Below are 144,179 nucleotides of genomic sequence, written 5' to 3'. Positions count from 1 at the left end.
CGAATTTCTTCGTTAAGGCCCCGAAAATAGTGTTTTTGATATTTATAGTAATATTTATTTTTCCTTAATAACTTTTAATTTATAAGTCTGAATATGGTCTCATCTGTCTTTGAACGACTCTTAAGGTCAGTAGTTTATGATTCTGCATTTAACTCAATTTTACCATTTTTGGTAAATTTCTGTATTTTGTCACCTAATTGTGTAATTAGTGTGAATTAGGGTTTTAGATGTTTTTCTCAGTATTTATATGTTTTGTAGCCGTCAGAGGCAAATTAGATTATTATCTTTTTGAGAGTGTCATAAATTAATTTGTGAAAAAAATTCATAGATGTCATAGATTAATGTATGCCCTTAAATCATCTATTTTTAGAAACATTTTCTCGAAAATTAAAAAAACTATCAATACTTTTTCAATTTTCTAAGAAATTTTTTTAAAAAGTAATTAATTATTATATGTCCTTATAGCACACGTTAGCAAAATCTTTAGAACAATTAGGGCCCAGTCTAGTAAAATAGGAGTAAAAATCTTTTATCCCAACTTATTTGCTCCAACCCATGCCCCACCAAACATATCACGGCACATGAACATTATTTATTAAACACAAACGGGAAGACTTAAACGGAGTCTATTTCCTCAGCCTCCAAAATAACGTCCTAAACCTAAAAATAATTTCGAAGGACTACCATCAAAATACCCAGCCACAACCAGATTCCACCACCACCTAGAGAAGATGATAGTGGTGAATCTTGTCAGCCACCAACGCCTATTCCAATACACCCAACAATAAAATATCACAGGACAACCACCCATGGTGGTGCATAAAAAATTCCACAGCCCCTATAATGTTTCAACACCAACGCCAATGTTGGAGAAGATGACAACCCTATCCATTCAGTGAAACAACTCTTCTAACCATGGTTGTCTTCTTGGCCAAAAACCCATCAACCAAATAATGGAGACAAAGAAAAAGATCCCACAAACCCTCAAATCCAAATCTGTACAAATGAATGGATTTGGGAACAAATCTCATATGGGTTTGTGAGAAAGAATAAAAATAACAGAGTATTGGCTTGATCATTAAGGCTTGCAAGCTTTATTGTAGAGATTCACCATCTTCATCTTCTCTAGGTAGCTATGGTGGTGGAATTCGGTTGTCAGCCTTTTGGCTGGATATTTTGATGGTTATCCTTCGATTTTTTTAATTTTTTGGGGAACGTGTGTTGAGAGGCTGAGAAGTGAGAAGATAGACTCCGTTTAAGTCTTCCATTTGTGTTTAATAAATAATATCCACGTGGCATGATATGTTTGATGGAGTATAGAGTAAAGCATATAAGTTGAGATGGAAGTTTTAGACTCATAAAATAATTTCAACCCTATTTAAGCAGAAAGAGATTATTTAATATATATATATATATATATATTAAAAAAATGGATTTTCTAAATCAACGAGAAAGGAAAGAGGAAATGACATTAAGAAAAAAAATGATCAATAATTTAAACCAAAAAAAAATATCAATAATTGTGATAGTATAAAGATGTTTGGTATACCACTCAAACACATATTTTCAGTTTTTAAACAATATTATATGTATTTTTATATATTTTTTTATTTATACATATTTTTATATATATTTTTAAATAACAAAATACATATTTTTAAATACATATATTAAACACTCTTATAATATTTAAAAAAAATATTTAAAGACTTAGGAGACCGTTCTATTCAAGCGAATAGACACCTTTCTGGTTTCACAATCATTTTCTCGCTCAAATTCATTTTTTTATTGGATTATCTACGTCAACTTTTGGGGGGGGGGGGGGGCAGGTAGCAGGTTAGTGAGGCACTATTATTATTTGGAACTGTAGAGGGGCTTTAAAGCCCTCCTTTCATAGTCATGTCCGAGAGCTGGTTCGAGTTCATGATCCGGCGATTCTAGTTTTGATGGAAACCAAAATTGGAGGAAATAAGGCTAGGGAGATTTCGAGTAGGCTCCCGTTTGATGAAGTTATTCATACTGAAACCATTGGCTATGCTGGTGGGCTCTGGATGCTTTGGCACTCTGATCGGGTGGAGGTCTCTATGCTAGCTAGTACTGAACAGGAAATCCACACTGTTGTTAAGGTATTAAATTCTAACTTAAGCTGGTTATTTACTGCTGTGTATGCTAGTCCTAGGACTGCTGAAAGACACATTCTTTGGGAAAATTTGAATAAAGTAGCTGAATTGCATAATATGCCTTGGGTAGTAGCGGGTGATTTTAATGAGCCTCTGCATAATGTGGATAAATTTGGAGGGAGAGCAGTGAGTGTGAATAGGTCCTTGTTATTTAAGGAGTGCCTGGATAATTGTGGGATGATAGACATGGGTTTCTCTGGTCCTCGTTTCACTTGGACTAACAAGAGAGAAGTTCAAGCCCTCATCCAAGAAAGGATAGATAGATTTTTCGTTAATGCTAGCTGGTGTACTCTGTATCCTGAGGCTAGGGTTGTGCACCTTACTAGATGTCACTCAGATCACTGTCCTGTTATGCTGGATTTGTTGCCTAGGAATCACACGGGTAGGAAAAGGCCTTTTAAGTTTCAAACTTGCTGGCTGATGGATCCTACCTTCCCTAGGATTGTTTCCCATGCATGGAGAGATCCTAATATACTCATGGAGGCCATTGACAATTTCACTAAGGATGTTTTGATTTGGAATAAAGTTCACTTTGGGAATATTTTTACTAAGAAAAAGAATATTCAAGCCAGGTTGAATGGCATTCAAAAGGCAACCGGGGTTAGACCTTCTACTTTTCTTCTTGAGCTTGAGAAAGAGCTTCTAAGGGAATTGGATACCATTTTAAGGCAGGAAGAAGAGTTGTGGGCCTTAAAATCCCGCGTTAATTGGCTGGTTCAAGGTGACCGTAATACTGCATTTTTTCATGTGTCCACCTTGGTTAGAAGGAAAAGAAATCAAGTGTTAGCAATTAAAGATAATATGGGGGATTGGCTGCATGAGGAGGCGGAGGTTAAGGAGTTTATTAGGGAAGGGTTCAGGAAGATTTATACAACTTCTTTGTCCAGTGCCTCTCGGTTAGCCCCTTCATCCTTGCCTTGGCAAGCCAAGCTCTCGGATGAGGAAAGGGAGAGCATTAGTGGTGAAGTGACGGAGGAGGAGATTAAAGCGGCTTTGTGGTCTCTTAAGGCTTTCAAAGCGCCAGGGCCGGATGGGTTGCATGCGGGTTTTTTCCAAAGGTTCTGGTTAGTGGTGGGTGGTTCGGTTATTGAAGAAGTGAAGAGGATTTTTATGGAGAGGTTAGTGCCGAGCTATTTGAATAAAACTCACATTACGCTCATTCCAAAAATTCAAGGCCCGGAGACTTTGGGTAATTATAGACCCATAAGTTTATGCAACACCGTCTATAAGATTGTTACCAAGGTTATAGTTGCTAGACTTAGACCGCATTTGGACAAGCTTGTTTCTCCAATGCAGGCAGCCTTTGTCCCTGGTCGGAAAGGCCTAGACAATGCAATTATTGCTCAAGAAGTTATTCACACTATCACGAAGAAGAGGGGGAAAGGTGGGTATATGGCCTTGAAGATTGATTTGGAAAAAGCGTATGATAAGCTTGAATGGAGTTTCATTAAGGAGGTGCTTACTAGAGCTAACATTCCGATTGATCTTATTGATACCATTATGAGTTGTGTTTCGACGGTATCTACGTCCATTTTGGTGAATGGAGAAGCTTTAGATCCGATTTATCCTTCGAGAGGGATTAGACAAGGGGACCCATTATCCCCATATCTTTTCATTTTGTGTATGGACTATCTTGGCCAACTCATTGAAGAAAAATGTCATATGAAGCTTTGGAATCCGGTGAAAGCTTCTCAAAGTGGCCCGGCGTTTTCCCACCTCTTTTTTGCGGATGACCTTGTGCTCTTTGCTAAAGCGGATCACATTAATTGCTCAGCAATTAGGGATGTTCTTGATTGTTTTTGTAGCATTTCCGGTCAAACTATAAGTGAAGCCAAGTCAAGAGTCTATTTTTCTCCTAATGTGGATAGAGATACTAGAGAGTCCCTTTGTGATATTCTTGGTTTTGCTTCAACCCCGGAGCTTGGTAAGTATTTAGGGATCCCCATCAAGCATGGGAGCACTTCCTCTCAAGACTATAATTTCATTTTAGATAGAGTGAAACAGAAGCTAGCTGGTTGGAAGGCAAATTTGCTTTCAATGGCGGGCCGAGCTGTTCTCATCCAAGCTTCCACCGCGGCGATTCCGTCTTATGTAATGCAATGCTCTCATCTTCCGGTAAAAATTCTTGAGGGGATAGACCGGGTTAACCGCAATTTCCTTTGGGGTTCTTCGGAAACAGCTAGGAAGATTCACTGGGTTGGTTGGCATAAGGTGACTAGAACTAAAGAGGAAGGCGGTCTCGGCTTGCAAACTACAAAGGGAAGGAATATAGCTCTCCTTGCCAAGTTGAATTGGAGATTTAATAATGAAAAAGAAGCCCGTTGGGCTAAAGTCCTTAGAGCTAAATACTGTAACAGCAGAAGATTAACTTCTGTCAATGGTGACAGGCTGCCTTGTTCCCGAATTTGGAGAGCAATGAAGAAAGGTAGGGAAGTGTTCAATGCTGGCAGTATGTGGATGGTTGGTAGGGAGAGTAAGATGAGTTTTTGGTATGGGAATTGGACCCAAAAAGGTCCCATTCGGCACCTCATTCAAGGGCCTCTAAATTTTGAAGAATCCAAGTGGGAAGTTAAAGACCTCATGACGGATACAGGGTGGAATCTTGGCCGGATCTCCTTTGTGCTCCCTTCAGAGGTGAGTCTTATGATTCACGCTACTCCTTTTCCTTTAATTGGTAGAGGTAGTGATAGTCTAGCTTGGCGGAGTAATCCTAGAGGTGTTTTTGATTTAAAGAGTGCTTATAGTCTTGCAAATGGTACTGCCCAAGATTCTTCCTTTTCAGCAAAATGGATTTGGAAAGCTAACATTCTGCCTCGAATTAAAACCTTTATGTGGCAATGTTCGCATAACAGCATAGGAGTGAAGGGGTGTCTTAGTAGAAGAGGAATGGGTGTTGATGATAAATGTCCTATTTGTCAAGTGGGAATTGAAACTGTACAGCATGCTCTTAGGGATTGCGCTTGGGCTAATTCAATTTGGAGGCACTTGGGAGTGCTGCCTTCAGATCAAAATTTTTGGAGAGCAGATTTGCAAGAGTGGCTGGTTTACAATGGGAAAGCGAAAGTAAATGGCACGTCTGAGAGTATGCCTTGGAAGATGCTCTTTCCTTTTGCTTTGTGGAACTTATGGAAGAGTAGAAACGGATATGTCTTCAGGGGTAAGAATCTGAATCATGACTTGGCCAAGGAGGTAGTTAGTCAAGTGAGGGAGTTTTTGTACTGTGTTTCTTCTCCTAGAGATTTGGCTATTCGCACCATTAAAGGAGTTAGATGGGAGAAGCCGCAGGAGGGTTGGGTGAAATTAAATACGGATGGGGCTTCTAAAGGTAATCCGGGATTGGCAGGTTGTGGAGGAGTGGTGAGGAATGAGGATGGAAGGTGGATTACGGGATTTGCTAGGCGTATAGGGGTGACCACCAGCTTTGTAGCTGAGCTTTGGGGGCTTCGGGAAGGTCTTCTGCTGTGCAGCAACTTAAATGTCCAATTTCTTGTCATTGAGCTTGATGCTAAAGCTGTGGTGGATGTGTTGCTCAATCCAAACTACCAAAATAATGCTGTCTCGCCTATCTTGGAGGATTGTAGACAATTGTTGCTCCGGTTTCAGCAGATCCAGATCAAACACTGCTTCCGTCAGGCTAATCGCTGTGCGGATTTGTTAGCTAGGATGAGTTTAGATCAAGTTTCTGATTTTGTTTCCTTTAACTGTCCGCCTGTGGACATTAGAGGTATTGTAGAGGAGGATATTGTAGGGCGTTTTGTCAGCAGACTCTGCCCGGTTTCTGTTCTTGCTGTTTAGTTCTTAATAAAATCGCCTTTTGACCAAAAAAAAAAAAAAAGCTATAGACCTTTTTTGAGAGTTATAAAAGACAGGGAACGTGTTTTTTTTTTTTTAATGGGAAATTTGAAAAGAATTTCATTCAAATGAAATTGACTTGCAACAGAGTCAATATCTTAAAGCACATACAGCTGGTTACAATCATTTTGAATGAGATGATGGACGAAAGGACGAGAATCTCCCTTCCAAACTTGGGAGTCCTCCCACCTTCTAGCTATAGACTTTTTTTGAAGTCGCTAGTCTAGGCCATCACTAGCTATAGACTTTAGTAGAAGAGGACAGAAGGAGAATAATCAACTTTTGGAAAAAGAGAGTCTCAAAACAAAACTTTTGGAAAAAGAGAAAGGAAAATAAGAAGAAATGGTGAAGGAGATGACATAAAATAATAGAACAATAATACCGGTGATGTTTTTTCTCGAAAAGATAAATTAGGGACACGTTCCTATACTTTCTCAAAAAAAGAAAAAGAAAAAAAAAGGTACACGTTCCTATAAAAAAAGAAAAAAGAAAAAAAAGAAGGTACACGTCCTGTGTGAAAGCACTTCTTTACAATTTGTAGCGACATATCAGCTGCAATTAAATTAGCTATTAGCCACACTTCCTAATTGACTACCTTATTAAATTAGCTACATTATTCAATTCGTTTGATTACATATGTCCTGGGTTTTGAGAATACTAACGGTACTACATACTCAAATTATTTTATAATATTTTTATAAATTATTAATATGATGAAATTTTATTAATTTTTTAGGGTTATTATTAATATTATACTTTTATTTATCAATAACTAAACACAATATCAAAAATTTATAAAATATTTTAAGACTAACAATTTTCTTTTGGAGAATGGCGTTGTCTATTTTGTTAAGGTTGTTAGCATGTTACATGGTCCTCCACCGGATTCCAATCTCGAGTCCCGACAGCAGCACGTAGGTAAGGTGGCTGTTTTTTTTTTTTAAATAAATTTTTTTTTGGTAATCTCTAGTAACAAATTTGGTGAGAAATTTTATATCATTATCAAGATTAAATAGGAGTTCAATTCATCGCTTACACCAAAAATCGACTAGTATCTTAATATGATAATAACGAGTTATCATTAAGAATAGAGTTAAAGACGTCATAAATCAAAACTCTCTCAAAAAGATTAAAAGGGGTGCAATCTAGTTTGTGTTAAGGTGGATATTTAGAATAATTAGGGGGCTGTTAGTCTAGTAAAATAGTTCCAACCCTATTTTAGCGGAAAAAGATTATTTAATATATATATATATATTAGACAAGTTTAAGTTATACCCGGATTAACTCCTTAAAAATTACACATTTTTTGTACTGTAGATTTTAATAAATTCAACTGTTAAAAAAATAGCATTAAATGATTATTGTAAGGGCTCGATTCGTGACGACCCCAAGATAATATTGGGCTCGTACGTAAAGAGGGCCCAGACAATATCATTTGTAGAGCATGATTTTGAAAGGTTAGGCTCTGGTCACCGGATGGTAGTTCGGTTTGGCCCGGTTAATGAATCTCCTCCGTGTAGATTAGGGAGGTTTCAGCTCTTATTCTCCTTATCTTAAGGACGCCATGGTTGGGAGGACTGATCGTCCCCCCTCTTTCTGGATTGCTTATTTTTCCTTTTATACTAGCCTATAGCCCTCCTCCAGCGTCCACGTGTAGGTTCAACTTTTCAAGACTGATATTTGTCCTATCAGCCCATACCCAAAGTGGTTGGGGGAGATTGTAAAAACTGAAGAGCATGGTTCTGTCAGATGCAGAGTGTTGAATGGCAGTAATGGCAGCTTTCCCTTGATCCTTGGTCGTTATACTATCCAGCGTCTCCTTCTTTATTGACATAGATATTTTAGATTTTTTCCCGAACTGTTCCTATATCTTTTTTGCCCTTCCTTCCAGGGGGACCTCGAATATGCCGAGGACAGAATCGTCCTCGGCTGTGTCTCAAGACCATTTGGACTTTTATTACCTATCCTCAGCCATACTCTTCCTCGGCTCGAGCCTTGGACCCCAACGCGTAAATGGGCCAGGGCCACAAATTAGTGGGCCCCACAATAGCCCCTCAAAATCCTGCTGTCCGACCTCTTGGTCGGAGATGAGGGTTTTGGTGATACCAAGCCTTTACTACGATTCGTTCAGCTTTGTCCTTCATTAATGTTGGCGTTTCTTCATTCGCTTAGAAAATGTGCCAGGCTACTCGACATTCTTCTAGATTTACACCCGGTGCGCTCCTGTCGTTTCAGTGAACGAAGCGCGTCTTTAATGAATTGCCTTTACGAGGCCAATTAATTCTGACGGTTACAGATGACATTGGGGAGTTGAACAGACGCTATCTTACTCGCAGACCTTCTTGGATATATGTACAGATTAAATGCCACTGGATTCACCTTCCATATAAGGAGCCAAACGAGAGGGTATTCCCTTCACGCAAAGACTCTTTAACCTTCCTAAAGCCTCAACCCTTAAGCTGTGCTTTAAGTCTTCCTAACAGCATAGCCACAGTTTATAGTGTGATATATTTGAAGTAGAAGTGGGGATGAAAAGATCATATCCTTTTCAGAAGCGTTATGTTCCTCCAAAGCTTAAGATGGCTCGGTCAGGAGAAGGATGGCCGAGACTCAAGATACCTCTCATCCTCCCTTCAGCCAAAATTCGAAGCAGGGGCTCGTCATGTCGAACTTTTGGTGCGACTTAGTTGGAGTCACCCATTATCAGTACCCGCCGCTCTCTCATGAGCATAGCTAACATGGCTCCAGCGTGTTCGGAGTCAAGACTGACGTAGGGACAAAGTATCCCTGCTTCCTCATCTCTTCCTTCACTGGAGCCTTCTTTTGCCTCCCCTTCTTCTTCTTTCCGCTCACCAGATCCATCCTGGTGCTTTTCCTTCTTCCTCTTCTTCTCCTCCTTCTTTCTTTTCTTCTCCCCCTTCTTTCTCTTCTTCTTCCTCTTCTTCCCTTATTCTCTTCTTCCACCAAGGGAGGTCCTCCTCTCAATATGGGTACTACTAGGGCAGAGTTTGGAAAGACTTTGGAGTAGAGCTTAAAAAGACCTCTGACTGTTTATTTGTCTTGTTGTTTTTCGTTGTTGTTGTTGTTTTTTGTTTTTTTTTTTTTTATTGTTTTTGTAATTCGCCCTCTGTATAGGCTTGTTTAAGCCCTTCATTGTACATTGTAATACCTGTTTATATTAATAAAAGTCGTTATTGCTTTATTTCATATGTTCTATCTCTTGTTCTTGAAGTGGTAATGCCGTGAATAGCCGTACTACCCTATGACTTCTTTTTTATTTTTATACTATGAACAATACTTAGGGCCGAAATCCCAGTTAATAAAAAGACCTTGCTCTGTGCTCATTGACACTATCTGGCATAATAATGCCGATTCGAACAAATGATACTTAGGGCAGAAATCTTCAATAAGTAGAAAAGAAACAGATATTATGATGATCCTATTATAGCTTTCTGGTATAATAATGCTGACCTGAAAATGGGTTGTATAGCCGAAACTTGAACGAGATGATGGCTGAATGCTCGATTGCCGTGTAGGAAGTAATCATCCGAGGATATATAACCCAAAAATGAACAGCCCCTGTAGGTTGCTGAGTAATAATGCGTTTCGCCATCTTCCTAATAACTTTCAAAGCCCTAACCTTTTCTGGTATTTGGTCCGAGGACTGAGCGACTTAGAATTCTTCTCAAGTAGCTGACTTTTCCACAGGTTCAAATCCGAGGACCAGGCAATACCTTGGTTCTGTCCAAAACTTGATTTTGATAAGTAGTTGGTTTCCCCATAGGTTTGAGTCCGAGGACCATGCAATATCTTGGTTCTGTCCAAAACTTGATTTTGACAAGTAGTTGGTTTCCCCATAGGTTTGAGTCCGAGGACCATGCAATACCTTGGTTCTGTCCAAAACTTGATTTTGACAAGTAGTTGGTTTCCCCATAGGTTTGAGTCCGAGGACCATGCAATACCTTGGTTCTGTCCAAAACTTGATTTTGACAAGTAGTTGGTTTCTCCATAGATTTTAGTTCGAGGACCATGCAATACCTTGGTTCTGTCCAAAACTTGATTTTGATAAGTAGTTGGGGGAACTAACCCCTCGGTTATGGCGTGGGACCTTGGTTTAGGGGGATTAGCTCCTCGGTCGAGCCCCTAGAACCATCCACGTTGCTGACGCTTTGAAGCGCAGCCCCTAGTGAAGAAACGTAGCCGTTAGTGGAACTTTACGCTAGAACACTACATCCAGCTGCTGGAAATAAAGTGAGGGACTGCCTCAACCCACCACCAGTGCCAAGATACAAGCCTTTCCCACAGACGGCGCCAATTGTAAGGGCTCGATCCGTGATGACCCCAAGATAATATTGGGCTCGTACGTAAAGAGGGCCCAGACAATATCATTTGTAGAGCATGGGTTTGAAAGGCTAGGCTCTGGTCACCGGATGGTAGTTCGGTTTGGCCCGGTTAATGAATCTCCTCCGTGTAGATTAGGGAGGTTTCAGCTTTTATTCTCCTTATCTTAAGGACGCCATGGCTGGGAGGACTGATCGTCCCCCCTCTTTCTGGATTGCTTATTTTTCCTTTTATACTAGCCTGTAGCCCTCCTCCAGCGTCCACGTGTAGGTTCAACTTTTCAAGACTGATATTTGTCCCATCAGCCCATACCCAAAGTGGTTGGGGGTGGTTGTAAAAGCTGAAGAGTATGGTTCTGTTAGGTGCAGAGTGTTAAATGGCAGTAATGGCGGCTTTCCCTTGGTCTTTGGTCGTTATACTATCCAGCGTCTCCTTCTTTATTGAAATAGATATTTTAGATTTTTTCCCGAACTGTTCCTATATCTTTTTTGCCCTTCCTTCCAGGGGGACCTCGAATATGCCGAGGACAGAATCGTCCTCGGTTGTGTCTCAAGACCATTTGGACTTTTATTACCTATCCTCGGCCATACTCTTCCTCGGCTCGAGCCTTGAACCCCAATGCGTAAATAGGCCAGGGTCACAAATTAGTGGGCCCCACAATTATTATTTTCCACATTATTTACCTAATTAATAACAAATTTTATCTATCCTCATTTACTACTTTCTATAAATATTGTTTAACTGTCCCTTCTTTTTTTTTTTTAAATCTTTTACCCAATAAGGGCATTATCATCAAACAACCCGATTAAGTTACAAGATCCATATATTTACCGGAAAATGATTGTGTACTCTCGGAGTACCATAAATACGTACTCCCTCCTCCCACATGAATGATAGATCCTATTAATTAAATTTATGGTGGGACTCACCAGTCATGTGAGAAGAGGAAGTACGCATTTATAGTACTCTAGGAATACCTAATAATTTTTCATATTTACCAAACTGTCGTCTAAAGTATTACAAACTTACTATACATGGAGAAGTCCTATATCGAATTTAGAAATATGGAGACCTCACCAACGAGGTCCTCTCACGACACCCAGACACAATAGCTACATAATTTTTGGTTTGCTCTCTCTCTTCCAACAGAGAAACAACATTATTAACATCTTAATGGCTTCCTACGTATCATCATCTTCAAGGTTGTTGACCCGCTCACATTCATCAATCCTTTCACTATATATTTGTATGGGTTTAGTTAAAGCTGTTACAGTTGAAGATAGTGCAGATTTGAAATCAAAAAATAAAATAAAGAAGGGAGTAGGACGAAAAGAGTGTTTATGTAATTATGTAAAGAAAGCATCAGATTTTGTGGAGTGTCAACCAACGAAAGAAGGTGGCAAAGTGTCAAAAGAGTGTTCTATAATAAAAATAATTTTCGTTACTAAGCTTGCAAAAAGGTCTTATTGTTTTTTTTTTTTTAAGGAAAAAAGGAACACGGCTAAACAATATCCAATAAAGTCTATGAAAAGTAATAATTGAGAATAAAAAAAATCTGTTATTAATTAAATAAATAAGGTAAAATTTTTTAATTTTTTAATGTTATTTTTTTAACCATTGAATTTATTAAAAATTTACAGTATAAAAAATGTGTAATTCTTATAAAGTTATACTTTTTTTTTTTTTTTTTGAGAAACTATAAAGTTATACTTGATGTAACTAGCGGGTGTAACTCTAACGAATTTATATATATATATATATTAAAAAAAAGGATTTTCTAAATCAACGTGAAAGGAAACAGGAAATGACATCAAGATAAAAATGATCAATAATTGTGGTAATATAATATTTTAAAAAATATTTAAAGACCTAGGGGACCGATCTATTCAGGCGACAAGACACCATTTCTGCTTTCACTATCATTTTCTCGCTCAAATTCATTTTTTTATTGGATTATCTACGTCAACTTTTGGAGAGGGCAGGTTAGTGAGGCACTAGCTATAGACTTTTTTTGAGAGTTATAAAAGACTGGGAACGTGTTTTTTTTTTTTTTTTTTTTTTTTTATTTAATGGGAAATTTAAAAAGAATTTCATTCACATGAAATTGACTTACAGCAAAGTCAAAGTCAGGTTGCATTTTAAATATATATTTTTAATTTTTAAATAATAGTATACATATTTTTATACAATTTTTTTACTTATATATTTAAAAAAGTACAAATAACATTATTTAAACTATTCTAACAAATAGTCCCTGGATATTTACAATCATTTTGAATGATGAGATGATGGACGAAAGGAGGTGAGGAGAACCTCCCTTCCAAAGTTGGGATTTCTCCCACCTTCTAGCTATAGACTTTTTTTGAAGTCTATAGCCATTACTAGCTATAGACTTTAGTAGAAGAAGACAGAAGGAGAATAATCAACTTTTGGAAAAAGAGAGTCTCAAACAAAACTTTTGGAAAAAGAGAAAGGAAAATAAGAAAAAATGGTGAAGGAGATGACATAAAATAATAGAACAATAATAGCGGTGATGTTTTTTCTCGAAAAGATAGATTAGGTACACGTTCCTATACTTTCTCAAAAAAAAAAAAAAAAAAAAAAAAATTAGGTACACGTCCTGTGTGAAAGCACTTCTTTACAATTTGTAGCAACATTTCAGCTGCGATTAAATTAGCTATTAGCCACACTTCCTAATTGAATACCTTAGCTACACTTCCTATTCGACCCATAATATATCAAAATCTCCTAATCCTAACGTGACCTGTATTGATCAGTTCTTTTTACAAATATATTATAAGTCCAGATAAAGTAAAACCCCAATAATTTTTAATAGAGAATTGAAGAAATGTAGTTTGGAGGGTAAAGAATGATCTTATTTGGGCTTATTTATGAACCTAAACTTGGACTCCACAAAGTGAGCTTCAAACAATTATAGAAGCTGAGGGTCTATGAGAAGACCCATGTGCTAGCCACTAACACAAAAAATAAAAATAAAAACACTAATTAAAGTTATTGCATTTGACACAAAATACGAATGGTTTTTCCAAGCTAAAAAAAAAAGGTTGGCTGCATATGATGCATTCTGACTACATCCCACAAATTTAGTAGATTTCAAAGAGGGTTGTTTCCCTTCAACAAAGCTCAGAACATGAGACTGGTTAAAAAATTTCCCAAAACAATCATTAAAGCAGCTAACCCTATTATCCAACTGACAACAAATTTCAATAATACCATGTTTTCTAAAATCCAGCAATCAAATAGAAAGATGGATAATAAGAGCTTTCTTAATCCATAATAAATCTCAAAGAGTAAGGCAAGAATAAATCAACTCCCAACAATTAGTTCTAACTAATTCTCACCATTCGTATTCTTTGTTCTAGTTTGGTGTAAATACAACGACCCAAAAGAATAGCGTTTGTGTGTGTAGTATAAGTAGTCATTTCTTTCTCCTTCATCATCTCCCTCGATATCCACACTTTGTTATATGGAATTGAGGACATTATATCATTTGTTCAATACTTGATTAATATTCCTTTTTGTCTATATTATAGCTTAAGACCTTATATGATCTTTCTTTGTTATGCATAACTACTCTTATGTAATACTAGCGTGATTTCTCAATTTATTGGCTTTCCGAAAATCAATTCAAAGAACTACGACCAGCAATAAACGCTTAAATAATAAAGAAAACAAAGCAAAACAAACTTGATTGCAGGACAGCAGGAGATGTCATCGCCAAATGGTGCAAGCAATCCTATCTTTTTTACAAGTCAAGCACAACGATCAGTATATCCATTATTGCCCGACAATATCATTCTTTTTGACTCATTATAAACTTTAAGACGACATCCTTCTATACACAATTTATTTTTTAAAGGAAACATATATGATAAGATTTAATTTTATAATATCTGTTATATGATGGTTTTTTTATTATTATTATTTATTTATATGGGATTGGGGACGGAAGTCATGCATGGAACCCACTTTTAATCTTAAAAGGAGCGTAGTATGAAATTATGAATAAAATATTTTTTCCATTTAATGGTGAATATTAAATATTCTAGAAACTAGTTCCATCCCTACCTACCTGCCTACCAAGGCGGTATCATGTGATAAGGTAAAATAAAAGTCCTAGAGTCCTAGTCCTACTCATGAGTCATGAGGTGGAAACCATGGAAAGAAACTATTTCACCCTCATTTTCTAGGTCATTTTTGTGAAAATAGAAAAGAAAATAGGACAAACGAAAATGGAGAGTGACATAATTAACTTTAATTGTCATACAATTTTTTACCAATTCCTAACTGCTTATTATTTTTATATATATACTATTTTTTTTTTATCGTTTATAATTTGTCATGTGAATAATTGTATTAAAGATTGTGATTTTTTATGTGATCAAAATTTTTTGCATAATTAAAAGTAAAGTAGCAATATAAGTGGTGGTTTCATGTCTCGAAATGGCCTTTAGCTGCCATTCAGGCGGACTTTAATCATTCATTGTCCTAAGCCCCTAACAATAATACAATATTGCTAAAAAAAATGTGATTTAAATCCACGATTTCAATTACACACGGTGTGAAAGAAACAACTTGCTAAAAGATAAGAAGGAAAAGTTTATGACACTGAGAGTCTCACCGTTTCCTTCACATTATGTATTCATGGTGTTTACCGTGTTTTAGACATACTCACTTAGAATACTATTTCAATTTTCAAATGTTATGTGACTAATATTTGAAAATTTTAGTGATTTTTTATAGCCGTAACAGGTCGGAGAGAAAAACAAGAGCAAAATAAAGATGGATTGGATTGGTCAACACCTAACAGATGAATAATGCCAACAAAATGATGAAATTATTGAAACTTTTGTAGCTAAGCGATATTGATTGGTATTTTTTTTGAAGAATTCAATTCCCTCTCTCACAATTAGGATGTAAAGGAGTAATTAAAAAAAAAAAAAAATGGCGCACCGCTCAATTCCAAAACAATTTCCTTCGGTCATTGACGAGGGTACTTAAGATTCGTATGGCTAGTCAGTCATGCGATTATTTGTAGCTAGCATGAATGGTAATCTCAAAGAATAAAAAATGAAATGTCTCAAACGTAAAGATAGAGAGAAATATATTGATGAGTCGAAAAAGTGTACCTTAGTAAAAAGCCATATTAGTATTGGTATTGGTGGTTTCTCCAACCAAAAAAAAAAAGTACTGGTATTGGTGGTGCTAAAAGAAGCTAAAAAGTCGTATTACCATTTTTAGCACCACCAATAATAAAAACATGCTACAATGGTTTTGAGCTACAGTGCACAGCCATAAGGTAAAAAAAAAAAAAAAAAAAAAAAAGACCACAGTGACCTAAATGAATTAATGGAGTAATCTTGATATTAAATTCGGAAACGCCACTGTAAGGCCTTCATTTACTCTCATTTTCTTACTAAAAAAAAAAACAAAGTGGAACTGCCCAACAGGAGATTTGGATCCAAGTATTATAACCCCATTTAATTTAGGAATTTTTTTTTAAAAAAAAAGATATAAAAAAGAGAGTAAAAAGTTAGCAGAAGATTAACATTTGAAATTAGATTTGATTTTCCATTAAAAAAAATGATTTAAGGGTTCAAATAAAGTTAGTGATAATGTCATGGCTCGTGATGCGTGATGGCATTTAGCTGCATTCAGTGAACCCACATTATTCATTTCTCTAACAATAATGCAATATTGCTAAAAGATCAATGGAAAAGTCTATGACATTGAGAGTTCAAATAAAGTCTTAGTACCATGTCAAATGCTACGGGAGTAAATTGTAAAAAAAATCATTTGCGTTGGATAGAAAAACAAGAGGAACATAAAGGTGGATTGGATTGTTTAACACCTAATGAATATATACTGCTAACAAAAAAATGAAATTATATTATTGTGAAATTTGTGGCTCAATGATATTTAATGGGTCTTTTTTACAAGGAGAATTCAAATCCATTGTTCACACTTGTTGTAACAATTCTTTTATATATATATACATAACATATACACTTAAAAATTTAGGGTGAAAAAAAGCAATTTAATTACCAAAAAAAAAAAGTGCACACACAATTCCTAAACAGTCTCCTTTAGTCATTGAGAAATTGAGAATACTTAATCTTTAAGATTCTTATGGTTAGTCATTCATTCGAGTATTTGCAATAAATACGGTAATATCAAAGAATGAAAAAGAAATGCCTCAAAGCTAAAATTAGAAAGAAATTTCTTGATAGGTAGAAAAAATGTATCTTAAAAATTGATATTTTAATAAAATATAGAATAAAATAGATAATTTGATGTTGAGTGTTTTCAAAATTTAGTGCGTAAAACGTAAAAAAATAAATTCTTATACTAAAATAGACAAGAATTTTGGGTAGAGAGGGTTTGAACCTTGGATGTCCTGGAAACACTAGGAAGTACTAATTAATTGAGTTACAAAACTCTTGGCAATTAATTTTTTAGTTTGTAGTATAGCCAAACTTGTAATTTATGAATAAAAATCATTTGTACAAATTTTTGTGTTCAGAAAATTGTGATTAGTGGAGAATAAAGTGAAATACAAAAGTAGTACATGATTTTTATCTGTAATTTACTAATTCATCCCTTTTCCTAAAGGGTAGATTCTTTCATATACTATTGTGCAATTTTGGCGTGATGGTCATTCCACAAGTATAAAGTTTTTGTAGAGGGGGGTAAGGGTCGGGATTTAAGTCTCTAGAAAGGAGTTTCACACATATATATATATATATATATATACTTAAATTAGGCTAAAGTAAAATTTTTATTTTGTATTAACCAAAAAAAAAAAAAAAAACTCTTTCCTATAGATAGATAGGCTTCAAACCCTTTTGTAGAAGGAAATCTATTTAAACCTCAACTATTTCTTTACTAGATAAGGTTTTATCTAACCAAATCAAGCCAAGGCTCATTGTGGCTTTTGCAGTTTGTGGGATCATGTCTATAATTAAGGAAAAATCACAGGGAAGATAGAAAAGACAAGAAGCAAGTAATGTTATTAAATGAGTGTGGGAAGGAAGGGATGTTATTCATCCTTTCGTCATTGATGTGATTCCTTATCCAACAGCAGCATGTGGAAAGAAACCATTTCATTATAATCAGTCAACCTTTTGGAAAAGGAAACCGAAAAAGGAAGAAAGATATACGTAAAAGAAAAAGGAAAAAGCTCAGCGCATAACAATAGTGATGGTGTCGTTTCATTCATTGCCCTATCAATAATGCAGTTTTGGTGAATACTTTCCAAAAGAGAAAAGCAATAGGTGGGTTTGAATGGTCTGCAACAGGACTAATGGAAAAGCAGATGACATTAGTGGTGGTGTCGTGACTCTTCTTGTGATGGCAAACAGCTGGATTGAGCGGACCTACATTATTATTGCCATAACAATAATGGAAGATTGCCAAAAGATAAAAAGAAAAAAAGTCTACCAACACTGAGAGTTTCACTTTTTTTTCACCTTATACATGTGTTTTTGTGTTACGGTGAGCCTATGTGAATAAGGTGTGAAAAAGTAGTGAATTTTTGTGTTTGTGGTAGGACTGGAGAGATAAACAAGAGGAATAAAAGCGGATTGGATTGGTTAGCACAACTGAATAAAGCCAACACAAAGCGAATTTAGTTTGAAATTTGTAGCTTAATTAGTGGTATTAGTTGGTCTTCTTTATAAGAAGAATTCAAATCCCTCTCACACTTATTATTGTGACAATTTTTATACATATACTAAAAAAAATTAGGATGAAAAAATGTGCAACAAAAAAAATTCACACTCAATTCTATAACAATCTCCTTCAGTTGTCACTAAAAAATTGTGAATACCTAGGCTTTCAAGACTCAAATAGCCAGTCTATCATTTGTGTTTGCAGTACATAACTACATATGTTAACCTCAAAGCATAGCCTAATCTATTCCTCTGTTCAAGCGGCGATCGAATTTTATTTCCTTGCCGGTACCACCAAGCGACCCTTGGATTTGATACCTTAGAGCATCAATTGGCAAACCCCCCCACCCCTTTCTTAAACTCAACACTGATGGCCGTGCCCTAGACAACCCAGGTCTGGCTGGAGCGGGGGGTGTTCTTCGAGATCACCAGGGCCAATGGATTGCAGGATTTTCTATACATGTGGGCATTGCAACAAACAATATAGCTGAGTTGGAGGCAGTGAGACAAGGACTGGCAATGGCATGGAATATGGGAGTAAAGCGCCTTCATCTGGAACTAGACTCCAAAGTGGTCCTAAACTGGCTAACAAGTTCAAATTTAAATTATCCAACTAATATTTTGCCCTTGATCTGTGATTGCAGGAACCTTTTGGAGCAGGAATGGGAAGTGCACATGCATCACGAGTTTCGTGAAGCAAATGGATGTGCAGATGCGCTAGCAAAGCGGGGGACCCATCTCCGTAATAGGATGACTGTCTATAGTGAATGTCCCAATTTTGTATATGTACCATATGTGAGGGACTTGTCTAGCCTGGGGGAAATTCGGCTATGTAACCCCAGCACAATTGTAGGTGTTGTATGAACTCAGTGTTTTAAATAAAACCTCCCGCTTTTCCACACCAAAAAAAAAAAAAAAAAAAAAAAAAAAGAATAAAAAGTGAAATGTAGCTAAGGTAAAGTTAGAGAAAAATATCTTGATGAATTGAAGAAGTGAACCGTAACAATAAGGAAAAGGTGTGTACATGGGAGAGAATATAATTTCATTAGATCCATATTGACTATTATTGCTAAAAGTTTCTTTATAATTTATAGTTAACATATCACACCCAATCAAATTAAAAGTTGTACATTAATAAGTTTTGCAATTAAATTCAAATATATAGTTGTACTAAATTTAATGGTCCTTAAAAAAAATTAACATTATTTGTGTTTTGTTGGTCAATATAATTATGGATTGAATTTAATTGAGGAATCTATAATATACTAGACTTAAAGTATTGTACCTAAGTGTCTGTTTGGTTGGAGAAGTGAAAAAGTGAGAGGATAGAATAGATTTAATTTTCCCTTATGTGTGTTTGATTTGAGGAATAGAAAAGTGGAAGAATGAAAAATTCTTTTATATAAATTTACTCTCATACCCTTATTAGATAAAAAAATTGCATACTATATTTTTATTAAAAATTGTATATAGAACGACACTTCGTTAAAAAAAAAAAAAAAAAAAGATGACCACAAGAACCCAAAAAAAATGAGGAAAACAAAGAGGAAAAAAATGATGAAAAAAAAAGAATGTGAAAGGAAAAAAATTGATGAAAGCAAACAAGAAAAAAAAAAACAACCGGTGAAAAAAAAAAACTGAAGAAGTAAGATGAAAGTATAGACTTAAGAACTGAATTGAAGAAGTAACAGATGAAAAAAAAAAAAAAAAAAAAACCGTATAAGAAATAATGGGAGAAAAAAACAAATAAAATAAAGAAAATGACAAAAGCCAACACACTTTTTTAACACTAGAGGAGGACATTTTTGTCCAAAATAACATATGCTCTTTGTTCTCATTTTCTTTCCTCTTTTCTCTCCATTTTGGAAAGATTAATTTCTAGTGGGCAAGGGAGAAAACACTTGGACCCTACCATCACTTTTTTCTCCTCTTCTCCTAACCAAATACCCTTTAAAAAGTTTTTCCTCCTCATTTTCTCTTTTTTTCTTTTTTCCATTCTCCTTAAAATCTACTTTACTAAACACACCCAGTGTTGCCCTTATCTATATTGAATGAGTCAATTTCTAGCTTGTAGCATAGCCAAATGTGTAATTTACAAATAGAGATCATCTGTCTCATTTTTTATGTTCAATAAATTGTGATTGATAAAACATAAATGGAACACAAAAAGTGGTACATGATTTCTGTGGGGCCCGGCCCAAAATAATGGGCTAGTTAAATACGGGCCCGTCCGAGAAGCATCGTGTCCGAGGAGAAGTCATAGCTAAAACATTATTCAAGCCCAACTGCGGTAAAAGAAACCTGTCCGAAGAGTAACACCTCCTCGGACACTACGAAGTCCAGACCAATAGCTCGCCCCAACCACTGCAGTTCATCCTCCAAGCATATAAAAAATAATAAAACCCAAAATATCTCATGGAAAGCTGCCACCACCACATTAAATGTGTCACAACCACCCTCTTGGCTGCATTAATGAGGAAAAGACCCCTGAACAGTACTACCTTGGCCACTGCAACTCACAAAGGAGTGGTTAGGGTGTCTGATGGGACAGGTGTTCAAGTGGAGGCTTAGATGATCAACAAGTGTAAGGCTCAGATAAGAATGGGAGAGATATATATTGTAGTGGAGACCCTCTAAGAAGGGGGGACGAAAAATGTATTCAGACTGAGGAAATAGAATCTTCTGTTGAGTATCCATTCTGGCGTTTTTATTCCTGCAACAATACTTTCCATACATCAGACCGACTAAGCTCACTGAGGCTAAGTTCTTTGACCCATCCTCTACAAGTATTTATTGTGTGTTACGCCTTGGGCCAAGGCCTGATCAATAGGGTTTGGGCCAGGAAAATCGTGCAACTACATATTCATAATTTACCACTTTTTGTGTTTGATGGTTTATATATATATATATATATATATATGGTTTCAATTTTAGTGATTCTTCATGAAATGTCCTCATTTATTTTTCTAGGCTACTTCAAGCCTACGGGCACTTTTTCTCATATATTACTGTACATCACTCTTAACTCCTCAACTTAACAGCATAATAAATAACTAACTTGACCAATGGAATAATGTTAAACAAAACAACAGTCATTGCTAACTAATAACTCTAATCTACAAGTCTGGCAATTCTTCAATAAGGTTTTCAGATCGGGACTGTTCATTGTACCGTAAAAGAGAGAGGTTCAAGATTTTTGAAGTCGAACTGGGGTCGAACCATGATGATGTCACAATTAATTTAATAATTAATTAAAGCCTAAATATAGATATTAAATTTATAAAACTAGCACAATTGACAATATATCTATATATGTGAGGGAAATTAAATGATTTTCAAACATATATTTAATAATTAAATAAGAAAGTTAATAAAATAAAATAATAACCATGGAAACATTAAAATTTATGGTTAATTTTTGAAGTAAAGTTGAATATCTTTGAAGGATTTTAATTATAATTTTTTTTTATTCCTTGTAAGAGATGGATAATTTAATTAAGTAGAATAAAATTGTGTTAAGTTGTTTTTATTAAAAAAAAATAAAAATGCTAAGGGGTTCACAATTCTTGTCACCAGTTCGTGCGGTCCAACCTCGGTTTTAGGATTCATGGAATTAACAAAAAATCCTATTCTTTATGCTTAAAAACTGGTTTTCATCCTAGTTCCCAGTTTTCACGGTCCGACCTCCTAGTCCGGTCCGGGTCTGAAAACCTTATTCTTCAATAGAAAACAAGAAGTAGTCAACAACGGATGGTCTAACACGGCATGTCGTTTAGAACTTGGCTATTTCATTATTGAACACCGACAACTTGTCAGTTGTCATCGTCATTGCCTTAGGTTGAAACTATGATACTCTCTCTCATTCTCATATGAGGATTAATTTTAGGATATGGGTCTTGTTGGTGAAGTCACTGTAGAAAGATATACGCTCGACTTTAATTGCAGTGTTGGCCAAAAGAGATTTTCTCCTGTCATTGTTGTTTCATGCACTATGATTTGTATTAGATCAAGATCCATACCATCTCTCACAAAAAAAATTTACTTTTTACTTCTCTTCACTTTTTTTCTTAACTTTTTTAATCAATGGTTGAGATTGAAAGTTGTTTTTTACAACTATCAATCTCAACCATTCAAAAGAATTGCATCATGTGCAGTACCCTATGTATTGCACCTAATCTCAATCCATTTGTATCATATGTGGGAATGGTGGAATGCTGCCCATAGTGAATGGATTAACACTCAACAAAGTGATGAGGAGCTTTTCTCCGTTCGATGACTTATAATTTTTATTAATTAACATGGCATTTTTTTATAGAGCAATTGATCATATTGTAACATTGTTACCCTGAATGTAGGCGATTTCATTGCCAAATGGTACAAGTCAAGCTCAAAGCGATATATATGTCTATCTATAGTTGATAGTGTGAATTTAGCCCATTAGCTCGATAAATCCAACTTGATCAAATTTAAGCTAGACTGATCTCCTGGGTGTTTTTTTTTTTTTTTTTTTTTTTTTTTTTTTTCAAAAAAATTCAAGTGGGATCATTACAACCACAATCAATTGGGATTTGATTATTCAAACTATATAAAGGAAAAAACCAAAAAAAAAAAAAAAAAAAACTCAAACAATAAAGAATGAAAAACTTGCATTTAACACTAATTGCTCCTAAAATGTTATGTTTCGCTTGCTCCTAAATTCTAATGCTAACGGTAATAGATTTTTATTTTTTATTATTTTTCTTTTGAAGAGTGGTTTCTTTTCAAAATATTTCTTCTCAATTATTTGTAGAGTTTCCTCTAAGAATTTTTTTTTTTTGCTTGGTAATTGGGGGGTTAAAACCGAGCTCACGGTTTATAACGGAACTGGGTGCCACTAGGCTACAAGGCTCAGTGGCAGTTTCTTCTAAGAATTACTCCTTCCCGATCAAAGGAATTGTATTTTGCCAGAAAAATAGTAAGATTTGCCCTCGTAGTCGTAGATTTGGACTTCTTTCAGATTTAGAGGATTTACAAATTTACAATTGAGTATTTATTACAAAATTTTGAGGAGTTGGGTACTTGGGGATCAATAATTTCCCTAGCAAGCGGTGTGGCATGATAGTGTCCCTCTCATGTTGGTTTGTTTTTTTTGGTTCACTGTGAAAGTGAAGATTCTAATTTCTGACAATCTAAAGAAAATGGGCCTTATTACAGTTTCAAATTGGTGTCTTACAAGTTCAAGGGGAGGCTAGGCCAACGTTTTATGCATCTCTTCTGCAGGTCTACGTCCCATATGTGGATTCCTTTTTGTTACAATAATTTAACAATTTTACTTATAAAAAAAAAAACAATAATTTAATAATTTGACAATTTTTATTTTGTAACAAGCATTGAGTTTGTTAACTGGCATTATATTAGAACATCCAAAGTTGTGAAGACTGATCTTTGTTCCCAGAAAAAAATTATCCATGTGGAATTGACTCATTTAGTGATGAAGAGTTATGAATGTATGGAATAATGGTGCATTATTATTTTTTTTTAATGGAAAATTGCTGTGTTTGATGCATGGCAATGTAAATGGGTTATACAGATTATAGAGACCTGTCTTCTTTTATAATTATTTTATGTATGTGAGGCCTGCTCAAGAATGGGAGGTGGATTTGTGCCAATTTCTTTTAGGTGTTGTATTCAGCTTGTGCAAGAATAGAGAGGAAAGATATGTGGTGAAAGTTGAGCAAAATTGGCTGTCTTAGTGTTTGATCATAGTATGAGGTGCTAAGAGGGTCTGACCCTATTAGATTTTCCATGGAAGGCAATATGGTGCGTGAAGGTTCCTTCGAGGGTAGCTTTGTGGACTGCTTCATTGGGGAAGATTTTAAATATATACAAGCTTGTCAAATGGGTTATGCCTTTAGTGAATCATAATTATTAAAAAAAAAAAAAAAGTGAATCATAGTTGTATGTGTAAGTAATGTGGTGGAATATAGTGCTATGATCTCTAGTTGGACTTGTTCGAATGATAAATATAGTGCTATGATCCGCTACTAAATATGGAATGTTCACAGTGTGGAGATGTTTCATTTGTCTCTAGTTTGGCAAGAATAAAAAGACCACAATGACCTAAATGAATTAATGGAGTAATCTTGATATTAAATTCTGAAATGCCACCATAAGGCCTTCATTTACCCCTCTCATTTTCTTACTTACTCAAAAAAAAACCAAAAAAAAAAAAAAAAACAAAAAAAAAATCAAAATAAAGTGGAACTGCCCAATAGGAGATTTGGATCCAATTTATTATAACCCCATTTAATTTAGGAAAAAAGTTATATATATATATATATATATATATATATAAGAGTAAAAAGTTAGTACAAGATTAACATTTGAAATTAGATTTGATTTTCCATAAAAATATATATATATATATATATATATTTATATATATATTTGACTTAGTGGTTCAAATAAAGTTAGTGAAGATGTCGTGTCGTGACTAGTGATGGCCTTTAGCTGCATTCAGTCAATGTACATTTACATTATTCATTGCCCTAAAAATAATGCAATATTGCTAAAAGATCAAAGGAAAAGTCTATGACATTGAGGGTTTCACTGCATTTTTCACATTATGCATGTGTTTTGTGGTGCTATCATGCCATGTAACTCAGTAGTCAGTACTATCTCAAATGTTGCGTGAGTATAGTGTAAAAAGAATCATTTGGGCTAGAGAGAAAAACAAGAGGGAAATAAAGGTGGATTGTTCAGCACCAATGAATACTGCCAACAAAAAAATGAAATTATATTATTGTGAAATTTGTGGCTCAATGATATTTAATGTGTCTTTTTTACAAGGAGAATTCAAATCCATGGTTCACACTTGTTTGTAACAATTCTTTTATACAATTTAATTACAAAATAAAAGTGCACACACAATTCCTAAACAGTCTCCTTTAGTCATTGAGAAATTGAGAATACTTAATCTTTAAGATTCTTATGGTTAGTCGTTCATTCGAGTATTTGCAGTAAATACGGTAATATCAAAGATTGAAAAGGAAATGCCTCAAAGCTAAAGGTAGAGAGAAATTTCTTAATGAGCAGAAAAAGTGTATCTTAAAAATTGATATTTTAATGAAATATAATGAAAAATAGATAATATGATGTTGAGTGTTTTCAAAATTTAGTATGTAAAATATAAAAAGTATGTTCTTATACTAAAATAGACAGAAATTTTGGGTAGAGGAGGTTTAAACCTTGGATGTCCTAGAAACACTAGCAAGTACTAATTAATTGAACTACAAGACTCTTGGGAATTAATTTTTTAGTTTGTAGTATAGCCAAACATGTAATTTATGAATAAAAATCATTTGTACGAATCTTTGTGTATAGAAAATAGTAATTGGTAGATAATAAGTAAAATACAAAAGTAGAACATGATTTTTATCCGTAATTTACTGATTCATCCTTTTTCCTAAATGGTTTAACTCTTTTATATACTATTATGCATTTTTGGTGTGATGGTCATTTTATAAGTACAAAGTTCTTGTGGTGGGGAATAAGGGTCGGAATTCAAGTCTTTAGAATGGAGATTCACACACATATAGAGTAAATTTTTTATTTTTTATTAACAAAAAAAAAAAAAAAATCTTTCCCATAGGTAGGTAGGCTTCAAACCCTTTTGTAGTAGGAAATCTATTTAAACCTCAACTATTTCTTTACTAGATAAAGTTTTACTTAACCAAATCAAGCCAAGGCCCGTTGTGGCTTTTGCAGTTATGGGCTCATGTCTATTATCTAGAACTTATCCCAACTCAATGAATACACAAATCCATTCTTGTGGCATAAGCTTTAATGGGCCTTTCCTATTTGGGCCAACCCCCCCCCCCCCCCCTTTCTCTCTCTCTCTCTCTCTCTCTGTGTTTCTTTTGTTTCTGAATTTGAAAGGGTTCACGGAAGCGCGTGAGAACCAGAACTCTGATTTCTACATCTAGTGGCCATTGTGAGAACTGGGATGGCAGAATCAAAGGGTGATGTCTCTCGCATTGTTTATCCATCTTATTCAGCTTTCTAGGGATTATGTCGTCTATAGATATCTCGTATATAGTAATTTGATGCTAAAAGGTAATATGCCCTTTCATTAGATCCATACGATAATTCTGTAATGAGAACTAACTTTGCTTTTGGTGTTGTGTTGTCATCTGACAGTAATATTGCATGTAAGAACTTTCTGTTTCATTGGAAAGTTTGGCTGCTCTTTACCATTGACTTCAAGTTTGTGCTTTCCTTGTCTTTGCGCAGCATGAAAGCTTTCAATTGACTGCTGTTGTGGCTTCTGATTCCAGTGATAAATCAAAAGAGAAATCAGGGGATTAAAAGGTAATATGATTTAAACAATGTATATTCAGATAATTTCGTGGATGTCACACCAGCTTGTTCAAAATCGTGAAGCTGCCAGAAAAAGCTGATTAAGGAAAAAAGTAGGCCCTTCTGTGTCTTTAGTTCTTTTCTCCTCATGAACATTGTTGTCATTGTTATTTTGCTTTGCTTTCAATATATAATTGCTGCATATGCTGGAATGCAAGCTGCTCCATCTTATAATAGTTTGTGGATAAGATGCAACAACTTGTTTTTACTTCATTTTTTAGGCATATGTGCAACAACTTGAGAGTAGCCGGCTAAAGCTAAATCAACTAGAACGAGAGCTCCGGTGAGCCCGCCAGCAGGTTTGACAATGTTATCCTCAATTAAGTGCAGTACTCGTTTTATCCTTTTTGCCTTTTCAATGTGAGGGCTTAGGACATTGTTATTATGTTTCTGTTAATCCTTTTTCTTCTAGGGCATATTTATCTCAAGCTCAGGAGATTAATCCCATTTAATGAGTGGAAATGGTATTTAAACTTCTTTTCCTTTTGATTCTTTAATGATTGTATGCCTGGATTTTTAAAATTGATCACGGAATTAATATCTCTAAAATCTTTAGAATCATATTTCTTAGTATCTTGTGTTAAGGTCCTTAATAATGTAACCACATGGTTGTAGCTTAAATATGCAAGTTACTGAGGTTATGATAAAATTATTTTAAATTCATAGTTGCGTGGCATGATAAGCCGCAGGCAAGCTCAACAAACAATTTGATATGGACACCTTAAAGGGTTTTAATCATGCCAAGGTGTTTATGTAGCTCATTCAGGTTTCTTTGCTAAACTACATGAGATGAACTCTAACCTGCATTGCAGCTTTACTTTTTTTTTAAAAAAAATTCACAAAACTGGTTGCTGGCTTGCCTATTTGAAATCAACTTGACATGTAGATTCACTTATATATTGTTTGACCTAACTGGGGTACGCTCCAAATGCCTAAAGTTGGAAAACTAATTGTCACATGGAAATTTTCTTAACATGTATCTCAATGTCATTGTGTGTCTTTTGATGCAAGGAGCTCCAAAATTAATTCAGAATTTATTATTTCTGATTTTATTTTTGAATTTCGAACCACTTTTTTATTTTTTGAATTTGGCCTTTATTCTGATTTTTTTTCTTAGTCTATCATGGGTGAATGCTCCTAGATTACTTGGCAACTAGTTTTGCTAGGCAGGGTCAGTTGGCTGCAGGTTTTACAAAAAATTCCCTACATTATCAATTCTTTTAATTGTGGCATGATTAGAATTTAGCCTTGTTAAAATTGTGGCTTTTGTAATGAAGAAAACAAAAGCTTGAACTCAAGGCCACCTGTTCTGATAGTATGACATACTACCACTTGTCCCAAAAGTTTAAACTATTAAGCAATGATGAATTTAGTTGCTTAACCATTTTTCTAACACATGTAAGGCATTAGTAGGGGAAGATGCACCACACACACATACATATTTGACGAAGGATGTCTGTATAAAATGAACCCCCCCACCCTCCTCTTTTGCCCCACCGTTTTTTGTTTTTCCTTGATTCCTACATTGGAGTTTATGCACATGAATGTAAGGACTATATTATCCTCTTTCTTATGCTTTGAGTAATGGAAGTTTCAGTTTTCTTAACCGTAAAGGAAGTTCTGAGTAGCCCTTCTAATTTCTAAATTGTGCTTTCTTATTCATCACCCATTTTTGGATGCTTTGAGTAATGGAAGTTTCAGTTTTCTTAACCATAAAGGAAGTTCTGATTAGCCCTTCTAATTTCTAAATTGTGCTTTCTTATTCATCACCCATTTTTGGAACGGATGTATTTTACATATTGTGACAAAAAAAATGGGCACTTTATGTGTCAAAAATTAAAATCTTTAATACCTTGTTTCTATGTTGGCAGCACTTCTTTACTCCTTATTTTTAAAAATGATTTTGTGACGTTTTTGACTGAATTGCCAAATGGTGCAGCTTCTTGTGAATCAATTGGAGCCTTAAACTGAGATGCTCTGTTACTAGGCATGGAGGCATTGCTACAATCCCTGGCTGAGACATTGACCAATGGCTCACCTGGCCGGTTAGGATCATCTGGGAATGTAGCAAACTACATAGGAAAGCTTGGAACACTCGAGGGATTCCTTTGCCAGGTAATTTTCTATTCTGGTTTGATCCCACTTATTTGTTCTCCTACTATCGTTCAAGCACTCATTGCTAGGAAGGAATGATGATGAAATGAAACTCAATTTTGAAACAGGCTAGATTTGCAGTGCTAGGATAATCCTTACACATGGTAGAATATTGCTTCTTGGGATTGCTTTAAAATTCTTTAGCTACTTTGATATTGTCAGTAAAATAGTAGGAAATCTATAAGGATAATTTTTTTGAGGAATACCCCTTGTGCAATTATAAAATTTTAATTCATATTCTTTGTCCAGTACTAGCCAATTTGTGTTCCCATAGCATTAAGATTAAATGCACTTTGGTATGTTTTTAGGTATTTGGAACACGAGGAATAAAGCAAATCCTACATGTGATTGTTGTATTCGTATATGTTCTTCAAAGCATTATGCATTTAATCTTGCTTGGGAATTTTTATGGGGGGTGGGGTGGGTCTGCAAAAAACAGAGTCTGGTTACTTTTCATTAACTTCCCATTATGTATTTATTTGTTTTTTTAGAAAAGAGTCTATAAAAACTTGGTCCTCTTTCTAGGTGAAATAAATCATGCATTTAAAAGGCTTGGTGCTAGTTTTGATGCAACTTGTACATAACTTGGTCTTCTTGTAACTGTTGATGAGGCCATTTTATGTCACTTTTTCTTTTCTTTTCTTGCAATTACCAGGTTGACAATGTGCATAAAAAAACACTATAACAATGCACCATATATTGATAACTAGGCAATCAGCTCATGCACTTCTTGCAATAAATGACTATTCCTTTCGTCTTCAAGCCCTTAGTCTCCTCTGGCTTGTGCGGTCACGGAAATGAGAAGCACAAAATTTGTCTTGATGAAGTTCTTTTGAAGACTGGCTCAACCCATCCTATCAAAGGATCATTAAGCATTGAGTTCGCACTGGATCAGTCATGATTCACCATTAAGTGGATTGCTGTCGATCTTTAACCCCAAATTCCTTTAGGGATTGGGTTGTCATGCATTAGTCATATTGATGATGAAATTGAAAGTTGCAAATCTCTTTGTTATTGATTTGGTCTCCATTTGCACTTCTAGTGTCACATGTGTTTACCTAGGTCATATATTCTCATTTCTTATGTTGTTGATTTGGTCTCCATATGCACTTCTAGTGTCACATATGTTTACCTATGTCGTTTATTCTCATTTCTTATGTTTAAACTATAGTTCTAATAATCTGATTATGCTAGATGTTTAATAGAACCATGAAGGACAATAGGATAGTATTTGTAATGTAGGTTACAGTAATCAGTTTGTATACCAAAATTAGATTATATATTGGTGAAAGAATTCATTTTTGGTGTTTGGATTAATTCATATTCAACATGTAATATGTTTTTATGCACAATTTCATTGGCTATGAGAATTCTGTAGGCTGGTTGTATCGTTTGGTTTTAGTGGAAAGTCAATTTTGTATGCGGAAATATATCATGTGCTGGGGAAGTTTGGCTATTGTTGGGTTTCATCAAAATGATTTACTGCTTTCTTGTGCAAAGAAACGTACATTAACTTGGTTCTAGTTTAAAGAAACTTAATAACTACAAGATTATCAAGTAGATAAATTAGTATGAATATGAGTATATTTACTTAGCATTCAAATGTGGAGATAAATGCATGGCATTCACATATAGGGCTCATAAAGACTCAATTTTTTCAATTTTGGAGTCTTATGGATAAAAGATTGAACATAGACGAAAACAAGAATATAATCACACTATGGTCTTCTTGGAATACACACACACAAAAATAGCATAAGATAGATCCAGCTAGCTTCACCACTAAAAGAAACAATATAAGGCCCTGTTTGGAATGAGCATAAACTTTAGATGTGTTTCTCATAAGCTTTATGACAATGCTTCCTTCTACTTGTATATGCCAGCATCATATCCTCTTTAGAAACTTGAGGCTGAAAAGCATGTAATTGATACCACCTGTTACCATATACAAGCAAGTGAGACATTAGATTTACAGTGAGTTAAATGGGATTACTTTCATTGCTTTCATGCATCTATATATGATGAGGAAAAAGGACACTTATTGTTTAATGAATTTGATTAGTATCATATTTTAAAGATTTCAACTTAATTACTAGAATATGATGTTTTTGTTCTTATAATATAAAGACTAAATTGTAGCAAAATGATCGGGATGGATAGAATAATATTATGATGCTTTACCAAATATGATTTTCCAGATTTTATAGAACTAGGAAACTTGTAATTAATGATCATTCAATTTTATTTTATTTATTTATGATGTTTATGCATTTTTGGATACTGACCAAATACTAAACTAATATAAGAAAAGGTAATGTGCTCACCACTTGTATGTCTTACCCAGCATTACACATCCGTCTCACTAATCTCAATTTGCTCTTGTTAATGTGTCTAATGATCCACCAGCTTTTCCTATATAAAAATTATGTGTGATTTAAGTAACCATAATATTTTCAATGGAAAAACGACAGTGCTATGTGATTGCTATTGCTGCTACTGTAATTGATTGTAAGTGAAAAAATTATCGTTTGTCAAAATATTTTCTTGGAGCATGCAATTGTGTCAAAATATTTATTTTTTCATTTTAATAAAACTAGGTTCTAATTTCCACTAATTAATAAAAGCTAAAAATATTTGCAAATTATATACAGTGATGGTTTATACAAAAGTGTTAAAATTCTCCTATTAGTGGGATATTTGTGGTGTGAATGTGACATACCTTTCCTTTGAATATGTGCTCTATGGTGGCATTCAGGTCTCCCTTCCAATGACACGTTCTTTCTTTTTCCCATGAAAATGCATTGTATACTCCCTCTAGCTTAGGTGTGTTTAGATTAGATGGAATAAACGTGCTTAAACTAGGACATTCATTCACTGTTATTTCCTCCAGTGATGGCCACTTTAAAGCATTAGTTTCAGAGCAAAAACACTTCAGATTTGGTAAATTATGAAGCACGATTGAGTTCACTTTGTCGAACAAAACGTCCTTTTCTTTTTCTTCTTCTCCTGCTCTTGCAAGGATTTCTTCAATTTTCTTACAATCACCAACTTCAATTTTCTCTAACATCACGAGCAGTTTTGCTATTGATGGTGAGAACAAATATGTCAGACTGTTACAGTCCCATACTTCTAACAATCTCAGGTTTCCAAAGCCCAAGATCCTTTCCGGACCCTTCTTCCATATGTGCACCAGTTTTGGTAAATCCATTAGAAACAATTCCCTTAATTGATCAAGTACTGGTGCGATGTGACTTTCCTTTTCTTCCTCTTCTTCTCCTGCTCTTGCAAGGATTTCTTCAATTTTCTCACAGCGACTAACTTTAATTTTCTCTAACATCACGAGCAGTTTTGCTATTGATGGTGAGAACAAGTATGTCAGACTGTTACAGTCCCATACTTCTAACAATCTCAGGTTTCCAAAGCCCAAGATCCTTTCCAGACCCTTCTTCCATATGTGCACCAATTTTGGTAAATCCATTAGAACCAATTCCCTTAATTGATCAGGTATTGGTGCGATGTGACTTTCCTTTTCTTCCTCTTCTTCTCCTGCTCTTGCAAAGATTTCTTCAATTTTCTTACAGTTACCAACTTCTATTTTCTCTAACATCACGAGTAGTTTTGCTATTGATGGTGAGAACAAATATGTCAGACTGTTACAGTCCCATACTTTTAACAATCTCAGGTTTCCAAAGCCCAAGATCCTTTCCGGACCCTTCTTCCATATGTGCACCAGTTTTGGTAAATCCATTAGAAACAATGCCCTTAATTGATCAAGTACAGGTGCGATGTGACTTTCCTTTTCTTCCTCTTCTTCTCCTGCTCTTGCAAGGATTTCTTCAATTTTCTCACAGCGACTAACTTTAATTTTCTCTAACATCACAAGCAGTTTTGCTATGGATGGTGAGAACAAATATGTTAGACTGTTACATCCTATTACTTCTAACAATCTCAAGTTCCCAAAGCCCAAGATCCTTTTCGGACCCTTCTTCCATATGTGCACCAGTTTTGGTAAATCCATTAGATCCAATTCCCTTAACTGATCAAGTACTGGTGCCATGCGACTTTCCTCAACATTTAGTTCCTCAAGTTGAAATATAACTTCCAGCAAATCACAGCTAATCAAATTTATCTTTTTTAGATTCTTTAAGAACACAATCAAATGGGATGGAAAAAAAGACCTCTCGGAGTTGTTGTCGATATCATTAGCTCTTGGATCCTTAGTCAAAATACCCTACAAACAAAGATAATCAATTACTTTTAAAGAACTAAATAATCATTTCTTTTATATCCATCAAAATTATTTGGATCCATGGGCCTGACAGCCAAAAAAAAAAAAAAAAAAGCATATATATATATATCCATCTACAAAAGAAGATGGTATAAACAGAGTTGATGAACAAATAGAAAAGCAATAAAATGTTGATGTCTATTTATCTTATCACTCTGTTGATCGACTAAAGGTTATCACCATGCTCCATTGGCACAGGTGCATAAATCTAGAAATTTCATTGTGTTGTTTTCTTATTATTAAAAAAAAAAAAAGGGGGGCGGGGATTGTTATTTGTGAGATACGTACCTCTTTATTCACAAATGAGCTTTCTTGGAATTTCTTGGTGGTGCCTTTGTCTGACGTAACCAATGGACTATCATTCATGCCACGTGGTACGCACTCAAGGCATGACTCTTGGTCTTGGGGCTTTGAATCCAATTCCCAGTTAATTTTCTGCAGCTTCCCACATGTTTTGAATTTCGGACACCCATACATAGAGATCTTCTCAATGGATGACCATTCAAAAGAATAAGGTTCGGTACAGAAACTCATGAGATTTGGCAGGAAACATAAACTGAAGGAAGTAAGTGTAGGGAACAAGATGATATCCTCTGCCTCTTCTTCTCCATCTCTTTGAACAATGTTTTCGATCATGTCACACGACCATATGTCAATGCTTTGAAGTTCCACAAGTAGTTTTGCAACAGTAGGTGGGAATAAATATCTTAGTTTATGACATTTTAATACATCAATTGATGTTAGGTTTTGAAAGCCTGAATTCCTTGTGGAACATTCTTCCATAAATACCTCAAATTACATAAACAATTTACTCTTAAAGTTTTCAATTCAGCAAGTACTGCGATTCTCTGATGGTCATTGTTGTCCTTCTGTCCTTCAAGATCAAATACCACTTCTAGTCTTTCAAAATCTTCATTTGAATCCCCAAATGAAAGTTCTTTTAAATTAGGTTGCCACAAAATGGTCTTGGATGAAAAGAATTTATGAGAAATGGGTGTTGAGTCAGGAAAGGATCCAGCAGCTTGCTGAATGATTGTCATCTTGTCACTTCCAAAAGTGTCTATCCTTCTAACCCGATGAATCCATAAACTTATTATGTAAGAAGCATCAAATCCAGGCAAACCTTTTAAACATTAAAAAATTGATAAATCACTTTGAAAAGCATAAAACAATGAGCTTTTGAAAGGAAGGATTTATAAAATTAATATTTTAAAGAGCGAGGGAAAGAATTATACCTCCTGATTCAACAATGATGGTTGGACAAGCTCAACGGGACCCACGCCTGTACAAAAGCCAATGAGTCTTGGTAGAGAGCGCAGCTTTATAGACGTTAATTGCGGAAACATGATCTTATCAATTAGTGCCTTCTCATCTTCTCCTTCCTTGTGAAATATTTCTTCCATGTCTTCACAACTTCCTATATTTAACTCTTGGAGTTGAACCAAACCTCTCGCTATGGACAATGAAAAGACATTTTTCAAACATTTGCAATAGAAGAGCATAATTGATCTTAGTTTGCCAAAACAAGCAAGCTGTGAGTGTGTACCACTAAAGGATCTCTGTGGGATTTGGCTATGATATATCTTTTTTAAATTAGGCAATCTCGCTAGTTCCAATGACTCCAAGATAGGAAAGGCAACATGAGGAGTCTGATATGATGTGGCATCAATTAAGTATTCTACATCTTCACTGTGTGAAATGCTTAGAACCTCCAAGCATGGAAAGCCCTCTTCGTCTAACTTGTAGAGAATGTTTTCAAAATCTTTTATTTCACTCAAAAATATAAGTTCAGATTTCTGTAACAGTAGACGAGGTATCCGACTCTCCGCAATATCACTTGCAACAAATCCTACAAGTACCAAACTATTTTTAAATATATACTGAGTTGTGTTCCAGAAAGTAGAATATTTGCCAGAAGTCCAATGCAAAAATGGCATGTCCAATGCATATATTTGAAATTTTATCATTTGATTTTTGAAGTGCAATTCTTTTGGCAATAACTTGATGTTTGGAATATGAAGACGTAAAGCCATCAAAGAATCAGAGAAAGACCTTAGTTCAGCAAGGCTTGCGTTGGCTCCCTCTCTATTGCCTTCCGTTGGTTCCCAATTCATGACAAAGACATTTCTCATGTACAACTCTTCTAGTCTAGATAAACTTGATAGTAGACCAGGTGGAATGTGCTGAAGAGCAGAGCATTCTGACAGATCTAACAACTTTAAATGACTCAGATTTCCTATTTCTCTGGGCAACTCCTTGATTTCAGTACCAAGAAAGCTAAGCATTTCTAGTTTCCCAAGTGCTCCAATTGTTGACACATCTTTTATCTCACAATACTCTAGAAGCAATGTCTGAAGGTTCTGAAGGACCTGTATGGATTGTGGTAGTGATGGAAAAGACATACCTTGCATAGCCAAAACCTTTAATCCCATCATCCCTTTAAATAGATTGGTTGGGAGCATTTGTCTAGTAGCGTCCTTTCCACATGATAGTTGTAGAAGCTCAAGTTTTGGACACTCCAAGCCATCAGGATGATTTTTCAATTCTTGAGATACAATCGAAATCGCAACATAATGTTCATATGTATCTTTCTTTGTCCATTCTTCCCAACAAACATGTCCATTAGCAATTGATATGGCAACACCCCGTACAACATCATGCATTTTCACACATTCTTCTTCATCACTATCCAACAAAAGAGATGATCTTCTAAGATTGTCAACCATTGCATGGACTCTATTTCTTGCTTCTGCCACCTTATCAATCTTTGCAAATAACCTTTGTCCCACTCCAAATCTGACTAAATATTCAATGGGAATATCATAATCTTCTGGAAATAAACAGCATAGCAAAAAGCATGACTTGACTTCATCACTTGCTAGAAAATTGTAACTGAGCTCTATGCTGGAATAGACATTTGAATCCAAACTTGAATTATTTTTTGAGATAGACTTTCTAAGCTGTTGAAGTGCAGCAACCCACTCATTATTTCTCTTGTTTTCTAGAGCTCTTCCAACAGTAACTATAGCAATAGGTATGCCTTTACATTCCTTCGCAACCTTTTCTGCTATTGGACGTAGATTGGGAGTATCTATACAATTACCTGCCATCTCTTTGAAAAAGCTCCATGCTTCTTCTTCAGTTAAGGCTTCAATTCTAACAATCTTATGAGATTTCATTTGATTGCAGACTTCTTCGCTTCTTGATGTTAACAAGATTTTGCAACTATTGAGTTCAACTTTATAAGGAATTCCTACATCCTTTAGATTAACTTCTTCCAAAACATTGTCTAATATTACAAGGACATTCTCAAAGTTAATTTCCCTATGTCGCATCATAGCAATTTGATCTTCAATCTTGCTCAAGTCTTTTTTACGGGACACTACTACCATCACAACTTCATCAAATAAGTTATCATCTTTGGCTCTTTTTGCTACCTCTTTGGCCATTGTTGTCTTTCCAATCCCCTCCATCCCGGATATGGCAATCATGTTGATCTTGTCATCCCTTAAAGCAGTCAAAAGTTCTTTCATGATTGGTATTCTTGATTCAAAAACCTTAAAACCTTCCTTGGAAGAAGTTGCTATTCCCTGTGGTGGAGGAGGAGGATAGGACACTTTATCAAATTGTCCATCTCTTAATAGCCCATCAATTTCCAAAGTCTTCTTCTTAGCTATCCTACTCAAGAAATAACGTGACTTCAGATTGGGACACCATCCATTCAAGCACATCGCATTTGCTTTGACATCTTCTTCAAGGAATCTCTGCAGACCTTCACTGATGTTGTCGACCTTTTCTACCCAACTCTCAACCTCAGATGCAATTACCTCTCCGTTTTGTTTTGCTGCATCAATTTCTAATTGCACCCCAGCTCTCTTGTCACCCAGCTTCTGAAATTGATCTTTGAGATTCTTGATGTGGCTATTGTAGCAACTTAGATAGCAAAAATGTTTTCTGATTGGCGCCACCAAGTGTCCTCCAATGTCAATGATAAGTGAAATAATCTTCATTTCTTGGCTTTATTCTTTTGGATTCTCTGTAAGAAAATACGGAGTTTTAAATTTTGACTTTCATTTATATTTGCGTGATCGATTTTCTATTCTTTTAGAATCAAGAGTTCTAAACATTAGAAAAAAAACATATATTCCAATTGCTTCAGAAGTGCTCAAATGAGGCTCGTGAGTTCTTCCATTTATTCCAATTGCTGGTTAAGAAGCTCCCACAGCTGGAGTTAGAACGATGGGCAATGGTGTCTTGGGCAATATGGAACACAAGGAATAAATTCTACTTTGAAAGAATCCAGCAGCATTCAAAAATCATCCTAGATAGGGCTCTTGGTTTTTTAGAAGAGTATCAAAGACTGTGTGCTTCACAGAATAGAAACTAGCTCTCATCGAGTTGGCTGATTTGTTTTGTTTTTCTGTCTTTGGTGATGTTTTAGTTGTTTTGTTTTGTTGTTAGTGTCCAACCTGCTGGATTTATTTCCTGCTCTATGGGTTGTGTTGTTCCTAGTGGTACTTTTGTAATACGTACTTTTCTTCAATAAAATATTTATCTTTTATCTCAAAAAAAAAAAAAAAAACATATACTACTATATAATCTACTCAATTCCTTGCCTGCTATTAAGGGCTCGTTTGGATCGAGTGAGAATGGAGGAGAGTAAAGTAGAGTTAACACGAAATAAAGAATTGAGTAGATTTATATAATTCCCATAAAATCTCGGGTGATTTCAAATTAAATCCTATTTTTTTAATTTTCAATTAAAATCATATAATTTTTAAATCATTTCAATTAGTGTCTCTCTTTGTTACTAACTTACTATTAATTAAAAAAACAAAAATTTGCACAACTTGTAACTAAACCTATCTAAACACAAAAATTGTCCCATATGAAATTATAATACCCTTGATATATTATAGACAGGGCAAGACTTAGGTACAGTACTAAGGTTTTGTTCCTTAAGTTCCTCTTTTAAGATTCTACTATGTGGATTTTTCTTCATGAGATGAAAGTGTATTTTTTAGTTAAGTAGCCACATGGTTCAATCTTAAGTGAAGAACCTAAGGAACAACACTTAAAATATTGTACTTAAGTTTTGTCCTTATAGATAATAGTTGTGAAATTATATAATAATCTGTCATTTATTTATTGTCACCAAAATATTTAGAATAAAATTATATATTATATAAATTCATATCCAAATTATATCATACTATATACCATATAATAAAAATTATATCCCATACGTTGTGGTTGCTCCAAATGGACAATCTTTTATTAATAAACTAGTTGATATCCCACGCGATGTGCGGTGCATTTTGATAAATTTTCTAAGAAGTTATGTATGACCCATTCATGAATACTATTATTATTAGTCATAGCTAATATTTGAAGTTTTGTAGTAAAACTAAATTCAAACTAAATACATTGGGGGGAAAAATTCCTCCAATTCATGCAACCAATAAATATCGTCAAATCACAATTCATATTATCACCTACAAACTGTTGATTCCTAGGTGTCTTTCTTGTATGATTTATTCTTTATATATAAATTCTATAGTGTTAATTTCCACATTTCTTATGCCACTAAAGTCTATATATCAACACCTACAATTTTTATGTCAATGAAAGTAGTTTTTCATTGATTTCAAAATTGATATGAGAGATAAAATTAAGGCACATTAACATTTTAATTGAAGAAAAGTTTGATTTTCAAAGATCATAATTATAATAGAGTGAAAATTGATAGAATGATATCTTAATCAATTAGCTATAAAAACTGCTAGAATTTTCATGATACAATAATAGAAAAAATAATGCCATAGTGATGCAATAATATCACAATTTAACCTTCAAATTTTAATTGAACAAAAAGCAACCAAAATACCAAAAATACTACAAATCCTTACCAAGTATATGCATTATATGGAAAACCAAAAATCTAAATTGGCACATAATATGAAAAAATCAGCCTAAACATTAGAATGCTATATCAGTAAAAATGTATACATAAAATATAAACAAAATATATAAGACGTACATAATATTTTGGAAATTAACATACCTTTCAGAAAGGGAACCAAAGATATTGTAAGAGAAATTATGGAAGTTTAATTTTTAAGTCCAAAGAAAATGGAGATTTATATTGGGGCAAATGTGAAGACAAATAATCATATTACCAAATTCGTTGAATCTGACTCTTGCAATTTTGCATTGAAGTTAGCTTATGTGGAAAATTGAAAAGTTTTCTTAATTCATATTTTTCCCATGACTTTTTAGATCCATTCGTGTCTATCCAAAGCATTTAAAGTTATAAATGTATACAAATTCTTTGAATTATATTAATACATTGAAATAAATGCATCTGACATAAATACTAAACTTGGATGAGGTGGAAACCTAAATGAAAAAAATGTCATACAATGCACCACTTGATAGAACCTCATGCTCTTCCGTATGAGGTCTCTGCTTTTATACATATAATAATATTGATTTGGTCCAACTAGAATTCTATTGCTAAAGTTTCAAAAACTTTAAACGTTTCTCCAATTAAAATTCTACCAGTTTTTATAAATTTGTCACATTTTGAAAGCTCAGGATTTGGCATATTATTATTATTATTATTATTATTATAGAAGATCTGATATATATTGAAACTTAGGGTTAGTTTTGTTACTTTTGAAAGCTCAGTAATGGAACTCATTACACAATTCAATTTATGAATTTCATTTACTCAAGGAAATATTAGAGAGATTAAGATTTGTTGAATTGTTTACCAACTTACATACTTCCTTCTTAAAAAAAAAAAAAAAAAAAACTTGCATACTTGGGTAAGAATTTTGATAGACAATTTTATTCTTTATGCAAAGGTTTGTAGAATCGTTTACTGACATACATACTTCCTTCTCAAGAAAAAAAAATATTACATATATACTTAGGTAAGAATTTTGATAGACAATTTTATTCTTTATGCAGCTATTTCTTTTCTTCTTTAACTCATATAATACTTTTGTCATTAACCATAATAGCTAGTGTAAATGAGTTTATCAATTAGTGTGTTCACAGAGGAAGAAAGATAAAAAAACAAGGAATGTCTGACAGTGATAATGTTCCCCAAAATCTTTTCTTCAAGCTGTTGTCTTTCTCTTCAAAATACTTTGACAACATTGGTTGGAGTGATGTTTTATTTATTCCATTGCATAAATGCTATGTTTGATTTTTCTTACACCCTAACCTACTAAACTTGTTATAAGTTTCAAACAGTTAGCAATTGATCGTTATCATCCAAATGACTATGTATTTAGAATTTCTATCCATATTAATTTGTGAATAGGAATGTTGGGTGTAACACTTAAGCCTTTATGAGCAATTTTGGTGGCAATTCATGTTGGCGGGTCGTATTAAGGTCCATTTATATACAATCTAAAAGTTCTTATTTGAACCCAATGAAACTCCATCAAAATTTAGAAAAACAAAATCTAAGGTTATGTTTGGTAACAATTTTTGTTTTCTACTTTCAAAAACTTGCTTTTGGGAATATAATGAAAAAACAATTTTCTTGTATTTTTGAAATCAAAATCATGTTGGGTTAGTTGAAATTAAAAAGATAGTTCTTTGAAAAAAATAGAAAATACTAAAATATGTTGTTACTAGGATTTGAATTTTAATGCTAACTCATTGAATGAGGCAGATTTATTAAATTAAATGCGTGTTTTTATTGACTTTTAAAAATTAGAAACTGAAAACAGCATTTTGCATGTTTTCAGTTTCCTTCACAAATTGAGTTTTGAGAATAGATTTTGTTTTTTGTCTATTTTGGGTTGCCAAACAAGTTTTTTAGTCTAAAAATAGAAAATTGTTTTTAGAAACAGAAAATAAAGGAAAAAAAAAGTTCCCAAACATATCCTAATATATATATATTTTTTTTAAAGGCAGGGACTTTAGGATTTTAATGAATAATTACTAATATAACCATTTAAATTCTTTTAACTCAACTCTCTCTCTCTCTCTCTCTCTCTCTCTCTCTCTCTCTCTCTCTCTCTCTATATATATATATATATATATATATAATTTAAGTTTATGGACAAATTTACTAGGTTAAACGCATTTGTATCAAAATGGATTAACCTTGTCTTGATACGAATAATGAACTAGATCATTTTGGGATGATTATGGGTTAAGGAGGTCAACACAAAATTGACCTATTTATTAGCTGTGTAAACTAATTGAACTTGCTTTGACATGAACTCATTTATATTGAACACTAATTTGTAAATAATTGTTTTATGTTCATGGATCATGTTATCCATTTCCATCCATACCCACAAGAGATCAAATAATAAAATTGTTTTAATCTTGCACTTACATTGTTTTCACCTTTTTTTGGGGCCAAAATGAAATGAGACACCGTATGGTCAAGGTTAGTTGCACTTTTTGTATTATTGATCTATGAGATTTAAGAATTGTCCAAATTAATGCCTTTATCTTAGTTCTATTAACTGCAACTAATAAAAAATTATCACACGGTATGTACAGGACTACTTCACTATAAATTTTATTTTAAAATAACACTTGTATAACATATGACCATTTTCAATAGCTAACGAAATATACAAGATTGATAGCATAGAGTCTCAGACCCTAACCCCAAGGGACTTTTTGAATTTTGCCTTTCGTTTTATATAGCTTATTATATTTATATATTTTCACTATTTTTTTTAATTTTATTTTAGAAACAAATACACGCACAAGGGAGAATGTATGAGGTTCTAACACAAAAGCATGCTATAAACTCTACTCAAAAGTCATGATAACTTTTAAGGAATGAGTAATTGTCCTAAATTGCTAAAGAGAGTGTATTTTCTTCATTTTTATAAACTATGTTCTTTTTGTTTTAAAAAAAAAGAAAGCAATATTCTATATTCTGTTTTGTGAATTCTCATATGAGATGTAGAACTACAAGTTGACAACCAATAACTAAACAACAAAATAAAATAAATAGAAAAGTAACAGAATTGTGAAACAAAGTGCAAATCAAAGAAGCATTGCCATAGAAAAATTTAGGAGTAACCAGGCGTGGAAAGATATTCAAAAAACACCAAAAGGATGGAAATGTTTCTGTTACTTACCTTTGCTTCCTATACAAAGCAAAGAAGTGTACCACAGAAAATCGCAGGTTGCAGCAGAGAGACTTGCAGAGCACTTTGATCGATGATCGATTTTAAGTGTAATTAAGGAAGAATTGAAAGGATGATGGAGAACGAGCAAGTGGATGTTTTTTTATAAGAGTGTAAATGCCTTAAGAAAGAAAATGAAAAAGTAAAGGTATCCAATTCTTGCTTGGCCATGTTGACAATGAATCAATGGTGATTTATTTATAAATAAGCATCCGCACCTTTCCTTAAACATCAATCTCAAGGGAAAGCAAGCCCAGATTCACTTTTGTTATGGTTATGTATTGTATGTATTGGCAAACCGTGTTCAAAACATTGTCGAATTGTACTTCTTGATGATTCAATTTGAAGTTTAGTTTGAAGATCAATATGAAGACTATAGAATTGCATCAAAAATTGTTAAAGAAAGTTGTTGTAACTGCTAGCTCAATTTTAGGCTTAAAAATTAGAACGTATTTTTCTCTCTCTCACTTCGGCGTCTTTGTAGTCTGTACTGGTCACCGATAGCATCCTTGATAAGAAAACAATTTCAAATAGATTAGGAAGTCGAAGATAAATATTGCACATACAAAATCAAATTGAAAAACAAATTAAAAACACAAAGAACATGTTTGCAATCCCAGGATAACACAAAAGCACACAGCCTTGTTCCAGAGGACCACAAGCTAACTACCAAGAAAATAATGGTAACAAGAATTGAAATTGAAATTAAATAGTCAAATCAATGAGCATCAACGGAGAATTCAACCTTTGTTCTTAACCAGTCAAAATATAATAAAAAGCTTTGAGGCAATTGCCAATGTCCCAAGCAAAATCGAAGGCAAATACTACTAAGAATAATAAATTTTAAATTAACGAAACCCAAAATGCAACACACTTAAAACAAATCCAAGTTCGTACTTAATAAATTCTAATTCCAAGTCAATCAGTCAAGATTCACTAAAGGCGATCAATCAACACCATAGCTTGACCTATTGAGATTTGTCAAAATCTTATTCAATCTCAATCAACCGTCATTTATCTAAAGTTTCGTGCCTCCAAAGCCAAGCTATATATGAAAACCTAGAAAACATGATTAGAGTCTTTTTTGGAGATCCGTGCATTGTGCATCTTGGGTTTTTTTTTTTTGGGAGCAAATGTGCATCTTGGGTTAGGTTATCCCAAGCTCCCTCAAAGCATTATCTAGAGATCAAGTTTGAAGAACACTGAAGATCTGGTGATTGATTGACGTTGTCGCATTTAGATACTTTCAACCAATTGGAAGAAAGCTTCAAGTGGGTACTTGAAGTCATGAGCAAGAAGTTCATGTGCAACGAAATTCTTATAAAGAAGAGTTTATAGATTGGGAGATTCATTGGCTAATGTCAGTAAGTACTATAGGTGGTATCAGATTAGAATATGATCAATCTATTTTGTAAAAATTCAATTTTATATACTGAATTTGTTTTACGCAATATTGTGTTTGTTTACATTAACTAATGCAATAAGCATGATTGGACTAATTAAGTCACTTGGCTTAATAATTGGTTAATTTGCGCTGCCAAGGCACGGTCGGCTAAATGGTAGAGCAAAAGATGCGGTCACCTAAAGTCTCAAGTTAAAAAAAGGCCCCAAAATTTTAACCAAAATGATTATTTATAATCAATAAATAAAATAATATTTTTTTACTGGATGAAAAAAAAATAAAAAAGAGAGAAAAATGAAACATCCACAATATTTTTCACAACACTTTTACAACTAATGCTAAGTTAATCAATAAATAAAATAATATTTTTTTACTGGATGAAAAAAAAAATAAAAAAGAGAGAAAAATGAAACGTCCACAATATTTTTTACAACACTTTTACAATTAATGCTAAGTAGCAAGTTGTTATAGCCTGTTATTGATAGCAAAAATATAATTCTAGTGATATTTTTAAATAAAAAACAAAAAGCAACTTAAAATCTAGGATTTGTTGTAAAAAATATTGTGAATGTTGCACTTCTAAAAAAAATAAGAATAATAATAAAAGTTGAGTTAGCAAACTTTTACTAGTTTTTATCTAAGTCTACCATTAACACCACTCTTTTACTTACCACTATTAATCTGCCACATCAACAAGTATGAAAAATTTTGATAAATTTTTTGTCTATAAAATTTAAAAAAAAAAAAAAAAGAAGAGAAGAAAAAATTATACGTAATTCATATTAATTAGTAGTAATTTTACATCTAAAACAAGATAATCAATTTTCACCTTAATCTCCTAAATGCATCAAGCTACTCCTGTGCCAAGGTATAAATTGCCTAACAAAGATATAATGAACCCAAAGCAAAATAACATTTCAATCTTATCAATTTCATCATAGAACTAATAGCGTGAAATATTCAAATTATACTACACATTCTGAAGGTTTATAGTATTTTAAGTTTTATGTCTTTTTTTCTGGGATGTAAAACCTCAATTTTCCCAATTATTTTCATGTAAATTTTTTTAATAATAAATATTGTAGTTGTACTGTACTACTACTGTGTAGGGAAATGACGTGATGGACCATTGAGAATTCCTTTCATTTCATCACCGTCCAAATAGCTTACTTTACTAATACAATACTATTCGAAAGGGCTCAGGGAACTATTGTATGAGCACGGCAACACCCGAACTCTAATGCAATCTCGAGCATGAGCCACCCATTTTACTTCCTTTTCTGCATAGTTTTTATTGGTTTCTTTTCTAATGCCTCATCTTATTTATTTATTTCCGTTATATTCATTAGAAAAGAAAAATTCTTGTATATTTTGCTTTTGGGATTTTTAAACTTATATTCATTAAAAATATAAATTTATATTTATATTTGTCATTGCGTTATTAAAAAAAATTGCTAACTTTGATTATTTTCTTGGTTTGCGAATACCAAGTATTTCAATCAACTATCACAGTTAAACATGTTTTATTGGAGCATCCTGGAGATCGATCAAGCGGCGTCTCTGTAGGTGTATATTTTCCTTTCCAAATTATTTCAATTTCACAATGTGTCTTTAGCAAATTAGTATGAATTTAAAATTTAGAAATTCCTTTCTTAATTTGGCTATAATAGCAAGATGAAAATGTGATCAAATATTTGTTTGATAAAGGTCTAGCGTATTAAAAATGAATGAATTCAGTCATAACTAATCATTCAATGCTAGTTCTCTATACTGTGATAATTTTATGAGACTGAAAATTATGTTTGAAAGTTCAATTATTCTTTGAATCTATATATCATTTTTATGGGTGCCTTTTATTGTGGATGGATTGCTATATTCTTAGCTTAGTTTTAACTTTTAGTACCTGTCTAAGGAATATGGATTTAATTACTTTTTGGGGTTCTAATTTTTTTCCTCGATTTATTATGGGTGGTTTTTTTTTAATGATTTTGTGGCTTTCAGTGGCACTGAAGGAAACACCATTCGTTGTTTTTAAATTTCAGACTTCAGAACATTTGAGCAATCAATTGGATTTCTCATAGAGGATGTTGTTGGCCTAAGTAGCAGTATGTAGCCAAAGCTCAGTCTTTGACAAAATTAGACTAATCTTGGTGGGGCTCTTTCAGTTACCACTTATTAGACACTTATACTGTTATACAATGTTTCGTTTCTTTTCGTCCAATTTTATTTTTCTATAACTCGTATAAGTGCATAATGAGTATTCCCTACCAAAGTCTTGAATAGAAAGTATTGTTTCCAATCTCTCATTTCTTTGCCATGTAGCTTGATAAAATGTCCATATTGTATGTTGCAAATAAGCTTATACATTGGCTGGTGGTTTTCCTCACAACTATGCACTTAATTCAATATCCATGTGCACAAAATCCTATGGCCTTATAGCCTGGTATTGTAGGAAGATTATTGTGGACCAAACCCATTGTATTTTTTTCCCCTATGCTAAAATATCTCCTTTAGGATTCATTTTGACCTTCTGCATAAATTTTTCTTGTTCAACTTTTCTTAAGCTTCCCCTGAAGTATGAGCTTGAAAAGCATAATTTTAGGATGTATAGGAATTAGAATTGTAGAAAATATCATCCATGGTTTTTGCGTTGCTTGGATTGCAATTTGATAATGTATGTGATAGTATGTATAATGAATCTTTAAGGGTTGTTTTTGAAAAATACATAAACAGGCAGGATATATACAAGGCATAACCTTAAAAAAAAAGGAATATGAGCCTAAAAGATGAAAGTTCGGGAAATGGAAATATGAACAAGGCATAACCTAAAAAGGAAAGAGAATGAAATGTAGATGTTGAATAATCGTTTGGCAGAATATATATCCTATTGAATATTATCAGGTGTGGTGACATTCTAAAATATTTGCATGAAATATAACTTGATTCTATTTCAAAGAAACTAATTAAATGTAAGAATATCAAGAAGACAAACTAGTATGAACATGAGTGTACGTCTTTACTTGAGCATTTAAACATGGAGATAAATGTATGACATTCACATATGGAACTCACAAACACATTCAGTTTTGGGGTCCTACGGATAATATGTTGAACATAGACAAAAACAAATAAGAATATCATCAGACATAACAGTGCTCTCTAAATACATATACAAATAGCATGAGATAGATCCAGCTAATTATACCATAATAAAGAAAACATTATAACGCCCTGTGTGGAATGAACATAAGCTTTAGATGTGTTTCTCATATACTTTGCGACAATGCTTCTTCTACATATATATACACCAACATCATAGTCTCCTACCAACTTGAAGCTAAAAAGCACGTAGTTGACACCACCTACTACTATATAACTACAAGTGAGACTTTAAGTCTCTGTTTGGGAACAACTTATTTAGTTGAAACTAAAAACTTTTTGCTGAAAGTGTAGAAAAAAATATAAGTTAAAATCGAGCTGAATAGTACAATGGGTCCCGTGAATAATACTAAAAAGTGCAACGAGATCCATGAATAGTACCAAAAAAAACTAAAAACTAAAATAAGTTGAAATTTTCATCAGCTCCCAAATGGAGTCTAAATTCTTAGAATATATTTAGATTGCTTGATTTTCTCATTAATTAATGAATTTATGTTTGACTTGTAATTTGCAAAATTCCTAATTTGTTATGGGATTCAAATTTAGAATCAAGGTTTAATGAAGGAAAACATAACTCAAAAGGAAACTTTGATTTTCAAAAGGTTTGCATTAGGAAAAATCCAATAGATGATTATGGTCGGCAAAGAATTTTAACTAAATATTGTAAGTTAAGAAAAAAATCTATCTTAGGAATAATTTTTTTTTGAATATTATAAATTAGGAATGTAAGTATATAATAGAATGATTAGTTCATACCGTCAATCTTAGGAATTAGTCTTCTTCTCCTTTTTTTTTTTAAAAAAAAAAATTATAAATACTAAAGATCTGGCGGGTTTCATCCAAAAAACCAAAAGATCTGGCGGGTCGGAGTTGAACCCGTGATCTGAGTATTTGACCCGGATCTGACCCGGGAAACATAAAAAATCTGCACAAAAACATTCGGGTTGGCGGGCCCGATCCATGCCTCTATAAATATCGATGATTCAAAAATAAAGAAAGAGGAAGAAGCCGATTCGGAAAAGAAATATAAAGACGAAGAAGCTGATTCGGAAACAAAGAAATATAAAGTATTGGAAGAGGAAGAAGCCGAGATGAAAGCCGAGATGAGGGCAATGAAGAATTTGGATTTATCAAATTTGCCTCCTTGAGGAAAAATAGAGGAAGCTGAATCACCACCTTCACAATCACATCCACGGCTCCACTTGAAGATCGTGGACCCGGAAATAAAGGAAGCCGAGTCACTGCCATCTGATTCTGAATCTGATCTACTGCCGAGGCCATTAGAAAGCTACAAACTCTACTTTTTTTTCTGGCACGTATTTAGTCCAGTCAGGTATTCCTTGTATGAGGTTGACGTACCAATACCTTTTCCTCCACCACCATCAAAAGCAGTCCAAGACGATAAAATAAGGAATCCAACGCCGCTTTCCCCTATCCTTCAACTTAAAACCGGCAAATACGCTGATGATATGTGTTGTGTTCAATTGGGCTCCATGTTGTATTTTTTGGGTGGTGAAATGAAAATCAAAAACCCATACATTGATGAAGATGTAAAGAAGGAGCTCGCTGTCCGGGATGTTTTCCCGAAAGACGTCTATTGTTTTGAGCTAGCCAATGACCACAACTACCGTGAACTGAAAGCCGGTACTGCGATGAACTGTGGGAAGGCCAGCCCCTTGGCCTTTGTGGCCGATGAGAAGATTTACGTGATTGGAAGCAGCCGCTGGGACTCAGATGAAAACTTTGCTTACTTTGAGATGTTTGATCCTAAAGTTGATAACTGGATCATCCTGCCAAATCCTCCAATAAGGAACGTGAACACTATATGGGTGGGGCATGTTGTTGTGGGAAGAAAGGCTCTCATTACGGCCTTGCAGCCGCACGAAACAGAGCGCCTATATTGTTTTAATCTTGACACACATAAATGGGCAAACACAAGCATCCCTGACTATCTTGGTAAGTTCTCCGGCGACACTCTGTTTGTAGAGTATAGGCTTTATGGATGTTACTACGACACGGTAGCTGCATTAGTCCCATTAGAAGAAGAAGAAGAAGAAAAGGATGAGGAGGAGGAGGAAGAGGAAGAAGAAGATAAGGAGCTTCAACAATTCTTTAAGCATCACCGCCTTCATCAAATCTCAGAGGAGATGGGTATGGATGCTATTCGTAATGTTGCTCCGCAAGTGCAATACTCGGCAAGTCTACTTCACTTGGGAAAGATGTACTTTTGTTATGTAAGGACTGGCATGCCTCCGCATCCGCATCCAAAAATTGCCAGTGATTTTGATATAGGAGATGACAAAAAACGTTTCATTAGCATTGTAATTTTTCAAGCCGTCAGGGGGACATACAAAAAAAATGACACTAGACTTTCCAAGGCAAATTTCCTTCATTCGGAGCACTATGAAGTTAATACTCCGTTCCCAAGTGACGGTTTCATCAAAGGCTGCTACGTTCTTGGCTCGGTATATTTTTCATGCCTCTTGTTCGTTTCTTCATTACTATTTTTTCTTTTCGTGTCCACATACCATATGAATACTTCAGTTGTTTTTTTGGGACTTAACAATGCTTGACTTGTCTTTATCAACCCACAAAACACATGATTTGTGCAACAGGGATACCTGGAGTCGAGTAAACAGATCAGCGTCTAAGGTGGGGTGGGGTTGTTGGCAATCTTGGGCAGAAGATGTCCAAGCGCGCGTTTCGATTGCCAAGGTCACTCTCAATCCTGTAATTTCCTTCTCTCTGAAACAACATTTTGTCTACAAAATAAATTTAGTTGTTGGGTTGAAATTGTTTACTAATTTTTGGATGTACATTGCAATTGAAGAGTCTAGAGTAATTGTTGAATATTGCACTGCATAGAAGGGGGAGATGCGAAACCTTCAATGGTTATAGAAAAATGTGTTTGTATGTCAGATAGAGGGGTTTTTACTTTTTTTTGCCCTAGGATTTTAATTTTCTAAGTAGAGTTGTTAATTCTTTTTCCACTGGCTTTATTTTCAGATATAAATTTTCCGAGTTTATTGTTTACACATATTTTTCTTTAGTGAAAATCGAAGCACATGTATTTAAGAGACAGGGTGTTGAGGAATTGAAAAATGTGTGTTTGAGATAGACAGGTTTGGATCTGAGATTTTGAAATATATGGTGTTTATTTGTTTGTTTTTGTTTTTTTGTTTTTTGTTACATTGGTGTTAGTTTGTCTCCTCCAGTTAGATTGTGATTTCTAGAATCCTGATGGAGAATAATTTTCACTTGGTGAAGAGGATTGGGAGTGCAGAGATAGGTTGTAGATTAGGATTTAGAAATAGAGAAACTTGACAAAAGAATCTTCCAAATTTTGAAGTTCTAGAGTTCATGCCTAAAGGAAATCTTCTTAGTTAATTAGTATGGTGATTTTTGAAGAAGTTCTAGAACAATAGAGACTATTCTAGCAGAAAAGAAAGGTTGAGAGAAAGAATGATTGGAATTGATAATACTATTCTTGCATTGATTAGAAAGAGAGATACAATATATAGGGCTGGGTGAGACGGTCAAAGCCAATGACCATTGCTCATGTCACCATATCAGAAATAGAAACAGATTCTGTTACAACACTATGACCTCCATTTTTTTTTTATAGGTCCCTATCAGTTAACTTAGGCTTCCATTGATACGCATGTCGTTTTGGTTATCGTAGTCATTTGTTTCATTACTGCATATCTCTTTACATCCCCCTCAAACTTAGGGGGAGGTATCAGCGTGAGTTTGAAACGAATAACAATAAACTGAGAAGAAGACATTTAGCAAAAATGTCACCAAGTTGATCCTTTGTAGAGATAAATTGCGCTTGAATATCCTTTTGAACAACTTGCTCTCACACAAAAAGGTAATCCACCTCTATATGTTTTGTGCGAGTGGAAAACTGGATTAGATGCCAAGGCAAATGCAGATAAGTTGTCACACCATAATAAGGGAGGTTTAAGAAGATAAATGTGTAACTCTTGCAACAAATTCTCAACCAAGGGAGTTCAGCCGCAGTAGAAGCTAAGGCTCGATATTCAGCCTCAGTGGAACTTCTAGAAACTACGGGTTGCTTTTTAGCAGCCCAAGTAATAGGATTGGAACCAGAAAAGCAATGAAGCTTGTAGTACTTTGTCTAACACTCAAATCACTTGCCTAATCAGCATCCAAGAAAGCTGAGAGGAAAATGGGGCCAGGCTTAAGAAGAATACTAGAGGTGAGTGTGACTTTGAGATACCTGAGAATACGTTTAGTAGCCTGAAGATGAACATCAGTGGGATTTGTCATGAATTGACAAACTTGATTGACCACAAACAAAAGGTCAGGATGAGTGAAGGTAAGATATTGGAGAGCTCTCACAAGACTTTTATTGGATTGAGGATCAACAAGGGGAATGCTCAGTGGGAGATAGTCTGGCAGTAGCGAAGGGAGTTTTGGAAGGCTTAGAGTGAAACTTGTTATGTTTATGAAGAAGATCTGTAGCATATTTGGTCTGTGTAATGGAAAGGCTAGAGGATGTGAGAGCTAATTGAAGACCCAACAAATAACAAAGGGTACCAAGGTCTTTGAGTTCAAATTCAAGACCAAGAGAAGTGATGAGAGAGGCAATAGAGGATGGGGAATTGTCTGTGATGACAAAGGCATGGACATAAAGGAGAAGATTGATTATTGTAGTGTTGTGGAAGTAGAGGAACAAAGAGGGATCTGCAGAGGACTTGAACCCCAAATGAGCCTTATTACCTGGTGATTGTGCCATCACTGTTTCTTTTGATCTTAAAGACCCATTTGGAACCAACATTGTTCTTGTTAGATGGTGGAGGCGCTGAAGTCCAAGTATGTTGATACTGGAGTGCCTGAAATTCTTCATCCATTGCCTTACACCAGTTGGGAAACTTACTAGCAATACCAAAGGAAGGAGTTTCTATAATATTATTGTCAACAATGGTTTTATAGAACCACTTTTGATTAGGTTTGGTAATGCCACTTTTAGTGTGCGTTTGGAACGCACGTTTAACGTGCGTTCCTGCGTTTTTCTGAAAAACCATGGGTCCCATGGTACTATTTACAGGACCCACAAGTACGAAATTCAGCAAAATTTTTATTAAAACTGGGTCTCACGGCACTATTCACACATTTAAAAATTATTTTGCTATAGTGTTTTTAGTTTTCAGTTTTCAGCAATAAGTGGTATCCAAACAGACCCTTAGATCTAGTTTGCATAGGGTGAAGATTAGGAAGAGGAACAAGAGAAGTGGTGACTGGAAGAACATTTGGTGTAGGAATAGGAGAAGAATGAAACTGATTTTGCAGATCAGAAGCTGATTCTGCAGAAGTAGGAGAGACAGATTTTGATGTGGTAGAAGTGGGAAGTGATAAGGGAGCATTATAGGGAGAAGGAGAGTTATAAAGAGTAGAAGAACATAAATGCCTGTAAAGGATAGGAGAAATCCATGATTAAGTAGAGAAAGAGGGAGGAGTAGTTGGAGTGGTAGGTGGAGTGAAATGAACTTCATCAAATAAAACATGTCTAGATAGGTAAATTTTGTTAGTGGATTCGGATCAAAACAGATGTAACCTTTTGTGTCAGAAGGATAGCCTAAAAATAGGCAAGGAGTAGTTCTGAACTGAAGTTTATGTTTGTTGTAAGGTCTAAGTAGAGGATAGCATGTGCACCCAAAAGTTCTAAGCTGAGAAAGGTCAGGTTTGAAATGAAAAAGGGCTTCCCAAAGTGAGTCAAAATTTAACACCAAGGAGGGTAGCTTGTTAATCAGTTTACTGCATAAGACCCATGAGCGAGAGGTAGATTGTCCTGTGACAACATGCTCAATGTAGACTCTACTATGTGTCTGTGTTTTCTTTCCACAACACCATTTTGTTGTAATGTATTGGGACAACTGAAATGATGGGAAATACACTGGGAAGAACAAAATCGAGTAAAAGCCCTGGAGATGTACTACCCACCACAATCAGACTTGAGAACCTTTAGTGCTGTGGAAAATTGAGTTTCAATAAGAGACTTAGCAAACAAAAGTGGGAGGAACTTCAGACTTATGTTTTAACAAAAATAGCCAAGTAAACCTGCTGTAATCATCCGCAAAGAGCAAATAAAAAGAAATTCATTGATAGCAATAATGGGTGCAGGACCCCAAACATCGGTGTGAACTAGATCAAAATGTTTAGCAGATTTAGTTACAAAATGAGGAAAGGATGCATTTCCCCTTCAAACAGTGTTCACATAAAACTTATTTTCTAGACTAGCATGAACAGAGTTAGGAATCAAATCAGGAAATACAAGTTATAAAGTTTTGGAACAAGGTGGCCTAATATTTGATGCCAAAGTAGTCATTTGTTGGTGATAGATTGTGCAGAAAAAGCAGTGCAGACACAAGACTTATGAGATAAACTTTGAGCATTGGAAATGTTGTCACGGGTCTTGTTAGGATAAATGGGGTATAACCCATTCTCACTTAGGCCCTTGTAAAGAACCCTCCCCGAATGTAAATACTGAATACAAAAATGGTCAGCATCAAATCTACACCTACAATTGTTATCTTTGCACAATTTATGGATTGAGAGGAGATTGAAAGCTATCCTAGGGACATTACGAAGATTGAAATTAAAGAGTGGAGTTTTGAGAATGCCATTACCTATATTGTTGATAGGTAGTGCTTGACCATTGCCAACAGTGACATGATCATTTCCTTTGTATGGTTGTTGCATAGAAAGATTCCCAATATTGGCAGTGAGGTGATCAGTTGCACCTGTATCAGAAACCCAAGGATCAGTGGACTGAGTATAGTGAGATCCAGTAGCCATTGCAGCTAGTGTAGCAGGTGGATGCCTTCCCTGATATGAAAAATCCATGTGGTGATAGCAATCCAGTGCTACATGACCAGATTTACCACACATCTAACATGATGGTCTACCTTCAGATCTAGTGAATTGATTTTGATACAGTGAATTACTGCCTCGATGAAAAGGATTTTGTGAGGACTGATTAGATCTACCTCTCTGCCTTGTTGATTAAAGTTATTGTTCACATAGAACTGTGCTTGAGATGAATTTTGGGACTTTTGAACACCAGAGGTAAACATAGCTATAGTAATAGCACTGTTCTTGTTAGATTGTATAGAATCTTGAAGCTGCTTCTCTTCAGCTATAGGTTGATTCTGTTGTTTGGTTCGTTTTTTGGATCTGGGTTTTAGTTTTAGCTTGTATTTTTTTTTTTTGGTAAATGTTGCATCTTTGCTCTTGTGGTATGGAAATAGGAGGTGATGAAGAAAGTGGTAGTTTGACTTTGCTTGAGAAGATACCTGTACTGCATTCTCTGATTTTGGAGTTCCTGGTTAGTTTGGTTTTGTGAAGGGGTTTAAGATTTTTGGGTTTTGTTTTGAGGGGGATAAGGTGGTGAATTTGATTTTGATTATCTTGGTGATGGTGATTTATGGGTAGTAGAACAATGAAGATTGGTACAGAAGATACTAATAAAGTTATCTCTAGTAATGGAAGTTCTAGTTTTCTTAACATTGAACCATTATGATTTTGATATATTTAGGAGAGGATGTATTGTAGATGTTGTGACAGAAAGAAGGAGAAAAAGAAAAAGAAAACTTCATCATACATTTTGTTCTGCGATGTGTCAAAAGTCAAAATCTTCATACCTTGTTTTTATCATGGCAGGATTTTTTTTCCCCTATATTTCAAATCATTTTATAATGTTTTTAACTGAAATGCCAATGGTGCAGCTTCTTGTGAATCAATTTGAGCCTTTAACTGAGCAACAATCGGTAGGCATCTACAACTTGCAGCAGTCATCCTAGTAGGCTGAAGATGCTCTGACAAAAAGCATGTGGGCATTGCAGCAATCCTTGGCTGATACATTGGCCAATGGCTCAACTTGCCCATCAGGATCATCTGGATATGTGGCAAACTATGGGTCAAATGGCCACAGCCATGGGAAAGCTTGGAACACTTGAGGGATTCCTTCACCCGGTAATTTTATTTTCTGGTTTGATCCCACTTATTTGTTTTCCCAGTATGGTTCATGCACTCATTGCTAGGAAGGAAAGAAGATTAAATGAAATTCAATTCCCCCTCTTTGCTTTTCTCAAAACAGGAACCGTGTTTGAAGAATAAGGCACTACCTTTGGGTAGGTGATAATGGTATTATCATTTCAATAAAACCATTTTTTAAGAACAACTTTTGTGCAATGGTTCCTATTATGGTTAAGTGTAGGGTTTAGAAGTGATTGAATTGTAGCCAAGTACTCTACTTAAGTCTCATCATTGAATCTGATTCTAGTTCTCTTTTAATTCTTCTATCTTTTCATTGTTATAGTTACGATTATTGGATATAGTTTACTAAAGGTAATTTGTTGTAGACAAAAAATCACCAATTTACCACTGCCCAAATTATTGAAAAGCTAGGTGGAGCAAATCAAGAATTTAAAACGCTTTGTGTTAGTTTTGATGCAGCTTGTTCATAACTTGGTTTTCTTGTAACTGTAGATGTTACAATTACTAGGTTGATAATTTGCGTCAACAAACACTACAACAAATGAACTTTATATTGAAAATCAGGCAATTAGCTCGTTAATTTATTGCAATAAATGACTATTTCTCATCTTCGAGCCCTCAGCTCCCTCTACCCTCCCCCACCATGGGAATGAGAAGCACGAAAATCGTCTTGATGAAGTTATTTTGAAAATTGAGTCCACTGATCCAATCAAATGATCACTAAGCATTGAGTTTGTAAAGGATCAGTGGACTGCTGCCGTTTTTTTTCCTAAATTTGTTTTGGGACTAGGCTGTTGTGCATTAGTCACTTTGATGATCAAAATGAAAGTTGCAATTCTCTTCGTTATTGATGTGGTCTCAAGCTACAGTGTCACATATGTTGACTTGGATCTTTTATTCTCATTTCTTATCTTTAAACTATAATGCCAATAATCTGATTATGTTAGATGTTTAATAGAACTAGGAATGAAAATAGGATAGTATTTGTAATGTTGGTTACAAACTTACAGAAATCAATTTGTATACCAAAATCAGATTTTATATTGGTGAAAGTGTTCCTTTTTTGGTGTTGGATTTTTCTTTTATTCATATTCGACATGTAAATACGTTTCTATGCACAATTTCCTTGGCTATGATAATTTCGTAGGTTGGCTGTATTGTTCGGTTTTAGTGCAAAGTCAATTTTGTACGCTGAAATATTTCATGTGCTGGGAATTTTGGCTATTATTGGGTTTCATCAAAATGATTTAAAGCTTTCCTGGACAAAGAAATCTACTATAGCTTATGTTACAACCACAGTCTGTTGGTTTGCTATTCTGGATTAAATTGTTAGAAGAAGAAAAAGGAATTGTATGTAAGTCCTTATGTTTTACTCTCTGTATGGCTCTCTTCATCAATAAAAATTTTCCAATTTATCCCCAAAAAAAAGAGAAGAGCCTAAAAGTCTAGGTGGCATAACCAAAAAAGAAAGAAGGGAATGTAAAATTTAAATATTGATCCTATTAAATATGATCAGGTGGTGTAATATTCTAAAGGATCAATTTGCACCAAATATAATTTGTTTCTTGTTCGATGAAACTTAATAACTACAAGATTAAAAGAAGATAAACTGGCATGAACATGAGTGTATTCACTTAGCATTCAAATAAGGAGACAAAGATATGACGTTCACACATAAAGCTTATAAACACAATCGGCTTTTTCAATTTGTAATTTTTCGATAAAAGATTGAACATAGAAAAAACGAAAAAAATATTATCACACAATGGTGCTCTTGGAAATTGGAATTCACATATAATATAGCATAAGATAGATACATATACAATGGTGTTCGGAATAAACATAAGTTTCAGATGTGTTTCTCATATTCTCTTAACTTGAGGTTGAAAAGTATATAGTTGACACCACCTGATATCATACAAATGCAAGTGAGACATTAGATTTACAATGAGCTAAATTGGACTACTTTCATCGCCACATAACTAGATTTAGGAAATCATTGCTCTTCTATTATGACTTGACTTTCTGTACTAGTGAAGCAATTGAATCGTATATAGAATCACTTTATCATTAAGCCTGCATAATACAACTAGTTCTAATTAGCATCTTTCTTTCTTTAAAAAAAAAAATGTTATTTTATTAAATGTGTGATTTCTAATTCTACCAATGACATGATTCTCTTTAATGATATGCCGCTTACGAAAACATTTCTTAACTAGTGTCTCAAATAATGTGCTATATATATAAATATATATATATATATATATATATATGTTTTTCATTTTTACGCATTTTTGGATACCAACCAAATACGTGAACTAATATAAGAAAATGTAATAGACTCACCTACTGTTGTCTTGCCCAGGCCCTAGCATCACATAATTTTCTCTTGGTCTCAATTTGCTCTTGTTGCCTTGTTGCTGTGTCTCATTATCCACTTGTTTTCTAGTATGAATAAATTTTTCCTCTTGCTAGGTGAAGCAAATCAAACATTTAAATGGCTTAGTGCTAGTTTTGATGCAGCTCATACGCCCTGAACCAAAAAGGGTCCAAAGTTTAAGAAAAGAACCATAAAGAGAGAAACGACAGGAGATTTTTTTTTTTTTTTTTTTTCCACATGATAAAAATATATAATCATACTAAAATCTCCACGTTACAAGTCAGAACTCTATAACACATTTACAAACAATAACTAAAAATCATGTGTCTCTATATAATACATAAATATATTACAAAATTCCAAATAGATTACACAAGGTCACAGTCTTATCAAGAATAAGCAACCTCAACATCGAATCTAGGCCTACCATGCCTAAGGCTAACAAATCTCAAGTGTCCAACCTCCAATAGAATTAATTACGACCTCGTTGAACATAGCAAGATTGAGGCACCAACCATTTATAGCAAAAGTCTCCCAATTTAATATAGCACTCTAATCACCACCAAATAAAATAAGCTCCATACCTGAGGTATAGTTATATCTAATTGATCTGAAAAAAACTGTTAGAGCATCTACAATAAGGTTGCTAAATTGACTAAAAAGTCAAATTAGCAAAAAATAACCTTAAAATGTGTTCTATAGCAAAGAAGGGAAATATAAAAAGATTTGAGTATCAGCGAGTTGCTAAATTTTTTTTTTAAAAAAAATTTAATGTGTGGTGTTAGAAAAATAGTATTTTAATGTGTTGATAGTTGTGATTGTTATTTATTGTGTTGGATATATTATTTTATTTTGTTGTTTATATTATTTTAATGTGTTGAATGTTAAATTAAAACTTTTGATGTTGGCTGTATATAAAGTGAAGTGTTAAAATAGAGGGTGAGATGAGCTAAAGCCCAGTAAGTAACATAATTAATGGGATGGGAGAAATGCAAGTTTCATGATAATGAGCATTTTACAAAACATGCTATAATTTGAGAATTTCCATTTAATTTCTACAAAATCAATTTCATTAACAATATGACAAGAGTGAAAGAAATGTAGCACCAAGCTTCCCAAAATAAATATGAAAATGCATATTATTCACTATGAGCTAGAAAAACATCCAATATTATTTCAAAACCAGAAACCTCACCTAAGGTCACATGACAAGGTGCTACAAAGATGGAAATGTCACCAAGACATACCACCACAGATAGGTTAGAGTCCAAACACTCAAGGATTTACCTTTTCCCCCCATAGGTAGCAGGGAATGATGCATCACACAGTACCCACTTTGCGTGTAGTCTTTTGGCCTTATGGACAACAGCTTCACCCACACACTCAAGGATTTACTCGTGTCATGCAAAGTGGGAGCCTCCAACCTGGCTTGTCATCACAAAGACGGGATAATCATACATCACAAAGACAGGGTAATCACCAATATCATAGCACAAGGGCAAACCCACATCAAAAGCTCACAAGTTAAATGCATTCAAAATACTAGCTCATAAAATATTTCAATAACCAAATATCAACAATATTCTCAAAGTCCTTAACACCATTTCTTGTCAAAAATATTTTGCATAAATTTCTCAAATAATACAAGTTAAGATAAAGCTAGTATATTCAAATAATACCATAAATCTATGAAATCCATTATCAAAGGAATTCAAAGATGCTTGTCTTTTCAATGACAAATATTCATGCATTTCCCTATATGAAAATATTAAACATGATGCGTTTTTCATATATAATCATATATAGTAGGGTCACAACAAAACACTTTTTAGAAAAATATAGTTCCACAAATAATTTAGAATATTGTTGCTAAAAAGTGTGTGTGTATATATATATAAGTTAAAGTATAATATTTATTGCTGCCAAGCTCATATTGTGCCACCTCATCGACCACATTATTAACCATATAATCATTCTTTTTAATATTTATTTTATATTCTTAATTCTTTTTTCAAAAAAATTATAAATAGATTATTGACTTTACATATTCATCTTGGGTAGTTAACTTTACATATAGCTTTGTCTTTACAAATTCATCCTGTGCAGTTTTGCACCACATCTTTGGCATCCTTTCTTATTTTTTGTTTTTGTTTTATTTATTTATTTATTTATTTTAGCAATATTTACTTTGTTCAACTTTTCACCTTCTTTAACCATTGTTTTCTTAGTTCAATATTTCATCTCCTCCAATCATTGTCTTCTTAAATATTTTTTGATTCGCTTTATAAATTTTTAAATTTTCTTAAATTCTACCGTTTCACTTTGTTCAATCTTTCATCTACTTTCACCCTTCTTCTTCCATCTTAAATTTCATATAAATTTCTTATTACTTTATATTCACCTCCTCCCATGTTCCTTCCAAGTTGTCCACAAACAAAAAAAAAAAAAAAAAAAAAAGTTATCTCTCTCTCTCTCTCTCTCTCTCCAATTTTGTTTATCTTTTAGTGAATTTTCTTAATGTTTCAACCACTTTTTTTCCACTAACAGTTCTATTGGTTATTATTGATTTAATTGTCACGTCACATTTGTTTATTTTTCCATAAATTTGTATCGACTTTTATGCATATTTAGGTGTTTTGGTATTCTAATTCTTGATTAGAAGTTTTATTTTTTTAATTTTTTAATTTTTTTTATCCCATTGGTTTGATTTGATTTGGGTTAATAATTAGCTGTTTTGCAAATTAGAATTTGATTTTTTTTAGTTATCCATTTAGATGATAAACTATGAGACATTACTAAGTTTTGTTTATTTTTTAATTCTTTTAGGTGGACAAATTTGTAATTTTTGTAAAGAAAATACTCTTAATAGTTGTATTAGAAGTACTTAAGAGTGCCACTAATGTAGAAAAAAATAAATATCAGTCAAACAAAAATAATTGTATGAGTGATATATTTTAACTTTTAATTTTTTCAATTGTATTTTTTCATTATTATTATTATTTTATAACGATGCAATATATATATATATATATATATATAGAAACTTAATTATGAAATTTTGCTAATAATGATTTATTTGATAATCTTTTTGGGTGGATGAATTTGCAATTTCTACAATTAAAGAAAATAATCTCAATAGATTATTAATAACAAATTGTTTTCTAAATCAGTCCAATTAATATTTGTTAATTTTTATTAAATTTTAGATATGTCTTTCAATGTTTTTGGATTGTAGTGTAGAAAAATAGGATTTGAGAAAGTTTTTTTAAAACTAAAAAGAATAATTTACTCATTATAAAACTTGAAACTTTACATTTATTGAAAAGTCAAGCATCAACCTCATTATAAAATATCTTTTTTTTATTATACTTAAAATATAAAAAAAAGTACTGTAATGAACCTATGAAGGTAATTTTTATTCTAAATCACAAAACCGAATGGGTCACAACACCTATACTTAGATTACATTAAAACAAAAAATTATATTGAAAAACATGTGAAGTAAGAGCATATAAAATTGTTGTAAAATTAAAAAAGTGTCCCAAGCTTTTATATTCTAAATGGAATACCGGATCTCAATAAGAGCTTGGAACTTAATACCGGATCTCAAAAAGTGTCCCATGCTTTTTTATTAAGAGCATGGACCTTAATAACTACTCATTAGTCCAACAGCGTGATTTGCGGCCTAATGGGCTTCAATTCAAGTGGCATAGGCTTTAATGGGCCTTTTTTTATACTCCTATTTATTAACAAGCAAATCAAACATTGCTCTCTCTGTTTCTGTGTCTCTGGTTCACAGAACAATTGTATGACCCAAGGGAGCACTGGAACTCTGATGAGGAAGCCGACCCCCTTAGCTGACGTCATTCTGTTGTAACGTGTCAAAATTAAAATATTTAACACCTTGTTTCTACCTTGGCAGCACTTGTTTTTAATAATTTTTTAATATTCATTTTGTAACTTTTTTTTGACTGAATTGCCAATGGTGCAGCTTCTCGTAAATCAATTGGAGCCTTTAACTAGGCAACAATTGGTAGGCATCTACAACTTGCAACAGTCATCCCAGCAGGCTGAAGATGCTCTGTCACAAGGCATGGAGGCATTGCAACAATCCCTGGCTGAGACATTGGCCAATGGCTCACCTGGCCCATCAGGATCATCTGGGAATGTGGCAAACTATATGGGTCAAATGGCCATGGCCATAGGAAAGCTTGGAACACTTGAGGGTTTCCTTCGCCAGGTAATTTTCTATTATGGTTTGATCCCACTTATTTTTTTCGCAGTATGGTTCATGCAGTCATTGCTAGGAAGGAAAGATGAGAAATGAAACTCAATCTTAAAACAAGCTAGATTTGAAGTGGTAGGATAATCCTTACATATGGTAGAAAATTGCTTCTTGGCTTTGCTTTAAAATGCTTTAACTACTTTGATATTTTCAGTAAAATAGTAGGAAATGTGTAAGTCTAATTGTTTTGAGGAATGTAGGCCTCGCACAATTATAAAATTTTAATTTATGTTCCTTGTCCATAATTAGCCAGTTTGTGTTTCCATAGCATTAGGATTAGTGTTCCCAGATCTCTGCACTTTTCTGAATGAGTGAATACTTTGGTATGTTTTCAGTATTTGGAACATGAGGACTAAACCAAATCTTTCATGTAAATGTTGTATTTGTATATGTTCTACAAAGCATTATGCATTTAATCTTGCTTGGGAATTTTTATGGAGGGTGTTGTTTGTGTGTGTTGGGGGGGGGGGGGGGGGGGGGGGGGTTGGTCTACAAAAAAGAAAAGAGTCTGATTACTTTTCATTAACTTCCTATTATTATTATTATTATTGTTATTTTAAAATTCTGCAAAATCTGTCCTCTTGCTAGGTGAAGCAAATTAAACATTTGAAAGGCTTAGTGCTAGTTTTGATGCAACTTGTACATAACTTTGGCTTCTTTCCCTTTTTTGAAAATTACCAGGCTGATAATTTGCGTCAACAAACACTGCAACAAATGCACCGTATATTGACAACCAGGCAATCAGCTCGTGCACTCTTGCAATAAATGACTATTTCTCTTATCTTCGAGCCCTCAATTCCCTTTGGCTTGCACGACCACAGGAATGAGAAGCACAAAATTGTCCTGATGAAGTTCTTTTGAAGACTGACTCAACCCGTCCTATCAAATGATCATTAAGCATAGAGTTCATAAAGGATCAATCATATGATTCACCATTCAGTGGATTTGCTGTCGATCTTTAACCCTAAATTCATTTGGGATTGGGTTGTCATGCTTTAGTCACATTGATCATCAAATTGAAAGTTGCAGATCTCTTTGTTGTTAATATTGTCTCCATCTGCACTTCTAGTGTCACATATGTTTACCTAGGTCGTTTATTCTCGTTTCTTATGTTTAAACTATAGATCCAATAATCTGATTGTGTTAATTGTTTAATAGAACCAGGATGAAAATAGGATACTATTTGTAATGTAGGTTACAATAATCGATTTGTATACCAAAATCAGATTATATATTGGTGAAGGAGTTCCTTTTTTATGGTGTTTGGATTTTCTTTATTCATATTCAACATGTAAATATGTTGCTGTGGACAATTTCATTGGCAATGATAATTTGGTAGGTTGGTTGTATCGTTTGGTTTTAGTGGAAAGTCAATTTTGTATGCTGAAATGTGCTGGGGAAGTTTGGCTATAGTTGGGTTTCATCAAATTGATTTAATGCTTTCCTGTATAAAGAAATGTACAATAGCTTATGTTACAACTTACAACCACATTCTGTTGGTTTTTTTATGCTAGCTTAAATTAGTTAGAGAAGAAAAAAGGACTTGTATGCAAACCCTCAATAATATTATTTTCAGTGTCAAACAAAAAAAAACCCAAAGAGAGCCTAAAAGTCTGGGCATGGAAATATATGAAAGGCATGACCAGGACAAAGCCAGAACTTTGAGTTAAGGAGGACGGTTTTACTATTGGTTGTGTGCGGCGGTTTTAACCTTTGACTTTGCTACTACTTAATCATTAAGGTTTTTTTTTTTTTTTTTTTTTTTTTTTGGGTAAGAACAAAATTATTTTTGTTTAGAATTTTTTAAAGGGTATGGTTGTTTATTTTGGATAAAATTGGTTGATTAGACTTAATATTTTTTAGTTTTACTATTGATAATTTTTGTTATTGAGCAAATATTTTTTTGGCATGTATATTTTGTTTTAGATTTTAAATCTATAATTTTTTTTTATGGTCACTAAAATGTGGAAAATACTAGAGTCATAAACTTTTTATAAATCCCTGAGATAATAAATGGTTATTAATAGGTAAATAAATAACATAAGTAGTGGGTCCATATGTGAACTAATAAATAGTTATTAGTAGGTAAATCAATGATGTAAGTAGTGGGTCTATATGCGAGCTAATAAGAATTTGCTATCAAAACAATTTGCAAAAAGCCAAAGGTTTTGTAGCTAAATTGGCACATTCTCATGTACAAAGTGTTTGGGGGTCTAGGGAGGAAAGATTTCGAGTTGCAGGATTAGCAGCATGTTGTAATTATTTCTTAAAAAAAAAAAATTTTGTAAAAAAGTTTGTGAGTATAGCATTACTCTTAAAAGAATCAATGATATTGTTTAAGGGGAGTAAAATGTAATTTTATAAAATAAAATTGCTAAAATTAGTACACATATATAATAATAGTTTTAAAAAAAATTTAGAGTCCAACACTGTCCCTGGGCATAACAGAAAAAAGAAAAGAGAGAAATGTAAAATATTGATCCTATTAAATATAACTTGTTTTTAGTTCAAAGAAACTTAGTAACTATCACATTATCAAGAAGATAAACTAGTATGAATGTGAGTGCATTTACTTGAGCACACGTAGAGCTAATAAACACACAAGTTTTTCAAATCTGGAGTCTTATGGATAAAAGATTGAACAGAAACGAGAGTGTTATCACACAATGGTGCTCTCAGAATACACATACAGATAGCATAAGACAGATCTGGCTAGTTATATAACAAAAAGAAAACAATAAAAGGCACAAAAAGAAAACAATATGAGGCCCTGTTGGGAATGAGCATAGCTTTAGATGTGCTTCTCATAAGCTTTGTGAAACTGCTTCCTTCTTTATATATCCCAGTGTCATATGCTCTTACTAACTTGAGGTTGAACATCATGTAGTTGATATAACCTGTTATATTAATGTAATTGAGAAATTAGATTTATAATGAGTTAAATAAGACTATTTTCATCACTTTTATACTTCTATATATGATGAGGAAAAGGGAAGCTTAAACTATAATGATTTTGATTAGTATACTCTTTTAAAGATTTTAACTTAATTTCTAGAATGTGATGTTTTGTTCTTATAATATAAGTATAAAATTAGAGCAAAGATAACAATATTATGTTATACCAAGTATGATTTTTTATATTTTATAGAACTATCATCAAAAAACTCCCGAAGAGGGGATATAAAGGTCTTAGAGAAGCCAAAACATGAGAATGAAAGCTATAAGCTCACAAGAAGTTAGTGCACAAGTAATTGTCTAATAATTAACAATATACATGTCTTTATATTGAACAAGATGCATTGGACTCATTGTTCATTAAATACTTTTTTTGAATGCCAACTGAGTATGGTAAATAGATTGGTTTCAATTGTCCAATAACTTGATTATTAGACTCAAGTTGCATTGTGGTTGTCTTTTTTTTTTTTTTTTTTTTCCCCAAGTGTGCTGAGGATGGTTAAGAGATTTAGTTGGTTATAATAAGTATAAACATAAGGGCAACTGATTAATTTTTGATTGAGTGGATGGTCAGAAGCTTGCTTGCAGACAACTTATGTAGTGTTCTTTGTGACTCTTATTTGAGTCATAGTCAATGTGCACCACAACACCACCAATGCATTGAATTATGAAAACATTGGTTAGGAAATCACGGTATTAGTATATGATATTGTAGTAGATCAAAAGAAAGCCGCATACCTAGATTTTGAAAATAATTGCAATTGAATCATATAGAGAATCACTTTAGCATTAAGCCTACATAATACAACTAGTTATACTTCTAATTAGCATCTTTCTTTCTTAAATAAAAGAAAAAGTGATCTTTCTAAACAATGTGTGATTTCTAATTCTACCAAACTGTAGATGATTGTTGATCACGAAAATAGTTCTTAACAAGTGTGTTTCAAATGGTGTGTCTATATATATATATATATATATATAAGAGTTGTATCTGTTTTTAATTTTTATGCATTTTTGAATACTGACTAAATACTAAACTGATACAAGAAAATGTAATGTGCTCACCTACTGTATGTCTTGCCCAGCATCACATATCCTCCTCAATAATCTCAATTTGCTCTTCTTGCTGTGTCTTATGATTCACCTGCTTTTGCTATAAGAATAAAATATATATGCGATTCCCATAAAAAAAATATATATATATATATATATATATGTGTGTGTGATTTAAGTAATCATAATATTTGCTATTGGAAAATTGATTGTTACTACTATATTTGATCGTAAGTGAAAATGTTATTGTTCTTCAAGACATTTATTTTTTGTATATGTAAATTGTGTTTTGCCTTTCTTTCTTTATTTTTTCTTTTTAACAAAACTGGGGTCTAATTTTTCTACTAATTAATAAAAGCTTAAAGTTTTGCAAATTATATAGTGCGATGGTTTATACAAAAGAATTAAAATTCACCCATTAGTGAGATATTTGTGGTGAGAATGTGCCATACCTTTCCCTTGAAGATTTGCTCTATGGTGGCATTCAGCTCTCCCATCCAATGAGATGTTCCTTCTTTCCATAGAGAGGGTAATTCATCGTATACTCCCCCTAGCTTAGGTGTGTTTAGATTAGATGGAATAAACATGCTTAAACTAGGACATTCAATTACCCTTATTTTCTCTAGCGATGGCCAATCTAAAGCATTAGTTTCAGAGCAAAAACACTTTAGATTTGGTAAATTACGAAGCATGATTGATTTCACTTTGTCGAACAAAACGTACTTTTCTTCCTCTTCTTCTCCTGCTCTTGCAAGAATTTCTTTAATTTTCTCACAGTGACTAACTTCAATTTTCTCTAACATCACAAGCAATTTTGCTATGGATGGTGAGAACAAATATGTCAGACTGTTACATGTACTTACTGTTAACAATCTTAGGTTTCCGAAGCCCAAGATCCTTTCCGAACCCTTCTTCCATATGTGCATCAGTTTTGGTAAATCACCTAGATCCAATTCCCTTAACTGATCAAGTACTGGTGCCATGTGACTTTCCTCAACATTTAGTTCCTCAAGTTGAAATATAACTTCCAGTGAAGGGACATCAATCAATTCAATCAATTCTAGATTCTTTAGGCACTCAATTATATGAGATGGAAAAAGAGACCATATCTCTGAGGGATTGTCGCTATCACCAACTTTTGGATCATTCGGTTTACTCAAAGTACCCTACAAAAAATCAAGTACTGATAAACAAGTAAGATAATAGTTTCTTTTCAATTATTATTTGTATTTTTTTTTTTAGAGAAAAAGATGGTATAAAGTATAAACAGATCGGTGGATGACTAAATAGAGAGGCAATCAACGTTTTTTTTATTTTATTTTATTTTATTTATTTATTATTATCTAATTGTGTTGAATGCATTAAGATTATGGCCAACAATTGATTGATTGGATATCTATACGACAGTCGGTGACCATAGTCCATCGGGATAAGTGCATAAATCTAGAACTTGTACATACCTCTTCCTTCACAGAGTAGCTTCTTTGGGATTTATTGGTGGTGCCTTGGTCTGACACAACCATCAGATCATAATTTTTGCGACGTGGTAAACACTCAAGGTATCGCCAATGAAAACCAGGGGACCCAAGTTCATGCTCATTGGGTCTTGAATCCATTTCCCTATTGATTTTCTTCGACTTTCTTGGGCTCTGAATTCCTGAACCAATTGTTTTCAATTTGGGACAATCTCTCAAATAAATCTCCTTAATGGATGACCATTCAAAAGAATAAGCTTTGATACAAAAACTCATCATATTTGGCAGATATCGTAGTTTCAAGGAACTAACTCTAGGGAACAGGATGATATCCGTTGCCTCTTCTTCTCCATCTCTTTGAACAATGTTTTCGATTGCGTCACATTCTTCTATCTCAATGCTTTGAAGTTCCACAAGCAGTTTTGCAATAGAAGTTGGGAATAAATATCTTAGACGATGACATTCACTTACTTTAATGGATGTTAGTTTTTGAAAGCCTTGAATTCCTCGTGGAACATTCTTCCACACATGCCCCAACTTAGATGAAGACTTTACCTCTAAAGTTTTCAATTGAGCAAGTACTGCAATTCTTTGGTGATTTTCGTCGACCTTCAGTCCTTCAAGATCAAAAACCACTTGTAGTGAATCAGCTTTCGTCAAATCAAGATTTTCCAATTTCGGTGGCCACAAGATGGTGTTGGATGAGAAGAGTTTATGAGAGATAATGGGTGTTGATTCTGGAAAGGGGACAGTATGTTGTTGAATGTCTGTCATCTTGTGCTTTTCAAGATTGGTCACTTCATCAGTGCCGATCCTTCCAACCTGATGAATCCATCAAATTATTATTAGCATCAGCGTTCAACTTTTTCAGTTTTATTAGCATCAAATCCAGACCAAAACGAAATGTTAAAAAATTGATCACAAATCACTTTGATAAACATAAAACAACGAGCCTTTGAATGGTTTAAGTTAACTATACAACAATATATTAAATAGTAGTAATATTTTAGAGAGAGAGAGAGAGAGAGAATCATACATACCTCTCGATTCAAGGATGGTTGGACAGGCTCAACGGGACCCACGCCTGTACAAAAGCCAATGAGTCTTGGTAGAGAGTCCAGTCGTACAGACGTTAATTGCGGAAACATGATCTCATCTTCTCCTTCCTTATGAAAACATTCTTCCATGTCATCACAATCATCTATTTCTAAGTTTTGGAGTTGAAACAAACCTCTCGCTATGGACAATGAAAACACATTTTTCAAACTTCTGCAATAGACAAGCGTAATTGATCTTAGTTCGCCAAAACAAGCAAGCTGTGAGTGGATATTACTAAAGGATCCCTTTGGGAATTGGCTATGATATATCTCTTTTAAATTAGGCAAATCCACCAGTTCCAATGACTCCAGGGTAGGGAAGGCAGCACAAGGATTCTGATCTAATGTGGCATCCATTACATATTCTACATCATCACTTCGACCAACTTCTAGAACCTTCAAGCATTGAAAACCCTCTTTGTCTAACTCATACACAATGTTTTTTAAATCTTTTATTTCTTTCAACTTTAAAATTTCAGATTTCTTGAAAAGTTGAAGAAGCATTGGACTCTTCGCAATATCACTTACGTCACAACTTGCAATTCCCAAACTATTTTTAATTAAATAATCATAATATTCAGTGAAATTATGCTCATCAATTTTCACATTATTACCTGCAAATATCTGAAATTTTATCGTTTCATTTTTGAAGGGCGGGTCTTTTGGCAAGACCTTAATATTTGGTATTTGAATTTTTAAGGCCACCAAATGGGACAAAGACATGAGTTCAGTAAGGCTTGCGTTTGCTCTCTTTTTCTCTTCTTCCTCTTCCTCGTCCTCTTCTTCCTCTTCCATAGGCTTCCACTTCACATCTACTCCGAACATGTACAACTCTTCTAGGCTAGATAAACTCGATAGGAGATCAGGTGGAATTCGCTCAAGATCACTGCATTTTGTCAATTCTAACAACTTTAGATAACTAAGATTTCTCATTTCTTCTGGCAGCTCCTTGATTTGAGATCCAATAAAGCTAAGAATTTCTAGTTCTGTAAGTGCTCCAATTGCTGACACATCTGTTAGCTCACAATCAACAAATTGCAGGGTCCGGAGGTTTTGAAGGACATTGATTGATTGTGGTAGTGATGGAAAGGACATATTTATTAGAGACAAAACCTTTAAACCATTCATCCCTTTAAATAGATTGGGTGGGAGCGTCTCCAAAGTGTCTTTGTCACATGATAGCTGCAAAAGCTCAAGTTTAGGACACTCCAAGCCATCGGGATGCCTTTTCAATTCTTTGGATACAAGTGAAATTGCAGTAGAACACTCGCATGAATCTTTTTCTGGCCATTCTTCCATTGTTTCATTACATCGAACCAGAAAACCTTTATTTTCTGCAATTGATATTGCAACATCCCGTACAACATCATGCATTTTGACATGTTCTTTTCCTTCTGCACTATCCAACAGTAGAAATGATCTTTTGAGATTCTTAACCATTGCATGGACTCTATTTCTTGCTTCTGCCACAGTATCTATCTTTGCAAACAACCTTTGTCCCACCCCATACCTGACTAAATCCTCAATGAGAATATCATAATCTTCCGGAAATAAACAGCATAGCAAAAAGCATGACTTGGCTTCATCACTTCCTAAATAATTGTAACTGAGCTTTATACTGGAATACACCTTTAAATCAAGACCGGGAATATTTTTTGGGCTAGCCTTTTTTAGCCGTTGAAGTGCAGCAGTCCACTCAACCTCGCTTTTGTTTTCTAGAGCTCTTCCAACAGTTACAATAGCTACTGGTAGACCTCCACATTCCTTTGCAACCTCTTTTGCTATTGGGTGTAGATTGGGAGTATCGATACAATTACCTGCCATCTCCCTGAAAAGATTCCATGCTTCTTCTTCAGATAAAACTCTGATTGGAAAAATCTTCTGAGTTTTCATCCGAGTGCAGGCGTCTTCACTTCGTGATGTCAACAAGAGTTTGCATCTATTGTGTTCACCTCCATAAGGAATTCCAACAGCCTCTAAATCAACTGCATCCCAAACATCATCTAATATTACAAGAACACTCTTACTATCCATTAGTCTTTTTCTTAATCGTTCTGCTCTTGCAAGTGGATACTCTTCATCAAATTCCAGTCCTAGCATCTCAGCAATTTGACCTTGAATCATTTCCAAGCCTGGTGTCTGGGACACCACTGCCATGACAACTTCATCAAATAACTTATCATCTTTTGCTCTTTTCGCTATCTCTTTTGCCATTGTTGTTTTCCCTATCCCCCCCATACCGCATATGGCAATCATATTGACCTTGTCAGCTCGTAGTGCCTCTAAAACTTCTCTCCTCATTTTTGTTCTTGACTCAAGATGCATAATACCTTCTATGGGTAAAGATCTCATTACCAGCGGAGGAGGAGAATAGTACATTCTAGTAACAAATGGGGCTACACTTAGAAGCCCATCAATTTCCAGAGTCTTCTTCTTAGCTTTCCTACTCAAGGAATAACGTGTCTTCGGATTGGGACACCATTCATCCAAGCACGTCTTATTTGCTTTGACATCATCAAGGAATCTTTCAAGATCTTCACTGATGTTGTGTACTTTTTCAACCCATCTTATAACCACAGGTGCAATTATCTGTCCATTCCGTTCTGCTTCATCAATTTGTAATTCCACCCCAAATCTCTTGTCATGCAGCATCTCAAATCGATCTTTGAGATTCTTGATGTTGCTATTTAGGTGACTCTGATAGCCAATCTGTTGTCTGATTCGCTCTAACAAGTTTTTAATTTTTTCTGTAATCGGTTTGCAAATTTCCATGTTCATCAAGTCTTCATCACCTTCTACAGATGACATATTTTTGCCTTGAAGTCGTGTCTCTTGATCGACTTGTTTTTCCTGGATGAATAAAAAGAAAATATATGTCATTTGAGTTATCATATTTGGAAGTGGAAAAATGACAGTTGCCACGTTGAGTGAAACAAATTACTGTTTCTCAAGACATTTTCTTGGTATACGCAAATTGATTTTTTTCCTTTCTCATGACTTTTTAAATAAAATTGGGTTCTAATTTTTGCTAATTAATAAAACTGAAATATTTGTAAATTCTTTGATGCGGTGAGAATGAGCCATACCTCTCCTTTAAACATGTCTTGTATGGTGGCATTGAGGTCTCTCCTCCACGGAAACATTGTTTGTTGATCCGATTCATTTTGACCGTAAACTCCCTCTAGCTTAGGTGTATTTATTAGATCAGATGGAACAAATGTGCATAAAGCACGACATCTAATTACCGTTATTTTCTTCAACGATGGCCACTTAAAAGCATTGACTTCATTACAAAAACACTTCAAATTTGGTAAGTCCTCGAGCCAGATTGATTTCACTTTGTAGAATGAAATTTTCTTTTCTTTCTCTTCTTCGCTTGCTATTTCAAGGATTTCTTCAATTTTTTCACAGTTATTAACTTTTATATCCTCTAACATCACAAGCAGTTTTGCTATGGATGGTGATAACAAATATGTCAAACTGTTACATGCCTGTACTGCTAAGAATCTCAGGTTTTCAAAACCCGTGATCCTTTCTGGACCCTTCACCCATATGTGCTCTAGTTTTGGTAAATCAGACAGATCCAGTTCCCTCAACTGATCAAGTACTGATGCCACATGAGATTCCTCAGCATTTAGTTCCTCAAGTTGAAATATAACTTTCACTGAATCACACTTCCACAATTTAATTGATTCCAGATCCCTTAAGGACTCAATCATATGGGATGGAAAAAGAGGCCATATCTCAGTGGGGTTGTCTATACCACTAGCTCTTGGAATCTTCAACTTAAACAAAGTACCCTACAAAAAATTAAGTACTATTTAAGAAGAATAATCAAAATAATCATTTCTATTAGATCCATCAAATTATTTGGATTAATGGGCTTGACAGAAAAACATAACATGTCTATCTACAGAAGAAGAAGATGGTATAAACAAAGTGGATGAACAAATAGAAAAGCAATAAATTTTGTTTTTATCTTATCACTGTTGAATGAAGGTTATCACTTACAATATTTTTTAGGATATCAATATGATTGTCGATGACCATTGTGATAAGTGCATAAAAAATGGCGAAAGAAGTTAATAATTTTCGGTGTATTTAGATCAGATGGAACAAATGTGCTTAAAGCAGGACATCTAATTACCGTTCTTTCCTTCAACGATGGCTGCTCAAAAGCATTGACTTTATTGCAAAAATACTTCAGCTTTGGTAAGTCCTTGAACAAGATTGATTTCACTTTGTTGAATGAAATTTTCTTTTCTTCCTCTTCTTCTCTTGCTCTTTCAAGGATTTCTTCAATTTTTTCACAGTTAATAACTTTTATATCCTCTAACATCACAAGCAGTTTTGCTATGGATGGTGATAACAAATATGTCAAACTGTTACATGTCCATACTGCTAAGAATCTCAAGTTTCCAAAACCCGTTATCCTTTCTGGACCCTTCATCCATATGTGCTTTAGTTTTGGTAAATCAGACAGATCCAGTTCCCTCAACTGATCAAGTACTGATGCCACATGAGATTCCTCAGCATTTAGTTCCTCAAGTTGAAATATAACTTCCAGTGAATCACACCTCCACAATTTAATCGATTCCAGATTCCTTAAGGACTCAATCATATGGGATGGAAAAAGAGACAATATCTCAGTGCGGTTGTCTATACCACTAGCTCTTGGATTCTTCAACTTAATCAAATTACCCTACAAAAAATTAAGTACTATTAAAGAAGAATAATCAAAATAATCATTTCTATTAGATCCATCAAATTATTTGGATTAATGGGCTTGACAGAAAAACATAACATGTCTATCTACAGAAGAAGAAGATTGTATAAACAAAGTGGATGAACAAATAGAAAAGCAATAAATTTTGTTTTTATCTTATCACTGTTGAATGAAGGTTATGACTTACAATATTTTTTAGGATATCAATATGATTGTCGATGACCATTGTGATAAGTGCATAAAAAATGGCGAAAGAAGTTGTTAATTTTTGGATGCGTACCTCTTTGTTTACTGAAGAGCTTCGTTTGGAATTCTTGGTGGTGCCTCGATCTGACCACAAGATGGTCTTGGATGAAAAGAATTTATGACAGATGGATGTTGACTCAGGAAAGGAGCCAGTATGTTGTTGAATGTCTGTCATCTTGTGCTTTTCAAGACTAGTCACTTCATCATCGCTGATGCCTCTAACCTGATGAATCGACATTCAACTTTTCAAGTTTTAATGTAAGAAGCATCATGTCCGGACCAAGAGAAGGTATATCATGTGGCAGGTAAATGCAATGAGCCTCTCACAGCACATGGGTGGCCCACATGCTGTAGTAGGCTCACTGCATACACCTGCTACACATTTTTTTTTCCCAGCCGAGTGCATGAAATGTTAAAAACTAGATAGATTAATTTAAAAAACATAAGAAACAAGCTTTTGAGTGGTATAACTATCAAATGATTAGTAAAATAATGTTTTACAGGGAGAATGAATCATACCTCCGGATTCAAGGATGGTTGGACAGGCCCATTCCGATAAACAGTTGTACAAAAACCAATGAGTTTTGGTAGAATGAATAGCTTTATGGATGTTAATTCTGGAAACCTGATCACTTCAAGTGCCTTCTCATCTTCTCCTTCTTTAGGGAAAATTTCTTCCATGTCAGCACACGAATCTATAGCTAGCTGTTGGAGTTGAACCAAACCTCTCGCTATGGACAATGAAAAGACATTTTTCAAACGGCTGCATCTCGATAGCAAAAGGGATCTGAGGTTGCCAAAACAAGCAAGCCGTGAATTGCTAAAGGATCTCTCTGGGAACTGGCTATGAAATATCTCTTTTAAATTGCACAGATCAGAAAATTCCAGTGACTCCAGGATAGGGAAGGCAGCGTGTGAAGTCTGATGTGATGTGGCATTGATTACATATTCTACATCTTCACATGCAATAACTCTCAAAATCTTCAAACATTGAAAACCCTCTTGGTCTAACCCATACAAAATGTTTTTCAAATCTTTTATTTGTTTCAAATATAAGATTTTAGATTTCTTTAACAGTTGAAGAAGCACCGGACTCTCCACAATATCACTTGCTTTACTTCTTTCGAGTGCCAAACTATTTTCAAATAAATAACTACCTGATCCGCTCAATTCCTGATAAATTCCCTCCTCACCTGCGAATATCTGAAATTTTAGCTCTGGGTTTTTGAAGAGCAAGTCTTTTGGCAAGACCTCGATATTTGGTATATGAATTTTCAAAGCTGAGAAACGCTTGGACAAAGACTTCAGTTCAGCAAGGCTTGCAATTGCTCCCTCTTTATTGACTCCAAACATGTACAACTCTTCTAGGTAATTTAATCTCGATAGTAGACCAGCTGGAATTTTTTTAAGAGCAGAGCAATTTGACAGATCGAACAACTTTAAATGACTTAGATTTCCAATTTCTCTTGGCAATTCCTTGATGTTAGAACCAAGAAAGCTCAATATTTCTAGTTTCCCAAGTGCTCCTATTTCTGATACATCTTCTATCTTACAATAATCCAGAAGCAATGTCCGAAGGTTTTGAAGGACAAGGATTGACTCTGGTAGTGATGGAAAGGACATACCCTCCACAGACAAAACCTTTAGTTTGTTCATCTCTTTAAACATATTAGATGGGAACGTCTGTGTCTTTGTACAGTTTTTACCACATGCTAGCTGCAAAAGCTCAAGTTTTGGACACTCCAAGCCATCAGGATGCTTTTTCAATTCTTGAGATACTAGTGAAATTGCAGAATGCTCATATGTATCTTGCTCTGGCCACTCTTCAATTTTATCAGTACATCTTACCAGAAAACCTTTTTCATTTTTAGCAATTGATATTGCAACATCCCGTATAACAACATGCATCTTGACACATTCTTCTTTCTTGCTATCCAACAGTAGACTGGATCTTTGAAGATTCTTAATTATTGCATGGACTCTATCTCTGGCTACTGCCACATTATCAATCATTTCAAACAATCCTTTTCCCGCTCCGTATCTAACTAAATATTCAATGGGAATATCACAGTCTTCTGGAAACAAACAGCATAGCAAAAAACATGACTTGACCGCTTCATCTTGTAAATTACTGTAACTGAATTCTATGCTGGAATAGACTGTTGGATCTAGACCGTGAATACATTCTGGGGTAGAGTTTTGAAGTTGTCCAAGTGCAACACGCCACTCAACCGTGCTTTTTTTTTGTAGAGCTGCTCCAACTGTTACAATAGCTTGGGGTAGACGTCCGCATTCCTTTACAACCTCTTTTGCTATGGAATTTATATCGGGAGTATCAACACAATCACCTGCAACTTCTCTGAAAAGATTCCATGCTTCTTCTTCAGATAAATCGTCAATTTTAAAAATTTTTAGAACTTTCTTCTTATTTATCAAGACTTCTTCGCTTCTTGATGTCAACAAGATTTTGCAGCAATTCACTTCACCTCCATTAGGAATTCCTATATCCCCTAGATTAAGTTCTTGCCAAACATCATCCAGGATTACAAGGACTCTACCGCTATTCCTTCGCCTTGAAGATAACTTATTTGCTCTTCCAACTTTATTATCAAAATTCAGACATAGCGTTCCCGCAATTTTAGCTTGAATCTCTGTCCAGTTTGGAGTTCGGGACACCACAGCCGTCACAACTTCAATAAAAAACTCACCATCTCTTGCTTTTTTCTCTACCTCCTGTGCCATTGTTGTTTTTCCTATCCCCCCCATACCGCATATCAAAACCATGTTGACCTTGACATCTGCTAGTGCCTCTAAAACTTTGTCCGCCATTTTTGTTCTTGACTCAAAATGCTTAATACCTTCACTGGATGAAGATCCAATTCCAGTTAGAGAACGAGAATAGGACATTTGAGTAAAATATGAGGCTGCTTCACTTAGAAGCTTATCAATTTGCAGAGTCTTCTTCTTAGCTTTCCTACTCAAGTAATAATCTGGACCCCACCCTTCAATTTCCAGACACTTCTTCGGAGCTTTGTCTTCTTTAAGAAGGATGTTTTCTGCGTCTCGTAACCAATTATCAACATCAGGTGCCATTACCTTGCCATTCCTTTTATCTTCTTCTTTTTGTAATAGTAACGTATCTCTCTTGGCACGCAGATTCTCAATTCGATCTCTGCGATTCTCGATGTTGGTATCGCAGTGAAACAGATAGCCACAATGTTCTTTGATTGTCTCCACAACTCCCAGGGTCGTTATAATTGATGAAGGATCCATTTCTTTGCTTTCTTCTTCTGGATCCTCTGCCAGAAAAGACGAAATTTTAAGTTTTAACTTTCAATTTTAAAAAACCAAGTCAGTAGCGATGATCGCACTGAAGTGGACCTAGTGGTTAAATATTGTTAGCACAGCGATTATCACGTAACTTTTTAAAATGGATTTATTTAATTCAATAAACTTGTGATAAGTTTTTTTTTTTTGAGAATCGTGATAAGTTTGGTGCCGTGTGCATTTAGAATTTTTATTCATAATTTTGTGTTTTACCCTATTACACGTTAACAAATTTATTTGTATTTTATATTTTTAGTACGTATGATCATTTGCCTACAATATGTTTGAATTATTTTATGAATAGTATTATTTCAATGGATCATTACAATGAATACATAAATTTTGGCTAATATTTTTTTAATTATCTAATTTATTTCTCATGATATTTGGGAATGGGAAACACGATTTTTGATTGATAGGTATGATATTTTTCTTTGTATTTGTATTTGTATTTGGGATTACATCTTAACTTGATTTTTTTTATGTTTACATATCACTTAACAAAATGTCAAGTTTCTTTTCCTAAAAAACTCTAGTTCAACAACAAAGGAGCCAAAAAAAAAAAAACCATGTCATGAAAAACACGTGAGAAACCCACAAGCAAAATGAAATATCTGGGACTAGAATCCTGAACAAAATCAAGAGAGACAATACCATTATATATAACTAGTCACAAATCCATGCAAATACGTGAAAAACTGGAAATAGATAATCATTTTGTAATTGTAATTATAATATAATGTGTAATTTGTACTCTAAAACTTGTTGAAGATAATTTTGTTCTTCCTAAAAATTAAACAATTTTGAAATTATTTTTCATCTTTCTATCTCTACCAATATATCATTCTATTATTTTGGATGTGTTTGATTGACATTTTTCATGTATAAGTTGGTCTGTATTCTTCAAAATTGTGTTATAGTATGCTATGTTTTTTATTTTATTTTATTCCTTTTTTTACAACTAAACTTTTTAAGTTTCAAATAAATTATTCAAACTCTTCATTCTCTTAAAGAAGATTATTATGATAACCAAAACTCATAACAAACTTATACTGAATATGTATACTTTATTCTCTAAATTCTATTGTTTGTTATTCCTAAAAATTAAATATTTTCAAAATATAATTTTCATCACTCTATTTTTACAAATATATAATTTTTTAATTTTTAATTTTTTTTATTGATATTACTATTCCTTTTTGAAATGGTATATATTCTTCTAACTATTGTTATTATGCATGATATTTTCCCAATTTCTTTTAGTATAACTAAAATTTTAAGTTTTAAAATTATTATTCAAATTCTCATTCTCTTAAGGAGATTATTATAATAAGTTATGTTGGAATGGCTTGAATTGTCAAACTTAATGGCTTGATGTTAGCCAACAAGCCATGAAAAGGCTTGCATGCCCATGGCAGAAAGTTTGGATGATATTCAACCAAATATCATGCGTGAAGAAATACAACAAGCTTGCATTAAGTGTCGTCTTGTAGGAATTGTCAAAAAGGCAAGGAACAACACTTGACATGCAAACCAAATTCATGCTTTCTTCTTGTAGCCGAAATGGATGACTCCATTGGCAATAAATGCTGGCCATCTTCTTTTTGGCATGATAAGTTTCATGTGCTGAAACTATTAATATTTTGGCTGAACCTTAAGCTATAAATAGAGGTGGAGCAAGAGAGAGTTCTTACGAGAGATAGCAAAGAGATTCTTTTATGTGTGTGCTCCAGAGATAGGAAGCTAGAGTGTCCTACAACTTTTGTCTAAATACAATAAGGTATTCTCTATTTATTTGTAAGAGAACCAAGGGTGTATTTGGGGTTTGGGTTTGTGTGAGAGTGTCTTCAAGCTATTGTTGTAATCTCCAAAATTATAGTGAAACTTTATTCTGTCGCCTCTCATGGACGTAAGCATATTGCTGAACCACGTAAATCCATTGTGTCATATTTTCTTCTCTCTCTTCTTTAACCTTATGTAGATAGAGTATTTCACAATTTTTCACAACAACTGGTATTAGAGCTCCAAGTTGATTTATTCAATGGAGATCAACACTCCTATTGCCAAGGTAGACGTAGTTAAGTTTGATGAAATTGATAACTTTAGGTTATGGCAAAAAAGGGTGAAAGATCTGTTAGTACAACAAGGTTTGGTGAAGACTTTGTACTAGAAAGCAAAGAAACCAAAGACTTATGGATGATGAATGGGAAGAACTCGATATGAAGGCTGTTATTACAATTCGACTATGTTTGGTAGACAAGCTTATGTATGATGTCACAGATGACATGTCTACTGCAGCAATATGGTTGAAGTGGGAGAGCCAGTACATGTCCAAGTCCCTCACAAATAAACTAAATCTTACGCGAAAACTATACAAGCTTAAAATGGCAGAAGGTCCATATTTGACCGTTCAATAAAATTATTAATGACTTGTTGCAGATTGATATAAAATTTGATGATGAAAACAAGGTGATAATGCTTCTGTCCTCCCTCTGGGCTTCCTACGAAAACTTGGTTACAACCCTGCTATAAGGAAAAGAGACTGGAATTTGAAGAGATCTCAGGAGCCTTGTTGGATTACTACCAACGAAAGCAAAATTCGAGTGGAAGTTCTGGTGAAGGGCTTATGGTAAAGGGTAATCAAGATAATGGAAGGAAGAAAGATAGATCATAGTTCTGCTAGGGGACATACCAGATCCAAATCCAAAAGCAAGATAGTGAAGTGCTATATATGCCAAAAGAAGGGGCATATTAAGCAAGACTTTCCAAAGTGGAAAAGAGGTAAGGACAAAGACAAAGAAGGGTCCTCAAGATTTGCAAACATTGTAGCAGCAAATTCAGATTCAGATGGAGATATGCTTTCTGTTTCATCCAGTGCCAACTAGCTAATCGATTATTGGATTCTGGATTCAACATGTTCTTTCCACGAGACTCCTCATAGAGATTGGTTTGACACTTGCAAGTCAGTTAATTGTGGTTCTGTTCTAATGGGCAACGACGCTGCTTGCAAAGTTGTTGGAATAGGAGTAATTAAGATAAAGATGTTTGATAATGTAGTGAGGACATTAGGAGAAGCATGACATGTTCTAGAGGTGAAAAAGAATTTAATTTCATTGGAAACCCTAGACTTTAATGGCTATTGATATAAGTTTGAGAATGGGTTAATGAAGGTGTCAAAAGGCGCTATGGTTGTGATGAAGGGGCAGAAAGTAGAGGGTAAAATCTACAAGTTATTCAGCAACACCATTGTAGGTGGAGCTGTTGTGGTGACTGAATCTAAGTAGGATGATACACTCTTGTGGCATATGCGACTGAGGCATTCGAGTGATTGTGGTATGAGGGAATTGCAAAAAAGAAATCTATTGGTTGGAGCTAAGTCATGTAAGTTAGATTTTTGCAATTACTGTGTCATGAGAAAGAAGTGTAGGATGCGATTCAAAACAGCCACGCATAAGATAGAGGGTATATTGGATTTAGTACACTTTGATATTTGGGGGTCGGTGAAAGTGGTCTCTAAAGGTGGAGCTCGGTATTTTATGAGTTTCAATGACGATTATTCTAGAAAGGTTTGGGTTTACTTCTAGAAGAACAAGTTTGAGGCATTTGCAAAGTTCAAGAAGTGGAAAGTCAAAGTGGAAAACCAGACTGGAAGGAAGATCAAGTGCCTAAGATCTAATAATGGCACTGAGTATAAGGATGGGGAGTTCTTGAAGTTTGTGAAGAGTATAGTATCAGGAGGCACTTTACAGTATGAAGAACACCTCAACAGAATGGGATGGCTGAGATACTTAACTGGAAAATCAATTAGATAGTTAGATGCATAAAATTGAATTCTGGGCTTCCCAAAGTCTTCTGGGCTAAAGCAGTGAACATGGCTTGTTACATTCTTAACCAATCGCCTAGAGCTGCACTTGATGGCAAAGTTGTTGAAGAGGTATGGATAGGTAAAGAATTTGATTACTCATTTATGAGGATATTTGGGTGTCCAGCCTATGTTCTTATTCCCATCGACGAAAGGTCAAAGCTTGATTCAAAATCCAAGAAGTGTATTTTTCTCAGGTTCAAGAAAGGAGTAAAATGGTACAAGCTTTGGGATCCAATGACACAAAAGTTGGTGATTAGTAGGGATGTGGTTTTTGACAAAAAGTACATGATAAAAGTTTTTAGAAAAGAAGAAGAGTCTCAAGAAAAGGGAAGTAGTGGTGACAACAATAGATCAGTGGTTCAGGTGGAGCTAGATGAAGTGGAGTCTTAGCTAGAAAAGGAACCTCATAATAGTGATCAAGAAGATCACAATATGATACCAAAACGGTCTAAACGCAACATAAGATCACCAATTAGGTATGGTTTCGAGGATCTTGTTTCTTATTGCTTAGTAATTAGTAGTAAGGATCCTTCCACTTTTCAGGAAGCAATTCATAGCTCTGAAAGGGACAAGTGGATGGAAGCTATGGTAGAGGAGATGGAGTCCTTGAACGAGAAAAAGAATTGGGAGTTTTTAGTACCTCCAAAGGGAAAGACCCCAATAGGTTGCAAGTGGGTGTTTAGAAAGAAGGAAGCAGTATCAGAAAATGAAGGAGAATGGTTCAAAGCAATATTGGTAGCAAAGGGATATTCACAAAGACATGGGATTGACTACGATGAGGTTTTCTCACCTGTGGTCAAGCATACTTCTATCAGGGTAGTGTTGGCCTTAGTAGCACACTAGGATCTGGAATTAGAACATCTGGATGTGAAAAAGACATTCCTTCATAGGAATTTGGAGGAAGAAATCTTCATGGAACAACCAAAGGGGTTCAAGAAATCAGGTACAGAGAATCTTGTCTATAGATTAAAGAAGTCACTCTATGGGCTTAAACAATCTCCCAGACAATGGTTTAAGAGGTTTGATTCCTATATGATTCAGATTGGTTACACCTGTTGTAAGTATGATTGATGTGTATATGTTAAGATGCTTAATGATGGTTCTTATATTTTCTTGTTATTGTATGTCGATGATATGTTAATTGCTACTAAGAGCATGTGTGAGGTTGATAGGCTAAAAGTTTTGTTGTGCAAAGAGTTTGACATGAAAGACTTGGGTACTGCTCACAGGGATAGACAATCAAGAAAGCTATGGTTATCTCGGAAGAACTATATCAGAAAAGTTGTTGAAAAATTCAACATGCAAGATGCTAAGCCCGTGAGCATCCCATTGACGAATCATTTCAAATTATTTGGTAGTCAGTGCTCAAAGAATGAAAAAGAAATTGAAGACATGTCAAATTTCTATATGCAAGTGTAGTTGGGTGTTTAATGTATGCGATGGTTTGTACTAGGCCAGATTTGGCTCATGTAGTGAGTACTATCAGTAAGTACATGGCAAATCCAAGTTGAGCGCACTGGAATGTAGTGAAGTAGATATTCAGATACCTAAATGGAACCGCAGGATATGGGATCTTGTTTGCAAGGCAACGTGAGGAAAATTCAGTGGCTGGATATGTGGATTCAGATTATGTAGGCAACATGGATGACAGATGGTCTACTACAAGATATGTGTTCACACTGTTAGGAGAGCCCAAGTGTTGGAGATCCAAACTACAATCTCTAGTGGCTATATCTACTATAGAAGCTGAGTACATGGAGGTAGCTAAAACTGCAAAGGAAGCACTATGGTTGAAAGGGCTAGTCAAAGAGCTTGGTTTGAACCAAGGAGGAGTTCAGTTGCATTGTGATAGTCAAAGTGTCATTTACTTGGCAAAGCATCAAGTTTATCATGCTAGGACAAAGCATATTGATGTAAGATTCTACAAGATAAGGGAGTTGACTACTACAAGAGAAATTGTTTTTGAGAAGGTTGGCACTTCAGAAAATGCAGCTGATGTGTTAACGAAGTCGGAACCTACAAACAAGTTCAAGCACTGCTTGGACTTGATCAGTGTTTATGGATTTTGATAGCCCATAAGGGCTAAGGTGGAGATTGAAGAGTTTATTTTGTGAAGCTTGATACAATTCAAGCCAAGGTGGAGATTTGTTGGAATGGCTTGAGTTGTCAAACTTAATGACTTGACATTAGGCAACAAGCCATTAAAAGGATTGCATGCCCATGTCAAAAAGTTTGGATGATATTCAACCAAATACCACGCGTGAAGAAATACAACAAGCCTGCATTATATGTTGTCTTGCAAGAATTGTCAAAAAGGCAAGGAACAACACCTGACATGCAAGCCAAATTCAAGCTTTCTTCTTGTAGCTAAAATGGATGACTCCATTGGCAATAAATGTTGGCCATCTTCTTTTGGCATGATAAGTTTCATGCGCTGAAACTATTAATATTTTGGCTGAACCTTTAACTATAAATAGAGATGGAGCAAGAGAGAGTTCCTACAAGAGATAGCAAAGAGCTTCCTCTATGTGCGTGCACCAAAGATAGGAAGCTAGAGTGTCCTGCAACTTTTGACTAAATATAATAGGGTATTCTCTATTTATTTGTGAGAGAACCAAGAGTGTATTTGGGGTTTGAATTTGTGTGAGAGTGTCTTCAAGCTATTGTTGTAATCTCCAAAATCATAGTGAAACTTTATTCTGTCACCTCTCGTGGACGTAGGCATATTGTTGAACCACTTAAATTTCTTGTGTCATATTTTCTTCTCTCTTCTTTAACCTTGTGTAAGAGCATTAGCATTGGAAAATGCTAATGCTATCCTATTTTACCATTCTAAAAACTCACTTTATCATTATACCATCTTATTTTACAATACCTCCACATCCCAAAACTCTATTCTTATTAAAATATTATTTTTTAATCTTTCTCTACTACTACTTTCCAACCGTCACTTTTTTCCAGATTCCAACAGCTCCACCATCACCAATCACCGCACCACCACCACCACACCACACCTCCACCTCTACGGCTCCACCATCATCAATCACCACACCACCACCTCCACGGCTCCACCATCATCAATCACCACACAACCACAGAAACCGCCGATCAACCCCGATCACAACAGGGGAAAAAAAAAAAAAAAAAAAAAACCAGATCAACCCAATCAAAACCCAAACACCGCCACTTGATCAACCCAAATCAACCACCAAAATCCCACCGGAACAAAAACCCAAACACCGCCGATCAACCCCGATCACAACAGGAAAAAAAAAAAAAAAAAAAAAAAAAAAAAAAAAAAAAAAAAAACCAGATCAACCCAATCAAAACCCAGACACCGCCGCTTGATCAACCCAAATCAACCACCAAAATCCCCTATTCACTCCATGGCTCTCCATCAATTTCAAAACTTTCCCAACATCCTCAAACTTCTCCTCCTTATAAAACCCAGCAAGCAAATTCCCAAAAGTAGTGGCATTCGGCTTCACAGACTTCCTCTCCATCTCAGCCAAAACAGAGTACCCAGAACTGGTCGAACCTGATTCCGAAAACCCTTTAATCACCGTATTAAACGTATCCAAATTCGGCTTAATCTCATAAAACTTCGGAAACTCAATGTAAACCCGATTCAGCTCCTTGTAATCCTTAGACAAAAGACAAGCAAAAAGCAAAGCGTTGAGAGATTTAACGGTTCGAGGAATACCCAGATCGTGAATTCGCTTGAAAGTGTCAATGGCTTGTGGGATCATCTTGGCTTGACCGTACAGAACGATAGCGTGAGAAGCGAAACGCTCCGTTTTGAGGTCGGGGCGAGAGGTTAGGAGGTCGTCGAGGAACTGGCGGATTGTGTCGAAGTGGTTGGATTCGGAGAGCTTGGAAATGGCGACGGAGAAAGCGATGCGGTCGAGGTGGGACTCGGGGGTGAGAGAAGCGGCGTGGCAGATTTCGAGGATTTTGTGTGGGTTCTGCTCGGATTTGAGGAGGGAGAGTGCCGATCTGGTCTTGGACTTGGAGGAGAGAGCAGATGAGAAAGAGAGAAAGGAAGAGAGAGAGAAGATAACAGAAATAATGAGGGAGAGAGAAATTTCGGGGGAAAATAGGATTAAAATATTATTATTAGGTTTAGAATTCTGCTACAGTGCAATTCTAAAGATAGAATTGCACTGTAGCAAGTATTGTAAAAAATTTACAATACTTGCCTTTAGCATTCCGGGATGTAACATGTTTTGAAGCTTAAAATGCTAAAATACCCTTAGATATGGCTTTAGCATCTGCTGATGCTAATGCTCTAAACAGATTATTTCACCATTTTTCACAACAAGTTAATAACCAAAACTTATCCTATAATTACAATTGATATTACTTGAATAGTTGATAGTACTCTCAAACAGAACTTTTCTTTTTCCATTATTAAGTAAACTGAATTGGACCGAATGGACTAAAGTGAACTGAAATGGATTGAATTAGACCAAATGGACCAAAGTGGACAAAATGGACTCAATTGAACCGAATAGACCGAATCAGACAGATGTGAACCAAATGGACCGAATAAACTATGGATTGCACTAAACTGGGTATCCAACTGTACTAGAGGGGTACAACGGTGCTAACTAGATATCCAATACATAAGACACAAAAACCATGAGTGGATGTCTCTTTACATTTGATGGTGTAGTTGCATCTTGGAAATCTTCTAAACAAACATGCATTGCAAGTTCCATATTGGAATCAAAGTTTATTACGTTAGATAAAGTAGGAGAAGAAGCAGAGTGGCTTCATCATTTCCAAGAGGATATACCAATGTGGATGAAACTTGTGCCTGCTATTTGTATACACTGTGATAGCCAATCAACAAATGGTAGGGCATAGACTTGTATGTACAACCGTAATTCTCGACATATTCGTCGTAGACACAATACCGTAAAGCAGTCGCTCTTAAGTTGAATTGTCTCCATTGACTACGTAAAGTCGAAACATAATATAGTGGATCCGTTAACAAAAGTTTTAAGTGAAGAGCAAGTAAACTAATCATCAAGGGGAATAAGTTTAAATACAATAATTTAAAGTGTCCAAGATGGTAATCCTACCAAACTGACTAGAGATCCCAAGATCTAGGTACAAAAAGGATAACCAAATCGTGGATGATTAGTAGTGTCACTATGCAGATAACTTCTCCAACACACTCTTATGATGAAATAGTGATTCATATAAAAAAACGGATAAACTATGCTTTTAATGATTTTTATACCTTGGAAATCCAAATGGGGTAGTGCATGATAGTCATAATAGGAAATCACCTATATTGGTGTGAAGTGGGCCTCTTTTGTGAGAATTTTAAGGTTGAATTCTTTAGAACACTCATGAAATCCAAGTTTGTTCAGGGTCAAAATGAACACAATCAAGAGAACTAGCTATGTTTGAAAAGGAATTGTGTGAATTCTATTGTGTTGGTATACACAAATAGTTGAATAGTTCAAGACATCATTCTTACTGGTTAACTAGTATTTCCAATAGTCTTTAACAAACAAAGATTCAAAGCCAAAAGCTATCTATCCAATACAGTGACTTTTCACACTGCTCTATCTGTGTATGCATTTTCATTTGCATTGTGTTTTGTTAGTTTCCATTCATGTGGAGGATTGTTGGAAAAATGGTTTATTAACGTCATGGATGCTTTCCCAAAACCATTAAGGTGTGAATAAGAAATTGATTCTGTAAGTACCGGTCCATGTGCGTTGGACCTTGTCCATCAAATAGCTTATCATTTTTTATTTTATTGTTTGTTTGTGCACATTGTACTTAATTCAAAAACACTATGTCTATTGGCTATTGCACTTTTTAGAACTCGTGTAAGTGTGTAACAAAATGTTTATTCACAATTGCACCTATTCTGAACTGGTGGAAGTATGCCTATAAATAATAATCCCCCGTTTTATTTTAGTTGATTTTTTCCTTCATTCATAAGAGTTTCTAGGGAGAGAGACACAATTTTGTTCATTGTGCACAAAGAATATTGTAGTGCTTCTTCTACGTGCTGTTGATCATTGTGTATTGGGAGACAGACATCTAAGAGACTCAAAGCTTCACTGAATAAATAGTGAAAGAAGTGAAATCTATCTTAAGGACATAGTGTCAAACACTAGCCTTGATTAGTTTTTGTATCAACCATTTTGCATTTATTTAGTCTGTAAGTTTTACTTTATTTTCTCTTATACATTTACACATAAATTTGTGCATATATTATTTATTGATCTTGCTCACAAAAGTATATTATTTGTGCAAATAATTCTAACAATGTTTACTTCAAAAAATAAAAAAAATGTATCGGTTATCCTTAAGGAATTAATAGGAGTTTGAATGTTATATATAAAAATTACTATTTGGCTTGATAGCTTTGGTCGAAGTGTTCCTCCTATGTGGGGGAGAGGAGAAAAAATTCTTCGAAGAATATTGAGTGGGTTTCTTTGATAAGTAGTTTGCTAGTTTTTTTGAGTTGAAAGATACCCATGTTTTTTATTAGAAGTTTTATACTGCTTGAGTGACAGAGTATCATTAAGTGTCTTAATAGTGAGTTAGTGTTTGGCATTTGTTTTGAATGTAACGGAATTTAGGTTAATGGAAGTATGTGAGTATTTTTATTTTTATATCTGTGGGCAATTGTGACTATTGTTTGTGAGAAAGCAGTCACATTTACCCCAAATTCCATCAAATTGGTATTAGAGTTCAAGTTAGATCACAGTATTAAAGCGATATTTATTGCATGTAGACACACTGTTGTTTAGTTGTAGTTCTGATATCAATTATTATCATGTATTGGTTAGTGCTTATTTAGATAAGGTAGATTTCTTGGAACAAATAAAGAAGATTTGTTTGATGGAATTTAAGTAAAGGTGGACTTTGTTGTAAATTGTCTCAAATTTCTATGTTGACTTGGTTATCTTTTTGGATTACTTTATATTAAATGAAAACCTACTGCTTACTATAGAAATAATTTCATATTTATTTTCAACTAAGTTAAAGGAGTTAGAGCTTTCTATATAGGGATTTCCAGTATGCTTTGGGCAGTTTTAACCCAAGTAATTATCCCATATAAGGAGAGGATAAACTCTTAGAAGAGCATGGTGTAGACACCCCATTTTGTGTCAATTAATAATCTTAAGTTCCAAACCCCAGTGAAGCTTGATAAATGTGAACCATGGGTAACTGAGGTACTCTCGATATTTTGAAAGTAATCACATATGAAAGGTGCTCAAAATTACATAAAAAGTGATGATGAAATATGGCATTTGTAAACTCATTTGCTAATATCTTGTGAACCATAACAAAATTTTGTGTGAGACTTGTTTTGTTAGAAAGTAAACATCCATGAATTTAGAACAGACAAAAATTTCACCCCAATTTAGATAAGCAAAGAATACAATATGTCCATTACAAGTCAGGGAAACAATGTTGCCAACATGTCAAGGTATATGTATAAACCCTCAAAGGCTGCATACATAGATTCAAAGCAACAGACGGAAAAGAAATCATTAAAACACTAAAATACTTTCCCCAAACTCTTTTTTTTTTTTTTGGGGGGGGGGGGGGGGGGGGGGTGGGGGGGGAGTGGGGCGGTGAATCCAATCATCTAAGGACATTTAACCCCCAAAAACCATCATTTAAGACTAAATATCCACCTTATGCTTCTATTTCAAAACACTTGATGTAACTCTAAGCAATGTTATACCACCCAGTAACTTGTTATTGGATTTATATTTTGAAAATCCCACCATTGGATTATACGTTTTAATATATTTTTAACATGTATGCCAATTAGATATTACTTATTATTCAATCCAAAAATTCATCTTTTATGCATTATTTTAAACTACAAAAAAAAATGAATTTAAACAATTGACATGGCTATTCAACTTTGATCATCTTGAAAATTTTCAAGCATGGAGTATATACAAAGGTAATGTAATCTGACAGTGGATTTGTCAAAATTTACATCAAACTAAAAAATATTGGGTGGTGTAACATTACTTAAAGTTACACTTGTAACTTTACACCACCTAGTAATTTTTTACTAAGTGTCTATTTGGAAATAGCTTATTTAGTTTTTTGCTAAATTTTTTTTTATTGAAAATGTGCTAAAATATACTTATTTCTTGAAAATTTTGAAAAGTGAGAAAATTTGGAAAAAAAGTGAGGTTTTAAAAAGTTATACATAAAAGCCAAAGCTGATGCCAAACTCACCCTTATTCATCTTTTGAAAATTACATTATTGAATTATATATTCTATATGTTATTAACATATATGTCAAACTTTGTGTTAATCGAATATTATTTTCTATTTGATCTATAAATACAACTTTCATGCACAAATTTGAACTACAAATACTTGAAATTTATCATTTGGTTGATGACATAACTATTGATTTTTAATATTTTCAAAATTAACAAGCATAAAGGATATTATATGTAAACATAAGCTAACAGTGAATTTGTCAAAATTTGTATCCCATTAAAAAAAAAAAAAAATAGTGTAACATTACTTAATGTTACACTAAGTGTAACTTAATCCTAAACTTTTATATAAATTAGCTGCAAATCCATGCAAGAAGTGCGAATATATAAATGTTATGTAATGGTTGTAAAATATAAAAAATAATAATTACTTCAAGTATTTTCTATTTAAAAAAAAATATTTCTACAAGTATTTTTTTTTTTAATCTTTGTATCTCTACAAATATATCATTCTATTATTTTTTGTGTTCGATTAATATTTCTTTTAGGCGAACCATATTCTTCTAACTTCTACTGTAGTGTGTTCTATTTTCCTAACATACAACTAAATTTTATAAGTTTCAAATTTATTATTCAAATCTCTCATGTGTTAAGGAATAAGGAGATTATCATGATAATCAAAACTCATTACAAAATTACGATGTTATTTTAACCAAAATTAAAATGAAACCAAATGAATAAAAGATAGACTCTAAAATAATTTATTATTCAAAAAATTGGCAAGTATATTCAAATTCATAAACATGTAGATTGTGCTTTGATATAAATTCAAATTCCTATTCTCAAAAAAAAAAAAAAAAAAAAAAAAGAACTATTAACCTAAAACAACATTCATAGAAGAGAGAGAGAATACTTTGTGATGGGACATTAAAAAAAAAATATTTTCAAAATAAAATTTTAAGAAAGAAAACATCCTTAATTAGATTTAGGCGAAAAATCACTTTTGGTCCCTACATTTTGGGCCTATTCTCATTTTGGTCCCTAACTTAATTTTGCACCGACCTCAATCCCTAAAATCAAAAAAACATGTACGTGTTGATCCCTTCTGTTATCTTAGTAACGGAAATTGTATATGTGGTAAACAGAGTGCACTATTTGCATAAAAAATGCTGACATCTCTAATAAAATAAAATTTCATGTCAAAAAATTTTTAAAAATAAATTTATTTAATTTAAACTGAAAAAATTCAAAAAAAAAAAATTTTAATACAATCTTATCTCAATCTCTCTTGGTTTGTGTGTGTTTTTTTAGTAACTTTATTTTTCTTCTTTCTTTTTAGATCCTTGACTTGGATATTTTTGCAATTTTACATCATTTTTGTGACAATTTCGTCAGATAGCATGTTTCTGAAAGTATTTAGGAAACTAGCATCTCGAGTCTCTTACACTCAAGTTCAATGTAGGAATTTGAGCCTAAGAGACTCGAGTTCACATGGAACTCGAGTTTTTAAGACTCGAGTTCCTTGAAAAGAAAACCAAATCTAAAAACACAAGAGTCTAACCAAAACTAGTAGAGACAACAAAAGAAAACCCAATCAAAAACCCAAAGTCGAACCAAAAGCAGCTAAGAGAAGAAGAAGAAAAAAAAAAAAAAAAACCCAAGCAAGCTAAGAGAGAGAGAAAAGAGTCGGTCCAAAACCAAACCCAAGTTACGTTGATGCTCGCTGCCACTCCGACGATGCTCGCTACCGCTTCGATGGAGGAGAAGAACACGCTGGAGGAAAAGATCCGATTCGATTAGGTATTTGTTTTGGGTTTTTGGGGCTTGGAAGTGGAGAGTGGGATGGTAGGAACTCAGATTTGGGGAAAGAAAAAAAGGAAAGAAGAACAAGAAACCTTCTAAGCCTCCAATCAATTCTGGGGTTTTTGATTTTGGTTTTCTTATAAGGAACTTGAGCCTTATAGACTAAAGTTCCACTTGGAACCTCACCAGAACATGAAACTCAAGTCTCTTAGGCTTGAGTTGCTATAGTAAACTTGAGTCTAAAATACTCGAGATGTTAGTTTGCTAAATAGTTTAGAAACATTACTAACTAACGAAATTGTTTGAAAATTGGTGTTATTTTGCAAAAAATTCCTCCTTGACTCCCTTTTCTTTCTCTCTCTTTCTTGGTTTGTGTGTTTTGTTTATATACTTGTTTTTCTTCATTCTTTCCAGATCCATGACTTGCTCTCTTTCATAAATCCCACTCTCTTGGTGTGTGCTTGTGTTTGTATCTTTCTTTTTCTTCTTTCTTTTCAGATCCATGACTCTCTCTTTCTCTCTCTCTCTCGTTGCTTGTTTCTTTTCAGATTTGGAATTTTTTTGGATTTGTGATATTGTGTTTATGTTCAAATATCAGCAATTGATGGATGTGGCCACAAGATTCAACCATGAGATCGAGAGAGTTCAAATCATCAATTTTCGGTTATGGATCTATGGGGGGAGAATGGTTTTCCAGCCATGGGTTTGTGGGGGAAGATGGATTTTCAGTCATGGATCTTAGGGAAGAAGAATAAGAAAACTATGGAGATTTTAGCCATGGGTCTTAGGGAAGAAGAACAAGAAAAACTATGAGGATTTCGGCCACTAATCTTAGGGAAGAAGACCAAAAAAAGGTATGGAGATTTTAGGTGTGGCCTGTTATGGGCCTTTGATGATTATGTTGGGTTTGAGAAAATGGGGGCTTTGGGATTTATGAATTTGTATTTGACCTAAATATTTTGGGTATTTTTGTGTTTGTTTCGCAAGAAAATTTATAAGTTTATGAGTTTGTTGGAGATTGGGTTTGTTTATTGGGTCTATGAATTTGATTTGCTGGAGAATTCGGTGTTGTATGGCTGATTAGGGATTCAGTTATGGACTTTGCGAAAATCATGTTATTAGAGCAATTTTTGTTTCTTTGTAGATTGGTGTTGGTTTGTTTTAAATTCCTAGGTTTGTTTATTTCATGTGGATTTGATGATTTTTTTGGGTTTATGGGTTTGATTTGTTGGAGGTTTCGATGGAGGATAGGGATTTTGTATGTATTTTTGCATGTTTAGTTGCTAAGAAAAGAAAAGAAAATTTCAATTATTTTAATTTTCAGGGCAACCATAGATGTTCTTTCCCAAAGAACATGAACATGTTACTCTTGTTCTTCCGAAAATAATGAAAAGAAAAATAGAAAGTAATTTAATTACTGTTTTTAATTAAATTGTATATATATAATTTTTTTGCTTTCTATTTTCAATTAAAATTAAAATTTTTTTAATTAATTTATATGCTGATGTGGCATTTTTAAATATTATTTTAATGGCCACGTTAGCTCCATAATTAACTATGTCAGCATTTATTGTGCAAACAGTGCATTCTGTTTGCCATTTAGACAATATTTGTTACTAAGATGACAGCAGAGATCAAAGTGGACATGGTTTTTCATTTTCAGGGACTGAGGTAGGCGCGAAATCAAATTAGAGACCAAATTGAGAATAGGCCTAAAATGTATGGATCAAAAGTGCATTTTCGCCTTAGATTTATATAAGAAAGAACAAAATCCATAGAGAGAGAGTAAGTACTCACAATTTGTGTATGAAAAAAACATGGATTAAATGAGAGAAATGATATCAAATTTTTACAAAATAAAATGTGAAGAAGAATAGTCAAAATATAAAGAAGAGAAAATGATGAGGGAAGTTTAACGGTTAAGTAGAGGGTAATGAGGACTGGGGAGATAAATAGGCAAAGAGGAAGGGGAAATGTTAAAGTAAGTGTAACAGTATACGTGGACTAATAGGAAGAAAAAAAAAGTTTTTTTTTTTTTTTTAATTGAGCTAGACTGTGGATGATGTGGCTATTGGTGTGGCGCAATAGAAATATGGCATCAATAAATACTACATTTCAACTTTTATATATATATATATATATATATATATATGTATGTATGACTCTATTTCTTTCTCTAATTTTCTCTATACTAGCACACTAGCATGATTTTATACCTTTCTCTAGTAGTCTCTTTTACACATAATTCAATATTGCTTTTAAACGCTTTTCAAAAGAAATATTTTCTTTCAGCTGTGATTACCTAATCACCATGTTCTAAAATAGAGTTTCTCAAAATACTTATCAATCTTAATCTAATTTGTTGTAGAAGGCGTTGAGAGTCCGGTCAAAAGTTTTAGTGATCCTCAAATAAGATAAGTCCTCCCCCCACATGACTCTTCTTTTGCTTTATTATTTATTTATTTTTTTATAGATAATCAGAAATTTATTATTAATGAGAAAAAAGAAAAGAAAAGTACAAGTTGTTCATGATTATGAACAACAAGAAAAAAAAGAACAAACAGCACAGCAAAACAAGAAACCAGGAAACTAAGCTAAGGGAAGACATAAACTCAGAGAGAGAAGAACAATGAGTAAAACCCCAACAACGAGACCACTCCAAAAGACTACGATAGCATAAAAACTTTAACTCGTCCAATGTCTTCTCATTATCCTCAAAGGAACAACGATTTCATTCCAACCACACAATCCACATTCAGCACCCTGAAACCAAATTCCAAATGTCCGAATTATGTTTCCCAAGCCACTAATGCCAACAAGATAACATACCTGCCACTGATCCTGGCATAACCTAATGAATACCAAAGGCCTGAAGCATTAAAGTCCACAGGGAATGAGTAACAGGGCAATGAAGAAGAAGATGGTCTACCGACTCCCCATCACTACAACACCAAGTAGCCAAAGGGCGACCCTAAGCATTAGATTGTCCAAAGTGAGGATCTGACCATGAGCAGCTTTCCACAAAAAGAATGCCACTTGCCTAGGAATCTCTAGTTTCCAAACACCCTTCCAAGGAAACAAAGAATTTGAGGCACCCCAAATCGCATGGTAATAAGACCGGGTGTCAAAATTACCATCACCCTTTAACCGCCAACAAAGAGTATCACTCTTATCACCCCGAGGAATACGAGTTTGGATAAGCTGGAGAAGGGAATAAGATGCAGCTAGCTCCCAATCTTCAAAAGCTCTATAGAACCTTAAATCCCATACTCTAACAGTACCCCCTTCTGGCATCCACAAAACCTCAGAGATACAAGCATCCTTGACTGCTGAGCACACATAGAGATCAGGATAGCGATCTTTTAGAGTATTGTCACCAATCCACCTATCATGCCAAAAGCGGATAAGAGTGCCTTCACCCATTACGAAAGATAGATGATTAGAGAAGCTCTCCCACCCTTCATTAATGCTTCTCCATAGGCCACACCCATGAGTCCTCCTGCACACTTTAAAACACCACCCCCTTTAACCCTCACCATATTTTGTGGAGATAACTCACCGACAAAGATGTGTATCTTCATGCCCATATCTTCACAACTATTTCCCTAATAAAGCTTGATTAAATGACACCACACTTCTAATCCCCAAACCAGCCATCTCAACGGGTAAACACACCTTTTCCCAAGCCATCAAAGGATATTTGAAACTCCCCTCAAAAGACCCCCAAAGAAAGTTCCTCTGAATACTTTCCAATCTAGCAGCCACAGATTTAGGAATAGTAAAAAGAGATAAAAAGTACATTGGGAGGCTTGAGAGAGTACTCTTAAGAAACATGAGCCTACCACCCTTAGATAAATAGAGACGCTTCCACCCATATAACTTCTTCTCCATTTTCTCCAAAATAGGATTCCAAATCAAAACTGTCTTAAAAGAAATCCCCAACGGCATCCCCAAAATATTTCATAGGCAAACTGCCCACTTTACATTGAAGAATATTACCCAGTGCGTCTAGATTATACACCTCCCCAACAGGGACAATCTCACTTTTCCCAACATTGACCTTCAAACCCGTAAAAGCCTGAAAACAAAACAACACCAACCTTATGGATAGTAGCTGTTCCCTAAAGGCATCACTAAATAAGATATTGTCATCAGCAAAAAGCAAATGGGAGATACACACCCCAACAGAGTTCACAGAGCCCACCTGAAAGAAACAGAAGCGGGGATAATGGATCCTCTTGGCTCAATCCACGAGAACTACCAAAAAAACCTTCAGGGGAACCATTTACAAGGATAGAAAAACGGACAGAAGTAACACAAGCCTTAATCCACCCCCCCCCCCCCCCCCCCACATTTCACCCCAAAACCCATCCAGCCCAACAAATAAAACAAGGCCTCCCAAATCACATGGTTATATGCTTTTTCAATGTCAAGCTTGCAAACCACACCCTGTAACCTGCTCTTCAACCTGCTATCTAGACATTCATTTGCAATAAGCACTGAATCCAGAATCTACCTTCCGTCAACAAACGAATTTTAAGACTTTGAGATAAGATTATCCAAAACTGCCCTCAACCTATTAGCCAACACCTTGGATAGCAGCTTGTACACACTACCCACCAAACTGATGGGGTGAAAGTCCTTAATGGAAATAGCATTACACTTCTTGGGAATTAGAGTGAGAAATGAAGCATTCAATGACTGTTCAAACATAGAGTGCCGATGAAAATAGTCAAAGAAATCCATGACATCTTTTTCCACAACACTCCAACATTTGTGGAAAAAAGCCATGATGAAACCATTAGGACCAGGGGCTTTATCACCCTCCATCTCCCTTAATACCTAGATGACTTCCTCCTTCAAGAACTCCTTCTCCAAGGACAACCTCTCTTCCTCTTCAATGCATGCAAAGTCTAACCCATCCATAGTAGGACACCAAACCTCAGTTTCCTTATACAACCCCTGGTAAAGGAGGACTAACTGAGAGCGCACATCAGCCTCATCCTCATAAAGAACACCATCCACCTCTATCCTCTTAATTAGATTAGCATTTCTATGGAAATTTGCTAATCTATGAAAGAAACGAGTATTATTATCTCCCTCCTTCACATATAAAGCACAGGATTTTTGTCTCTAGGAAATTTCCTCAAGAGAAGCCAAATGTTCTATGTCCCCTTTGAGCTGAATTTGACGATTCTGATCCTCATTTGATAGACCCACCAACTCCTCTCTAGCATCTAAATACATAAGTTCAGTAAGCAAATTCTTCTTTCTAAAAGCCAAATCACCAAACACCTCCCTATTCCACTTTTTTAAATCAGCTTTCAAAGCCTTCAATTTTTGTGCCAAAATAAAACTTGGAGAGCCCATAAAACTGTAACCAACCCACCATTGTTGCACTCTATCAACAAAACCCTCAGCTTGCAGCCACATGTTTTCAAATTTAAAGGCACTACGGCCTCGTTGAACAACGCTAGCTTCCAACAAAAGCGAACAGTGATCTGAAATAACACGCGGAAGCACCCGTTGGGATATATTCTCAAAATGTTCCTCCCAATCTAGAGAAACCAAAGCCCTGTCAATTCTTGACATAGAGGGCATACCAGAATCTCTAAACCAAGTAAAGGAAGCCCCTTTTAACAGTAAATCTACTAAAGAATTACTCTCTATAAAGTCCAAGAAGGCAAACATTGCAGGGTTGAAGGACTCACAGCCAAGTCTTTCACTTGGGTACCTGATAATATTAAAATCCCCTACTAAACACCATGCCATGGGCCACCTGCCTTGCACCCGTAATAACTCCTCCCACAAAAAAGACCACTGACTGTCGTCAATGGGGCTATAAACACCTGTACTGGCCTAAACAAAGTCATCCACTACCCCTCTCAATAAGACACTGATAGAAAACTATCCAACAATAACATCCATCTTTTCAAAAACCCTTTTGTCCCAGACCAGCAAGACCCCTCCCAAAGTCTGGACAACATCCAAAGCAACCCAATCAATGAAACGACTTCCCCATAAACTTCAAACAAAAGCAGTGTCGATAGAAGCTACTTTCGTTTCTTGAAAACAAACAATATCACATTTCCACTCTTTAAGAAGTTTCTTACAAACCTGTCTCTTTCAGGGATTCTTAAGCCCCCTTACGTTCTAAGAAAGTAGGCGTAAATTCATTAAAAACTACCAACAACCCCCACATCATTCAAAAGAGCCCTGCCCCTACTCCTACTCCTAGAAGAAACACCTTCATAATTAACATTAGAAATGAGCCCCTTAAGCTCCCTAAGACCTCGTGAACCTGAGTTTGTAGGTTGCTTAGGCACCCCAACATCGATCACCTTGAGACATTCCTATTCAAAAAGGCGAAACAAAGCCAAATATTGAGCTTTATGTTTCACAAAAGGAAAACCCACCATATTACAAAAATCTTTCATCAGCTGGGACACCCAACTTGAATTTGGTTTAGTTTTAGCCACCTGTGCCCCTCCTGCATCATCCTGAACCAACACCACCTCACCAGGAGTATTGGGATCCAACCGAGTCAAAGGATTACATTCCAAAAGACAATTATCTTTCCCCCCACTACCACCCCCACATTTATTGGCTCCATTGTTGTCCCATGGCAGGAAAAGAAGCCCAGAATCATTATGTCTAATACCAACAGAAGTAACTGACCTCGGCTGCATGGTAGTCACTAAAAGCCTCAACCCGATCTTCCCCTTCCCCAAACTCAGTACACAACTCGTTACCCAGCTCAGATAAAGGGGAAAAACGATTCCATTTCACCCACCGATGCCGATGATGTGCCTATGACCCATTTTATAGAGCCGAAGACATCATCACCGTACTTACCAAAGTAGAACCCACCTTGCCGGCATCGGAATCCACCATATCAGCCCCCGGTTCACCGGAATCCTCCATCGGCGTACACCCATCAAGCTCTAGCTTAGAAACTGAAGCTGCCATCGCACCAAACTTTACATCGGGATTAGCTCTCTCCAAAATGGCAAACGGTGAAGCCACTTCAGCCCCTGATGCACTGGAACCAACCATCGGCGTGCATTCATCAAACTCCAGCTTGTAACCTAAAGCCACCGTTGCACTAATAGCTACATCGGGAGTAGCTCCCACCAACCTGCCAGCCGGTGAAGCCACCGAGGCACTATGGGTCGGGTCGTCGTTGAGTGCAGAGGCACTGAGAACCAGTTCCGGTGCCCCTGGGCTCTCCAGTGACTCAAAATCACCATACCTAACACCATTCAAGCACTTGCCTATTACCCACGATGTCTGAGCACCAAATTTTACTTGTAAAGAACTAGGCTTGACCAAACTGCCCTTCTTGAAAGAAGGCACTTGCACCACGGGTTGAGCTTCATCAAGCCCACCTTTTAGTTTAGTGACTACTGGCCCATCACCAACATCCTTGGGCCAGCTGATCTCCTTAGCACTCAGAAAAGACACTACACGTCTTCCTCCCACAGGCTTGCACACCCTTAAAGCCAATAAAGTAGGAGTCAACTTAAACTTACAAGCCCGCGTGGGTCTACCAAATAAAGACGAAACATTGCCATTTCTTGCTAAACCATTTTCAAAAGAAACTCTATGAATCACATTTTGCCCCCATTTAGTTCCATTTTTTAAAAAATTCCTGAACTTCTGCTGATTACCAAAAACAGACATACTCTTCCCATTCCGGCCATCCCTAGCAAGCTGACCACCTCCACCACCATTAAAAACAGAAACTTTGGCTAGAGAGACCAGTTTAGCACCAGAGCAAAAATTCCTAAGCTCATTCTGAAACAAAGATCAACCAGCTCTATTAGAGCTTGTGGGTATCATAATACAACCTCTCCTAGACCCACCAAAATAAACTACAATAACAACAAACAGACCAGCTTTGTTAGATCTTCCACAAAACTCTAACAACTTCCCATTTTCCCTAAATCTCTTACAAAGTAAACCATGGTCAGGCGCCCAATCTCGTATATCTTCGAGACAAGTAAGTAACCACTCTATGCCCCTACGTCCAACCCAAATAGAGCTCTTAACATTCTGATGTGTCTCATGTATGGCATACGAATCAGACTCCCCCCCATCAAAAGAAAAAGAAAAATGTTTTGCATCAATATGAAAAGACCTCTTGCTGCCCCCAAGGACAAAGGATTAAGGTTTAGGATGGATGTTTAGAGAGGTTTCAATGGAGGGAGGACTTGGTAAGGTTAAAGGTACAGGTATAAGGGACAGCTGTTTAGGCAAAGGCAGTGGTGGAGGAGAGGGATAAGGATATGGGAAAAGCCCGAACTGTGGAGGAAAGCATAAGGGGGAAAGAGAGGGAAAAAGTGAGGGTGGCAAAAAAGGAAAGAAAGAAGGTGATGGTTGAGGGAGAGGGATAGGGAGAGGGAGAGGGAGAGGGTGGGGTGGAGGAGAGGGGTAGAGAGGGTGAGGATGGGGTGGGGGAAAGGGGAGAGGGGTGAGGGGGAGCAAGCATGTTCAAGGATTATTTTTAAAAGAACATCTCTACGTCAAGAGTTAGATTTCTCATCAAGCATAAGGGCTAAAGACCAAAGTAAGAAAACCAAAACCCTTAGAGACTAAGAGGCTATATAATTTCTCAATGTTCTTCATTACCTGGATTGGTTTTTTTTGGTGCTCAGGGCTAGAGTTTGATGTGTTAAGAATTATGAATCAATTTGAATTGGATGTTTTGAGCAAAAGAGCTGAATAAACAAGCTGTGATATGGGTATGTCTAAATGAGTATATTGAAGGAATCCTAAGAATTGTGGTACTAAAAGCGGTATGCGTATGCATCACTAAGAATGCGTACACAAGCTAAATTTATGAGTATGCACCCCAAATTCTGAATATAAGAATTTCCTTTAATTTGATATTTTCCTTTGATTTTTTTTTTTAATTTCTGTAATAAAATTTTATTGACTTTCCTTTGTTGGCCCATTCGAATGCATGAATCCCATATATGTCTTGACTCTTGAGTTGTTTTCATTAATGTGAACTATACTAGTTAGGGGATTTTCAAGATTATGTCAATCAAACTTAATTGTTGATTTTTCTACCTTTCCTATAGACCAGAATGCATAATTTTTTTTTTTTCCTTTTATATTGCAATAGATACATAATACATGTTTAAATAGTGGTCCTCCTAAATACTCTCATTATTTAAAAATGGTCTAATAACACTGGTGGAGGTTGATCAATTTGATCAGAGCTTGGGTGCCTAACACCTTCTCAAGCTCATACCTTAACTATGGACATAGGTATTGGTTAAGTTGAACTTCTACCTAGGGTTCAAAGTTTGCTCGGGCACTTATAGCCTGTTGGTGACTTATTTCTCCACCCTAAACTACAATTTAGTGGTGTATTTCCAAACCCATGTGTTAGGTTCTAAATATTTAAAGATTAAATGTTTAGGTTCTAATTTTATGTATGTTGGCAAACTGAGTACAATAACATGTCTAGTATAAGATATTTATGTCTTAGAATAGTTTTAGACATTGCTCAAGTTGATAAAAGTCAAGATTCAAGAACATACAAGCTGTAGAAAGAAGAATTTAGAAACTGCTAAGCTCGACCGATCGAACTGCGATTTTTGCAGATTTTAAATTAGGCTTGAAATCCCACGAAACATTTAGGGTTTAAGTCCAACATTGCTAGGTATAAAAGTAAAACCTTAATACACAATTTTCAAGTCTTGTGATTTACTCCTGTGAGATTTGTAAGGTTCTATAACCTTCTAACTCAACAAGCATCTATTGGAAAGAAGATCCAAACATAAGTACCGGTGGAGATAAATTGCTGCAACAAGATCAACTACTGCTAATTATCTAAACCTTTGAGCAGGATCTCAAAGTCACAAACAGGAGCATTTGTGTGCAACAAATTCAAAATAGAAGAGTCTATGGACTTAGAGCTACTTGTGGTCATGTGAGTGAGTACTACAAGAGGTGGCATTAGATTTAGGGTTAAATCTATTGTCAGCCCTTCCATTCTATTTATTGAATTTGTTCTTTGCGGATTGTTTAGGTTAAATATTCCCCAGGTTTTTTACCTTCAAACTGGACAATTTCATTTGTTTTCCTTAGTCATCATATCGCTAGTGTTCTTTACCTTTTCATTTTATGTGATATGATTAATACTTGTTTAACCTAGATCTGTTCAATTGAACTAAGTAATGACTTGGCTTTAAATTAGGTTAAACAATCTGAGTTTCGAGGGTCAAAATAATTAACAAGTGGTATTAGAGCTGGTTAGCTCTTATTTAGGTAGTTTTACCTAGAGTTGATCCTTGAACCCTACTGTCTTCGATCATGGTCACTCATTAGTGATCCCTCCCCACTTTGATGGGAATAACTATACCTACTAAAAGGTGAGGATAAAAGCCTTCTTGAAATCTTTGGATGAGAGAGTTTAGATGTCTATGGAAACTGGTTGGGAAAGACCTGCCACTCCTATGGCTTAGTGGACTGATGCCCAAGAGGAAACAACTGGCTTTAATAGTAAGGCTATGAATGTGATATTCAATCTGAAATAATTGATGAGAACCCTTCTAATGGGGAACTCTCTGAGGATGCTGATTTGTAAAAGGCTTACAACATGCTGTGCAAGATTGTAACAAAAGATGCCCTAAATGTGGACCTTGGTTTGAAAAAGATAGACACTTTTGAACATGAAAAGAAAAATATTTAGGTCAAATTGTTTGATGCTAATGAACTCATTAATGTTGTTAAGATTGAAAACATGTCTTTGATTGAAAAGGTTAAGAGTTTAGAAACTAAACTACATGTTGTTAGAGAACAACTTGATAGGACTTCCCATTCCAAACTTGATAACATGTTGAGTGTTCAAAAACCTTCATCTGATAAGACTGGGTTAGGTTATGTTGAGAGTAGTTCTTCCTCTATAGTGACTCCTACCAAGTTTGTTCCTCCTGTGTCTATGCCTAAACTAGAAGTTAAGGTCCATAAGGAAGAAGTCCTAGCCACTAAGAGAATCAGGGTAGACCTAAGTGACACTAAACCTATGCAATCCACTCATCCTGTAGGTAAGAAACCACCCAACCTTAGTGGTTTTGTCACTTTTGTGGTGGAGTTAGGCATACTTGCCCAAATTGCTTCAAGTTGCATGCTACAAGCAAGCATCTTAACAAAAAGTGTCTGTGCCAAAAACACAAGATCCTATGACACTTAATCATAAGTTGGTAAAAGCTCTCAGCCTCTATGCCAATTCTAGAGTTAATCAACGATCCCATGTGTCTAGAAACTCCAACTTCAAGTCTGCATCTAAGAAAGTGTGGATGCAAAAGACTTATCGTAAATGAGTCTATTTGACATGGTCCTCGTGGTTAATCTCTTGATTCTCTGGACAAAATGTTTTGTTTAGGATTTTATTTTCAACATTTCATTCTAGTGTTGATTAGGACTTTTTTTTTTTTTTTTAAAGTTAAAAAAAAAAAAAAAAAAAAAAAAAAACCTTCAAAATTCAAAAACAAAAAAAATACTTTTTTGTATTGCACATCACTTAGTGTGTGATTAAGTTTGGCCAATGAAACTTTGCATTCATGACTTTGTACCTTATTTAGCTTTGATAAGCTTTGATTTTGCACTTTACTAGTATGTGCTACTTTATGCTTTATTGTATGATTTGTTTATAGTCTTTAAACAAACAATCTTGATTTTAATGTCACATATTTTGATTGTAAGGACTAGAAAATCCTAGGAGAAATGCATAAATAACTATCTCACCACTGTTACTTACCAATCTTCAACACCTATCTGCAAATCATAAAATCCATGCTCGATAAGGTGTAACACTTGTACAGCAAGATAAAACGAGGTGTTATTTATTAAAAAAAAAAAAGGGAAGATGTTTGGAACAAGGGTATTTTCTTTTCTATCTCCTATATGCCCATGCATGATATCTTTGATTGTGCTAAAAAAAAAAAAAATAATCAAAATATTCTTACCTGATTGCAAGCATGTTTATTAGGAAATGTGGGAGTTATATGATGTAACTCTTTAGGAGATAGTCACTTTCAAACCAATGTGATTGATAATGTAGAAAATTTGTTTAATTTCTATCTACTTATCACCTATTTTTTGTGTTGTATACTTACTAGTTGCACACACTACACGCAAATCTTTGCTAAGTCAAGTACATGAAAATGTGTGTTATCTAATCTGGCCATCATTGATTACTTATGGAGTGATTTTTGATACACTTTTCTCGAATAGGGTGGAATTTGAAGAAAAATGTTTAGAAGTTGTTAAATCGAGTGATTTTTACTTCCAATTTGTGATAAGTTTGAAAATTTGAGAGCAAAAAGTTTTTAAAATCTTCTGGGAGTGTTCATGCGTCATAAAAATTGCTTTCCAATTGTTTTTCTACAAAACTTCCAAGATTTTACAAAATTTCAAAATTTTCCACTGGTTCAATCAATCGAAGCTGATCTTTGACCGATTGAAAATGTCTAATTTTTAGGCCAAAAGTTTCTTTCTAGTTCAATTTCTACTCAATTGATCCTCGATCGGTGGAAATTTTTAATCTTCCTCTTTTGATCGCTGCTTGATTCCTCTTGACCAATCGAAATTCTAAAATTTCAAATTTTTAAGGGTCGCAGATCAGTTCTTTCCTTTTCTCATTTTTTCTTCGATCCCTCTTAGAACACAATTTTTTTTCTTTTTTGAGTCAAAGCTTCAAGGGTTTTCATCTACAACATTAGGTATGACTCTTTTACCCTTTCTTTTTGATCAAATTAGACTCATTCATATCTAAATCATAAATTTTCTTAGAATTTTTGGGCTTAGAAATTTAGGGGATTTTGATAATTTTGAGTGTTTTGTGTTTAAATGATTAATGGCTTTTTGTGCATGCATGCCATTAAAATGATTCCTATGCTTTAATTTCAAAATTTTCATGATTCTTGAAATTTTTTGAAATTAGGATTCATGTATTCTTGAGATATTTGGGGTTTTTGTTCAGAATTGCATGCCATAACTTATTTCCTATCTCACATGTGCTTACAATTCCTATTGATAGGTGTATATTCTTATATGCTCTTATCATTGGTGCTTCCATGTGTTTTCCCTCTTTGTTCATTCAAACAATTGTTGAGGTCCATAGGAACAACACTAGGAAACAAAAACTCTACTTTCCAATTTCCATCCTTAGGATCTTAGAACACCTAGAGTTTAAGTGTCCCTCCTCTTCTGAGCTTGTTCATCAGATGGCACCTATAGGAGCTACTTTTCTAAAGCAACGCAATGCACAAAAGAAGACAGCATAACCAAGTGAAGGAATTGCAAAGAGACAGAGTTAAGCCTTCACAAGAGTATGTGCCTATTGATCCTACTGCTATTGTTGCTACTGCTGCTGCTGATGATGATGATGTAGATGTTGTTGCTACTTCTAGTCATTCTATAGCTTCTCCTTCTCTTCGTTCCATGCTTGAGAGAGTTCTTGAGACGCAATCATCACTGCATACCATAATGGAAACATTTATGAAGACTTAGGCGGCTCATGGACAGCTTTTGGACTCATTGATATTTGATGTAGCTACTTTGAAACCTGATTTTAGTGAGTGTAGGAGCTCTTTTCCACCACCTCCACCATCGGATGATTGAGATGATTGCCTTTGGTAATGCATAACGAAAAGGGGGGAGTAGTAGTGAGAGACAGTTGTTATACTAAGGGGGAGTTTTTGTACTTACGGGGATTTTTGTTTGAGTTGTTGGAGATGATGTATGTACTTAGGGGGAGTATTGAGTTTGAGTTTGACTTTATTTTGTTTAGTATGTTTTGTTTGATGTTTTTATGTAACTTGTCTCATAAACTAGATGATATTGATAAATTGATGATTTTCTTTGGATATCTTGTTTTAGTTTGGATTTGTGATACTAAGTTATGTTTATCGTGTATTTTGCACATATGTGTTTATAGTTTTTTTAGTATTTCAAGAATTTACAGGTTAATTCTTTCATGATGTTGCTGCCTGTAGATAGTAGATTATAATTGAATTGTAGTGGGCAATAACTTGTATTAGGTTAGTTCTTGACTTTGAGCAGTTCATGTGTAGGTATGTTGTGTCATGGATTGCCAAAAGGGGAGATTGTTAGATTCTAAATATTCAAGGATTAAATATATAGGTTCTAATTTTATGTATGTTGGCAAACTGAGTACAATAACATGTCTAATACAATATATCTATGTCTTAGAATACTTTTAGACATTGCTCAAGTTGATATAAGTCAAGATTCAAGAACATACAAGTTATAGAAAGAAGAATTCAGAAACTTCTAAGCTCAATCGATCGAGAGAGAGGTTCAACCAATCGAACTTCGATTTCTGCAGATTTTAAATCAGGCCCGAAAGCCCATGAAAGTTTAGGGTTTGAGTCCAACACTACTAGGTACAAAAGGAAAACCTTGATACACTTTTTTCAAGTCTTGTGAGCAACTCCTATGAGATTTGTAAGGTTTTGTAACCTTCTAACTTAACAAGAATCTACCAGAAAAAAGATCCAAACACAAGTACTGGTGGAAATAAGTTGCTACAACAAGATTAACTAATGCTAATGATCAAAACCTTTAAATGAGATCTCAAAGTCACAAAAAGGAGTGTTTGTGTGCAATAAATTCAGAATAGAAGAATTCGTAGATTCGAAGCTGTGTGTGGTCACATGAGTAAGTACTACAGGAGATAGCATTAGATTTTAGGTTAAATTTATTTTGAACACTTCCATTGTATTTAGTAAAATTTTTCCTTGTGGATTCTTTAGATTAAATCCTTCCTAGAATTTTTACCTTAAAACTGGACAATTTCATTTGTTTTCTTGGGTCATCATATTGATTATGTTCTTTACTTTTCTGCTTTATATGATATGATTGATATTTGTTTAACCTAGATCTGTTCAATTGTACTATGTAATAACAGGGCTTTAAATTAGGTTAAACAATCTGAATTTGATGTAGAACAAACAACTCATGCATTCTTGGATAGTAAGGGCGCCGAAGCCACAACTCAAGATCAAAGGGGATACCAGTAGAGGCCATCAAAGTGGTAGTCTCGGAATTGCATGAAATTTGACAAGTTGAAGAAAAACAGCATTCTGATCCAAACTCAAGGCTCGAGTCTCGCCTAAATTTAGGCAAAATTTCTTCGTTAATGCCTCAAAAACAATGTTTTTGCTATTTATAGTAATATTTGTTTTTCTTTAATAATTTTTAGTTTGAAAGTCAGAATAAGGTCTTATCTATTTTGGGATGACCCTTAAGATTAGTAGTTTATGATTTTGCATTTAATTCAATTTTTCCATTTTTGGTAAATTTCGGTATTTTGTCACATAATTGCGTAATTATTGTGAATTAGGGTTTTAGATGTTTCCTAATCTTTCTAGGGTTTTACTTTCTTAGTATTTATATTTTTTGTAACCGTCAAAGGCAAATCATATTATCAATAAAATATAGACTCTTGTCGAATTCTTTCTTTGGTGGGTTCTAGTTTATCACTTTGTAAATTCAAGAAACCCCTCGTGGATTCGAGATTTACTACCTAGAAAGTAACAGTTTAGTTTCTATCTATCAAAAAGAGTATCGTGTATGCTTTCTTTAGGCTTTCACGAAATCAAAATTCCAAGGGTCTAAATAATTAACACCCTGTGGAGGATGATCCCGCGACCAATCACACCTAAGAGAACCATTTAGTTGGCAATGTGGTGGCATTTATGGGTCATGCCTTAGGGAGTTAGGGTGCTCATACATGTAAAATTATTCAAAGAGTAGTTTGCTTGGTAGAGTTACTTTCTTTTTTTTCTTTTTTTTGGCTAGAACCCATATTATATCCTTTAACTTTGAGTCAACGCTGATTCTGATTCTATAAAAAAAAAAACGTTGGGTCAATGCTGTTAGGTTTAGAGTTGGCAAATTCAATGACATTATATAACAGTCAAATTTGATTGATCCAAATAGACATAATTTATAGATTAACGGTTTAAACCTTAAATCCAAATGAATTATGTCTATTTGGAATTTTCACGATCATTTTATCAATAAGACACTTGGTGTAGAATTAGAGCACTCACAACACATTATGGCCAAATCTTCAACATCCTCGTCCATCAAGGTATCAAATTTTCAAATTATCAAATTCTCACCCTTCTCTTGTCCTCTTGTTCTTTTAACAAAAATTTAGTGTTGTATTTTTCTATTTTATTCTTTGTGTGTGTTTGAGACGCAGAACTAAAAGTCCACAACTAATTAACAGAGACAGTAAAAATAGAAAAGTAACAGGATTGTGAAACTAATGTGCAAATTAAAGTAGCATTACCGGTTGTATCAAAGCAACGGACAAAAAGATCCTCTGTTAAGCGGCAGGATATGCGAATATGGCAGTCTTCCTTTTTAAATATTATTTGGTCGCCGAGTGATTACTGATTAGGCCTGCCTTCCTGTGTTTTTCTACCTTCCTCACAATTTTTTTTTTTTTCTTGACTCCCACTTTGTTACATATCTTTGTTATATTGCACTTCTGTACTCGTTCTGTATTATGAAGCTTTAACTGCAGTAATAAAAAAACCAAAAACAGGAGCTTTAAGATGAAAATATCGGCAGCAACTTGGGCAAGAAAGATGTTCAACAGACATCATAAGGAAGGAAAATTTTCTAGGACATGCCTCTACCTTATATACAATGCCAAGAAGTGAATTATTCAGAAAATTCGCAGTAGGTTGGAGTAGCAGAGAGATGACGGCAAAAACTGCTAACGGATCCCCACGAGCGATTCTTGAACAAGCTAGTATAATTAGGGAAGATTTCAGAGAATCACAAAAATGATAGAAATAGAGAACAAGCAAGTAATGTTATTATGTGAGGGTGGAAAAGGATTTGATTCTTCCTTGTACATAGTGGCAGCTTCCAGAATTTTTTTTAAAAGTTCATTAACAAACTTAAATTAAATAAAATTTAATAAAAGAGTGAACTTGAATATATCAAGTTATTGACACCCAAAAAAAAAAAAAAAAAAAACCGATACATGAAGTTTTACAATTTCCTTTTACAAGTTTTTATATCTTGAAATCGTTACATGATAGTTCATTATTAGTTGTCATTATCTATTGTCAATGTGGCTTGGTATGACCATTATATTTTGTTAAGTTTGTATAACATTTTATTTTTATTTTTATATAGTTATCATTATTTTATACAATATATTAAACTAAATGAAAAAATGCAACCTACCGGCACTATATTATTTATTGACCTACATAGCCACACTCATCCATATATAAATATTACATTAAATGGTCTACTTAACTAATTAAATGGATGAATTTAAGGAAGCCTTGGAACGTTGCCATTTAGCTGACCTGGGGTTTGTTGGTTATCTCTTCACCTGGAACAACAAACGTCCAGGTTCAACCAATACCAAGCAGCGTTTAGATCGAGCGGTTGCCACAAAAAGTTGGAAAGCGAAATTCTCAGCAAGTATCGTTACCCATCTTTTCTCGCATGCTTCTGACCATGCACCATTACTTTTGCAGATTAAGAAGAATAGGAGTAGTCATGCAAGGGAACCAAGAAGCTTCAAGTTTGAAGAATCGTGGCTGTTATGGGAGGAATGTGAAGCTATGGTTCAGGAGGCATGGACGAAACCCGTGGAAATGGGCTCGGGTTTTAATAGAATTCAGGAGAGAATTGCTTCTTGTGGTACGGACTTGCATGTGTGGGGTTCTTCTAGGACCCATCCTAATACAAAGAGAATTAAAGCTCTCCAAAAACGGGTTGAAGTCCTCAATAAGGGAGAGACAACAGATGACAGTAAGGCTGAATTTTTAGCTACCAGTAAGGAGTTGGATGCTCTGTTAATGAAGCAAGAGATATACTGGGCACAACGCTCAAGGATTGCATGGCTGAAGCATGCGGATAAGAACATGAAATTTTTCCACTCCAAGGCGTCAAATAGGAGAAGAAGAAATATGATTCAAGGAATAAGGACTCAAGACAGTAGATGGGTGGAGGACATATTAGATATCACTCAGGTGGCTACCAGCTATTTTGAGGGTATGTTTACAGCAGGTACATGTAAACGGTTGGAAGATTGTTTGAATGCCGTTCATCATAGAATTACTGATGATATGAAGGATATCCTAACCAGTGAATATAGTGCGGATGAGATCAAAGTAGCGTTGTTCCAAATGAGACCAACAAAGGCTCCTGGACCTGATGGTATGAATGCTCTTTTTTACCAAAAATTTTGATATATTGTTGGTGATGATGTTGTTGCAGCGGTGTTAGACTTTTTGAATTCTGGAAATATGGATCCTGGTGTTAATTATACCCATATTGTTCTTATTCCTAAAATTAAATCCCCGGAGAAAATGTCTGATTATAGACCTATCAGCCTTTGTAATGTCATCTATAAAATAATTTCCAAAGTACTAGCTAATAGACTGAAGCAAATACTCCCTCAGATTATTTCTCCTACCCAAAGTGCTTTTGTTCCTAGTCGCCTTACTGATAATATAATGGTAGCTTATGAATGTTTACATGCTATGCATTGTCATAAAAAAGGAAAAAAAATACTCTCTTGCTCTGAAATTGGATATCAGCAAAGCTTATGATCGGGTTGAATGGGCTTTTCTCAAAGGTATTATGGAAAAGATGGGATTTCCGGAGATCTAGATTGACCGGGTTATGTCTTGTGTCTCTACTCCCTCTTTTTCTGTTTGTATTAATGGTAAAACTTTTGGAAATATTTCACCATCTAGGTGAATCCGACAGGGAGACCCATTATCTCCTTATTTGTTTCTCTTATGTGCAGAGGGTTTTACTTCACTTCTAGCCAAAGCAGAGTTGGAGGGGCAGATCCATGGGATGTCCATTTGTAGAAGAGCTCCCTGCATTTTTAATCTTTTGTTTGTTGATGACTCTCTATTATTCTGTAAGGCAACCCGGGGAAAGGTGCAGGTGCTTATGGAGATGTTAGACTTTTATGCTTCGGCTTCTGGGCAATGCATAAACTTTGAGAAGTCTTCAATTTTTTTTCAGCAGCAATACTGAGGCAAGACACAGGGAAAGGATTATAAATTTATTGGGGGTAAAGAAGGTAGCAAGGTTTAAGTCATACTTGGGATTACCAACTTTGATTGGTCGATCCAAATACCAAACTTTCTCCTTTCTCAAGGATAGAGTTTGGAAGAAGCTCCAGGGATGGAAGGGTAAAATGTTGTCAAGGGCAGGGAAGGAAGTTTTGATCAAAGCCGTAGCTGAATCTATTCCCACATACACTATGGGAGTTCTCCAATTGCCTGTGAAGCTGTGTAATGAACTTAACGCCATGTGTGCTAGATTTTGGTGGGGTTAGGTGGGTGATGAAAGGAAGATCCATTGGAAGAGTTGAGAGTCAATGGCTAAACCTAAGAAGGATGGAGGCATGGGGTTTAGGGACATTCGGTGTTTCAACTTGGCAATGCTTGCTAAGCAGAGCTAGAGGCTAATTTAGGACACAGGTTCACTGGTACATGCGTGTTTCAAGGCTAAGTATTTCCCAAGGAGCAGATTCTTGGAGGCAAAGGATGTCCCAAACAGTTTGTATGTTTGGAAAAGCATTCTAGCCACCCAAGAAGTCATGAAACGTGGTTGTTGTTGGAGGGTGGGAATTGGTTCAGATATTAGGGTCTTGACTGATAAATGGATACCGAGTCATCCTAGTAACATGGTGATTTATCAACCACAGGAGGTAGAATGGGAATGGAGGGTGGTGGAACTTATTGACTGGAATGTTGGAGTATGGAATAGACACTTGATAGAAACGAAATTCCAGAAGGAAGATGCCGAGGCCATTCTCAAAATTCCACTCAGTAGAAGAATGGTGGCTGACTCTCTTTTTTGGCTTCTAAACAGAGATGGGGTCTATTCTGTTAAGTCAGGGTATAGGGTGGCTTGTAAACTAATGAAGCATGCAGGGGGAAAGCTCAAGGGCAGGTGCTGGTGCATTGGTATGGGGTAAGCTATGGCAGATGCACATTCCCAATAAAATAAAAGTGTTTGTGCGGGCTTGTCATGGTATTTTGCCAACCCGAGACAATTTGCTCCAAAAACATGTGGTGGAAAACAATATTTGTGAACTCTGTAAAAGAACAAGTGAAACAGAGTTGCACGTGTTGTGGGATTGCAGTGTGGCCCAAGACGTATGGGCTGGGAGCATAAGGAAGTTAAAGAAAAGTAAAGGTGGCCAATGTGATTTTCTGCATTTGGTGGAGGAGTTGATGTTGAAGCTTTCTCGAGAGGAATTGGAGCTTTTTTTCGTGCAAGCTTGGCTCATATGGACACAGCGCAATGCAGTCATCTTTAGTGGAGTGATACAGGACCCGTCTCGACTAGTAAAAAGAGCTGGTGAATTCTCGGATGAGTTCAAACAGTCTCAAGTTCAGTTGGTTGTTTCGACGGTCAATGCGAGAAGCTCAAATTGGACTCTTCCGTCGGGATCTAACTACAAACTGAACTTTGACGAGGCAATCTTTCAGGAATGTAAGGCGACGGAGTTTAGGGTGGTGATCCGGAACAATGAGGGAGAGGTTATGGCAACTCTATCAGCAAGAGGACCACCTGTTCAAGATAGCGAGGAAGCGGAAGTGTTGGCCTGCAGGAAAGCACTGGAATTTACGGTTGATTTTGGCTTCACTAATATTGTGCTTGAAGGGGACAACGCAGTTGTTATGGCGGCCATCTCCAGTTCGAGCTTGATTTACTATCGGCTGGGTCATTTGTATGCAGATATTCACTGCCTGGCTACAAGTCTACAAGTTCAGTCGGTGTTGTGTGTTGCTCGAACAGCCAATTCCGTTGCCCATTCTCTAGCCCGATTTGCTAATTGTATTAATGATGAGATTATTTGGTTAGAGGAATCCCCTCAACCGGCCTTTGAAGCTCTATATTTTGATGCTCGTTAAGTTATAATACAAAGTGGCACTTTCAAAAAAAAAAAACTAATTAAATGTTGTTAACAAAAAACTAATTAAAACAATAATTAACTTCACTATTTTTTTCTTGACTCTTTGACATAAATAATACACTAAAGTGTTTAATTGTTCCCCCTAAAAAAACCCTCTTAAAAAAAATGTCTAATTGTTGTTTGGTTTTGGGCTGGAATGATATGTGATCAAGGTTTGCAAGATTTCAAGTTTTCAACCAGGGTGTGCAAAAATATTAAGACTAAAATAAACTAATAAAAAACATTATAATTTTGTTTTTGAAGTGAGGGGTTCATTTGAAACTCCTAGACAACAAAGTGTCGCCACACTTGCTTCTGCACCAGTAGTAACTTGGATTTGTTGATCTGTGGCGTTAAGTTAATATATAAAGGTTCGTATTAGCATGTGTTCAATATCAAAATATAAATTATTAGTTATCAAAAAAAAAAAATTTTATTAGCCAAAAAAAAAATCAAAATACAAATTAAATTAAATTAAATAATGGTCTTTGCTCAATTATATATAAAAAGAGAAACCGCATTTTTTTAATTCAAAAAATTATATATTATTGATTTTTAGATTAAATTTTGCAAGAATTTCTCGTATAATGTATAAAATTAAAGAGTTTGTTGAAAGATCATTTTTCATTACATTTTTAAAATTTTCGTGTATTTTAAATAATAGAATAGATAATTTCATATAAAAAAAAATCATAGTAAATATTTATTAATGACTATCATTACAATTAAATTTTATACAAAAAAAAAAAGTTTGAAAAAATCATACTCTGTCCGTTTCATTATGTTACACTTGATTAGAAAATTCAAATTTTAAAGAGAATGATATGTCCTTTACAATAGAAAAATTACTGTGTACTTCCGGAGTATCATAAATGCGTACTCTCTTCTCTCACGTGAATGGTGGGTCCCACCATGAATTTAATTAGTGAGTCCAATACGTACTCCCTCCTCTCACATGAATGGTGAGTCCCACCATGAATTTAATTAGTGGAACCCATCATTTATGTGAGAGAAGAGAGTATGCATTTATGGTACTCCGGGAGCACCTAATAATTTTTCTTTACAATAATTAAAAAAATAAAAAGATCAAATAATATATTTATTGAATTTTCAAAAAAGACTTCATTTTGAACATCACAAAATAAAATAAAATAAAAAACTAACAATTTAGAACAAATGGAGTATTTCGTTAAATTTTTTCATGCATTGTACTAATATACATATACATACATACATATATATATATATATATATATATCTGAAAATATCTTTTATTTGGAATTTTTTTTTTTGATGAGTTTTATTTGGAAAATTTATATGAAGCTTATCCAAAAAAAGAAGAGAGAGAGAAAAGAAGAGCAGAGGAGAAAAAATATTGAAAAAATCACAATCTGAAATAGTAGTCCTCTAGGCGTTTACCCATTTGAAACAATAATAATTACTCAAAACTAAAATAAATAAGGATTAAAAAACATGTGATACGAAACTTCATGCAACATGTTGGGAGAGCCCTGAATATCTGATGGAGGCAGAAGCAAGTCACATGAAAAATTATTACACAAAGAGGAGTCACCCACTTTTTCCTTAATTCCTAGCAAGTCACGTGAGGAATTATTAGTCAAAGAGGAATCATCCACTTTTTCCTTAATTCCTTCTCCATGATTTGGTGTAAATTCCTTAGAAGATACCCCAATAGGTACGTGATTTGTTCCTTCAAAATCATCGTATTTCCACTCATGGTCGATTTCATTAATCCCCTGTAGGAGATAATCAGTTTGATTATGTTGACCCAAAAAATCAGGAAAAGAAGGATTTGTACTAACATTTGAGGAGTCCAAAATAGAATGAGACTTTATGGGGGCCACAAAATCCGCATTATCCAAATTAATAGCCACTATAGCTGGAGTGGAGTCAACCGTATCCTTTTCCATATCCGGTGGCCGTTCATCCTCACCACCATCCTTCCCCGACGAAACACCACCAAATCTTTCTATAGAGGATACCTTAAAGGCATGAAGCCACGGCCCAAATTATTGTATTAGGAGATAAAGTACCTTTATTCCTAATCCACAAATCAAAATCCTTATCAGCATAGGAGAGGCAACCACACCAATAATAGATTAGGTTGATACTTGAATGAAACCCAACCCTCCTTATCTTTATCCAACATGGCGACCCTTTGGCAACCCAAAGGTTGAGTAATATCCGGAGCAACTCGAACATGCATAAAACCACCTCCCTCATCATCCGAATTACTATTAGATCGAACGATTCACCCTATTTCCTCACAAATCCCTTGGCATCATGATTCATGTGCCTCACTAGAATGTCATGAACTTGAACCCAAAAGGTATCATGATCAAACTTTAAATCCCTAAAAGGAACATCTGTTAGGTTTTGTGCCTAAAATCCAATATATTGGCATATTATAAATAATTAAATTGATTAATTATATGAGACTATTTGTATATGAACTAATGGGACACTATCATATAGTCCTTGAAATGTATTGTATGTGATTTAGTTACAAAAGATATAAATCACAAATTCTTGCAAACTCAAAACTATAATTTGTAGTCGATGATGAAATTAGGCATTTCATTTGCAAAGACTTTAACATATCATCTACGATGATTTGGCTTGATGATGGAAGTGGAGACTTCTAGTTGATGTGTTAATGTGTTTTAAGTCTATAAGACACATTGAACTGGAACGCGCATTGTGAGATTAATTATTCAATTAACAACTATTACCTAAATAATAAATCTCACGACTTATATTTTCATAAACTCTCAATCCTGAGAGGATTGTGAACCTCATCATGAAATATAATTGCTTTGATTTATCAGGAGTGAAATCTAATTTAACAATCAAAACATCAGTATCTTGGGTAACCGCACAAAGTGTTAAGGGAACACATATTCTCAAAATGTAATTCATAACCCCCTTAAGATAAGTTTAATGGGAATTAGTTATTCAAGGTGCTGGGCCCAGCCACTTTAGTAAATAGTTATTAAAGTTTAGGGGTAGTGGCTTTCTAAGAGGTTGGACAATTTCTAGTATAGGACAAGATGTTTGTATCCCTTTCTTTCTTTATATTGTACATAGTTTTACTCTATATAAAAGGATTTCTATCTGTTATTTCAAAAAAAAAAAAAGGTTTATATTTAATGAAATTAGATTTCATAAAATATATGAATAACTAAAAGATTAAACTAAGGACTCAAGGAATAAAATAGTGATTTACAAAGAGACAGTTTATTATGACTTTGTTCACTATGGATGTTTCATGGAGAGGTCAAATGATATTATATTAGAGTCTTGTTAATAAGACCTAAAGTGCAATTATATTTCCATAGTGGTACTTGTCATATGATTAATCGTAACTTTAGACTTATCAAGAGTTGATGGAAGCCCGAAGCCCATTCGAGCTAGAACTTTATTTCTCTTTTTGGTCTCATCCCAATCCACATATTAAAGTCCAATTGGGCTGGGTCAAAAAACTAACCCAATTAGATAATCAATTATATATTTAATAAGAGTAATTAAATATAGTAACTATCTAGGCAGTTAAAACGTATGTACAATTAAAAGAAGAGAAAATGGTTTTCTCTTTGACCTCTCTTGAACACAGTTTTCAACAAAGAAAACATATGTACATGAAAACTGATTGAGAGGTCATACTTCTTGGGCACTGCATAATTGAGATGAAGATTGAAGGTACTCTCAGGATAATTTCAATATCTTGTTTTTGATTTTCACTACATCATGGTTTGCTTTCTATTCTCTGTTCTAGAATTTAAAGTTGTATGTTATCTCTCATGAATGGAGTAAATCCTTGTGTTGCTTTCGCTACTTGTTTTGTATGAGATGCAAAACCACCTTTTTCCAACATCTTCATTGTTTCTTTGCAAAGCAACCAAATTCTTATCAAAACTCCATGGCTCACTCATCAGAATCCTATTAACATCAAGTTCATTTTCAAAGATAAAGAAAACCTTATGATCCCCAATATCTCTGATCTTGAAACCATTTCGTGCTTGTCATAAAGCCTTAAAAGTACTAGCCATGACATCAATGTTTAACTTAGCAGCATGATACTACCATAACACTTAATAGAACCCAATCGAAAACCTCTTCCTTCCCCTAGAGAGAGAGAGAGAGAGAGAGACGAATCCAACGTTTACTTAAGTCACCACAAGCCCTCCAGGTAACCTTGTTGCAAAAGTTTAAAAGAACAAATATGATATGATTTAATATTATAATATCTGTTATATGATGGTTTATATATATATTATGGGATTAGGGACAGAACCCACATTTAATCTCAAAGGGATTTCCTATAAAAAAATAAAAAATAAAAAATCTCGAAGGGACCATAGTATGAATAAAATATTTTTACCATTTAATATTGAGAATAATTTAAATATATTCAAGAAACTAGTTTAATCCCTACCTAATAGGCTAATACCTACCAAGGCGATGTTATGTGATAAGATAAAAGTCCTACTCGTGAGGTGGAAACAAACTATTTCACAATCATTTTCTAGATCAATTTTCAGGGAAAGAGAAAGGAAAATAGGTCAAATGGAAAGAGAGATTATATTTAACTCTATGTTTGTTTCGCAGTAAAATATTTAACCTGTAAAAAAATTTTAATAAAAAATTTTCATTATTTGGTGTGATATGTAAAATTTTTCAAGTACAAACCACCAAAACTGGCAACTGAAGGTCCAGTGATCCATTCCAGTGATTGGCAGCGCTGAAGCAGCGATTCCAATGACTAGATCTCCAACACCTGCCACTGGACCGAAATTAAATTCCAGCTGTCGAAATCACCATCTCTCGCAACCTGATCACCGGCACCCGCCATTAGAGCATCTACTCCAGAGACTAAATCATCAGCGCCAATAGTTGGCCTAGCGGTTCTAGTCACTGGATTGTAGTAACCACCGTCTCTGGTGACCTAATCACTAACATGAGTTGTTGAAGCAGCAGTTCCAACGACCAAATCGTCGGCACCGGCTGCCCAGCGCATTGGACATTTTGAGAAGGAGACAGATCTACAAGCCTTGGATTTTTGTGGTGTTGTGCTATGGGAGGAGACTAGTGGACAGTGGTTGTTTGGATTTATTGAAGGAAAAGAATAAATTTTTGTGAGTTTTTTGAGAGTGAGAACAGAAAGGACAAATATTTTACAAGAGGCCAAGGCAGTTAGCTCTAGTACCATGTTAAAATCAAAATGAAATAGAGAATAGTAGAAAGAATTTTAATGAACAAAAGCAATGGAAGAGAGTAAGGACACTAAGATTAAATGATTCGGCCTGACAGCCTTCGTCCACGGGAAAAAGCCATATTGACGGCCACATTTTGATATTAGTACTATGGCAAATGCAAAGAACCTTAGTAGGGTATATATAGAGAGTAGATAAGCTAGGTTAGGTGTATGGACTTTGCATTAAATTTGGCTGCCTAAGCCATTAGATAATAACCACATGCAATAATATTATCTCTAATTAATGGAGAATCGCTTAGGGGTTAGAAGGCTCCAATGGAGATGTGTAAGGGAGATTCAAATTGTGTTTTGTGTAGACAAAGCTTGGAATGTAGAGCCCATTTATTTTTTGAGCGTTCCATTTCTATAAGAATTTGGAGGAAATTGATGTGCTGGTGTTTATTCATAACTCCCATATTTGACTGTGATCACATAATTCAATGGAGAGAAAATTATTGGAAGGAGGAGTCTTTAAGGGCTGTGGTGTTTAAACTAATATTGGGTGCTCTGGTGTATTAAATTTGGCACAAAAGGAATGCCATTATTCACGTTCAAAGGCTTAAAACAGAGGAAGGCATCATCAAGCTAATAAAAAGAGGGATTAAAGCAAGGTCTTTCTTTTTTCCTGTGTAAATGAATGAGTAGGGATATAACTTTTCTTTATTGTTCTTTGCTCTGCGTACTTGAGCGGGGTTTTACTTGTGTATTGTGCTTGATCTTAATAAAATATTTTATTCATCCAAAATATATATGTAAAGTGCAGAGTAGCATTACCGGCCGTGTCAAAACAATGGACAAAAGCATCCTCCAGCTGAAAGATGTGCATATATGGCAGCTTTTTCCATTCTGAATCTCAATTGGTCCCCGTGTGAGTACTGATTAGGCCTGCCTTCCTATATTTTGAAAGTTTAATGTAGTAAGAAAAAAAGGAACTTTAACATGAAATATCAGCAGCAACTGGGGGAAGAATGATGTTCAAGAAACATGACAAGGAAGGAAGAGTTTCTAGGACATTACCTACACCTTCTATACAATGCAAAGAAGTGTACTATTCAGAAAATTCGGAGTAGGTTGGAGCAGCAGAGAAGATGATAGTGAACATAGCGGAGCACCATGAGCGATTTTTGAACAAGCTCTGAAGCTAGTATAATTGAGGAAAAAGCCTGAGAATCACAATTAAGGGATGTTATGTGATTCTTCCTTATGCACCAGTAGTTTCAGTGACGTAAGTCGTAACTTGGGTTTGATTTTTGGGATTAAAGCATAAACCAAAGTATTTTTTTTAATCGTTTGGAATAAAATAAATATTAAAGTTTGAAACTAAATTAATATAAAAAATATAAATTAGCATATATTCAATATCAAAATGTAAATAAAAGAAAAGAAATAATTATTTTTAGTCAATTATCTATTAAAATAAAAATCACCTCTTGTTAATTCAGAAAATTATGTATGATTTTTTTATTAATTTTCCCAAAAAATCCCTTTATGATTTTTTGATTAATTTAAATTCCCTTTGCATAACGATTCATGTGCCTCATTGGAGTGTCATGAACCTCATACTAGAGAGTATTCCGGAGAGTATCATCATTTCTATATGACTCTTGTGCACATTCTTAAGGGAAAAAAATTCTATTTCTTGTGCACATTTTTAGGGAAATAAAGTCATAGAGGAGATGCATATTCCAAGGGGAGAAGACATTTTTTATCAAGAAAACCATGTTTTGTTTTGTTTTGCTCTTTATTTGTTTTCTTGTTTATCTTTATGGTGTTTTGAGTTACTTTTAGTTTCTATACTTTGTTGTTCTCATCACATCGTATTTATGTGTTGAACATGCATACATCCTTATGCTATTGTGCTTTAAGATGGAATAACATAGCTCACGATCTGACAAATGCTATTAGAGCCAAGATCATGGGTTCGAGTCACGGGGGTCATTGTGAAGGAGGGATTGTTGGGGGGCTACAATTTGACTCCCTACAACCACTATAAAAACAAGCCCCATGGTGTGATGTTGAAAGCCATAAAATATTTGAGTGTGTCTTCCTCATCACTAATTGGTTTTGAGATGGATTGGTATAGCTCACAGTTCGACAACCTTCTTGTCAAGAATTTTGTCCACTTCACGACCAAACTGCACCATGACAGTAGGTGGGGCATGCCTTGCCTCATTCCTTGTAGGATCTTCCCCATCCCCATAATAAGGCTTTAAGAAACTCACATGATTTTTTGGGTGAATCTGCAACCTTTCAAGTAGTTTCAACTTATAAGCAACATTACCTACTCTCTTTACAATTTCAAAGGGACCATCATACTTTGGAATCAAGCCTTAATACACACTCTCACTTCTAAACTTCCTCCAAATTTGTGGAGTTAACTTCAACAGCATTTTGACCCCAACCTATAACTCAAGAGGCCTCCCTTTATCAGCATACTTCTTCATTCTCCCTATGCTTTCAAAAAACTATTTTGTGCTTCTTGTATCAGCTCTTGCTTAGCCATAGCAAATCTATATGCTAAAGGACATTTGCCCCTTGAACGCTGGTTTGCAATCTCATGAGGGGTCAAGTGTTGTTGCCCCATTGCCAACTCAAATGGACTCATATCTGTTGAAGAAGACTTGTGCAAATTGTAAGCATACTGTACTGAATCCAACAAATCCAGCTAGTTTTTTTGACTTGTAGTCACATAGTGTCTTCAAGTAATCTTCCAACACAGCATTGATCCTCTTGGTTTGACCATCTATTTGTGATGATTAGCAATAGAAAATTTCAATTGTGTACCTAGCAACCCGAACAAAATTGTCCAAAACCGACCAATGAAACGAGTCTTTATCACTCACAATATATCTTCAGGCAAACCAAAGTACTTCACCACATTTATGTAAAATAGATCAGTAGCCACTTCTATTGTACAAGTATTTGGTGCAACAATGAACACTACATTACTACAAAAATCGATCAACCACAACAAAAACTGAACCGATCCCCTTCACTTTAGGTAAACGAGTAATGAAACCCATTGAAACACAAATCCATGGACTCTCCAGTATAGGAAGAGGTTGTAGAAAACCAGCTTCCGTTTGAGTTAACTCCTTATCTTGTTGACAAACAAGACAAGTCTTGACCAACTCAATGTCTAACTCCATCTTAGGCCAATAGTAAGAATGAGATGGCAAAGCATACATTATTTCCTTACTAGAATGTCCTGCCCATTGTGAATCATGAGTCTCTTTCAGCAAGTCCCTATGGATCTTTCCACTAGGAACATACAACTTGCCACCCTTTGCATACAACAACACATTCTCAAGCCAGTAGCGACGCACTAGGCCTGCAGTCACATCTGGCACCAATTTCTGGTAGGTAGCATCAAGCTTTGAACTCTCCTTGATCTTTTCCACAAAATATAACTTAACTCTAGTCAAGGCAGCAACATATTCTTGCACTTGTTTGCAATTCAACGCATCTGCCACTTGGTTATGCTTACCAGGTTTGTGCTCCCACACAAAATCATATTCCTGCAACAACTCTTGCCATCTTGCTTACTTAGGGGACAACTTATGTGTGTTGAAGAAGGTGTTCGCAACATTATTAGTTCGCACCACAAAATTAGGCCCTAGCAAATACACTCTCCATGCTAGCAAACAATGCACCACTGCAATCATTTCTTTCTTATGTGCTTAACATTTTTTTCCTGCCTCATTCAGTTTCCTACTCTCATAGGCAACTAGATGTTTTTCTTGGCCCAACACACTATCAATTGCTTTGTCAAAAGCATCTGTATGGACTTCAAAAAAAGGCAACTCAAAATTTGGCAAACGCAGCACTATTTCACTTGACACAACAACTTTAGGCCTCTTAAAAGCTTCTTGGCATGCATATGTCTACACCCATTTCTTGTCCTTCTTCAGTAAATTTGTAAGAGAAGCCTTCATGGAATCCTTGAACAAATTTCATGTAATAGTTAGCCAATTCAAGGAAAGACCATAACTCTACCACTTTTCTTGGTGGAGGAGAATCAAGGATAGCCTACACCTTCCTCTCATTGATCTTCACAAGACATTTGCTAACCTTATGCCCTAGGAACATAATCTTTTGTTGGGCAAACTCACACTTCTCTTTCTTGACATACAATTGATGTTCCTACAATCTTGACAGCACCTTCCTAAGGTGTTCCAAGTAATCCTCCAAGGACTCACTATATAATACTATGTCATCTAAGTAAACCACAACTAAATGGTCTATAAACTCATAGAATACATCATTCATCAAATTGCAGAATGTAGCAAGGGCATTTGTTAAACCAAAAGGCATAACTAAAAATTCATAGGAACCATTATGAATTACACAATTCGTCTTCGGTTCGTCCCCTTCAGCAATCCTTGTCAATAGCCTGACCTCAAGTCCATTTTGGTGAAGTAAGTGGCCTTGCACAATTTGTCAAAAAGGTCTTCAATCAAAGGGATCAGATACTTTGTTCAAGGCTCTATAGTCTACACACATTCGCAGTGAGCCATCTTGCTTCTTTTGAAACAAAATTGGAGCACCATAAGGAGCTTTAAGGGCTGAATGTAACCTGCATCAAGCAACTCAGATAATTGCTTTCTCGTCTTAGCCAACTCCATAAGGGACATTCTGTATGGAACCTTTGAAGGAGGCTTCAAACCATGAACCAACTCGATCTTATGATCAATAATGTGCCTTGCTGGAAGGGTTTTAGACAATTTTGGAGACATCACATCAACAAATTCCTCTAGAAGTCTAGCAACAGCATCTGGAACTTCAATGAACTTGTCCTGCTTGACCTCAATCATTGCAGCCAAGTAAGTCATCTCACCATTCTTTAGCCTATGCCTAACTTGCATGGTTGACACCATTGGTTCTTTCTCCTTGCTAATCTTACTATTTCCTGTCACACACCTAGTAGGAACATAGCAGGGTTGCTTCTCATCAAAGATCAACATCTCCCTAATGAATGGTAGCAAGGCAGCCTTTGCAGCCACAAAGAACTCATCATCCAGAATTATATCAAAATCATCCAACTACATGATTAGGAAATTCACATTTCGTTTCCACTCTCCAACCTTAAACTTTACACCAAGAGCAATTCTAGAAACAAGTTTTGCCCTTGAGTTTACTGCCTTGATCTTATTTAGACACTTGCTCATTTTTAGACCAAGTTGTTGGATCATACAGTCATAAACAAAATTGTAGCCAGTATCAAGCATTGCTTTAGCCCCATTCCCATTCATCTCCACTTGAACGTAAGACAACCTTTTAGAAGTACCTCCTACACTAAGTGCATTAAGCAATTGTAAGGGGTTCACATGGTTGAGAACTTCTTCATTAGACTATCCCCTATCATCTTCAGCAACCATGACATTAAGCTTCTCATGCTTAGAGTAGTCTTTTACTCAATGAGGGCCATTGTAGACGAAGTAGCATGCATTTAGTTTTGGCTGTTATTTGCTTTGTTGAGAGGTAGAACTCTCTCCCTTACTTTTTTTACCCCAATTTTTCTTCTTTTATCCTTGGTCTTCTTGCCATCTTTTTTCTGTTTGTCTTTACTTTTGTTCTTGGACTTATGTTTCTCATCATTCCCACTTGACTTAGTGCTTTTGTCTTCAAGGAGTCTCTTGCAACCCAGACAATATTGGTTGGCAAGAACTAGTCATTCAATTCTTTCTTTAAGGCATCCCACGAATCAATCTTCCCTCTACCACCATCTGCATCATCTTCCACATGGGTTCTCCACCATAACTTGGCATCCCCTGAAAGATACATGCTAGTAATAGTCACATTCTCTTGATTAGGAACTCTAGTAGCCTTAAATTACTGCTCTATGTCCCAAAGGAAATTTTCTAGATTCTTGGAACTCTTAGCACCATTAAATGGCTTTAGTTCAGACACCTTCACTTTTGTGGCCACTTCCCCCTCCCTAAGAAGTCCACTGCCAGCCCTTTTCAACAAGGCAATCTCAATCTCAAGTCGGCTTGTTGTCTCTCTTGCTACACTGTTCTGAGCATTCCATGCAGTAGCCAACTCTTCAACATGAATAAACACAACATCTCTATGTTCTAAAAGTCCATTTCTTATCATAGAAGTTTCTGCAGAAAGTGCATCCAAACTGTCACACATAGAAAGTTGTTATCCCTCTGTAGAAACCGCACGTATATTCTCCAAGACCATCACTCTTGCCTTGGTATCTAAAGACATTGCATCCTTGCTCTAATACCAATTGTCACAAGGTCAAAATTTTCACTCTATGATGGCCCTGAGTCCATGACTTAGTCTAATTCAACACCACACACACATAGCAGGAAACACTTAGAATAGATTATATAAGGACTCATACACACATAGTACACACTGTATTTTCAAGGAACCTACCCCCAACCTTTATTGCTTAATCTCAAGTACAAAGGAAACCCTTTACAAGCCTGGAGAAAAAATAATTCTCCCTATTAAAATACACTCTGTTGTTGACCACTCCAACAACATTAGAGTCATATACACAGAATTAACTGCTATGGCAATTATTGCCTAGTAACTGTCTGAGTCTTAGACAATCTGCCACTTGGATCTGATTTAGGACACCTTGAATTGATGTTGTCTTGGTTTGCTCTCTATGTTTTCAGTGCCTACACACCAGCTCTAAACATCAAGAAAACAAGGAACTGCTTGGGAACTGCCTGATAACTACTCACATGCACAACCCATGTCTCAGTAGATCATGGGGCTTCTGCCCATCACTTAGCAGCCCACATAGCATGTTTCCCTACGTTTTGGGAGGCTTGACTTATGCCTAAGTCATCCCCTATCAGACAACACCGCTCACACAACATGCCTACATGCAGCACACATCAAGTAATTGCCATAAACCCAATGCCTTGCACACAGCATTTGATTGCACATCATCATAGCAGCTCAGCCCTGCCTTGCACACAAACCACCAAGCCCACTCACAAGTAACCAGCAACTAAGCTACCAATACCATGCACCACCACATAGGGTCAACACCACCTACTGCTACCCATCATGAAAACCAATGTTGCTTACCATGGCCCCACTCTGCCATGGCCTTGGGGTATCATGTGGATCAAGTTTTCTCCACATGCTGCTCCCTCACACTACTCATTAATCCAACTTGAATAGGGGATTGGGCATGTCCCCCTTAAAGAGCCCTTAGCATTACTAATCTAGCATAAGGAACCATTAATGTGTTGAGATAACATAAAGCCAAGTGACTGGCCTAATGCTACCCAAGCCCCCTCATTCCTCATGTCATCATCAGCAACAAGTAAAGCCCCTAACAAACCACCCCCACCAGAAGAAGCTGACGTCTTCGTCGGTAGGGTATATTCAAATACCTTCACTTCCTTTTCAAATTACCACAGAGTTGATGCCTTCTCCCAACTTTCTTCTAATTCAACAACCCCTTTCCACTTCACTAAGTAATAAGTTATCATGTTTCCTCCCTTTTGATAACCCGTTACCTTCTTGTCAAGAATTCTATCCACTTCCCTTTTGTCAACCTATTCCGCCATATGAATTGTTGGGTGAATCTGCAACCTATCAGGAAATTTCAACTTTTAAGTAACATTAGCAACTCTCTTCACAATTTTAAAGAGACCATCATACTTTGGAATCAAGCCTCAAGATTTTTTCAACCTAACTCACCATGGCAGGTTAAAAAAATCCAACCCAACCCATGTGGATTAGATTGGACTTATGCGTTGGACATTTTTTTTCCTAAAATTACTATTACTATTGAAAGCTCAATAGTGTAAAACACTATAACTTATTTAAACCCCCAATTTTAATTATGGCTTGATTAATTTTATGCTTAACACATTTAATGCAAAATATACGTGATTAGCAAATTAATCAATCGAAGCATTCAACAATTAAATGCATGAACAAATAAGTGCAATGCTAAAATGGAAAGGGCAATGGGTAAAAGAATAGCGAACCTAAGATAAGTCGGCAATGTGTTATCAAAGAAGAAAATCAAAGAACTCGGCATAAAAACTTCTCCATAGGCCTCCAAGCCCAAATGATTCACTAGTGAATAATTTGGAGTACAAGGGTACCAAAAAGACCTTCCAAACCTAATCTACCCAAAGTACTTGAGCCCTCCAAGTTCTAGCTAATAATGGACTTCTCGGAGCCTTGTCTTCAATAGGTTCCTGGATCCTGCAATACTGCCCGATTGCACTGCTAAGCCTCACCGGCTTATTTTGGCAAATACCCAATGCTTTCCAAGCTTCAAAACACTCTTTACTTCCTGAATAGATGTGGGTTGTGTTTGTGTACAAACCTCCTCTCAAGGTATAAAAATGGGAGAGGGGAAGGAGAAGAGACTATAAGAATTTCTCTCTTAAGAATGAGTAGCTCTCTCTATAATGGTGGGTGTCGTAAAAACCTCTCTCTAGGATTATCTTCTGAATAGCCTATTTAAAATTTTATGGGTAATGAGGTATATATAGTATGGGTAAAGGGTATAAGAGTTATATCCAGCTAGTCAGTGCATCTCATGGGTCACTCGCGGGTTAGCCAAGTTGCAAGTTACTCACGAGATATGCTAACTCTTGAACTTCCACATGTGCTCCTCACATGGCCTTTCGGGGGTGTCGAGTCCCAAGGCAGACGCGAGATCAATTGTCTTCAGCAATCTTCACCAACTTAATACTAATCTATTACAATTAAATCTCACAAAATACAAGGAAATAAATTAATGAAATCACAACACTTTTTGTCATAGAATAAAGCCAACATAAATGTTATGTGAAAAACCATAACTTAAAAATTATTATTAAATTGAGTATTAGAATAACCCCACCATAAATAAGAGCAAATGTATAACTAAACAATCTTGAGCATAACATCAAACCAACACAAACTATATGAGAAGAATTTAGAGTTTGAGTTTTAGTTTGGAAGAGGAGCAAAAAAAGTAAATAAACAAAATTGTATAATATATATTTTTAGATATATTTTGTAAATTTTAAATATATATTAAATATAGGCAGGTTGGGTTGGGTTGGGTTGGGTTAGGTGGATTTGTGAATCTTTTGACCTAAATCCAACCCAACCCACTGTGTGTGTGTGTATATATATAATCTCACAACCCAACCCAACCCACCAACTCCTAAAAACTGACCAAACTTAACGGGTTAGGTTGAATCGGATTAATTTGGGTGGATTGGTGGGTTGGCTACGCACCCTTACATAAGTCATTGACAACACATAATGGTCATTCCCATCAATATTAATTTTTGTTTTTTGTTAAACTGGAGTGTTGCTTCATTTATAGTTTTAATTTGAGACAAGACTTCCAGAGTATCCAAGACTTACATATATATATATATATATATAGATATATATATTTATTTATTTAATAGATAGTTTTATCAATTTTTAAAAGTAAAGTAAAGAAAATTCAAATGTATTTTGTTATATATGTTTAGTTTTTGTTAATTGTTTTTCGTTTTGACAATACTCATTCTTATGTTTATTTGGTTAGTATTAATAATCAAATTATGTAATGAATTTTTTTTCTTTGTAGGTTGAAAATATTAAGTGCCTTTTTATAGATCAAGTTGATTGTTCTGAACTTTGAATATTATTTTATTCTAGTTATATTATAATTTTTTATTATAAATATTGATTATTTTCTTTGTAATTTTTTATTACAAATGTTTACTAGAAAATATTTATATATAGAGAAAAACTTATATAAAAAAAATCGAATTTCAAAAAAGATCTATAAATGAATTTGTTACTAGCAATAAAAAAATTATAACAAAAAAATTAATTTGAATTTTTCACAATAAACAATAAATTTATATATATATATAAATAAATGAAATGATACAACTAGAAGATAAAAATAAAAATAAATGATGCTCAAACAAGTAATATAACAATTTTTTTATAAGAACTTCAAAAAATAAGAAAAATAACTTTTAATTGAAAAAATATTAAATATTAAATAGAAAGCAAATAATATTGATAGACATTTAAATAGGTTAAAAAGGCCCTCTTTAAAAATGTCACCTTATTAGTACCCACAATAACTTGAGCCGACCCTGCCTTCACAACGCACGGTCAACACCCACAAGCTATTGAATTTTCAAAATATTTTAGGCTTGCACTAACATTTTCACCATTCTCTTTTCATATTGTTCTTTTATTTAATTTTTAATATTATTGTTGATTTTTTGTTCTATTGCATGTCTTCTTATGTGTGTGTGTGGTGAATAGAGACAACACAACAATAGAAAAGTAGCAGGATTGTGAAACTAATGTGCAAATTAAAGTTTTCAGCAAAAAAAAAAAAAAAAAAAAGTGCAAATTAAAGTAGCATTAATTACCTACTGTATCAAAGCAATGGACAAAAGGATCTTCCGTTAAGTTGCAGGATATGCAAATATGGGAGCATTTTCATCTTCCTTTCTGAATCTCATTTGGTCCCCGAGTGATTACTGTGTACTGAATCTGTTCTTTTGACTGTTTTTTTATCTATAAAAAAATCATTACAATAGAAAAATTCAGTCGCAGCTTTGGGTAGAATGATGTTCAAAAAGGAAGGAAAGAGTTTTTAGGACATACCTCCACCTTCTATATGCAAAGCAAAGAAGTGTATTATTTAGAAATTTAAGCAATATATAGGCGCTGGAGTAGCATAGAGAGACAGAGATGTTAGCAAACACTAGCGGAGCACCACGAGCGATTTTTGAGCAAATATAACTGAGGAAGAATCACAAAGGATTATTGAGAGTTTGAGAGCAAGCGAGTAATGTTATACTATGTGAGGGTGAGATTTTGAGAAGCACAGATAAATCTAATACTTAGGCCGTTTGGTAACGTTATGCAAGTGTTTTAAAAATATACGTGGATGAAAAATATTATAAAAATACATGTTGTATTATTTACACAATGAAAATTATTATTTAAATACTCATACTAAACAATCTTTAAAAGAATGTTTATCACTATTATTTAACAATTTTCAATATTTAAACAATAATAACATAATATCTATTTACTCATATTTTAAATATATTTAAAATTGAACAACAATATTTAATTACGTTTCCCGCTCAAAATATAACAGAAACAAAATGAAAAGGAGATGTCGTGAATCATTGAATGGTGAACAGCTGGATTGACCGTACATCATTCATTGTAAACAGCTACGTTTACCAGGAAGTATTAATGGCATTAATCAAAATATCTGACCTCGACAATTATTTTGGGATGTCACAGTAAAAGGAGATGAAACAGCTTTACAGTGGTGTGGCTGAAATAGGTTCTCTTGTCATTCACGTTCCATGCACTATAATTGACCTGAAGCTCTTCTATCATCTGTGGGAATCTTGGCCGTCGTTAAAGGTTAACGGAGAGATGAGGAGGCTCCGTAAGTTTTCTGACTTGTAAAAAATTTTGAACTGTGACTTTAAGTCACAATTTTAATACACTATAATTGGCTTGAAGCTCTTCATTCATTCTTGATATGAAATTAGTCCATAACATAGCCATATATATAGTCTTCCAACCCTTCACATAACCTACATATTATTTATTAATTTAGAAAACTTCTCTTAATTTATTTAATCTAACTTACATACAAGTAACTCTTTCTTTAATAAATTAATTGCATTACCTACCGGGACTTGCGGCCATATTTACAACCGTGCATTTTTTGTGCGAGAAAGGAGGATAATGATTAGGGTTTAAGGGTTTGTATGGAAGAGTTGTTTGAGTAATGTTATTTATTTTTTTAAAAATATATATATTGTTAAAAAAGTGTGTAAAAATACGTATGGTGTTATTTAGAAATTGAAAATATGTTGTTAAAATACTCTACCAAACAAACTCTAATCTCTAAAAATAAAAAATTTCACACATATATACATATTAGACTGAGTATAATTTTTATCACATCTCAGTAATCATTTGGAGATGTCACGGTTGGTAGAAAGATGAAACGGCTTTGTAGCGGTCTTGGTTATTGGTAGAGAGACAGAGATGTTAGCAAACACTAGCGGAGCACCACGAGCTATTTTTGAGCAAATATAACTGAGGAAGAATCACAAAGGATTATTGAGAGTTTGAGAGCAAGCGAGTAATGTTATCCTATGTAAGGGTGAGATTTTGAGAAGCACAGATAAATCTAATACTTAGGACGATTGGTAACGTTATGTAAGTGTTATGTAAGTGTTTTAGAAATATGCATGGGTGAAAAATATTATAAAAATACGTATTGTGTTATTTATGCAACGAAAATTATTGTTTAAATACTCATACTAAACAACCTTTAAAAGAATGTTTATCACTATTACTTAACAATTTTCAATATTTAAACAATAATAACATAATATGTATTTACTCATATTTTAAATATACTTAAAATTGAACAACAATATTTAATTACGTTTCCCGCTCAAAATATAACAGAAACAAAATGAAAAGGAGATGTCGTGAATCATTGAATGGTGAACAGCTGGATTGACCGTACATCATTCATTGTAAACAGCTACGTTTACCAGGAAGTATTAATGGCATTAATCAAAATATCTGACCTCGACAATTATTTTGGGATGTCACAGTAAAAGGAGATGAAACAGCTTTGCAGTGGTGTGGCTGAAATAGGTTCTCTTGTCATTCACGTTCCATGCACTATAATTGACCTGAAGCTCTTCTATCATCTGTGGGAATCTTGGCCGTCGTTGAAGGTTAACGGAGAGATGAGGAGGCTCCGTAAGTTTTCTGACTTGAAAAAAATTTTGAACTGTGACTTTAAGTCACAATTTTAATACAAAAAGTATGTGTGCAGTTATTTTGTACTTACCTTGAGTTAGGTTAATTATTCCATTGCTAAATGCCGCTCAAACCAATAACGTTTCTATCAATTACTGGCCGCATGTGTGTTCAATTCCCCCAGCACGACAAAGCTAACCCAATCTAATTCAACCCAACCTGATATTACTTTTGGTTGGTTGTTCGTGGGTTGGGTTCTTTATTTATTTCTTTTTCTTTTTTTTTGAAACTTAGGTTTGATTGAGTTGGGTTCAAGTTGGCAAAACCTAAGTTACCCAACCAAACCACATTATTAATAATTTTTTAAATGACTTAATTTAAATTAGTTTATTTGATTTGTTTTTGTATTTTAAGACTTAGTGCTTGTTTGGATAGCACTTAACTTTGCTGCGTCTGCGTTTTTACTTTTTTTTTTTTTTACATTTCGCACGTTTTGCAGAAAAGGGGGACAAACAACACTGTAGCGGCACTGTGTAGCAGTACTGTTTATGGGACCCACGGCCACTTTATTCATTAAAAAATATTAAAAATAGGTCCTACGGTACTATTTACACATTTAAAAATTATTTTGCTACAGTGTTTTCAGTTTTCAGTTTCAGCAACAATAAATTCAATCCAAATACACCCTTAGTTTACTAATCAAAATATAGGCCACAACAATTGTTTTACATAGGCATTAGGCCAATCTCCACTTCTATCTTCATTTCAAACAGGCAACTGAGGAAGATGTAGAAGACTAGAAGGTTCTTCAAGCCCTAGTGACTGCTGTAGTTGAAAGATTTTACTAGCGAAGTCCATCCAGAGGAGATGAAAAGCGCTGAAAGTCTTTAATCATAATTGGTACAGGTAACAGCTGGATGGACCTATGTATCATTTATTGTAAACAGCTACGTTATTACCAGGACGTGCAGGTGTAGCTAATAAATTAATTGCATTACTTACTGGGACTTGTAGCTATATTTATTATTATGTATTTTTTATGCGATTCTAGAAGTATAAATACTTATAAAATATAGGATAAGAATTAGAGTTCAAATTATTAAGATTCAAATTTTTTTTAAGGGCAAGGAATTTAACACACATATATATATATATATATATATATAAATTTTTGAGAACCACATATATACTTAGTTTCACACATGCAGTGGAAAGATTTTCCTAGCGAAGTCCATCCAGAGGACGTGAAAAGCGCTGAAAGTCTTTAATCATTCATTGGTACAGCCGGATGGACCTATGTATCAATTATTGTAAACAGCTACGTTATTGACACGACGTGTAGGTGTAGCTAACAAATTAATTGCATTACTTACCGGGACTTGCAGCCATATTTACAATCGTGCATTTTTTGTGCGAGAAAGGAGGATAAGGATTAGGGTTTAAGAGTTTGTATGAAAGAGTTGTTTGAGTAATGTTATTTATTTATTTTTTTAAATATATATTATTAAAAAAGTGTGTAAAAATACGTATGATATTATTTAGAAATTGAAAATATGTTGTTAAAATACTCTACCAAACAAACTCTAATCTCTAAAAATAAAAAATTTCACACAAATATACATATTAGACTGAGTATAATTTTTATCACATCTCAGTAATCATTTGGAGATGTCACGGTCGGTAGAAAGATGAAACGGCTTTGTAGCGGTCTTGGTTATTCACTTTTCATGCACTATGATTTTCTTTATTTATTTATTTAAAACTTAATTAGGTGGGGTTCAAATTCAAGTTTGCAAAACGTAAGCAACCCTAGTACCCAACAATGAGGGTTTTTTTTTTTTTTTAGATATCATTTATTGCAGTCGGCTACTTTTACCACAACGAAAGCAAACCCAACAATGAGATTTTTTTGTTTTTTTAATATCATTTATTGTAGATAGCTACTTTTACTGCAACGAAAGCAACCCAATAATAAGTTTTTTTTTTTTAGATATCATTTATTGTAGACAGCTACTTTTATTGGAACATGTAGCTAATTAATTAATTGGTATAAGCAAAAATTGAATTTCAATTTTTTTATTCAATTATTATAGGATTTATCAACTGAGTTAATTGAAATTCGTGGGCCATAATCCAACAATGAGTTGGTTTATAAAGCAAAAATGAAAAAAAAAATTATATATATAAATATATATATATACTATTACAACAACTTTTTTCTCCCTCTTTTTCTTATAATTTTTTTTTTAGTCATTTAACATTATTTGAACCTATAAGTTTTGCTGTTAGTCTATTTTTTGAGATCCAAGAGCAACCACATCAGTTTGTGTATTATATACACCTATTTTTACATTAAAAACTTACTTTTTCTATTTTACATTCTCATTTTTACAAAACACCTACATCAGTTTATCTATTCTATCATCTGTTTTATTTAAATACTCGTTTTCTTACTTTTATTATTATTATTTTATCTCAAACCCTTTCTCTCCACTCACGAGCCTCTCTCTCTCTACTCACGAGATTCTGTTCTAAAGTCTTCTCTGAAACTCCTCTCTATTCCAACATTTTCACTCCTCTCTATTCCAAACTTTCTGAAATTTCGATCCAAGCAGGGAGCACGGCGCCGTGAAGAACGCCGATCCAAGCACGACAAGAAGAACGCCGATCCAAGCACGACGGATCCAAGCATGCCGACCCACTCTCCCTGTCTCCGATCCAAGCACGACAAGAAGAACTCTGATCCAAGCACGGCGAGAAGAACGCCGATCCAAGCACTTCGATCCAAGCACGCCGATCCACCACAAGCGCCGATCCACTCTCTCTGTCTTCGATCCAAGCATGGTGAGAAGAATGCTGATCCAAGCACTCCGATCCAAGCATGTCGATCTACCACAAGCGCTGATCCACTCTCTCTGTCTCCGTTGGTGTGTCCGTGTGTGGGTGTGTTTGGTTTTGTGGAGTCTCTAGGTGATTTTGTGGTTGATTTTTGATTTTTTCTGTAGGAGTGTGTGTATTAGAGGAAGAAGCAGATGATGAGGGTGTTGGTTGTACAAATGGAGAAGAGAGAGAAAAAAAGGAGCGAAATTAGAAATTATTATAATAATAATGTATAGATGAGCTACAGTAATCATGTATATATGCACGGTTACTGTAGCTTATAGAAATTTTTAGAAGACTTTACACAGTTTTACATGAGCTGATGTGAGAGGTTTTTTGGCCAAAATGTGTAAAATGAGGAAGTTTTTGTATTATAAAAGAGTATCCACCAACTGATGTGGATGCTCTAAGTCTACTATTCTATGTTTTTCTCAAAAAAAAAAAAAAAAAGTCTACTATTCTATGTATTTGTTTTACATTATTATCCATTTTATCTATTGTTATTGAGATGAGAGTATTCAGTATTGACACATACTCTAGTTTAGCCCCTACATAGTTTTGATCAATGATCTGAAAAGAAAATTTGAACTTTGAAAATATATACGTCCTTTTAGTGATACTTACTTCTTCTCTGATAACATCTTGGGTGGGACAAGTAGCATAGTCATGTATCTCTTAAAGCTCTAAACTAAATATAACAAATATTTTTAAGCCTATAAATATATATATATATATATATATATATATATATACAATGGAGGGGTGTGGGGTGTAAGGGTCGGGGTTTAAGTTTTTAGGAAGGAGTTTCACACTCATATACACTTAGATTAAATTAGAGTAAAATTTGTATCTTGTATGAAAAGAAAAGAAAAAAAAAAAAAAAAAAACGTATATATGTATCTATGTATATAACTTTTTTAAATATTATTTAATATATGACTTCAATGTGAAATTTGTGGCTCAGTGGTATTAATGAGTTTTTGTTTGCGAGGAGATTTCAAATCCCTCGATCACACTTGTTGTAATAATTATATAAATATTTATATTTTTTTTTTGGATGAAAATGTAATTTAATAAATAAATAAATAAAAAGCACACACAATTCCTAAACAATCTCCTTTATTCATTAGCAAATTGAGAATATTTAGGGTCTGTTTAGATACCGTTTATTGATAAAAACTGAAAATACTGTAGCAAAATAATTTTAAAATGTGTGACTAGTACCATGAGACCCAATTTTAAAGTTGTTTTTATAAAATTAAAAAAAAAAAAAAAAAAGTACTTGCGGATCTCGTAAACAGTGCATGGAACCTACTAAAAACACTAGAAGCGCAAAACTCCAAATGCTGGATGCTATCCAAATGGAGGCTTAATTTTTAAGATCCTTATGGCTGGTCATTCATTTGAGTATTTGCTAGCTGTAAATACGGTAATCTCAAAGAATAATGTTAAAGATATATTAGCCCATTAGCATAGGCCAAGCTTAACTCTACTTTGTGTGCAAACTAAGTCTCCTACTTGTACTGGAAGTCTATTAGTCTAGGGTTTAGTTTACTATATATACACATGTTATGATTTCATTGTAATACAGAATTTGTACTACACTCTGATATATTATTGATGTAACCCTTTAGGGTTTCCTCCGTGGATGTAGGCTGTTAGGCTGAACCACGTAACTCTCGTGCGTTACTGTGTTCAATACTTTATGCTTTCGCTTCCACATCCATACTAGCATATTCAACATGATGTATCAATACTAATATTTAACAAATAAAAAATGAAATGCCTCAAAGGAGTCAAAGCTAAAGTGAGAGAAAAAAAGTAGAACTTAAATATAGTACCTCAAGTCCAATACCTTATATACTCTTTTCAAAATTTAAATATCTATCCACTTACTTAACATTGGAACTGTTGTTTACCTCTCCGTCTATTTCTTTTTCTCTTTTATTTTTCCCATTTTAGACTCAAGAACTCCCACAAGAAAACCCCCAAAACTCAAGCTCCTGGATTTCCTATGACGTTCTCTTTTCTTCTCTTTCTCTCTCTCTTTCCTTCTATCTCGCTTAGGTTGTTAGAGTTATCGAATCCAGCTCTCTGAATTCTCTCTCTCGCTCTATTTTCGTATATGGGTTGGCTGGAACTAAAGTGATTCGTTGGTATGTATCGACTAAATCTCATTATAGGTTTTCAATTCTAGTTACTGGGTTTGTGTTATTTTGAGGTTGGTATATTTTTTCTTTGACTTGGGTGTCAATTTTGGTTAATGGATCTGTGTTATTATTGCTTTGGTTAGTTTTGATATGGGTTTCCAATTCTAGTGCTAGGTTTGTGTTATTTTGAGCTTTGGTAGAGTTTTTCTTTGTTGATTCTGATTTAGGTGTCAATTTTGGTCAATGAGTCTGTGTTATTATTGCTTTGGTTAGTTTTGATTTGGGTTTTCAATTCTAGTTTCTAGGTTTGTGTTATTTTGAGGTTTGTTAGAATTTTCCTTTGTTGATTCTAATTTGGGCGTCAATTTTGGTTAATTGGTCTGATAAACCACAAAGCTGATAGACTCCTAAGAAACCATTTTGACATCACATCAGTAGGAAAAGCAAGAAAAGTACAAACCCTTCAATGTCTAAGTGTGTGGATCATTGTGTTGTAGTAACACCATGTCTTAATCTTATCAAATTTATTTCTGTATAAGAAATAATTGCTAGTTATATATGGCCGCTTATAATTATTGATCATATACGTAGGGAGGAACACTGGCATTATTTGTGATAATATAGTTCTAGTGCTTTCTTTGTTTCTTTGTAACTATTGATAGTACGAATGCCTCTTAAGGATGATGGGATCCTTGTAGAGTAGCAGGTAGTTGGTGATAATGTAAATTGGTAACTATTGATAGTACCCTTTGAAGCTGGCCATATAGTTTTGAAGACAGAGTGAGAAGCATTTGAGTTTTATGTGGAAGAGGTACAGAGGAAAATTAACAACAAATGGACATTGATTTCTCTATTCACCTTGATGAAGTTGAGTTCTAATTATTTTTTCAATGTCTGATGTTTGTCTTTGGTGTTTGATTGATAGTTTCAAATTAGAAATTCGAAATTGGGAAGGCAAAAGATTCTTAGAACAACAATCGAATACTAATCTTAGAGAATTAAATACAAATATCTTGACTTGCATATTTTGGAAGTTATTGGAGGCATTGATATTAGCAATACCTGGAGATGTTTTAGTGGCTAGTGAATTTTTTTGGTTTATTTGTCATATCTTTTAAGATTGCTCTAGTGACTGGTCATTAACATTGTAGCTTGATTTTTAAATGTGGTATCTACTGAATGTATAACTTTTCATTATTGCAGGAAAATAATGACAATTGGATTAGCATGCTTAAAGATTTGTTTATTTTTTTCTCGACTTCTCAGTTGAAGCATGTTCTCAAGGAACATCTTCATTAAATTGTCACAAGACGCAAGGTTGCTCCTGCCTGTTTTCTGTCCAGATTTTTTACAAAAGGTGTTTGCCTGCCTTTTTCCTTCACTGCTTGCTTTCTTAGAAGATATGATAGTTTAATGGAGACAAAGTGATTTGCAGCTCAACCATTTCGAACATATTGTTTACCAATCAAGCAGAGAGGCACACTGCTTGCTTTCTTAGAAGATATGATAGTTTAATGGAGACAAAGTGATTTGCAGCTCAACCATTTCGAACATATTGTTTACCAATCAAGCAAAGAGGCAGTTGGTGTTAGATTGAATAGGTAGTAGGACTTAAGCTCATGAATATATTCAATTTATTCTGTACAATTGTAATTTATTTCAAAATTGCAAAATAAGCATTGTATTTAATTAGTGAATTATGTTTTTAGTTTACAGATGGGAGCAAAGGAAATGATTTAATAAATTAGTGAATTCTCTTTTGCAACATGCCCTGTGATATTTGTAATGTGACTTAACAATTTAATAAAACATTGGTTACTTCATTTTATTATCAAAACTAAGTTCCTTATCAAATAAAATTGAAATAGAATAAGCACTACACGAAAACAAAATAAGAGTAACTTCCAAAAACCAAAGTGGATGTGGCCAAGCCCTTTTTAGAGTCAACATGACTAATGGGAGTTCGGATATGGGCAACACATCTGCTCATGCGCATCCATCTAAAAAGTGTAGGCAGATTACTAGATTACGATTCTACTAAGCTTAAGAAAATTCAAGAATGGAATAGGTGAAAGGTTAATCAATTATAGCCTAGAGTAAAAGGATTTAAACTTGCTCCACTTTATAATGGCATAGATAGCCGGTGACATTTTTTTTTACAAGCAAGAACTAGTTATATATGTAAAGTAAGAGTAAAGGGGAAAGCAGCAAGAAAGTAAGCTAAGCGTATCAATTGTAGGCTGTTCAAAAAAGAAATTAGAGACTCACTTACATGTGCAATATAAAGTTGAACCTATTTCACTAGGAAATTATAACCAGTGAAACATATTTTGTGAGAGTTTTATGATCATATCAAATATTGCTTTGTGCTTTTCCTCTTTCGTTTTTCTGAAGGCTAAAATGCTGCTAGAGAGTATGCAATCTGCCAAAGCAGATTGTACCTTGTCCTGGTTAGGTAAATTTTTTCAATACTTATGTCAATTACCAAATTTCATCCCAAAAAAAAAAAAAAAAAAAAATTGTCAAATTATCCCTAACCAAGTCCAAACTGAAGAGATGAAAGTGAAATCATGTTAAATGTATTTCATTCACTTGCCAAGAAATTCTCAAAACTCTACTCCTCATTTCAAAACTTGAATAAGAGTGTCATACAATAGCACATTCTAGCAAAATTGGAAATCATACAACCTTACATAAAAGAAAAAATAAAGACATCTCAAAATTGATTAGTTAGTTTGGCAATTAGTAAATGGTTTTCAGGAGAAATGCTTGATGGGACATATATGACAAACTCTGTTTCTAAACCGCATTCCTTGACCCACATCAATCTTCCCATGGCAATAATCTGCTTGCACATAAACCCCAAGACTGCCCTTTCAACGGCTTTCATGTTCCTCACAATGTCTTCAACTCCACTTGCATCTCCACCACATTCTTTATTTTCACTGTCATGGCATGAAAAAAGTAACTGGGTCAATTGCTTAAAATGAAATACCGACCCAAATTTTTTTCCAAAATTCCTTCAAGAAAACTTGAAGAATGAATCTACATTATGACAATTTCAAACTAATTACACTGACTCTAGATGCAATTTGACATTAGGAACTTCAGGAATATCTGAACCATGGTCAACATCTACCGCCTAGCTTGTAAACCATGTAATTGCATGAAATTCTTCCTTGGTGATCCCCAAATGTAATAAATATTTTTTACTGTAGGGTGGCCAAGGTCACAGAGCTAGTAAGCTCATAATAAATTGATCTACAAATAATAAACATGGCCAACTACCACCACACTAAGTTCAAACCCATGGAATCTAATGACTAGCATTACTACCATCCCTTGTAGAATAATCAGACGCAATGCTTGATGCCTACCATTTCCAAGTAAAATTGAAATAGAATAAGCACTACACGAAAACAAAATAAGAGTAACTTCCAAAAGAAATAAGTAGGGCCGGCTGAAACTATAGGCGATTTAGGCCACCGCCTAAGGCCCCCTACTTGTAAGAGGCCCAAAATAGTAATAATATATTATATAATATTACTTGCTCAGCTAAAAAAAAAAAAAAAAAAAGACCCGTGAACTGACATGAAGGCTAATCCCAATTCCCATCATCTGAAGAAAAAAGAAAAAAAACAGAGCGTTTCTCACACTGAAGTGACAGTATTCCGATCCCCAAATCTTCTGCTTGCAAAAGAAAAGATTGCAAAAGGCAGAAATCTTTAGCTTAAAGGCAAAACTGCAGAAAGAAGAAACAAATAAGAAAAGGCAAAAAAAAAAAACACTCTTGCTCTCTAACTCTCTCCATCTTGATTCTAAAAAAAAAAACACTCTTTTTAGTTGACTTACTCATCAATTGGTGTTGGAAATAGAGTGTTCACAGATCTTCATTTCAGGTTCTTTTTTTGTTTTCTTCTTTAGTTGCTGGGTGTCTGAGGGTTTTTTTTTTTTTTTTTTTTTTTGAAAAGGAGCTGCTGGGTTTTTATTCTTCTCTTTGGCTGAACTTTAGTTTAGTTGTACTCTTTACTCTTTTTTGTTTGTTCTTTTAAATTTAGATTTTTCTAGAAGGTTATCTGGCTATGGAATGGTTCGAATGGACCCCTTAAAGATTTAAAGTATGGATTCTAGACTTCTCTAGTCTTACACGTTTTGTTTTTGTTTTGTTTCTGTTTTGGTTTTTTTTTTAAAAAAAAAAAAGAAAAAGAAATCAGATTTAGTGGGATGGAGTCATGGAGGGATAGTGGGCTCTAGGCTAGTCTTAGTCTTAGTGTGGATCAAGTTGAGTTCTACACATTTTGCTAGTGGGTTGGTTTTAGTGGATCCAATCAAGTTGAGTCCTACACATTTTGCTAAAAAAAAAAGGTTTAATGCTACACAAAAAAAAGAGTATTGATAACAAAATTATAAATTTAGAATAATTTACTTTGTATTAATATTAATTTTGATTTTTTTTTTTTTTTGTGCAGGTTTAAAGTGTAAAGTGATCATATTAAGTAAAGCTACAATTGTGCATTTGATAAACCAGGTTCTATTGTTTTATACATTAAATTTATATTATTCTAGTTAAATTGTAATTTTTTTTTTAATTATAGATTGTGTTTCATTTATTCATAAATATTTTTTAATTACAAATGTCTACTAGAAAATATCCATCTAGATATGAAAAACTTTAAAAAAAAAAAGAAAAAAAAAAGACAAAGAGAAGAACTAATTGAATCTCAAAAAGGAGCTATGGACAAATTTATTACTAGTAAAAAAACAAAATCTTGTAGAAAATTTGAGTGAAGGTTTCATAAATGAACAAGAAATTCATCAAAAAGAGTTGGAAGATAATGAAAATATACAACAAAATGATAATAACGAAGGTGGTCATGATAATGTTCAAACATGTAATGTCACCATTCTTGATAATGAAACTCAAAATAATTTAGAGGAGAGTGAAAATATTAATGATCAACCTAATTATATTCCTACAAATATTTTTGATCCAAGTCAATGGAAAACTATTGATATAAAATTAAGAGATTTGTTAGTAGAAAATGGTCCAATAAGAGTTGATGATCTAAACTTTCCTATAGATAAGAACTCTAGACATTTTTCTACTACACATTATATTCGAAAATTACCAAATGGGGAGAAACATGATAGAAAATGGTTAGTGTATTCGAAAGACCTAGATAAAGTATTTTGTTTTTGTTGCAAGTTGTTTAATTCAAAATCTAATACAGATCAACTAGCTAATGGAGGAACTAAGGATTGGAAAAATATTAGTTCTATTCTTAAAAATCATGAAACAACCAATGAGCATATAACTAATATGAATACTTGGATTGATTTAGAACTAAGATTATTGAAGAATAAAACAATTGATAAAAATGTCTAAGAACAAATTAAGAAAGAGAAAGATCATTGGAAAAAAGTGTTATTAAGGATAATAGCGGTGGTAAAAAATCTTGGTAAAAATAATTTGGCATTTCAAGGAAAAATGAAAAGATCTATCAAGAAAATAACGGAAATTTTTTTAGTATAATTGAAATGATTGCAGAATTTGATCCAATAATGCAAGAACATGTTCAACGTATTCAACATGGTGCAATCCATAATCATTATCTTGGACATAATATACAAAATGAAGTGATACAGTTGTTAGCAAATGAAATTAAAACTAAAATTATAAAAAAAAAATTAAAGAAGCAATATACTTTTCAATTATACTTGATTGTACCCCCGATGTAAGTCATCAAGAACAAATGACTCTCATACTAAGATGTGTGGATATTTCAATAAGTCCAATAAAAATAGATGAACATTTTGTGGAATTTTTAAAGGTAGATAATACTTCTGGAAAAGGTCTTTTCAATGAAATTATAAATGCAATAAAAAATCTTGAACTTGATATTAATGATGTACGTGGACAAGGATATGATAATGGGTCTAATATGAAATGGAAAAAACAAGGGGTACAAAAAAGAATTCTTGATATAAATCCTAAAGCATTTTACACACCATGTGGTTGTCATAATCTCAACCTTGTCCTATGTGATATGGCTAATTCTTGTCCTAAAGCTATATCTTTTTTTGGAGTAGTACAACTTATATACACACTATTTTCTTCTTCCACAAAGCGATGGAAAATTTTACAAGATAATGTGATAGATTTAACTCCTAAGCCATTGTCACAAACATGTTGGGAAAGTCAAATTGAAAGTGTGAAAGCAATAAAATTTCAAGTTCTAGAAATAAGAGATGCTTTGTTACAATTGGCAAAAACAAGTGAAGATCCCAAAACAAAAAGTGAAGCTGATTGTTTAGCAACATATGAGATTGAAAGTTTTGAGTTTTTGCTAGCTATGACTATTTGGTATGACATATTATTTGTTGTTAACTCTGTTAGTAAAAATTTACAATCGAAAGACATGCATATTGATGTTGCTATAGATTAATTAAAAGGTCTCATGTCTTTTTTAAAAAAATATAGAGAAGATGGATTTACATCTGCTATGAATTCATCTAAAGAAATTGCAACCAAAATGGAACTAGAGCCTATATTTCGTGAAAAACATATAATTCGTAGGAAGAAACAATTTGATGAGAATGTTAATGATGAGACAACACAATCTGCTGAAGAATATTTTAGAATTAATTATTTTTAATATATAATAGATCAAGCTATTTCTTCAATTGAAAGTAGGTTCGAACAATTTCAAATATATGAAAATATTTTTGGTTTTTTATTTTATTTTGAAAAACTAAAATCACTAGATAATTATAGTTTGAAAAAAAAAATTGTCTTAATCTTGAATGTTTTCTCACACATAAAACTTATTCAGATATTGATGGCTTAGATTTATTTTCAAAACTAAAAGTTTTAAAAGAAGTTTTGCAAATAAATGATAACTTTCCAATTAATGTACTAAATTATATAAAGAGGCTTGAATCTTTTCCAAATGCATGTATTACTTTCAGAATATTGCTAACTATACCTGTTACAGTTGCTTCCGCAGAAAGAAGTTTTTCAAAATTAAACCTGAATGCGAAAATGTAATCAATTGAAAAGGAAACTAGAATGCCATATTATCAATTGAAAAGGAAATGTTAGCGAAACTTGAATGCAAAAATTTAATTAGTAATTTTGCCTCTCAAAAAGCAAGAAAAATAAATTTTAATTAAAAAAATATATGAATTTATAATTAAATATAATAAAAGGCCTCATTTAAAGCTTTCGCCTAGGGCTCCCAAATTCGTTGAGCTGGCCCTGGAAATAAGCATCACTTAGATTCTTTTGTTCAGCCAATCTCTATGAAAACTAAATCCAACATATCCAGCATATATATCATAATATAAATATGCCTTTTCCTCTGAATCAAACTCCATTCCAACAATAACACAGACCCATTAACCAAAGCAATAATAACACAGACCAATTAGCCAAAATTGATGCCCAAATCAGAATCAACAAAGGAAAATTCTAACAAACCTCAAAATAACACAAACCCAGAAACTAGAATTGAAAACTCAAATCCAAACTAACCAAAGCAATAATAACACAGACTCATTAACCAAAATTGACACCCAAATCAGAATCAACAAAGAAAAACTCTACCAAACCTCAAAATAACACAAACCCAGCACTAGAATTGGAAACCCATATCAAAACTAACCAAAGCAATAATAACACAGACCCATTAACCAAAACTGACACCCAAGTCAGAGAAAAACTATACCAACCTAAAAATAACACAAACCCAGCAACTAGAATTGAAAACCTGTAATGAGATTTAGTCGATACATACCAACGAATCACTTTAGTTCCAGCCAACCAATATGTGAAAATAGAGAGAGAGAGAGAGAGAGAGAGAGAGAGAGCTGGATTCGATAACTCAAACAATCTAAGCGAGAGAGAAGGAAAGAGAGAGAGAGAAAGAGAAGAAAAGAGAACGTCACAGGAAATCTAGGAGCTTGAGTTTTGGGGGTTTTCTTGTGGGAGTTTTTGAGTCTGAAATAGGGGAAAAATAAAAGAGAAAAAGAAATAAACAGAGAGGTAAACGGCAATTTCACTGTTAAATAAGTGGACATGTGTTTAAATTTTAAAAATGCGTACTTAAAATATTGCACCTAAGTTACTGTATCTAAGTAATATAAGTGTATCTTAAAAATTGATATTTTAGTAAAATATAGTAAAAATAGATAATTTTATATGGAGTGTTTTAAAAAGTAAGTATATAAAGTATAAAAAATAAGTTTTTATGTTAACATAAACCCAAAAAAAAAAAAAAATTTACATGAATGTGGAGTGTTTTAAAATGTAAGTATATAAAGTATAAAAAATAAGTTTTTATGTTAACATAAACAAAAAAAAAAAAAAAAAAAAAAAAAAAAAAAAAAAATTACATGAGCTGATATGAGTTGCGAATACTTTAAAGAAAGCCATTGTATGGTTCGTGGGTTTATTTTTCATCTCTATCTACCAAGGTGGTACTACGTGATAAGATGCATGCAGTCCTACTGATTATGAGTTGGAAAGAAAAAAATTTCACCATCATTTTCAAGGTCATTTTTTTTTTTTTTGGGAAAAAGATATCGAAAGGGAAATTGGACTAAAGAAAGAGTTAATTGACATTTTTTATTTTTTGAGAAAGATGTATTCAAGCAACCAAATTAGGTGCAGTATGTGTATTAATGATTAATGCAATTATATGTTTAAATTTAATTGACGTACCAAATATACTGTACTTAAGATACTATACATAACTTTTGCTCTTATTTATATTGGTTAAGTTGGTTTCTAGTTTTTTACTATACCTAATTTTTGCTCTTATTTATATTGGTTAAGTGGGTTTCTAGTTTTGTTTTGTTTTGTTTTGTGTGTGTGTGTGTGGATAATTTGATAGTTATAATGGGGAGAAGGGATTTGAACCCTAGTGTTGGGAGATGGGGTGGGGGTTTGAACATTGCATGTCCTAGAAACACTAAGAAATACCAACAAATTGAGAAACAAGGCTTTTAGTTATCAATTTCTAGTCTATAGTATGGCCAAACTTATAATTCATAAATGAAAATAATTTGTCTAACTTGTGCGAGAAGAGAGAGAAGCAAATGAGGAATAAAGTCTTAGTGGGTGGCTCGCGGTGGTCTATGTGGTGGTGCTGTGGATGTTCAATATAAAGAGAGATGGAGAATCACTACAGTGATTGTGGTGGTGTTTGGTGGTCCGTTGTGACTATTGGTGATGGCCAATGAGAGGCTTAGGTTATGTTTAGTAACAGTTTTTGTTTTCTATTTACAAAAACTTGTTTTTGGGAATGTAAAGAAAAGACAATTTTTTTTTTTTTTTTGTATTTTTGAAATTTAAAACATGTTTAGTTAGTTGAAATTAAAAAGATAATTTTTTGAAGAAAAAAATAGAAAATGCTAAAATATGTTGTTACTAGGATTTGAACTCTAATGATAACTAATTAAATGAGATAGATTTATTAAATTAAATGTGTGTTTTTATTGACTTTGGAAAATTAAAAACTGAAAACAGCCTTTTACATGTTTTCAGTTTTTGTACAACTTGAATTTTGAGAACAGTTTTTATTTTTTGTCCATTTTGGGTTACTAAATAAGTTTTTTAGTCTCAAAAATAAAAAATTGTTTTTGGAAATAGAAAATAAGAGGAAAAAATAGTTACCAAACATACCCTTAGCTTTTGGAATTCATCCTCGAAAGCTTCAATTATGGCGTTTTGAGAGAAGAGAGAAGATAGAGAGTGAGTTAGTAGAGACGAGAGAGACTCGAATAAAAAATAAATAAAAATTTTACAACATCTGTTTGTACCCTCCCGAATTTTTATCATATGTGCTAAATGCTAAGTTTTTAGCATTTAGCACACCAAACACAAAAAAATCCACCTATATAAGATGTTTCAAATCTCAAAAAATTTAGCAATATGCTACAATAGTTTTGTGTTGTGCTTACTTTTGAGTTAATATTATTTTAAGGATAGAGTTTGACTAC

General features: G+C 34.4%; 4 protein-coding genes and 3 long non-coding RNA genes across 14 annotated transcripts; 2 read left to right on the top strand and 5 right to left on the bottom strand.

Moving 5' to 3' along the window:
- Positions 1 to 25,936: 25,936 nt before the first annotated feature.
- LOC126693404 (uncharacterized) lies at positions 25,937 to 30,005 on the top strand. 8 transcript variants are annotated; one of them, XR_007645345.1, is made up of 6 exons: positions 25,937 to 26,158; positions 26,336 to 26,514; positions 26,683 to 26,770; positions 26,874 to 26,925; positions 28,401 to 28,576; positions 29,271 to 30,005. It is a non-coding gene; the product is annotated as an uncharacterized LOC126693404 (long non-coding RNA). The 8 variants fall into 8 exon arrangements; XR_007645347.1 differs by having other exon boundaries at positions 25,938 to 26,158; positions 26,336 to 26,413; XR_007645341.1 differs by having other exon boundaries at positions 25,938 to 26,158; positions 26,683 to 26,760.
- Positions 30,006 to 30,253: 248 nt separating this feature from the next.
- On the bottom strand, positions 30,254 to 71,675 carry LOC126693402 (uncharacterized). Its single transcript, XM_050389359.1, has 7 exons — positions 70,994 to 71,675; positions 67,851 to 70,757; positions 66,796 to 67,632; positions 66,214 to 66,501; positions 31,335 to 32,297; positions 30,940 to 31,027; positions 30,254 to 30,550 (listed from the first exon to the last, which is right to left on the bottom strand). The coding sequence occupies exons 1-6, from the start codon at positions 71,624 to 71,626 to the stop codon at positions 31,007 to 31,009; spliced, it is 5,649 nt and encodes a 1,882-aa protein (XP_050245316.1). The 5' UTR covers positions 71,627 to 71,675; the 3' UTR covers positions 30,254 to 30,550; positions 30,940 to 31,006.
- Positions 47,900 to 49,444, top strand: LOC126693403 (uncharacterized). The gene is made up of 3 exons (XM_050389360.1): positions 47,900 to 49,105; positions 49,256 to 49,292; positions 49,336 to 49,444. Exons 1-2 carry the CDS (start codon positions 48,110 to 48,112, stop codon positions 49,289 to 49,291), a joined length of 1,032 nt encoding a protein of 343 aa, XP_050245317.1. The 5' UTR covers positions 47,900 to 48,109; the 3' UTR covers position 49,292; positions 49,336 to 49,444.
- On the bottom strand, positions 63,940 to 66,204 carry LOC126693406 (uncharacterized). Its single transcript, XR_007645348.1, has 3 exons — positions 65,788 to 66,204; positions 65,348 to 65,435; positions 63,940 to 64,224 (listed from the first exon to the last, which is right to left on the bottom strand). It is a non-coding gene; the product is annotated as an uncharacterized LOC126693406 (long non-coding RNA).
- A 259-nt stretch (positions 71,676 to 71,934) lies between the features above and the next one.
- Positions 71,935 to 76,152, bottom strand: LOC126691391 (probable disease resistance protein At4g27220). Its single transcript, XM_050386438.1, has 3 exons — positions 73,399 to 76,152; positions 72,914 to 73,102; positions 71,935 to 72,609 (listed from the first exon to the last, which is right to left on the bottom strand). Exons 1-3 carry the CDS (start codon positions 76,150 to 76,152, stop codon positions 71,935 to 71,937), a joined length of 3,618 nt encoding a protein of 1,205 aa, XP_050242395.1.
- A 7,143-nt stretch (positions 76,153 to 83,295) lies between these two features.
- LOC126691390 (pentatricopeptide repeat-containing protein At1g61870, mitochondrial-like) lies at positions 83,296 to 93,526 on the bottom strand. Its single transcript, XM_050386437.1, has 3 exons — positions 93,033 to 93,526; positions 92,933 to 92,972; positions 83,296 to 84,204 (listed from the first exon to the last, which is right to left on the bottom strand). The coding sequence occupies exons 1-3, from the start codon at positions 93,524 to 93,526 to the stop codon at positions 83,395 to 83,397; spliced, it is 1,344 nt and encodes a 447-aa protein (XP_050242394.1). The 3' UTR covers positions 83,296 to 83,394.
- Positions 93,527 to 106,812: 13,286 nt separating this feature from the next.
- LOC126693401 (uncharacterized) lies at positions 106,813 to 117,545 on the bottom strand. Its single transcript, XR_007645339.1, has 3 exons — positions 117,400 to 117,545; positions 117,157 to 117,275; positions 106,813 to 106,907 (listed from the first exon to the last, which is right to left on the bottom strand). It is a non-coding gene; the product is annotated as an uncharacterized LOC126693401 (long non-coding RNA).
- Between the last annotated feature and the right edge of the window lie 26,634 nt (positions 117,546 to 144,179).

This window comes from Quercus robur, chromosome 7, assembly GCF_932294415.1.
Source record: "Quercus robur chromosome 7, dhQueRobu3.1, whole genome shotgun sequence".
Taxonomy (NCBI): domain Eukaryota; kingdom Viridiplantae; phylum Streptophyta; class Magnoliopsida; order Fagales; family Fagaceae; genus Quercus; species Quercus robur.
The sequence above is the reverse complement of the archived record's forward strand: the minus strand, read 5'-3'. Positions and strand labels throughout refer to the sequence as shown.

Excerpts from the sequence above, each read along its gene's own strand:
- LOC126691391 (XM_050386438.1), bottom strand. The coding sequence starts at position 76,152 with ATGGATCCTTCATCAATTATAACGACCCTGGGAGTTGTGGAGACAATC. Across the intron at positions 73,103-73,398 it reads AACCATCCTTGAATCCGGAG|GTTAGAGGCATCAGCGATGA; the intron begins GTATGATTCATT and ends TCGATTCATCAG. Across the intron at positions 72,610-72,913 it reads GCTCTTCAGTAAACAAAGAG|GGTAATTTGATTAAGTTGAA; the intron begins GTACGCATCCAA and ends AATTTTTTGTAG.
- LOC126693402 (XM_050389359.1), bottom strand. The coding sequence starts at position 71,626 with ATGATTGAGTCCTTAAGGGATCTGGAATCAATTAAATTGTGGAAGTGT. Across the intron at positions 66,502-66,795 it reads GCTACTCTGTGAAGGAAGAG|GGTACTTTGAGTAAACCGAA; the intron begins GTATGTACAAGT and ends GATTTTTTGTAG. Across the intron at positions 32,298-66,213 it reads GGATCTTGGGCTTCGGAAAC|CTGAGATTGTTAAAAGTATG; the intron begins CTAAGATTGTTA and ends GGCTTTGGAAAC.
- LOC126691390 (XM_050386437.1), bottom strand. The coding sequence starts at position 93,526 with ATGGGTGAAGGCACTCTTATCCGCTTTTGGCATGATAGGTGGATTGGT. Across the intron at positions 92,973-93,032 it reads GTTGTAGTGATGGGGAGTCG|GCCTTTGGTATTCATTAGGT; the intron begins GTAGACCATCTT and ends TTAATGCTTCAG. Across the intron at positions 84,205-92,932 it reads TATGCCAGGATCAGTGGCAG|CAGAATTCTAAACCTAATAA; the intron begins GTATGTTATCTT and ends ATTGCACTGTAG.
- LOC126693403 (XM_050389360.1), top strand. The coding sequence starts at position 48,110 with ATGTGTTGTGTTCAATTGGGCTCCATGTTGTATTTTTTGGGTGGTGAA. Across the intron at positions 49,106-49,255 it reads GCTGCTACGTTCTTGGCTCG|GGATACCTGGAGTCGAGTAA; the intron begins GTATATTTTTCA and ends TTTGTGCAACAG.